The 144179-nt window shown below is 41.8% G+C and overlaps 2 protein-coding genes across 5 annotated transcripts; both read right to left on the bottom strand.

Moving 5' to 3' along the window:
• Positions 1 to 18022: 18022 nt before the first annotated feature.
• foxk2b (forkhead box K2b) lies at positions 18023 to 32718 on the bottom strand. Of its 2 annotated transcripts, none has more exons than XM_047572096.1 (9): positions 30895 to 32718; positions 25169 to 25363; positions 23676 to 23829; positions 22581 to 22727; positions 22291 to 22484; positions 21359 to 21561; positions 20769 to 21011; positions 20313 to 20513; positions 18023 to 19571 (listed from the first exon to the last, which is right to left on the bottom strand). In XM_047572096.1, the coding sequence occupies exons 1-9, from the start codon at positions 31185 to 31187 to the stop codon at positions 19345 to 19347; spliced, it is 1857 nt and encodes a 618-aa protein (XP_047428052.1). In that variant the 5' UTR covers positions 31188 to 32718; the 3' UTR covers positions 18023 to 19344. The 2 variants fall into 2 exon arrangements, with proteins under 2 accessions (XP_047428052.1, XP_047428053.1); XM_047572097.1 differs by having other exon boundaries at positions 18023 to 19544; positions 30895 to 32716.
• Positions 32719 to 66843: 34125 nt separating this feature from the next.
• On the bottom strand, positions 66844 to 128440 carry LOC124998445 (protein shisa-6). Of its 3 annotated transcripts, none has more exons than XM_047572857.1 (9): positions 128309 to 128440; positions 126933 to 127850; positions 122582 to 122739; positions 117386 to 117481; positions 116876 to 116944; positions 78274 to 78336; positions 77337 to 77357; positions 76033 to 76185; positions 66844 to 70702 (listed from the first exon to the last, which is right to left on the bottom strand). In XM_047572857.1, the coding sequence occupies exons 2-9, from the start codon at positions 127499 to 127501 to the stop codon at positions 70089 to 70091; spliced, it is 1743 nt and encodes a 580-aa protein (XP_047428813.1). In that variant the 5' UTR covers positions 127502 to 127850; positions 128309 to 128440; the 3' UTR covers positions 66844 to 70088. The 3 variants fall into 3 exon arrangements, with proteins under 3 accessions (XP_047428813.1, XP_047428816.1, XP_047428815.1); XM_047572860.1 differs by having other exon boundaries at positions 76057 to 76185; XM_047572859.1 differs by lacking the exon at positions 77337 to 77357.
• Positions 128441 to 144179: the final 15739 nt, after the last annotated feature.

Genomic DNA, 144179 nt, shown 5'->3' with positions numbered 1-144179 from the left:
TCATAAACATAGTGATGGTTATGACTTGTAGTTCAAGAGGTGAGTAAAAAGCAGGTGGAGGGAGCTTCCCTCTGTGGTAATTCAGTGACTGGTTCAGGGATGGATGCTAGTGCTAATCATCTGCACCTGCTGGTGAGGCGTTCAGCTGCAGGTGTTCTAAAAGATCAGTGTCTTTCAAGAGGCCAAAAGGAGATTTTAAGGTAACACATATGCATTTTACAATGACACGAGGAAATGACTTTTACGTTGTTCCGCTGGCTGCAGTTCTGTAGGCAAATGCTGACCTTTTCATCTGGTGGTCGAAATGACCCGTGAAGTTCAGAACTGCTCCAATGCGGAACTGATCCAGAACCTGTATCTAAGCATCGGAAAACACACTCTGTTCCTCGCTGTTCACCAGAAGATCCAAAACCTGGCGTTCATGAATGCATGTTCAAAAATGAGAGATCTGGATCTGGGCACACCAGAAGGCAGCTAGACATAGCAGCCTGCTATGTTTCAATAAAGCCAACAAAAATAAGCCAACGCAGAAGTGCCAAAAACTGGAAGAAAAAAAAAAACTTTCTCCAATGGCAACTTGAGGCTGGCTCCAAAAAGTAAATGTAATATGAATTTATGCCAACCTTTTTGCCAAAGGGAAGCTAACTTTAGCAACTCATGTTACAAAGATAAATCGTTTGTTTCCTCTTTAGCTCCTCTGAAAGTTGAAAAAGAACATTCACAACATGTCTGTAAAGGTTCTCAGTCATCCAGTCTGTGGTATACCGAAGAACAAAACTAATACAAAGGCAACTGGACTTTACTTGAAGTCGTTTCGCTGCTCATCCTAGCATCTTCTTCACTTCTAAATGACTGAATGGCTGAATGAAATGATTTATAAGGGGCATCGGCGTGAAAAGTGCACAGCTTTGTACGTTTGGGGAACAAAACAACCCGTCCAAAAAAGGCATGGCTCAGCACAGCTTTCCAGGTCAGGACTCAGCAGTCCACCTACACCTGAAGGATGACGGGTACGCTTTTGAGGACAGCAACATCCACGTTTTAGCAAGAGGAGACAAAATGCTTTGAAAAGGATGAGCAGGGCAGGTGGACCAAGACATCAATTGTCTGCCACTTGCAGCAGATCTCAACATATGTCCTTAAAAGGTTTCACTCCTTGAGAGTAGAGTTACTGCCCATTAATTAGTCACCGAAAGTAAGCAAGATCAGAACTAATTGTAATGACTAGTGAGTGACTGACACCGGTCAGACTTGAGTTTCAGGTGGGGTGTACCATTCACAGATATTTCTTATGAAACCTGAACTCCCCACCAGGATCAGGGATGAAACATCTTCCAGAAACAGCTCCAGTAGCCTTTGGTTTGTTTTCCAGGTAGACATTCACAACTGTTTGGAGTGCAGGCACCTGGAAAACCTGGTTTGACAGGTAGCTATGGTGACTAATGTTGGCAGCTTCTGACAGAGTCATGTGACATGCTTACGCTCCGTTTTGGCATTTACCACTATCTCATACCTGTCACTGGGTCATTTAGGTGCTGTCATTTCTTTGGCAAGAACGGTCTCTTCTTGACATGAACTTAGATGTGAAGCCAAGTTCAAGGATAGCAGTCGAAAGCGGGAAGCTGTTTGGGACTTCATTCATTGAGGAAATTTAAAGGGCTTATATCAAACAATAAATCTCCGAAACGATTGATAGGGAAGATTCAGTGGCACGACACGAAGAGATTTCTTTTCTCATCCACACCTTCATACCTGTCCCTTGAGGCACACATGGTTAGTCATCTGCGCAGGATAAATAATTGCAGCTGCAGCTTAACTGAGGAAATAAGAATCTCACAATAATTTAGTGTTTATTAGAATTTAACGACTAAAGATGAATCGCAAACCGTGAGGCAGGTCAATCAAACAGCCTGTTTGAAGGCCTTTTATCAGACATAGATAAAACCATGACAGGTTCAAAAAAAAAAAAAAAAAAAATCTGTAGTCTCCATCTGTTAATGAGGAAAGGAAAAGGTTATCAGATTCGCAGCAGGAAACGGAAGATAATTTATTCCTGCTCATATGCCATCTTTATTCGGGCCAGCGTCTCAATTTCAAACCTGTGGCCATTGTGTTCAGAGGCATTCAACCTTTCCGTCAAAGGCATTACTGCTGAGACTGCTTGCATCATCGCAGGCTATTATGGTGGTAATTTCTCCGTCATGGAGAAAATTAAATTCATCAAAAAAGAGGGAAGTTATTGCAGTCAGGAGAGCTGACTTAAGTATATTTTATAACACCCATTTAGTATGGTTTATTATAATCTTTACTTCTATTGCACATTTTAAATCAGTATTACATAACGTTTAACAAAGACATAAAAATGAGCAGTTTTAGAAACAGGGACATAAAACAAAGATAGTAAAAATGACAACAAAGCACACAAAACTTAATTAAAACCCAGAAATACTCTCTGATAAATTAGGTAAGAAGAGATCTGAAAGAGATCACAGCTGATATGATTTTCTCAAACAGATCATTCCACAGCTGTGGGGCCCTAACTTTGAGTACCCTGCCCCTCTTTCCGCTTTTTTTTTTTTTTTTTTTCGCGGTTTGTTTTCAGCTGGGAGAGTAGACCTCTGCCTGAGGAGCTCGATATCTCTTTTTCTGGTTACCCCCGGTTAACAGCCTGGCAGCTGAATTTCATACTGTCTGAATTCAAGTGATTGATTTATTATTCATCACCTGTTAAACAGGCTAAGCAGACGGGACTAGCTCAGTTATATAGGCCCTAAAACTTATTGTTATGTTGCATGTCTGATCTGACACCAACATGTTAAACTGTTACATAAAGTCCGAAGAAAAATGTTTCCATTTTTCCTTTTAGATTCGTTTTTGGTCATCTAAGGGAAACATCAGGCTTTTTAGCTGCTAAATGCTCAAAGCCTCTTTCTAACTTTATCAGCCTGACATTTTATGCTGACAGTTAATTGCACAGGTTGTTCATGTTCCATCCACTAAGTTGAGATCGGTTCTATTCTCAGCCCCACATCCAATTTTGAACAATTTTGAGCATTTTGGTACTACGCTGACACCATGAAAATACCGGGTTATCCTCGACTTCCCTGAAGTGCAGTCGCATTGCCACATTCTAAATACACTGGATATAGTTCACACCAGTATAAATGACCTTTTAATAACTGGTTAAAGCTTGTGGTTGTTGTAAAAACAAATCTGAACTAAAACATGCATCAAAGGGATTAATCATCTTGCCACAAATTGGGCATTTTTCACCAATTTGTGCAGTTAAGTGTGTAAACCAATTTCAGTGTTTCTTCTGATTACGTTCTACTTTGGCTTTTTTTTTTATTATTATTTGTGTGCGTTTGTGAATGCACTGAACGCGCACTTCTTGTGCCGCTTTCTAAAGACCGAAGGGCTCCATGCGCTCATCAATGAATTACATCACTTCATCAAACGTCTCCTTAGCAGCTAGAGGTGAGTAGGTGTGGTGGTTGGCTTCTGCAGTTTGTCGCTGTACGATTTCTGTGCTTGCATTGTTATGATGTGCAACACTGTCATATGCAATCTGGGGGTTGAAGTGATAAAGAAAATGTAAGTCAGATGTTTTTCTGTGCATTTTGGTGTTTTTTGGACTGAAACCATCCCCTGTATCTGGCAACACACACTACTGTCCCAGTGAGCTCCTTGGAATGCCCTCCATTGATGAAATCACCTCGATTACAATGGTTCTGCTCAAAACTGCCTTTTCCAGCCTTTCTATTCCTGCATTAAGAGCGACTAATGGGCCGTTGCACAGACGGCTTTGAATACCTTTCCATCCTGAATATATTTGCACAGTGTCTAGCTATGACACTGGCAGAAATTAATTCAAGAGTGCAGACTCTTTCATGTGAGTAAGAGCTTTTGTGTGACTTGTGCGGTCGCCCGTGCAGCAGTTTAAAATGGAGGCCGTCCAGAATTACATGCCACAAAGTGCATCAGTCACAGATCATCCAAAGTCCTCTGTGTTACGTAACAGCCCTGCATTTCAGGTAGGATCGCTGGCCTGCGCTAAAGCCTCTGTGGACTGAATGCAGATCTATTTAGAACCAAAAAATAAATAAATAAGTAAATAACAAACAAACAAACAAACAAAAATCAATAAATCATAGCAAGGGAGCACAAATGTTCGAGCGTATACCTGCACACACACCCACACTGCAAAACTCCTGCCAGATTTTATCAGTGCATCGGAGGAGATGAACTCGATGATCTACACGAGTGCGTCTGCAGCAGCCTGATTTGATTTCTTTTCATGCTCTGTCACGTCAAAAACCCCTCATGACCCCAGTCGACGTGACAACCCCGCTCGTCAGCTTCGGATGCTGCTTATTCATCGGCCTCCTCATGACTCCTCATTAGGGATCCATCTGTTTCCTCTGTGGTGTGAAATCTACTAGCCGATGTGATCGGAGGCACTGATGCGGCGCTTTAAGTATGCGAAAGCAAAAAAGTGGTGGGGAAGTTTCATTTTGTCTTCCGAGGCCAGACGCTATGTATTAATCGACAGGTCAGTTTGTGTTGTTGTTGCCTGGTGTCTTTTTTTTTTTTTTTTCCCTTCTCCGCCCTGCACGCCACTGGCTGCCTGCATGTCACCCAGATCACAGTCAAGAACCCTCACAGCACAATCATTCCAGTTGCTGAATAATACAAAGCAAACAGTGACCTACTTTCGAAGTAGGGAACAAGCTACAGAGAAGACCCGGAGTGGAATCCAGTGGGAAGCTGGACTGTGGGAGGAGTGCAGTCGGGTCAGGAGGCGGGCGCAGCTCTGACTGACAGATTTCAGTTTCGCTCCGAGCTGCCGTGTGGGAGGAAACAGTAGTGGCTGTGTGGCGAAGACGTGAGCAGCAAGCGTGGTGTGCCATGTGCGCTCCAGACTCCGGTCCAGAAGGCCTCGGCTGCGCACATCCGCGGCTTACAGCCTCCTGTAAATGTGATTAAAACAGGCAGGCACAAGAATACTGCAGCGAGCCCCTATCCTGGAGGCCTCCCTGCACAAGGAATGCAGTTCACAGAGACAGGGCCTCATACATGTGTCACACCATCAATCTGGGCAATGTACACTTTTTGAACCTGGACCCGGGCCTCTGCATTCCAACTATTTTCTACCTTTTGTTTGTATCACGCTTATCTACAGCTGTGGGTACAGACGTAGCACTGCACTTGTTGCTAGGGAATATTCTGCAGCCCTATCGTGATTAGGCATCAATTACAGACTGGTCAGAGATGGATAGGTCTTGTATTAAGAATAATTAATGAGTACATTTAAAAACGGAATCATCTGCGACTCCATAACTAGAACAAAAAAGACTTTCCTGTGATCTGATGTTTTATATTTAAAGAAGCCTTGGGCAGGAGTGACATGTAAAAAAAAAAAAAAAAAAAACAGGCCTAAAGAAGCGAAGCAGACCGAAATGACGAATGCTACATCTGCACCCAGCTCCCATTCATCAAAATCTGGACGTGTTGCATGCGTGACTCCTACACACGGGACAAGTGTAATTCAGGGCGAGTCCTGCCGTGACTTGTACAGAAAAGACGGTGTCTGTATCAAGTTCAAGTTATGACCTTTTTCTGACATCAGGAGCCATAATGTGAGTTTCCCAACCACAGATCACAGACAAAAACATGTAGATGTATAGGGTGCGGGTGAGAATTCTTTCTAGGTTTGTCACCCCCGTGTCACACCTTATGCTTTATCCCATTTTATTCATTATTCACTCCTGTTTGTTAATGCACAGACTCTGGCAGTAGTTGCTTAGAGACGTTAATTTAATATTTGTCAGGTTCAGCGACTGTCAGACAGGAGATAATCGTACACATCATGTTGAATAACCTGTCTTCTTAGTGACTGCCATTTATTCGAGACATTTGTAGGTGTTAATTTTCACCAAAGGGGCCAGAGTTTCTGCAAAATACCCTTGACTCTGCTTCTCTGTACATCTCTACAAGCCTCCCAGCTTGTAGAGATGTACAGGAATTGTGAGCCTGGTGCTTGCAATTCCCACAGTAGCTTGTAAAACGAATGTACTCGCACGAAAGAGCATTTCAGGTGTTTTGAGAGCACACACCTACGACATGTTGCTGTTCTCTCCAGCTCTGACCCAATGACCCGATTAGCAAAACACTAATTAGCAGCGGCACGGCTTGAAGCACCTCCGTGCCCGCCGTTGTTATTTCGCCACTTTGCACGGATTTGGTTCATAAACTTCCGCATTATCACTCGGGTGGGGCAGACTTTTGCATTGTCTTGCGAAAAAAAAACGCACGTCTCGTTCTTACGCACATTTACGTAATCGTTCCACGGCTATGAAAACTTTCACACCTAGTTTGTTGTTCCGAAACCATGAACGTCACCTCCCAGGTCAGTTTGTTTGGGCTGCTGGGAAGTCTTTTCTTGACTGTACTGAAGAGTATTAGAAAAAAAAAATAGAGTGGGTAGATTTTTGTTTCATCACGCACTTTGAGAAAACAAAATCGAAATTTCGAGAAACAAAGTTGAAATACATTGTCTTTCAAACCAACAGTACTGTATGCGTGTGGTACCCCTGATACTCAGCAGAAGAGTATTGGGGCTTAATTAATGAATCAATGTATTGTTATTATTTTTTCAGTTATATTTCTGATATGTTATATTGGACTGTTGCATGTCATCAGTGGCCTGGATATTATCTCACACACTGTTGCCTTGTCCCCTGAGGGAGGGACCGAAGTCATCCACAGACATGCTGTGGTCTGGGAATGTATGTATTTACACTTTTTCTCTTGAAAAACTTTTTTCTCAAAGTGCACGATGAAAAAAAATCTACCTCCTCTAATTTTTTTTCTCATGGGTGGCCCTAATACGCTTCCATATAAACCAAATCATGGTTAAATGCAGCATTTTAAAATGCTGAATAAACTGGTCCATGGATTGGAACAAAATATTGGTGGAAAAAGTTTTGAGTTTTGACTATAATAAGCTTGTTAGCTCAAAAATAATCAGCACATCCAGACGCTGACACCAGTTTTTCTGGTGGTCTTAAATCTGATCTTAAATCAATCACTTGCATCTCAGCTCGCCTCTGTTGGCCGATACTGGTACTGCATCTTTTTGATCCTTGTTAAAATTGGTCACACGTTAAACCATATATTGCATGTCTTGTCTTCATCGCTGACATCCAGAGAAAAAGATGCAACGGCCTGCATGTCCTCTTTGTGAGAGTGTCTCAGCAGAGGAGGGCAGCAGGAAGCAGAGTTGGACATCGGAGAGGGACATGTAGAGGCGCGTCGTCCACACTCTGCATCCAGCAGCGGTAAACATGCATGTGTGCATAAGCTGGGACAGAGTCGCTGGTAAAAACAGAGTTCACGCTGGGCTGAGGTCCACAATTACAGGTCAACAAGGGTCGCGAGCTTGTCAGCACCTGCTGGTACAGCCAGGCTCGGATTGACCTTCAGCTTGTTCTCTGCTAATCAAACGAGACGGTGACTAATGGATGACACAACGGACCTTCTGAAGGTGTACTTCTGCTGATTAGGTTGAATCAGGGTTCATCAATACAGGCCAAATTTGATCATTTATCAAACGTGGTACTGGCCTGTCAGTATCAGACATGCAGTGACATCTATATTGTTAACTGAAAGCCACATATCAGAAAACTGTGCTTTTTACCTGATGCATACGTAACTTAAAATCAAGATGTTCATATTACATTTCCCTTTGTGTCTACATTTCTAAGGTTTAGTATTCCCCAAATAAGGTGTTCTCTTTTTATTTGAAGCATTTGAATAAATATGGTGGTCCACACATTACCACTATCAAATCGTTGCTGCAGATGTAATTAATTTAATGACACTCTACCTCAGACTTGGCCTGAACAATGGATTACAGGTGGAGACCCATCGACACGAGACACAACACACAAATAAGTTATACCAAAGCATGAGCTCAGCGTTTTTGCCCGTGAGGAACCTCAAGAAGGATCTTAAGAGAGAAATATATTGAAGTTACAAGAATCTGATCTGACCTGATGAATATTATTCAGCGTTTGTTAAAGCGCATTTTCATCGAGTCTTTGACCTCAACGCTGACTCAAAAAACCCTGGAGCTTCCAGTTGCAGCACAGGTGACCTCCATTAAGCAGATTATGTGAGTTCAGTGCACACACTTTGGTGAGGATACATTTTATATTTCCACAGGATTGAATGCCCCTTTGAAACACCAAAAAAAACAAACAAAAAAAAGCAGTTGAATATTTGAGCTGAGGACGACGTGGACGGGAGGAAGCGGTGCTAATCAGCCTTATTCACTCATTACAAAGTGAAGTGCTTTGACGAGAGCGGACCCGGGAGCCCTCTCATCATTATGAGTGGTCAGTGTGTGCTCTCAGGTGCGTCGCGCGCCGGCTCGTAGGTGGTTGTGTAAGTCACCTTCGCCGTGTGTTCAATAGCGGGTCAGCACCTGCATTTCATGTGCCACATGGGGAAAGGTGCTGCTGTAAATACTGGTGTTGTGAACGTGGGCTTGCTTACAATATTATTGCGCCTACATGGACAATTATACTGATCTGCCACAACAATAAAACCACTACCTGGAGAAGTATGCGGTGCAATGATCTGCTGGGAAATGTTTGGACCTGGTCTTCATGTGGATGTTACTTAGACATGTAGCACCCATCTAGACCAGACCATTCACCCCCACCCCATAGCTATGGCACTCTTTGATGGGAGCAGCCATCCCCAGCAGGATGCAAAAGATGGTCATAATGTTATGCCTGATCAGTGTATATGCCACTAATAATCAAATCTATATCCCAGTCAAGTTTAAAAAAATGTGTCATCTATGAGAACAGACAGGTCTGATCAGAAGGAATTTTCAATTAGAATGAGAGTGGTGGTGTAAACCTTGGATAATCCGCTCTAAACACTTGAATAAATCCATTCTTTCTGCACATGGTCACCCACAAGTGGGGTAAACATCAGGTGACGAGCTTCCAGGAGGGACACAAACATAGAGGTAGCAGCGCATAGAGGTAGCAGCACAACAAAGTGCTCCATGTGGACAGCGACGTTGAAAACGTGGCTCCACCTCGGTGACCTTCGCCCAGTATTCAATAAATTCAATGTTAAAGGAAAAGAAAAAAAACTACTTTCTGTTCTGTTCTGATTGATGTTTTTGGGCAAGTAAACACATTTGTCTTATCAGATTCATTAGAGCAGTTGTAAATCTTATTAGTGACGACTGCTCTTTTGAACCAAGTTAAATGTCTGACGCAAAACATTTCCTGATTCACTATCTGTTTTGACAGATGAGAGTAATTAGTCATTTTGCTAGTCATTTCTGCTGGAAAGGTGCCAACACAGCTGAACCCATGGTCAGTTCGGAGTTATGTTTTGTCTTAGCACGATGTGTTTGCACCTTAAATGAGGGTAAACTGGATTGACACTGGTAGTGTGAGAAGACATTTTTACGCTCGGCTTGGCGTGGGGCATGAAAGATGCTGTTTAACTTCTTAAAACGAAAAGAAATCGGTCATGTTCCCATCGTGTTACATAATTTTGAATCCAGCTAAAGGGTGTGCCCTCTTCTTCTTGTTTTAAATAATGGTTTAAATAGAGAATTAGCACCACCAACTAATTACATCAGTAAACAACTCCAAATATGTGCGGGTTTGGATGGGATCGTGATTACTGTTACTTATCCTCATAAAATGTTAAAGGGCTTTTACTATTTAAAAGTTGCTTTCAGGAAACAGTAACACCTGTTGCACATAAATAACTTTTTTATTTCAGTTGTGCATAAACGTGTGCTATCAATTTTTCAGAACAATACTAACATCTAGCCATTTTTTGACCCATATTAAGACCAACGTATCCGGCTAAAACACGCCACTTAGATAAAATACACAGACTGTTATTAGAATTATTCTTAAAGTTTAGCGTTGACGACAGATTTCCTGAATTCATTCATTCCAGGATGCCCCCGGCCGAAGTGGCTGCACATTCACAACCAGTTGAAAAGCCGGCGTCATGTGTGTCCTCCTTTTGGCAACAGTCTCATGTGTTACAAAAGCCTCAACCATCAGGGAGCTGGTAGCCGTAGAGACATGATGCAACAAATTCAACGTAGCCGTTATATCATGTTGTGAAGTAAGCGTTACAAAATGGAACCGTGGCATAAGATGTGATTTTTGCAGCGACAGGAAGTCCTGTACATGTGCACGGCGGCGGCGGTCTTCGCAAGGCCGAAATGATTCGAGCTCGAGCAATTTCCCTGCTTGAAAGTCGTTCTGTTTTGCTGGCTGTGTGGAAGGCCACTAATGCGCCGCCGACAAGAGCTGGGAAGAAAGAAAAAAACAAAACAAAACAAACCTTGGTGCAGTGTGAAAGCGGACTCGTTGTTTCCTTGGGAACTAAGAGCAGGCTTTCCATCTCTGAGCTGAATGCTGGGAGAGTGACACCGACCAATTAATCGGTGAGAGAGACGGCGGTGCTGTGCCTCTTTAAATTATCTTCAAGAGCCTTTTGAGTCACCTTAGTGATAAATGCAATTAAAAAGCAAGAAGGAAAGAGCTCTGTGCATTATTAAAGCTTTTACCCTACCTGATGTGCATTCAGTGTTTTTTCCCCAACCTCCTTGGGTTTCTCTCAAAATGCTCTCAAAGTAACTCGTCTACATTTTTTTTATTATTATTATTACTGCGCTGACACAGTGGTGCTCCAAGTCTATTACTCTAATCGGAGCTTTTATGGGGCACTATGGTAAACGGAATCCTCAAATCGTAATAAAGTCCACCTATGGTGCATGCCGCTACATTTTTTGATGTTTTTACAACCGTTGCCAATTCTCTCAAGCTCTCCATTCCACTGTGTCTTCTCACTGTGATCTATGAAAAAATGTCCAAACTACATATTAAAAAAGTTTGTTGTATGTGGTGCTAATGGAGATGTCATGGATGGTTCGCAGCAAGCTGCACACAGCCAGAATTTTAAGTTTATTTCGTAGCTCACGTTTTATATTAAGGGCGTAGTGTGACCAATATGTAGCAAGTGGAGGAGGGTGTGGTGGATGGATGCGCTGGGTTTCGTAAGTGGGATGAGGACAAAATATTTTAAAATAGTTTAAATAAAGCTGCTGTTTATAGCATAGGTCTTCAACAGGGGGTCCGCGACCCCTAGGGGGTCTGCAGAGGTACTGCGGGGGGAGGGTTGCAAAATCTTTGATTGATTAGACATTTTTTGTATATTTTTTTTATTTCCCATCACAAATTTAAATGTCTTTAAATACACATTAACATGAATCCAACATACTTAGTAGAAGGATGTGGGATAGCTTAAAATTGAATGCAAAATGATAATAATAATTTATATGTATAAATAGCACTAGGCTGAGTTTAATATAGAACACATATATGTGTTGTAAATGGCTCATCCTCTAGGGGGCGCCCTCACTGAATACTGACGCTATCTGCCTGGTAAATTCATATAGCTTTTTTGTGTGCCTCCTGATGTACTGCTGTGTTGTTACAGCTAAAAATGTGTCATCTTCTAGGACCATGAATATCAATCATGATTATTGGTCCTGTCTGTGAAGTTCATCCCCTGGGGAGCAATGAAAACAGAAAACGTGCAACCACATAGTGTCAGTGGACAAGGGGTTCTTTCTCTGGTGACCAAGAATGCCCACACAAAATGTCAAGAATCAGTTAATTTTCATCACGTCTTGACTTAAGCGAAAAATATGTCCAGATGTGTGTCCTTGTGGCACTTTTAAAAAATTACAGAGTGACCAAGATAATTTGGAATTAGTCCCTGTGGATCACAATCATTCATTGTTCATTTCTTGACCACCTATAATAGGAAAGTTTATAGATACAGAACAATTCTGATCCATAAATATAAACTATTTATCTAACCAGCTCCAAAAATACGAACCCTTCTGCAAACAGCACGATTAAACCTTGCTCCATCTCTTGCACATCAGCTTTAATTATTTATAAATGCGGGTGTTTGGATTTCTGTTAAACAAGCCAATTCCCAACAGCTTCGTGTTGTGGTTCTTTATCGAGATCTAAGGCTTCAAATTCAAATGAGGGCAAATGTTTTTGGTTTGGTTTGCAAATTTCTGATGCTATTGGTCAGGTGAATGACTTCACAGATACTTGTGAGCATGACATGTTGTGTTCTGTTATGAAATATGAAATTTGACATGTGATCAACACATTTCAACGCATCAAACGCAATTGCTGTGGCATGTAAATCCGGTATCTTGAAGTGTTTTGCGTTGAAAGAAACGTACAAATGACCCTGGAACGAGGAGTCGTCAGCTTTTTTGCCTTATCAAACTGGAGTAAAAGTGTCCTTGACACAGATTCTTCCTTAGGGGCTGTGCAAATGAAAGTTTCTGGGAAAATGTATTGAGAGACCAGATGGGAGCTTTTTACACCTTCAACGTGTCAGTAGTATTATGTGTTGATTCACACAGACCGGGAAAAACAGAACAGGAGATGTAATGGGAGACTTAACTGGGACATGGACCGTAGCGATTTCCAGCCAGAAAAGCATCAAATGTACTGTACGGATTAAAAAAAGAAATAAAATGCATTTGGCATGATTCACAGTTTTGCTGAAGATCACGACTGTACAACGTGTACTTCGACGGCTACAGGACGTGTCTCATAAAAAAACAGGGACGTGGTGTAGATGATTTCCGCCAATGTTAGTGTCTAGGTTAATGCATACCGTGAAACGTTTTCTATTATTAGCGATACGCTGAAAATTGAACAACCCGTCAATCAATCAACCATCCAACCTTTTTTCACAGAAACCACTTTGACCTGTCACAGCAGAGACGGCGCTTGTCTTAAATATGGCCACATTCCACACAGATGAGGTCTAGCTGCTTTCTGGGAATTTAAGTGAACACTGCCATCATTGTCAGAACTGTGACCATTCAAAACATCTATGGCATTTGCATGCATGACAGAATCTGGTAGCCAGCCTGGTGTCAGGAGATGACTCTAAATCACATTAGGCGCTATCAAAAGACGTTTTTTCTTCGGGTTTTCAAATCTCATCTTGTAGTCTCAGTTGAGATCTGACAACCTCTGATCTGAGCCCCGACGGTGTCGGTAAATGAGAATAACAGATGTGCCCGCGTTGGAAGCGGCGATCTGCTAATCCGATCTGCTCTGCTAATGTTAAGAATATCGGTTGTCCACTTTAACAACTTCACAAGATGATAAAATGTAATATGATGTGCTTTGGTTTTCAAGTGGGTGATAATCTAATAAATATGAAGCTTCCACTTGGATTTTTTGGCACCTCCCAGCAGTGGAATTTATAAACGCCTTCAAAATCTTGCACCTTGTAGCGATTTGATCAATAAGTAATACTTAAATCTCCTAATCATTGCAACAGATTTGTAAGTATTCTCATGTTTATAGCCGTATAAAACCGCGGGGAATGAAATGTGTCCTCCCAGTGTGCCAGGCGTGTTTGTGAAGCTCTAGAAATGCTTCCCGGGGCAGCCAAACTCGTTGCTGTCCCTCTTACAGCGGTCCAAGAGGATCTCATGTGATGTTTTCGGACCACTCGATGAACCCGGGGGCACCTCTTGATCCCGGGCCCTCCAACGCCTTAGAGGCACATGTTTTAAAACAGGTCCATCAGATAAAATGGGAGGAGAGGTCAGATTGAAGACACCGAGGGCCCCACATGAGACGACACGGAGCAGAAGCACCCGACGCTGGTCGCGTCGAGTGTTTTCAGCATCCCATTAGCATGTAAGCATCAGCGGCATGACCCGTGTTGTGAGGCCTCTGAGTGCTCTCAGCTTCCATTTGATGCTGCTGCTGAGAGAGCTTTTGAAGCGCCGAGACTTCAGGTGTATTTCAGGTGTCTGGGAGCTGGTCCAGGTGCAGCTGTAACCCAGGGTTAAAGTCTCCATGGAGGGTCGCCTCATCCCTGGGATCCTCGTTGGCAACAAACGCCCACACAGCCTCCCAGAGTGGAGCATCTCTTCCTATCTGCTTGAAAACCACCCACACATCTTTCCCTCTCTCTTTCACTGTTTTTTTTTTTTCTTTTTTTATAACTCTCCCACTCTGTCTCCATCACGCTCGCATCCCTTTGTCCTCGTTCCCCTCGCGCCGCTCTGCCGCCTGTGGAAATGGCTGCCGCTGGACGTCGAGGGTCTCGGGGAGTGGAAGACTGCGTGTTCGGAACAGGCCTGCTGCGAAAGGTGCGAAGGCTCTCCAGTCCGGTCCAGCGCTCCGACTCAGTTTCAACGTGTGTGGACGTGAAAGTCCGCATGCTCTGCTGTGCACTGCCATCATGTGGTCAGCAGGAGCGTGAACGTGAGGCTGAAATGTCAGTTTTTCTACTTAAATCTGGTAACAGATAACAAGGGATTTGTTTTATCTGAAGAAGGTGCCGAGGAACAAAATGTCTCGCATTGGACGTTCCTGGAGAGCAGACACCTCGCAATGGCTCCTGCAACACAAAAAAGAAAGGATGGGGGCACATTTATTCTACAAGGTCAGAGCACACAGAGTGTGTGATGTGAAGTGAATCTTAACGTGCAATGCAGTGACTGCTTACAGACAGAAAAAAACCCCACCATGATTCCCTCGTCACTTCACATGACATGACAAGCACAGATAGTGAAACAGTTCAGGCCGAGAAAAAGAGGAAGTTGTTTGGTATTGCCTTTGTTGACGTGGACCATACGTGCAGGAAGAGGCTCTGTTGCATGTCGTGCAAAAGTGCAAAAGTGACATTTTTGCTAAACTGTGCCTTGTTGTTGGAAGGTGAACCCTCTGCAACATTAATGTCCCCAAATTTGAATCTCAGTGTAGTGTCAACCTGTAACTCACTCTTAGCAGCCACAACCTTCATCACGCAGAATTTATTTTTAGTTTTATAGAGATTTCCACCGTAAATCTGGCATGAATGGAGAAAATGGATATAAAGACCAAAAACTGCTTGTTAAATGTTTATTTCTGCTGTAAAGTTTGACAGGTCTGTGGAGACAAGCTCACTTTTTGGAGTCGGCTTCTAGTGGCCACTGGAGGAACTGCAGGTTTTTGGCAATATGTCTTAACAAATAGATTCAAATAGGAACAAACTATACTGTGAAAACTAAGAGAATTCATAATGAAAGTAGAAAATGTGATCCACCAGAAGCTTGTTTCACCAAACCGAGATGTGGACCATTTCCAAGTTTTGCTATCTTGTTAAATTTCAAACATTTGTCAAATAAAATCCCACGCTGTCAACCAGTGCACTGAAACGTTTTGTCTTCAATTTGAAATAGGAAATACTTCAAAACGCGTCTGAAACTGAACAGGCCAACAGAGAGAAGTTCATAATCCAGCTGCTGAAGCCACAGCTCTCATTGGATATAATCATGTGTCTGTTTGTCTGAAAGACTGAAAGCCTTGTTGTTCTTCCTGTGTTATGTCAAAACAGGGGCTGAAATAATTACCAAGTAATTGGATTTGGCGTCTTAAAATAGGAATGATCATAAGAGGAAATCCATGTAGAAAGGGAGGTTTTGTGTAACCGGGATTGGGCTTCAGTTCTCAGCTCTGCCTGGCTCGTTTTATTATTTCCTTGTATTCCGGTAGAAAGATCCAGCGTTCGTGGCCCGTCACATCCGCCATGGGTGGTTTTCGTAAGGTGCCTAAAGGAGCTGCAGTCTGACATAGATACAGATATAATCAGAGGATTAGATTCCTGGGAGACTTTCCCTCTGAGAGTACAAACAGCAAGCAGCCACATGACCTGAGAGAGCAGCTCATAAAAGACACCAGACTGTGGTTTTGGGCGCCTGTTAGCGGTTAAGGTCGTCATTTAAAAGGAAAATCTAAAAGGGAAAGAATTTTCATTAAGAGAAATGCACTTCCGAGATCTTTCTTTTTTCTTTTTTTTTCCACAAAGATGGTTGTCTCTCCACCACCTCTCCGAGCCCCTTCCAGCTTCCAGAGTATCAACACTCAATGCAGGCAGTCGCAACAAGCTCTGGTTTCTATGGCGACTCCACCTACACAGCAGGCAGCGGAGGCAACGCAAACCTGTTCATAATGCCTGTCCCCCTTTCATGCATCCAAAAAAATGCATCCTTTTTTTCTTTTTCTTTTAACCTGTGTTTTAAATGCTGCTGTTTTAGTCAGCCTCTCCTGCGTGAGCCGACTATTTGCAGACTACGTGATGTGTGCCGTGTGTGCAGAGGAGCCCGTCTGTGTGTGGGGCTTCGGGCATGAGCTCACCAAACTCGTTAGTGATTACATAACTTTGTTATTTTCAAGAGTTTGTAATGCGTGCCTTCTGCTTGAGGCAGACCTTCCAGAGTCTGAGTGCTGAAACGGCGCAAACTGCTAGAAATTTTGGAATCATTTGACGGGGACAGACACCTCCTGTCACTTATATAGCACCTTTTGGCTCTTTTTTTTTTTTTTTTTGCTTTAGTGTTAATCAGAACCCTTCTCATCCACACACCAGCGGAGGTGGAGCAGCCATGCAAGGAGGCCACCTGCCATTGAGAGCACATGGAGGGCCCAGGGGTCAAGCCACTAATCCTTTCGAGTCCACTGCGGAATAACCAACTAAAAATCTAAATGTGGCACTGCATAGATAAATAAAAGATCACTCATGAATGCCATTAAAGCCTTTGCCATCTCCTCCGTCTGTGTAAATAATTCTGCGCACACTCGTTAATGAGAGCTCCCAACCTGCTCCCCTGCAAGTGCAAAAGATGACTTCACCCACAAGTGCAGAACTTTCCTGTCAGCTCTAGGAACTTCGCATCATTTCTGGCGCACGAAATGGCGAAATCACACTCGCATAGTGTCCTAGTCTCTTCAGGTACTGTTCTTTTTGACTCCGGCTGCTGAATGGGTTTTCGAAACCAATCCCTGGTGCGGGATGAAGGATTAATGGAAGACATTAACCTCAGCGTTATATTTGAGCAGAGTTTGCTTAAGTGAGGAAACACCTTCGACACAGCAGCTTTATTTAGCTCCTCTGGGTCAAAGCAGGAATGTCGGACCGCTGCGGGGTGCAGGCTGGATAATTGTTTTGCTGCAGTCTGGAAGTCGGTTAAACTAAAGATACCTCAGCTCTGAGGAACGCTCCGAGCAGCTGAGAGGACAGCTTTTACAAGCTGTGGCTTCCTTCATTTTTTTCTGACACTGGTCGTGTTTCAGGCCTCTCTTAGAAGCTTTTATATGGTACAGTAATCATTTTATCAATAGTATTTAAAGCAAACGGATCTCAGTGCTGCTCAGCATTCATATTGGTTCATAAAGCAGACACTGAAAAATGAACTCATAGCAGAGATTAGGTCCACACATCTCCGCTTTTTCCTCGTGTTTTAATGTTAACGGTTTTCTAGCTGAAACAATTCCATCACGGCTGTGTTTTAGAACACCTGTATGCAAAATAAACAGAAGGTCTGAGCTCAGATTTCTGAGCCTCGTCAGACGTTGTTTTGTGGACTCTGGCGTTTGTTTCTTTAATGTATAAATAAACTGGATATAATATTTAGACTACCTGCGGAGATTTGTGCATGCAACCCATGGGGTTGTTTGTACAGTACGTCAACAGGGTTGAGTCTGCTCACTGAACTGGTTCCTGAAAACATTCCCAAACTACTTTTGCTTGGAGTTTTTGTTAAATGAGGCTGTTCATTTAACCATCATCTGGAGCTGTTCAAGTGCTTTGCACACAATAAGAGGAGCTGGACTCTCGTGCATCATTAGTTTACAGCCTTCTTGCTCTGCAGGACAAATGAATCTGCTTTTCTGACCATCTGAGAAGCTTAAAGATGCTCCTGTGCTGCCCCCATGTGGAGAGGGGGTAGAACTGCAACCAGGCAAATCTAACAATCAAAGCAGCAGGATACAAGAACAGGACTTTAAATTAATTTATTAAAAAAGCATTTCTCCACTGAAGCAGAACAAACATCAATTTTTTTTCTTTTACTATTGTTTGGAACGTGTACAATCAGAAAAAAAAAAAACAAAAACAAAAAACAACAAAAAAAAGAAGAAAAAAAAAGAAAAACGGACTCTCCAGGTCGCCAGAACAGAGCAAAATAATCAAGCGGAGGAGAAGGTGGATGGGGTCTGCCAACACCACAACATCAACACAGCCGGAGGAGGAAGAGGAGGAGGTGGAGGGTGTGAGGAGAACGAAAAGGAGGAGGGAAATGAAAACACAAACATTGAATCAAGTGCAGGTCTGGTTTGGACAAAGCAGGGCTTCTTTTTTTTTTCTTCCCTCTGTTCGTTTTACAGTTAACGACTTCTCCGTTGTCAGATACATGCAAGGTCAACATCTGGAACTACACATGGAGATTTGCTTATATCGGTTATCTGTGCAAGTATTAAAATATGTAGGTATAACGAAGCGGTTCCATACGGATATGTCAGAAGGAGGAGGGGAAGAAGAAGAAACGAGGAAAAACAAACAAAATAAAATAAACGATCACACTGTGTCACCGAACAGAAAGAGGAGTTCACGTAAAGAGTTACCGAAATGTCACCGTTTTTGTACGCTTCCTTTTAATTAAATTATTACTCGTCTAGTGAAATTACATTTTAAAAAATCCTATGCTCCACATTCTGAACAACAAAATACTGCATATCTACGTACAGCTGCGGTTAAAGGAAGGTCAGTTTTGTGAGAGGCTAGCTGCCAGAGTTTCAGGAATATTGGCTTCGAGTTGATCCCTTTCTGAACGCTGCTCTTTTTCCTCTTTGCTTAAAAAAAATGAAAATAAATTAACCGTTCAATGCTTGTGACATTTGTCGCTCGGTTGGTCACGTTGTCTGCTGGAGTCTCCTATCTGCTCTGAGGTAGATGCGACAGAAAGGTGGCGTCCAGCCCGAGCCGAGTCAGGGCCTCTCCCAGTCAGCTCTTAAGGGTTAATTGTTGTTAAGGCTTCCTGTGGTCTTGCTTTAGTTACTCCCCTGTTTCAGCGGTTCACAGTTACACCTTCGAGTTTATCTTTGTCCCATTTCTTTGCTTTGTTCTCAGCCCACATTCAGGTCCTTAAAGGGGCTGGACTTTATATATAGTTTTTTTTTTTTCTTTTGCTGCTCTAGAACGATCACCAAACTGAAAATGAAAAGAATCCTCTCCGTTTGGCACCTCAGTGGTAGAAGGAGGAGAAACGAAACAAACGACGGGGGATGAGAGAGAGAGAGAAGCGGTGGATGGGAGGAGAAGGTGGTGGTGGTGGTGGTGGTGGTGGTGGTGGTTGAGGGTGGTTGAGGGTGGTGGAGGGTGGTGTGGTGTGTGGGGTTGAACAGACTAGTTGAGGTGGCCGCCTTGGTCGTTAGTTGCTGGCGAGTCTGAATCTGCGGCGGCGCTCGTGTCGTCCTCCGATTTGATGCGCTTGGCGTCCGGCTGTTCGCTGGCCAGCTGGTCTCCGTTCTGGCGTTTGGTGGGGAGGGAGGCCGAGGCCGAGGCGTGGGCCGCCAGCAGGTGGAGCGGGCTCGCTACAGCTGGAGCTGCATGGAGGAGACGGGAGGACCACGCTGTTAGCGCGTCTTAACTCAGGTTAACTGAATTAAGACTCTCAGATATTATAGGCAGAAATGTGACATTTCATTACTTTGCTTTATATTCTTCATCAGTGACTTTGTTGTTCTGTTTCAAGTCAAGTCATCATAAACTAATAAAGCATAGGTCTTCAATAGGGGGTCCGCGACCCCCAGGGGGCCCACGGAGGTACTGCAGCGGGGGCCGCAAAATTTTTGGTTGGTTAGCGTTTTTTTTTTTTTAATTTCATCCCACAAATTTAAATTTCTTTAAGTACACATTAACATGAATCTTACATCTGCAACGTTTCACACAGAGCGCCACACTAGCTGAGACCTGTCAATCTAAGCCTCCCGAACACAGTAGGACCCGCCCCCATCATTAATGAGCCAATCACGAGGCTGCATGTTACATGTTGACTCTCAGGCTCTGAGAGCCTAGTCGGTCCCCAGGTAAAATCCCAGAGGCACGCTGCAATATTAGCAGGAGAGAAGCTAACAGGGCAGCTCGCTCTCTTCAGTCTACTACGGAGGCCAAAATGAATCACTGCATATTTGGAATTGTGTATTATTTGAATAACTAAATACTGAATGCAGATTGATAATAATAATGTATATTTATAATTTTCACTAGGCCAAGTTTATTATAGAACACATACAGTAGGTAAAGGGTTCCTACTTAATCTGTCCATCAGTTTGGGGCCCCTGTAATAAAGTCAATGTTCCAGTGTGTCTTACCTGAGCTGGTGGGTCCCTGGATGGCAGTGGTGATGCTGTGGGTGCCATTCTGTGTGATGGCTTTAATGGGCAGCTGGTGTTGACCCATGGGGGCTTGCTGCACTATGGTAACAGTCTGCAGGGGCGTGGCTGACTGGGAGCTCTGGATGATGCGACTGGAGGCTCCTATAGAGGTGATGGTGGGAACCGTCTCTACTTTAACTGGACAGGAACACACAAACAGAGGCTTCAGCGCTTGAAACAGGTCAGCGTAAGAACTGCACCGGCTCAGCTGAACTGGTCGGGTGCTGCTGAGATACTGCGACTATTCTTTCTCATGCCACACTGTTTTAGGTAAACTAAACTGATAAGTTAAACCAGACACGGTACAGTTCTGAGGCTGAAAGGGGCAGTAATTCATAGATAATTCTATGAATAAAAATTAAACGAGCTAAAAAGTTGTTAGTCCCAATGTACCTTTGACCTCTGTGTGTTCTCCGTTCTCCTGCGTCTCGCTCTTGATGATGGTGGCCGGCTGGGCGATGACGGCCGAGCTGAGGGACCCCGCCGGGATCTGCTGCAGGACGTGGACAGTCTGGACAGCGGGCTGGGAGGCGCTGGTGCTCACTGGGGAGGCCATGGTGTAAGTCACTGGCTTGATGGTTTGAGGTAACTGACGCGGGACTGCGATGAGTACCGGCTGGTTGTTGACAGGCGAGCCTGGAACAGGGAAAACGGAGGATGAGCGGATCATGAGAAGAGGTGATTTACATAGAGGAACATCATCTCAGGGGTTCACAGGAAAGAACTGTTACAATACAGTGAGGAGTAGATAAGAGTTATGAATCTCAGGTATTTTTTTTAAGATCAAATGATTTAATAAGCAACAGTAAAAGCAGATGTAAGACTTGTAATCGTCTTAACTGCAGATGATAAATGACGTCCAACTACCAATGTAGAATAAATCTCTGGAATCTTTAGTGAAAGCACTTTGCATCTCTGTGGCATCAAGAACAATCATCCACCCAGAGCCAGACATGCATAATCAGAGAGTGAGCCCCTCGTACCTGGTGTGTTTTGTGCAAAGCGTGCTTCCTGGATCACGGCCAGTTTGGGCTGGACTGCTGTGGTGGACACCGAGGTGGGAGCAGAGGACGTCTCCAGCTCCAGGGGAACCGGGGAGCCCTCTCGTGATAGGCTGTCGGGGGTCTGGACGCCGCTCGAGTGAGCTGAAAGCACCCCCGAGTGATTGGGAGACGCAGGGGCACTCCTGAGAGGGAGAGGCAGGAGTATTGATTAAATCAATAACAGTGAGAGATTTGATGGGTGGTTTGTTAAAGCCTGAGGCTTTGAACCACTGCTTTTTCACAGTACATCCATTTCTATGCAACAGAAAAAATAAAAAAAAATGTAAATAAACGACATTCATTCTACCTTGATTAATTCCAAAATGTATTTTAAATATGTTTTATTTAATATAATGTCATATCTTCTTTACTTCTGATTTAAGTACTTGATGATTTTCAAAAATCTTATTTAAAAAGCATTTTTTTCTTGCTGTGTAACAGCTCATTTTCTGTAACAATTAATCCAGGTTGACCAATTAATTTCCTTTGTGGTTCATTAAAGTCTAAGAGTCACTGACACATACATTTGCCATAACATCTGCAGAAACTTATTAATATGTGCAGCTGGTTTAAGAACGTAGGAGCTGTACATATAAAGTTTTATCATAATATACTTGAATTCAATGAGAAGGTGCATCCAAAGCTTCGACTTGTAGTGTACATATTTCCTCCCACAAAATCACTGCATAGGGCACACGGACTGCAGCAAATTAACACATTTACATGTTTCGTTCTAAAGCATGTAGTCGGATTTATACATTTTACAGGTAATCCAAAGAGTTGTTTGCCTCATTTGCTTTGGTTGAACAAAAATCACAACGTGTCTGATCTGACCAAGTGCTCTGATTCACGATGCAGGGTGTGTGACAGACCTGGAGGAGAGGGGTCCGTGCGGGGTCCTGAAGCAGGGGACACCCCGCGGCCTTCGTTTCCTGAAGGCCTGCTCGATGAGTTTGCCTTCCGAGGACGGGTCTATCCTCCAGAACGAACCTTTGCCAGGCTCCTCCTGCGACCGCGCCACTTTGATGAAATAACGGTTGAGTGACAGGTTGTGACGGATTGAGTTCTGCAGAAAAGGAAAGTGACGTTGGAGCAAAATCTAAGTAGTTATTATTATTATTATTTTGTGTTTTTTTTTTTTTTGGTCTGCCGTCAAACAAACCTGCCAGCCCTTGTCTGCTGTCCGGTAGTACGGGTAGTTCTTTGTGATGTGATTGTAGATTCCGTTTAGTGTGAGCTGCTTGTCTTGAGCCAGCGTAATGGCCTGGACTATCAGCTGTGCATAGGAGTACGGAGGTTTGGAGTCATCCTGTGGAGTAAATCACAGTAAAAAACGGCTCTGAAACACAGACTACTTCTCTCCCTCTGACACCCTGTTATTATGAAACATCACAGATAGGCTGAGCTGGTAAACACAGCAAAGTCATTTCTCTGATACCCTTTTCTTCGCAGGAACACGAGACACAGCGTTCTCAGTTCCAGGCTTCAAAATCAAGAATTTGTGGTATTCACAAACTGTTTTCACGTCATGGTGGATGTTATAAAACACACCAGAGGATAGAAAACACACAACCATCTACCGCATTATGTTTTTACCTAAAAAGACCAAACTTAATCTCCCCGTTAGTGTGTGGGAGTTAGAAGACACACACTACACACTACAGTGTGTAGTGTGTGGACGCTTTGAACGAAAAGACACTTAAGATGAAAAACAATAGAAAATCAAATGGCAAATATTCCCATGCAAATATAAGATGCTTTCAGCTTTTTAAAATGTTGTGAGGTCTGAATACCACCTACGGCTTTAAGAAATGGTTTTATTTTGTCTACAGACAACTCGGACTTGATCATTATAATAGTCGGAATAATTACTACAGACATTAATCAGTGTTTTAGCCGTATTTACAGTAAACATGTTCAAGCAAAATATGCAGGAATTCATACAATTAATACAACTGCATGGATGAGGGGACTAAGTTGTAATCTGTAAAAGAATGAGAGTCTGAAATCTTACAATCCTGACAAGAAGAGAACAAGTTTACACTAATAAACAGAATAAATATGCTCAGATCAGATAGAGAGATAATATGATAACCTGTCCAATAAGGACAGGTTAGCTGTCACTGTTAAGAGTTTAGTTTCAGAATGACTTCAAGAGGGCTGAAGAAATAAGCCAATGACGCTGGCGACTGGACTCAATATCACACCGCAAAGACTTTGAACAGGGAGTGGCGTGACTGGGTTTAAGCTCTCTAACCTTGGGACTGTCCCCTCCGGAGGCCTCTTTGTCGTTCTCGGGCTGGGAGTTGTCGTTGATAAGCTGCAGCTCTGCAGAGCTGACCATGCGACCACCCATCCTGTAGCCCGAAGAGCCAGCACCCCGCGGGCTGGAGGGGCAAGAATTAGCAGCACTGGTGGGGGAAAACGAAAGAAAAGAGGTGGTAAATGGTCGAACTTCCTGTTACGGCAATCAGTTTAACAAAACGGCCGACAGCGGGCTGAGTAGGTAAACCTAATCTACGTTCTGAAGGTCGGTGTGTGCGCAGTCTGCGCTGCAGTCATGCACTTTATTTATGCAAATTGCACTACCTCTCAGATTGCCTGGAAACATCGCAATCAGTTTAGAAGCCACAATGAAGCCTAAAGCGACGGAGCTTTTAAATATTAATCAAGTCTAATTATCCAGCAAACAGTCTGAATAACGCGGGGCTTAATGCAAAGGATGATTCCCATTCCGAATGCGCGTTTCAGTCCTCGGGGGATCCGGAGATGTTGGCAAACCAAACAAAGAAGCAGCAGCGGTACGACACCTGCCGCCTCCGTCATTACTTCAAACGTCTATTTACCAACAGTTTATTTAACCTTCGCACAGGGCGCCTATGTCAGAAGAAGATAGTTTTTTTTTTTCTTTTTCTTTTTTCACCATCTGGTTGAGATCAGGGGTTGAGAGGATATAAGGGACTGAGATGAGGCTGCCTCCCTCTCTGAGCCCCGCGGTTGAAGAACTAAGCCTAAGCTGATCACCATATAGAAGCCACGTTAAGGTCAGCTGACACCTCAAGGTCAGATGGAGGCGGTTTAGGGCCGTTGTCAGCGGTGATCCTGGATCAGACAGCACTACCGTACTAGGATACATACATACAAATAGACGCAACAAATACGTGACTTCGTCCTGGACTTATTTCCAATGTTATCCCTTCGTAATCCGCCAGCTCAAATCTATAAAAACTGCAGTTATTTTTAAAATGACATTATTGCGGAAGCAGGAGTTTGTTTTTTTTTTAAATAAAAGAAAGTTTGTTCTTTCAGTCGGGTGAAGTAGCATAAAGACACAAAGTCTACAGAGGTCTTATCATTTCCACAGTTTTGAGTTGCGAGTTCAGTTTAAGCAAACAAAACTGCAGTTTGGGAAAAATATACGTCCTGATAGATGAAGTAATGTCTTGTTTTCTTTAGAAAAGTGGAGAAAATGAGGAAACGGCACTATGTTGTTATCAGCACAAGAAAATGCTGAACTCATATCCTCCAACTCAAGATAAAAGAAATAAAAAAATAATCAACTAATAAACACAAATACACTTTTCGCTTCCCTTTTTTAGTCGAGCATTTACAACCAATCTCCAGACAGATCAAAGCAAAGCAATGTTTTAAAAAGATCAGTAAATGTGCAACTTGACTCGTTTTAACATCAATAGAGAAGCGGATGAATGTTTGATCCACAGCAACCAGTGCATTTGCAGTAATGAGTACCTAATGGTGCCAGTGGGCGATGGCAGGGGGCTCATTAGGTGAGCGATGTTGTCTGGAATGTTGATGGTCAGGGGGGTGATCTGGGGCTGTGCTGGTGTCACTGGGGACTCCGGCGCCTCTCGCTTCACTTTCTTCCCGCTGGACAGGGCCGTGAACGTGATCTTGATGTTTGTGCTGGGGAACCTGAAAGTGCACCTGCAAGAGAAAAAACCCTAAATTTAATAACTCTCACGGCTGGAGTCGCTCACCCCTCAATGAGAACATTTCATTTATCGAATAAAAGGAGAATGGATGATTAGTGGATTACAGGAATTTTTTTGTGCCATTTTATAAACGAAACCCAAGCAGGTATATAAAGAGCTACATCGCCCACATGAAATAAGCAAGACACCGCAGAGCTTATTTCAGCCTTATTTTAAATCCAACGCCCTCAAAGGCATCCCACATTTTCTACACTGCTTTCAACAAATAGGGTATGGACTTGTTCCATTTTTCTTTAAATGCGGCTCTGTTCAAAATAAATAGGTGTCTCTGCTTTACGCGTCTCGTTTCCCCTTGGTAAATGTGATTAATGCTGTTTTCTTATTAATTTATGCAAACTGATGGCTGGCTTTACATAATAAGAAGAAAAGAAGAATTTAGGGATTAATCCAAGGCTTTTGGTTAAAATAGCCAGGCCACACCAAAATTGAGGTTACCCAACAGTAATTTTAAATTAAAAGAGATTTTACATAAATGTAAACGACATCAGGTCTTAAAGCTTACGATCACTCAGTCTTGGCCATTTTGATCTTGACCAGTTTTTACCAAAAGTTTAAGACTCAACAGCAAGTGACACTTTAAGGCAACAATTCAGACAGTAAATCCCTTTTACATACAAAATACATACAGATAACTGCAGTTCTTTAAATGACCACTTGAGGCTGATTCGTCTTATTTTGATTATTATTATTATTCTTTTTTACAAGCCAGAAGTTAGGTGGTGTTAGGCGTTGCCAAGATGACGATGGCACAAAGAATTTGACAGGCCTGAAACCTGCACTCTGTTAAAAGCACGGGTGACATCAGAGAATCCACCCGTCTTTATACGCAATGGAAGAAAAAACTATAGTCGGCTCACCAACTATTGATGAGTGCCGAAACGATAGCTGCTACACGTCCCCGTTTGTCCCTTGATTTCGAAGCTACAACAATCAAAAAAAAAAAAAAAGGGAACTACCAACAGTAGCTGAAGTTCTAATTTAAATACTCTATATACGATAAAGGGCTTGTTGTTGGTTAAGAGCAGACGTTTAAATCAGGAGGATGAAGGGAAGCAGTTAAAGGCGGTCTGCCACATTCACAGACCAACTGAATAGAAAGAGCCCTTCTAAATTCTAAATCACTGTTAGGATCAGGCTGCCTGGCACCCGGGAGACGGCGCAGGCACAAACACATTGTTTTTCTCTTGGCGGAAGGCTGCCAGGCACAGCAGTTTCTTTTCGCCGGGCCCTCACAGAGCTGGCATCTGCTGATAGAACTGTATCCCTGACACCTACATCTCAAATTAGCTTTGCCGCTCACAGGAGGAGACTGAAACACTTCCTGGAGCCAGACTGGTGAAGGGAGACACTTTCATTATGCATGTACCCTTTCAGGAAGGGCTCCGTCTTCTCCATGGATCTGATAAAAGTTATAGAAGATCCTTAAATAACATCAGACAATTTTAACATCTTGCAACTGACAGAGTGGGGACAGTGAAGTCTAAATATATATTTTTAAAGCTCTTTGGTTTCTTTCTGTTTCTTCCCTGAATGGCTCACTGCTGCCAGTAAACACAGCATGTTCAAATGCAGTGCTGTGACAATTTTCTACATTTCTGCATAAAAATGAATCAAAACATCAGTGGATTTTCACACAAGTCATAGCCATAAATAAAGAGAAACTACTCAAACAAGTGAAGATGTTAGTGGGTTCCTTCCTTCCACAACATTTCCACTGGGTTGAGGTGACTTGGTCATTTCCAAACATTAATCTTGCTCCATTCATTTGTAGAACGACTCATGTGGTTGTGACAGTTTCTCTTATTCTCTTATGATTCAGCTCACTGACAGGTGTCCTGACATTATCTTTCAGAATTCGTTGAAATTACCCAGACTTCATTGGTCCGTCGACGCCGACAAGTTTGCCGTGTGTCATGGACCGGATGAGTGTCTGGTGCTTGGATGCAGTGTTGTTTAGTCTCCAAACATAAGCTTCTCATTTAAGCCAAACTATTCTATTTGTTCTCATCCGTCCACAGAGCATTTCCCCAATAGTCTTCTGTTTTGTCCACATGATGTTTAGCAAACTGCAGATGCTCTTTTTGGACATATGTGGCTTTGTCGTCGCACCTCTACCATGCACACCATGGTCGCTCACTGTTCTGCTGGTGGCAGATTCATCAGCGTTAACATTAGACGATGTGCGAGAAGAGATAATGTGTTGATTCCAAACTCTTTAGAGGTGGTTTCGTGACCTTTTGTAACCTGATTGACAACATCTCTTTCTAGCTCCCTAACGGCCCGATCTGAAGTTCAGACAGGCGCCATTAGTTGGTATCATTTCTGATTAGATGGACTCTAATCACTTACTTTTACACCTCACTGATATGTTGCGATACCGTGGCTCAGTTCACTGAAAAACAACCACCAAAGCATCATATTTCTGTTTCAATTGTTTAATTGGGGTCTATTTGTCTACTCTCACAAGTAGTATGAAAATCTGCTGAGGTTTTGAGTCGATTTTATGAAGAAATGTAGAAAGTTCTGAAGGGTACAAATACTCTACAGCAGCACTGTAAGTAGCATTTTGATGTGAGACTATCAGGATTTAGAGACGTCCCTCTAGCCATTTTGAAGCTCAAATAAAAAACTGTTGCTGGTTCTTCTTGAATGCATGTAAATATTTTATTAGTACTGCATGTTTGAGAAAAGGGGATGTGCAGGTTTGTCAATATTGAAAGTAAAAGTTAGCTGAAGTTATAAGAAAGCAGTAAAGCAAAATATCTTCGCATTTGAGAAACTTGGAATTGGCAATCGTTTGCTCATGGCTTGTTATCAAAAACATTATTCTTTCTATAAAGAATGGCTGAAAATCATTTCAAAACGTGAAATTGGGTCAACTATAGGGTTATCTGTACTTAAACCATGAATAAACAAAAATCTGTATAAAGTTGGGAAAGCTTTCTGACTCGGATCAGGAATTTGCTGATCAAATGCAGCTACAGTCAACATAGTTTTGACAGGGAAATCTCACCCTCCCACTCCTGCCCCCCTCCCTCATTAACGCTATTTTATTATTTTTTTGTGGCATGAACAATGAGGCCTAAACTCTGCAAGTGCACAGTTGCTACGCTGCTTAGCTGCAAGGACACAGCAACAAACAAAGCTTGTTCAACTGAAAGCTTTCACTTGATTCTCACCCCCACCCACCCGGCAAAAAAAAAGAATGTAAACAAAAGAAGACAGGAAGAGCACCCGCTTGGAGCGAATTTGTGGGTGTGGGAGAGGACAGGGGAAGGAGAGGGGAAGGGAGGGCTGTTGCTTTCTGTTGGCCCTGTTTACATCACCAAAGAGGAATCCCTGGAATACAACCGAACTGTCCCCTGAGCCGCCGCTCTGCCAGTTCGCTCATGCTGCCAGTCTTCAACACGGTTCAGGGGCCTTCTCTAGCTCGAGGACTGCAGTGAAGCATGCGAGCCCATGCTAGGTGGTGTGCATGCAATGAAGACTGATTAAAAGCTCCTTGTTGGCAGTCTGTCTAATCAATACAAGAATCTGAAACCGCTGCTGTTCTCCCCTCGCTCCCTCCCTCGAAGAGCCGACATAATGAAATGCATTCGTACGCCGTGGCTAAAGAAGTGCAGAAACTGACACAGCAGCTGCAGAGCATATTCGGGATACATGTGCAAAAGGGCCAATTTGGAAATCACATCAAGTCAAAACAAGTCGACTCACTAGTTGTGCAGTGTAAAAAAAGCGGTTTTGTATTGCACAATAGCAGAGAGCAGTGTGCAAAGTCTGACCAATGTTGTCAGAAGCTGGTATGTTTGTCTACATTACAGGGCACGGCTGTGAACAAACTGCAACCGCTTTCTGGCATGCTGAGATCCAAACAAATCTGTCTGGGCAAAATGTAAACAAGATGCTTTAGTTTACAGTTTGTCAGACATGGCTGGATTGTAGTTTACTTTGATTATGTGTATGGACAAGTTTTTAACTCTCTCCTGCAGAATTACTTGATTACCTTCTTTTAAATATTTAAAAAAAAAAAAAACACATAGTTGGCCTTTTTCTAGCTCGGTTTTAATAAACCAGACATAATAAATGCAAAACTTTCACTCCCGTCTTAGGTGTATTGTTTCAATCAATTAACCGCTGTGCTTGTTTATTATGCTAACGCTTATTTGGGTTCATGAAATATTAGAACCTTGTGAAAACCACTGGCCACAATCTTCCTGAAAACAATCAGATTAGACGACGACCAAAATGCTGTTACTTGTTATATTGTGATTTATTCTAAACGTTGGTCTATGAAATGGCATGAAAACAGTCCATCGCCGTGAATGCATCAAAGGAGCTATGACAGTCGTATTATATATAAACCTATTTTAAGTGTGTGTCCAGAGCTGCAAATCTGATTTGAGTTAAGATGAAAACAAGGGCGCCAAGTTTCACGGCTGGGTTTTTCCACACTCCTGTAATATCAGAGATGTCTCGGCTATTTCATGAAAGCAACAATACTGCAATAACAAATTTCTTCTTGCCTTTTGGCTTCGATGACTGTAAGGTGATTACAGGAGGACGTGAGAACGAACTTGATGATCGAAGTTGATCAGAATTGGGACCTGCATCCGAGCAAAAAGGCCAGAACTGAGACGACTTACTTACTCTTGCTCAAAAGTTAAGTGAAAGGCTACAGGTCCCTGTGTGTGAGATAGGCCTGTTAAGTAAGACATTTCACAACAGCACTTTATCAACAATCCTAAAATGAAACAATGTCTCTCTGCGGGCTGCAACATGCAACTCAGAAAAAAAAAAAAAAAAAAAAAAAAAACTAGCTGTACCAGACAACAACTTCTTGTTAGTAGTAAACAATAGCTAATCATTGATGAAACGCTGTAGCTAGCATGAGTGTTATTTGAATAGAGGTCAAAGGTGGCGCCTACTATCCTGCTGTGAGGCAGGGAGGGGTCGGGCCGGTTTGTTTACGTTTAGGGGTTGAGAACTGCTCCATTCACAACTACTGGGGAGCAACAGCTAACTGCTTAGCTGCCATGTTGGCATGGCCATAAATGTGTGGACTGTTTACAGTATCGCCAGAACACATTCTTGAATGCCCAGGCTGCCCACGTGATTCGAAAAGCCACTACATGTCAATATCAACAATAGCGTCCACGTAGCCGTGGGGCTATTTCGTCTAGCTAGTGGCTTGTCCACAGCGGAATGCCGCTAATGCCAAGTTAACCACGGGGTGGAATGAGCAACGAACGCAGGCGGCGAGCGAACACGACTGCTCACAAGAATGTCAACAAAGAAAATGGCTTTGGGAACAGGATGCGGACTTCTTGCTAACATGCTACAACACGTGGTCCTCTCGACCTTTGCTAGCCGATATAAACGCCCCAGTGTTGTTAACTTTGGCTTGGCCGGCTACTAGCGCTGGCGTCCACATGTTCACCAAGTGAAGGGAGGGGGGGGACTTACATTCGCGGTAGCTGCAGAGGAGGGGCGCCCCGTCTGAGGAACACTCCGTCTACAAACACCCCGTTTTTACCGAGGCACCTCAGGTAGAACTCCCCGCTGCCGGCGCCGTCGTCGCTGGCGGTGAATATCTCCAGGTGCCGTCGCGAGATGAAGCTGGAGTGGCCCATGCTCACGTCCACGGAGCCCTGAGACGAGTTCCGGCCGATGGTCACCGAGCGCTTTTTCATCATGTATTCGAATTCACGGCCCTCGAGCCGGGCGACCGGCCCAGGCGATCCGCTCACCACGGCCATGCTCTGGGGTCTCTTATCCGCTAGATACCGGGACAACTAAAACACCGGGGTATGAACGCCCGACCGAGGCCCAACAGAAGGCGTGTAAATGAAGCGAATCTACAAGAGGGGCATCAAATTCAAAACAGGAATCTAGAGGGGAACATGCGAGGCCAGGGACAGCGGCTCCGACCCACCGCCGAGAGAAAGGGTAGCGGAGAGGTCCAACCAAACAGAGCAGGAGGCGGATGTGACTTCGGTGGCAGCCTTCCCGACCAATCACAATCCGGGGCGCCGATGACGCGAAACAACTCCAACCAATCGTAGGCGAGAATTAATCCGAGGACAGATTCAAGGTCGGTTGGTGTGTAGCAATACGCGCATTGGCTGTTTGGGGAGAAAGAAAAGACGGAGTTTTCTGGAGGAGCGGAGTGGATCGACCAGTTTACACGTGCAGTCACTCCCACTAACAACCACGTCTAAAGATAATTAAAAATTAACGACTGTGCATCCATATTATCGACTAGTGCGAACACAGAATACGATATAGAGGGAGTTTGAGTGGTTTCGCTGTCCTTAGTCTGCACGGCGATGGAAGCGTAAATCCACGATGCACGATGGTGCTCCCCCTCCACTATAGAATCCATGCCTGCGTTTGCACGTCGCCCCCTTTGCAGCATCTTGTTACTTTGTAATGATGAGGTTAACTGTGTTTTAAATTATTGTCGCTACGGTGTGCGCTCACTAAAAACAAACTCTGTTGCCTGCGCAGACCAGCCCTCACACCGGCCCTGCTGTGGCTGCGGGGTTTGTGGAGCTCATCTGTTTTGCAGGCCTTGTTATCATCGGGGCGAATGACCCTGCCATCTGGAGGCCACTTGTTTGTAAACACTGTCTGTGGGGAAGTGGCTCGGGCGCGCGTGCACGTGTGCGCGGCCCCCAACCACCCCCCACCCACGGGTCGATAACACCTCTGGCTCTGACCAGGTGTGAAGTAATGACCAGGCGCTAACAGCCTGTTTTCAGCGCGTAAAACCAGCTGGGATTGTTTCATTCACAAAGCATTTGAAGTTTGCAAAGAAGTCACAAAAGCTGTAGATCGCCCAAAATAAGGCTGCACGGTTGGTATTGGGTCCCTCTTATGCATCTCACACAGATGTGATGTTTAAGTCAGTCAGATTATTCAAACAAATTATTTTTGGAAGTTCTGTGCACGACTGTGGCACTAGTGGGCCTCACCCCAGAACAAACACGTTGTTTTATCTACAGAGTAATAAATCACTGGAACACTCTGCCTCATCATCTTGTTGTAAATTAAATCTCATTTTAAATTATAAATATTGACTTGGCTGTATGTCGAGTTGTTGTTTTGTCTTTAGAGAAAATCAATTTCTTAGATTTATGAAAATCATTAAATGTTTATCTTAACTTAACTAATATTATAATTGTATCTGTATATGTAATGTATTGTAAATGATGTGATTGACTGTTTTGTGCTTTTGTTGTCTTTCGTTGGACCCCAGGAAGACTACCAGCTAATCCTCAATAAATAAATAAATAAATAACATGTTGAACAATTTATGTCTGCATGACCAGAGTGGATATATAATATTGTTTTGGACTTTGTGAGTGTGGGACATTTTTTAGTGGCTTCACAGTTCACGGTGCAGTTGCGTAACAGATGCTAAGACATTAGCTTTTGGTGATATTAGCTTTATAAGAGAAAAAAAAAATGTATAGCTATAAAGCCAAATACTGCTGAAGATAATTTCGGTCGTACGTTTTTATGTCTTTATTTTTATGTCTCTGTTATTTTTACAACTCCATTAGTCTGCGAGCTAAAGCGAATAACAGAAACACTTTAGTGTTTGATTCATTCCAGTTTAACAGCACCACAAACTACATCCTCTACAAGAACACCCTCCCATTAATGTTCTGTGATGGACCACCTGACCATTTCAGATTTAAAAAGATTTTAACGGATTTCGTGCCACACAGTTCTCAACAGCTCTCTCGGTTATTTTAAACTAATAGCATACCCTACATGAAGCAAAGATTTAGTGCAGGACAGTTACATAACAATGTATTTGTTTATTAACTAGGGTAACTAATGAAGTGGGAAGTGAATGGTGGGTATTTTTTCTTTTCTATTTTCTAATATTTCAATAAAATAGTCAATTTGAGAAAACAATCAGCTGAGCACTCGAAATGTCTGAAGAAATCTTTAAATGTGCTGGTTGTAGACCTAGATCTTTTCTCCCCGAACCTTTTGGTGGAAATAATAATACATGACCTGCTTTGACCTTAGAGAATATGGTCCTCGTGCTATGAAAGAGACACTCTGTGACTCTTTATACTCTTCCCCCTTGGTTGGTCACTACGTTGTGCTGGTGATGGTCCTGTGACCAAAGTGTTCCCTTCAGTGTTTTTGCACATTTTGTAACCCATGAAATAAATTGATTATTTTTGCTTTTCAGCATGAAATCTGTACTGATGCATCCATACTAAGACCATATCGCAGTCAAATGCAAAATAATGTAAATAACTTAACGTATATTCTACAGCTTAGTCACTGAAAAGGATTTTGTATGTCTCTATGTGGAGAAAATTACTTTTAATAAAAGCAGACTGAGTTCTTAAAGAACATACTCACTGCAGTCAGATTTCAACAGCAACAAATCTGCGTGTCTCATATTATGGCTTTAAGTATTTTCAAAGCGCAGGGCGATACAGTTGATCCCACAAACCATTAACCTTTTACTTCAGCCACTGGAGGGAGACATTCACCTCGCCTCCAACGAGGACGGCATGAAGTCATCAGCCATTTTAAGCTTTTAGGTTGGAGTGGTGGAGTAATAAACACAGCGTCATCACTTTGTCCCCTGTCAACACACGGATTTATCTGCCCGCAGTCAAAAGCATTCATCTGATTATTAATAAGAGTGTGCTGAGTGCAGATTATCAATAGGAGCCAATAATGGGCCCTGTCTAATGTCATATTCATGTGCATTTAACTATCAGCTCCTTTGATCCGATTCTTAAGTAACAATCCATATGAACACGGTTTAATATAGAGAACCACAACTGAAGCATTACAGATATGTACATTTTTCTTTTTACTTTGTCAACAAACGAGTGCTGCACACAAATATACAGTTGGTCCCAGTTTCCCTCAACTCCAGGAAGAGTAGCAACCGCTAATGGCTATCAACTATTAGTCAATGCTATTTCCAACCACATGATTCACTCCCTATCTATGCTAAGTGTTATACCTTGCAGATATTGGGCATGCTTTATCATGCAGCCGGTATGGAAACTGGACCCTCACTGCAGTCAGTGTAAAACCTCCCAATCTCTCACGGGAGGCGCTGTTATGCATTGATATGTGCAGTCGTGATTAAAATTGTAATGACTTATACCATCAAGGCAACCAGGAGATTTAAACGTAACAGAGAAGGTGGCGTCCTGTGGGGAGAGGAGGGGCCGAGCAGCAGGGTTTCCATCTCTTTGCGAAGAGATCCAGAGAGAGAGAGAGAGAGAGACCCATTACGCCTCTCCTCCATTTCCTGTCTCAGGGGCAGGAACCAAATGGACACATTAATAACGCTCTCCATGTCTGGGGCAGCTAATGGTGCCTTGAGTGCTGATTAAGCCTGGGAAGAATTGGGCGTGGAGGAAGAGTATTGGTTTCATTCTCTTTGCTGACTGTTGCACGGGTCCAGTGAACACATTTCCTGCCTGTAGTTGTCGTCTCTGTGTGTTTACTCTGGGTGGATCTTTTCAAAAAGCCACGGTGCCAGTTTGGCTAGTTTCTGAGGAGGAGCTTCACAAAGAACACAGAGCAGTCACTTTACAGCATGTATAGTTAAACATTTGAAAAGCATGCACATCAAAAAAACAACTTTCGAACCACAGCGAACATCGGCGGTGACAGCGATATAAATAAGGCACACAGTGTCATCATGTCACTGCTTTTTTAAAAGCCTCCAAAGTGCTTAGAAGTACATTTTCCACTCCATCAAAGTGCGGTAAATCACTGCTGTTGACAAGTTGGTTTCACCCTGAAGACAAAGACTGGAAGACTGTTTTTATTTCCTTCCAGGATTTATCACTTATCCTTCACTGTTGCAAACCTCATTCGGTCCCAGAGAAACCACAGGATGACAAATTGATACGTCTGCTTCAGTTTGACCTGCCCAGTTTTCTCCTTCGTCCTTATGCATCTGGTCTGTTGGAGGTGAGCGTCCAGGCCAGCTTTGACTCAGTCCAGCTCCAGTCACGCTGAGGTCACAATATGTCGTGTTTGGGCAGGTTGAGCTCCTCCTCAGAGACGGTGATGCTCCCCATGTACCAGAATATCCACAAGAACAGGCTAAGGAAGAGCAGCAAAGGTCCGGACAGCACGAAAAAGTCCCAGAAACTCAGAGGAGCAAAGATCCCCACAAAGAAGAGGACAATCCCGACGATGTCCATGATCACAGCCAGCGACAGGAGGACGGTGGCAAACTTCTTATCTTCCATGTCTGGGCCGGGGGAGACGGACAGGTGGATGGAGTGTGAAGCTCTGACAAAAACGACAGCGAGTCTCGTCAGAAGAGTCTTATAGCTCATTCCTTTACCACCCACAGCACACCTTACATTTCTAGAATAGCTCAAGAATGGTAAGATTGGTATCCAACCACAACAACAGGTTACGCTACTCATTAGTAGCTGAAAGCTCCACAGTCCGCCTTCATTCCTTTGCAGGGCTGATTTGTTTTGTCTGTATGTCATAATCCGTCACCACTGAGCTTGTGTTCACAGTCATCAGCTTGCTGTAATTAATCAGGTGCCCCCCTCCGCTGCTCATTTTTTTTGTTCAGTTAATGAAACCAACGGGGATTCAAGGTTGTATCACTGCCCTGCATCTTTTATCAGAAGAAAGTGACCCCAGGAAATACACCACTTTTTTCCCGTTTTCACAGAGCCCGCGAGCAGCTCTCATCACTCATCCCAAGAGTTCCCTTCATATCTGATAATTCTCAGTTCATAAATCAGTGTATTATAATGGCACCTGCAGCGAAATGGTTCTCACAAAGAGGAAACGAACGTAATGGAAACTTCCCTGGGAGCACCTTGTTTGACCAGTCGAGCGGACACTATTTGTCTCTCCTGCCTGAATTGCCGTCCCGCCCACTGTGACTGTGACAGTAGGTACACAGCCAAGATGAATGACGATGTATTTACTTTAAGGTTTTATTAAACAGTGCCATGTTGTCAGTCATGCTGACTTCTGCCAGGGGCCCTTTCAGTAAACTCACAGTGTTGACATTTCCATAAGGTGTGCCACTGAATCTGAGGATCAACCTCTTGTGGCTATAACTATGTATGTGTATGTGTGTGTGTGTATATATATATATATATACACACACACACACACACAAAACATCCTAGTATGGTATAAAACTTAAGTCTTAAGTCCCACATGATTTTCTGTTCAGGAGTTTTAGGTTTGCTTTACGGCAGCACGTCAACAGAGTCAAACCAGTCGGACCAGTGTATTTCTGTTTCTGTTTCTGAACATCAAACAGCACACCTGACTTGACTTCACAGCTGATGCAAGTGAAAAAAAAGGTTAAAGTCATACACAACAATGACCAAACATTTCACTGTGTTAGACTGACAATGTTTCTGAGAAAGGACTTTATTGCAAGGTCCCACTGATGAAACTAACATCGTTCTGTGTGTGTTTTTTTGGTTTGTTTTACTTATTATACTTATACTTATTTAGGGGTTTTAAAAAAAAGACTTAAAATAAAAAACTAAAAAAATGACAATTTTATTGATCCTTTTATTGACTTACTTAAACTGTACATGAACATTTGTAGGGCTAGCAGCTCTAAGGGCCTCTGTTTCCTTGCATTATAGTTGCATATAATAAGGATATAAACACAGTGTTATTTATTGAAATGCAGCACATAAGCATTAAATAAATGCAAATGATAAAATACTTAACATTATACCCCTATACAGAATAAGATAATAATTCCTTCATAGTTTCTGTTGATTAATGTGTCCATTGCATTAAAGTACCACAGACTCACTAGAATTAATGAAATGTTTTACTTGTATATGTTTTCTATAAAGAATGATGTTGTTCCTTTTAGGTTCAGCCGGACTTCCGGGCTCCAAGTTGAACAGGAACTAATGGACCACACAAATAAATAGCTTCTGGACCTTGAAAAGAAAAATGTGCAGATGTTTTTGTGGCAGCTCTTTTTCTTCCTGAATGAATAATAATTAGAAAAGAAGCTTCAGTTCAGAAGAGTTTGCTACCATTTAACCGACAGACGCTCACTTCAGGGTACTTTTCATTGCAGCAGATCTCTAAGACAGCATCAAGGCCATGGTGACCAAGCGTAGGTTAAAGGTTCGAATGTACCAGTCAAGACATCAGAGGGTGGTAGCGGAGGCCACCTTCTTCTCCAAAGCAGGTGAGTCAATGGAGCTGTCATAGCCTTCATTGTGGTAGGCGGTGGATTTGCCCCACGTCACCCTGCTGGATTTGCGAGGCGGCGTCCCCATCTGGCTCCAGTCCACATCCTCCACGCACTTCACGCGGTCCTCCGCGGTCAGCGTCTTGCTCAGCCTCTGGGACAGTTTCCTCGCCAGCTCCACGAAGCTGTTCCTCTTCCTCAGGCCGTCATCCTCGCGCACCTGGATGTTCACCACGTACCACGTGATCCAGATGAACAGGCTGAAGAAGATGATCAGGGAGCCCGTGTAGATGAAGAAGTCGCCGTAAAAGCGGCCGTCGATGCGCAGGTCGGCGAAAATCCCGAGGAAAAGCAGAACGATGCCGACGACGTCGAACACGACGGCTCCTATAAATAAAAACGCACAGTTTCCAATGCACTCGGCCGGCCCCATCGTGGAAACATTACAGCCAGTTCGGGGCTGTGTAACGGCGAGATGCTTCTCCCACTGTACCTGAGCTGAGACTGCGCACCTGCACAGGAACGCCCCACCTTAAGGTGAAGATAAACACGGTGTTTCTACAGTGTACACATGTACCCAGTAGCAGACGTCCTACACGGTGCAACGGGATCATTCGGCAGTCGGGTCAACAATCATAGTCTAGTCTAGTTTCCATGATGCAAATTACGCAGGGCTGACAAGTAGGTAGAATTTGACTGTCAAATCACAAAGACCCAAGCATCATGTGCTAATTTAGCTGGATATGTTTATTTATGGGCATCAGGTGGAAGCAGCCTTTATGTAATTATATAATATTTTATACCTGAAGGTACCGATTGTTAGGCCACACGTTTTATACATCGGTCAGGCATAACATTATGACCACTGACATGAGAAGTGAACGACAGTGACCGTCTTGTGACAATCCAACATTCTGCTGGGAAACGTTTGGACCTGGCATTCGTGTGGATGCTACTTTGACATGTACCAACCACCTAGACCAGACCAGATACCCCAACCCTGTAGCAATTATGACACTACTTGATGTCAGCAGGCATCCCCAGCAGGATGCAGCTTGACACAGACACACACAAACACAACAACAACTCACAGGGAAAGGAAACAACTCAAAAAACGTAAAATACAACACAAGGTGCTGACCTGAGCTCCAAATCCTCTAGACCCCAAACTGATCAAGTATCTGTGGGATGTACTGGAACAAGCGTGATCAACAGATGCCGCTCCTCTCAACCCATCCAAAAGGCCCCCCATTAACAACATCCTGTTACCAGACACCACAGGACACCCTCAGAAGGCCCATGTTCATTCTCTGATGAGTCACAACTGTTTTGGAGGCACAAGGGAGTCATAATGTTCTGCCTGATCGGAGTATGGTTTCATTTGATTATCATTATTGCCATTTAGCCATTTGTCATACATACACACACACACACACCATTTGTAGTTCTATTAAAATAGAAAACCTGCTGTAGATGTTGGATCTTTAAAACATTCAGGTTATCACCAGTTATCTTCCCTTAAAATATTCTGTTTAGTTGAGCAAACAGACTAAAAGCAACACTTTAGGTCACAACCAAGAGAGTTTGGGGCATGTTTACTGAAATAAATTATTAACATGATAAATTTGCATGAATTAAAACATGCGGACACAGTGATGTCATTGGTTCAGAACTCTAAATATCTTCCGACTGTAGCCAATGATCTCAGTTGATCTCAGTATATACAGTAAGTCTTCATAATTTCAGCAAAACATGCAATTGCTTTCTCAAGTAGTCACGTTGTTGGGATATAAGTATCAATTACAGACGTTTTAAATACAATCCAACCCATGCGGCTGAGCAGTCAGTTTTCAGTGCGCACAGAAATATTTCTTGGCCATTAAAGCAGAATCCCGATTACTTCCTCTCGCAGTATATTTACATCTTGTGAAAACAAGCTTTCAGGTCACAACAGTCAAATTCCAACTCTTTACATAATTCAAAGTGCCCTTTCCTGGTGGCTAAGCTCCACAACAAGGACTCATGTGGCTGCAGCTAGGCACAGTAAAGCCGGAAGTGACAATCTCTCACAACTTTATTATTCATGAATTGTCATATACTGTACCACACGGCATTAAGAAATCCCACGTGTCCACTTCCCCTTTCATAAATATTCATGAGGACACTTCTCATATCCCCCTCTTTGCCAGATTGTGTGAAGTGTGAATAATTGCATTTTACACAGTGCTTTTGTCGCTCTCACCTTCTTTTCAGCCATTATTAATGCAAATGTTGCCATGCACACTTGAGTCTAAGAAAGTGACGTCAATCCGTGCAAATCAGAGAGTCATTTAATAATGGATTTCCCACGGATGGTCCCATGCCGAAAAAGATTAAATTCACTCTTAAGGGTTCAAAATTAGGAGAACAAAATTAAAGTTTCATGACAAAATCCCAAGCATCACAGGTTGAACATCGGGGGCCTGTAGTAACTGAGGGGCTTCTTCATGTTCGACCGCTTCCTGTTCTCTTTGGTGATGGGAATCAGGACCACGCCCACCACAAAAACCATTAGCCCGATGGACAGCAGAGCCGGTCCAAGGAAGTTGGTGACCTTCTTGCAGTGGCCGGCGAAGTAGAGGCCGCTGATGATGATGCCGCATGCCATGAAGCTGCCGCCGGTGGACATGAGGTGGATGGGGAACCAGAACACTTCGCATTTGCTCTGGGGGGTCTCGGCGGTCCAGATGGACTCACTGCGGGCCAGGCTGAACACGGTGCTCTCCGTGCGACTCGGGGGCGTCAGCTGGTCCCTGGACTGGGAGAGTGTGCACTCTCCCAGGGGGATGTTCTCTGGGCTGTCCGGCATGGCCTCCAGGGAGACGCTGTGGAAGTTAAGTGGAATAGGAGTCAGTCTGGAAAGGAAGATTTGTCCGAAAAAAATCAACGCATCTAAAGACAAAATGATTTAATAATCATTTTAAAGTATCAAAATGCAAAAAAATCAAAACATGTTTACACATTTGCTTTCCTGCACATCGAACATAAACTGCTTCTGTTTCTATGTATTTCACTCTTGACAATTTCTCATCAAGCCAGGAGAAAACAACCAGACAAACACATACCTTTAAAATCTGGATCAAGCCTCTTTGTTTTGGAAGAATCAATGAATGAACTGAAGTCAGTTAAAACTCAGAAAACATCAGGAAATCTGAAGGAGCCGCTGACGAAGATTTCCGCCCACCGTCCGCCCAGAGTAAACTGCAGACTGAACAACCATCTGCCCACCCTCCTGTGCTATCTCCACCTCCTCCAGCGAACTCTCTGACCACCATTCCCTTACCATCATGTACCGTCACGGGCGGTCTTGTCCTGAGGTTGCATCCAGGGCAAGGGGCTTTCCTTCCGCTCCCCAGAGGATATCCATAGACCTCCGATCACTGATGTCTCGTAAATGATCTCAAATAAACTTCAGTTGCCTTTTCTCTCAGAAAGCCTGACGTTTTCCAGGCATGGGCAATGAGAGGGAAATATCTGTCTCAATCAGCTGCAACTCTTTCCACACAAAGAGGAGCAGGGCAGGGCAGCGACTAGGAAATGACTCCCCCGTTATAGCCAGATTGATGTAACAAGCAATCACCCATACAGAGACTTTCCAATACAGTCTGATGTTGGCACAGTATTGATCCCAAAGTACCCCGGAGCAATTATCTGCAAGTTGTAGCTGTGTTCACAGAACATGAGATCAATGAGTAGCATAATTAACCCTCAGAAAATAAAGACAGAATTATGAACGTTTTTTTCTGTCAAATTTAGAATTTTTTTTCATTCGTCGTCACGTCGTTCGGCTTTCAAAAAATCTCCTTCCTCGAATGCTCACTTGCTGCAATATGACACTGCTGCTTCCTCCTGCTATTACATTTGTGTGTTTGCTACTTTATGTGGATCTTTTGGAAAGACTCAAGTGTCAGTATGTTTCCATTGATCCGAACATGAGCTCATACTTCAACCCGATTACGTTCTGCTGAGAGCTCCCGAGGATTGGAAATGTCTCTTCAGGGCTGCTACACTACTTGTGCTTTAGTGAACAGCGGGAGTCCTCCCTGATTCCATTAGGTCACTGTTGTTATCTCTTTAAAATGCACCATCCTGTGGCACGACGCAGATATGATGGAGCCTGTCAACACTTGTACTGAGCCGTTAAATCCAGCAGAGGTCAGTGCTGGCATGGGGGATCGACTTCAGGTTTGCTGTGTCATTAACTTTTAGTGAACTATTTCGGAGCAGGATTAGTTAATTAATCGGGTAATTCGCTGTTTTGGTAATTACAGTACATCTATTACTTTGCAGCCACATACGAGGAATTAATTGTCCATTCCATGTACAGTAGCTTGTGCCTAATTCTTTTTAATGGTCCATTTAAGCGGTTTGTATCCCATTCACTTGATCATAGTCGTCTGAGGGTATTTTCCACCGCTTAGTGAACCTGCAGGAGCTGCAGGCCTTCATGTAACCGTGTGCTTCAACGAGCTTTTATTAATTTTGGTGCAGGAATGGTCGGCCCTTTTGAGCAGTTTAGTAACACAAGAGGAAGTCGTGTTAAGCGGCGATCCAAGCTTCAAAGTTCAAAGTAGGGGAATCTGTCACAACATAGATAGAAGAGGCCTAATGGAAGAAATATTTAAGTGATTGATGCAAAAAAATAATAAATCTTTTGAACAGTAACAGATATTTTTAAGAGTCACATTGTCTACTTCCTGAAGCATTTATGTGGTAATTTATCTGATAAGGCACAGGGACTCGGCTCATTTACTCAGTGACAATCGTCTGTCATCATCATCATCATCATCATCTACTAAATAATCAAGACAGATTCCAATACAAATGAAAACTAAAGTAAATAGCTGTAGTTTTATCAGACGTGTGCGGTCGATCACGTCACGCACACATTAAGGACTTCTTGGCGCTGAGAAGTTAAAACTTGAGCCAGTGTATCGATAAAGCGACATAAAGGCGTCCGTCTAATCCTGTTTGATAACACAAACACAGAGGGCTGAGGGATTAGAGCTAATAAGTGTCATCTTGAGTCAGCACACTGCTGGTTTGGCAGTTTTTTAGGACAGGCATTCAAATGAACTGTGGAGTTTCGCGGTGCAGTTAAAGCCACCAGAACTAAGATGCTCTAACAACTCCGACTCCTTCGGCCTTTCGGGGCCGTGGATTAAACAGAAACACTTTTTTTGGCCAAATGGAGCCTCACACGGAGCCTCGTTAACTCCTGAGCAAATATCAATAAAACCTGTGCAGAGGCTCATGGTCTGCACAAGGTAACACATCACTGGTTTATTAACACTGGCAGCTCTTTTCTGTACAGGTGACCTTGGGAAACTAATTAATCTGCTTTGCATATTTACAGCTTTTTGTTGAGTAATCCCAGAGATGGAGGCATTCAAACAACTGTAGCAGAAAGGCACTTTCACGCAGTTAATGCACGGAGGAAGAGTTCTCCGAAAGCTGCCACTGATACATCTAGATAAAACGCATTTACTTTCTCAGCCTGTCAATACCCAATTGTCTCAGCAATTTATTATGTTTCAGTCAAATCGATCGCCACCAAATGGGAGGCTTCCTTTTCATTTCGAAGCTTGTTTACGTCTTAGAGTAAACAGTGATTAGTGATTAATTCCAGTGAGACTGGGGGAGATTTGAGGTCAAATCTCCACATCTTGGCATTTCATGAAAGCAGAATTTCTTTGAAGACACTTTATTCAAGTTGTTTCTTCTGTTCTAGATGACGAGTGGGGAGATCAGTTTAGATCTTTTTTGTTTTGCTTTGTTTTGTTTGATAGACTGACTGAGAATCTTCCTGGATATATCTGAGGGTGTCCTGTGGTGTCTGGAAACAGAATGTTGCTAATGGGGCCTTTGGGTCTTATGGGTTGAGGAGAGGGGCCTCTGTGGATCAGTCCATCCCTCAGATACTTGATCAGTTTGGGATCTAGTGAATTTGGAGGCCAGGTCAACACCTTGTGCTGTTTTTCATGTTTTTTTTGTTTAGTTCTGCCTAAACCGTTGCTCTGTATGTGTCTGTGTCAGGCTGCATCCTGCTGCTGACATCAAGGAGTGTCATTTCTATGGAGTCGGGGTGCCTGGTCTGGTCTAGGTGGGTGCTACATGTCTAATTAACATCCACATGTACATGATGAACGTTGTCATGGTAAATGATGGTCATTTACTTTTCCTGTTAGTGGTTTTAATGTTGGCTGCGTCTTTTCAGAGTCCATTAAACTTCTGCAGTAAATTAGTCTTTCAGTAGTGGAAGAATTAAATATATGATATAATAACATGTAGACCAATACAAGTCTCAAATATCAGCTTACGCGCTTTCTCCATTTGTTAATACATTTATATGAACACTGACTAACTGAAATGAGATTTACTCTGTGCACATTGAGCCGCTTTGTAATTAAATACTGTTGTTTGATAAAACACCTGCTGTAGAGTATGATAAACTCAATATGTTTTTCTTTATCATTGCTTTTCTGAATGCAGTTTCATTTGCCACATTATATATAAGATACATGGTCACTGAGAGTGAAATGAAAATACAGCACATGCTACATGTTGGCAGCATTTAAAGGGATGGTATATACAGCCCACTGAGGAAGCTGGCCTCCAACAGTCCTTGGGCCTTTGTGACGTCAACAGCTTGCAGCGCTCCTCCCCCTTGCTGTGGACGGTATAAACAGATCAATAACTCAGCCACGTCTCATTTCTGACAGATTTGTTTTGCCAGACTGATAATTGGGCAGAGAACAAAGTGTGCCACGCTCCTGTTGATCTTCATGGGTTCATGGGCGCTGATGGACCGAGAAGTCCACTGGACACTCAGGTAAGATGTCTTAGGACAGACGAAAAGTTGGTCTTCTCCACTGTACTTCTTATAATCAAAGAAGATTATACACACATCATTCTTATGAAAGCAGGGCACGCCACATACGTGTTTCCTTATGATGCATTTTAAAGCTCTTCACGTTATTTTGTTGCACTGAATGGTACAAAAGAGATGGACCCAAGAACAGGAGGGCGCAATCATTCATCAAAATTAAACCCAGAAAGCGTACGTATGCCGTGGGACATGAGTTCTTACTTGTGTTACACAAACGCTGTTGGATCACGCCAGACTAAGTGGAACCATTGAGATCAAGGGTTTTTCAAAAAGGAGCAAGATGATCGATAGCACAGATAACCTGAAAGCCTTTGTTCTGTTAAAACGGATATTTTGTCTCGTTTGAAATGTCTGAGGATGTCATAGTCTGGATTTCTGACCCCATTTTGAATAAAATGCTCGGTATGATTCAAAATTAGGCGCACAAACCCGAACGCTAACGACATCAGAAGAGGGATGTGAGCACACAGCCTGATCAGTCACACCACGAACAGGAAGTGAATGAGAAGGTTTGACAATCTGTTGGACAGAGTTTGTCAAACTGTCGAAGGATTTTTTGGAGATGTAATTTTAGAAGTGGCCAGCCTGGCAGACAGTTCTGATAGCAACGCCTTTTAATTTGCAGTTTTTGGCAAAACTTCACACAGTGCGGAGTAAGAAAATCTTTTTGTCTCCTCTTCAATTTCATGTGATTCATCATCCAATCAAAGGAAACAACTACATTCATTCTCATCATAGTTCACTGGGTAACCAGACATTATTTTTCAGAATTTCTTTAGAAAACAATAGCTGGTATAAATGCCTGCTGGAATTTTATTGTAGTTTGCACACATGCATACTTGTTACCAGCATCCAGCATGTGAACATAGAACAGATACATCAAAGGACTGTGATGACCAAGAAACTCGCTATAATTAAGATTCGAGAGTGAAAAAAAAAAAATGAGGAGGCGCCAGAGATTATTTAAACAAGACGAAGCTGCAATTTCAAATAAGAAACAAAAACATGCCGCAAGAATAGACAGAAGCAGTCAACTAATATATACACAGAGACACAGAAACAATGGCTGCGCTTACATGGACACCAATATCACACTAAGAATCAGAATAACTGCACAATCAGAATAAAAATGCCTCGTGTAATCACGGATCAGACTCAGAGGGGTGGTATAAATCTATTCATTGGGAAAACAGTAACTCCTAATAATGATGTGATCTCTGATTGAAATACATTAATTCTTTCTGTGCGGGTTTGCCCTACGTGCATTGATTTGGAACAGGTTGAAGACATATTGCCCATGAAAGGCTTGAGGACGACAGTGCTGTAATTCATGTGTTTGATCAGGTGTATTTAGCTTAAGTTGATATCACCATTACGAGAATTTCATTAGAGGAAAAAATGTGATATGTGACCTGAAAGGTGATGGCTCACAACGAGTCTGCGTGAATATGACGCTTTAGGTGAGAAACTAGCCAGGATTGTCCAAAGACAGATCCTGTCTTTATATATTACTGTGGCTGAAGCCGGAGGGATAAGCTTAAAGTGCGATTTTCACACTCTAAATAAATTATTGGAGGATTTTTCTAGCCATCTAATAATGAGTGCATGGTGAGGCGTGTATTAACCTTTAGTCGTTTAAGATGCTGAATGGAAAACAAACACCTTTTTGCCTTTTGGTGTTGGTCAAAAGGTGATTTCAGCATGTTTGGCTGTTGAAAACAGAAAACTAGATGATGAAACTCTCCTAAAAATAACAGTATCTACATTTCAATCCGGCTTTTCATGTTCACATCCTTCTTCAAAGAGGCATTTTATGGAAAAAACACCTACGTACAGTATTGCTACCAAGTGGAATGTGGACTGTGAAGAGCACTAAGAGCACTGATAACACTGATTTTCACCTTACAGTTGCCACCAGCCACTTTATTAAGTACACCTTGCTAGTAAAAGGTTGGACCTGCTTTTGCCTTCAGAACTGCCTTAATTCTTGGTGGCATACTTTCAACAAGGTGCTGGAAACAGTCCTCAGAGATTTTGGTCCATATTGACATGATAGCATCTCACAGTTGCTGCAGATTTGTCAGCTGCACATCTATGATGTTAATCTCCCGTTCCACCACATCCCAAAGGTGATGGTCTATTGGATTGAGATCTGGTGACTGTGGAGGCCATTGGAGTACAGTGAACTCATTGGTAGGCGGTGCCATTTAAACCATGCTTAATTTGTACTAAGGGGCCCAGTGTTTGCCCAGAAAAGACCAGGCAACATTTTCCCAATCTTCTATTGTCCAATTTTGGTGAGCCTGTGTGAACTGTAGTCTCACTTTCCTGTTCTTAGCTGAAAAGAGTGGCACCCGGTGTGGACTTCTGCCCATCTTCTTCAAGTGTTGTGTGTTCAGAGATGGTATTCTGCACTCCTTGGTTAAAACGTGTGGTTATGTGAGTTACTGTTGCCTTTTTCTCATCTCCAACTAGTCTGCCCATTCTCCTCTGACCTCTCACATCATTAAGGCATTTTCGTCCACACGACTGCTGCTCACTGGATATTTTCTCTTTTTCGGACCATTCTCTGTAAACCCTGGAGATGGTTGTGAGTGAAAATCCCAGTAGATCAGCAGTTTCTGAAATACTCAGACCAGCCCGTCAGCCCGTTTCTGAAATACTCAGACCAGCCCGTCTGGCAACAACAACCATACCACGTTCGAAGTCACTTAAATTCCCTTTCTTCCCCATCCTGATGCTCGGTTTGAACTTAAGCAAGATGTGTTAATCACTCCTATATGCCTAAAAGCATTGAATTGCAGCCATGTAATTGTCTGATTAGCCATTTGTGTTAACAAGCAATTGAATAGGTGTACCTAACAAAGTGGCAAGTGAGTGTATATTATTCTGTTCGTCGTAGTTTAGCATTTAAAGCATTTTTTTCCTCAATGGATTCCCACAGAAAAGACCCGCACTATGCGCTGAAGTGAAAATACCAGTGGTGCATAAGTGAACCCAACTTGTTCTTTGATCAACCAACTCAAATATAAATTATAATTTTCCTTCTCTTTATTGCTTTAAAGTGGCTAATGCAACTCCATGTCCTCTCTTAAATGAATATTTAAATACCAGCTGTTAGCCAACAAAACCGCTCAAAAATTATAATATTTCAGTACTGTGTACACATTTTAATTTCTGCTGCTCCCAAGCTGCACAATTCACCCTATATCTTGTTTATTGTTCATACACCGTCAATTGCTATACTGATTGAATTCACCATAATCCAAGTAATGGGGTAAAAGAAGAGGAAAAAGAAAAAGATTATAGAAGTTTATTCCTGATCAATTGCAACAGATCCGTACTTTAGGTGACAACCAGGAGAGTTTGAGATATTTCAGTAAGGAAGAAAACATTCACAGGTATTACTGATTTGATGAATTTAATATACTAAAAAGGCCCAGGCACACTAAACTGACAATAAAGGACTACCAGCTTTGAAGGCCACCTGTACACCTCCTGTGCCAAATGTTGCACTTGAACACACCACAAAGACTACAGCCAACAACCAACTAGCTCCTATATTCTATGGAGAGAAAGAGAGGAAATAACTCACCATACCCAGCAGATATGAACGAAATAAAAGTCTGTATATTCACAAATGTTTAATATAAAAATTTTATCACCTGGCTTTGAAAATGAAGAAAATAGTGGTCTTTAAACTTCACACACAGACAGATTTTGCTCCTGAAGCAAACCGCTGGGAATGGCTGTGGCACGATGACAGTCAAAAGACGAGGCAGACAAAGACAGAAGCCCCAGAATGCCATTAAAAAAAGAAGAGCCAAGGGCAATGACGTCACATGTCTGGACATTAATTGATTAACAGATGACCTCTGTGACGTGAAGCACAGTAGCCTCATAGAAATGGAGTGGAATTAATAATGGAAATCCACTTCTGAGTCTAAATTAATGGTTTGCAGTATCTGCCAATGCTACCTGGCTGCTGCGTGTCAGCAATGAAAGGCAGCAGACAGTTGAACCTGTGCTGTGAATATCAAATTTTCAAGTTGTCATCTCAGATCACATCAGTTTAGAGGGAACGCCGTTTTTGTCTATGCCAAGAACCTCAGCAAGGACCTCCGCTCATTAACCTCTGGTATTTTTAGACAAGATGTAGAAATTAAACATAGGAAGTGAGACAAAACTCTCTGCTCTCATTGTGATATGACCGCTCAGTTGCTATAAATTGTTTTTCTTCTCAAGAAGCAATAAAGCTAATGATGTCAGGCCACAAAACAGTCAGGACCACTTGGATGAGGTTTCAAACCGAGTAAAGCAATATAGAGCAAGTTATGACTGTGCTTCACAGGAGATTCTGACATCTAATTTCAGATATCAAGACGACTTGACTTCCTGATCCATGGGAAATAAGAGCAATCTATTTGGGGTCAAAGGGATAAAAGGCAGTTCAGCCGGACCACTATCTCTGCCCAGTATATATGACTCCTATTTCACAATCAGGACTCCATAATGCTGAGGTTTCCATAGTGACCAGTCTGTAAAGCTGCTTGGTGTTTGGTACAGTCCATCGTTGCAGAGGCACTGAGATCACATGTCCCACATTTGATGGAGAAACTCTCCAGTAGATCACAGCTGCGGTTTGAGTTCCCTTTGAAATGCTAAATCCCCCTGTGAGCAGCGGGGACCAGTCAATGGTATCGATCCAGGTGCCCATCAGGAGTATTGAGACGATCCTGCGGTCATATAGATAAGTATCCCACAACCCCTTTTTCCCCCTCATAGATCTCTATATTTTGTGTGCACGCTGAGAAGGCTGACCGAGGCTAAAGTTCAATGATGCTTTGATGGCCAAGGCTGTACAGATGTTCAGGCTTAATCAAGATAAATGGGAACCTTTTGTTGCATGCTGAAAAGTCGATACAGTTGTCCTGCTGAGTTACCTGGAGAAACTCCCCGTGGAGCTGGGAGACTTACAGACTTTAAATTGCTCAGAGGAAACAGTTCAGGATTCTTAAAACAAGCGGCAATTAGCAACTTTCCTACTACTGTACTCTGATTCTGCGATTTCAGCTCAAGGGATACTTTTCTGGGATTTAGAAAATAATCCAGGGCATGATTCAGCACTATGTGCTGTACTTTATGGGTAGCAATTGGTGATAGTTAAGGTTTTTTGTACACCTAAGGTTATTTTATAGTCTCTCATAGGAGGAAGTTGTTCAGGCTTTACCAGATATTGCAATACAACATACACAATACAATGTCACTGCATTAACACAATAGATTACACACATTTAACAGGTTTAAATGCTGCTTCACCACAAAACTAAAACATGTGAGAAGGCCTTTCTAATGTATATATAGATACACAGCCACAACATTAAAACCACTGACTGTAGGAGGAAATAACATTGACCGTCTTATGACAACACAATGTTCTTCTGGGAACCTTTTGGACCTGGAATTTTGTGTGGACTTCGACATGTACCACCCACCTAGACCAGACGAGGTAACGCATGATGGAAAGCTCAAATGATTGAATTGTGATAGCGCAAACACCGTTACCATGCAGACGAGTCTTAAATAAGCTGAAATACAAAAAAAAAAAAAAAAAAAATAAACCTGGAATTATTATTTATTTATTTTTTTTTAAATAAAGTAGGAGGATGAGACAATTCTAAGGGTTGAGAGTGCTGATGAGTACTACATACCTGCAGTTTTTATAAATAGGAACCCTGATGTGTTGTAACTTAACCCTTTAAGACCTGAACATCTGCCTACCCATAAAAAAAAAAAAAAAAAAAGAAAAAGAAAAAAAAAGCTTGCAGTATTTGAATTAACTCACCAATGGCCAAAATTCTGATTGTGGCTGACCACTGAGAAGATGCGCTTTTTGTGGAAAAATAAAAAGTTGCCATTATTAATTATGATGCACCGCTGCAGGTTGGGGATTGATGCTAGACCAGGGAGCCTCAGGAAGAGAGAGTCGTTTGAAGGAAATTGTTGGTATAGTTAGTTATACCCTTGAGATGTCACAGAGGTCTTCCAGACAAGAGCACAACTTCCCAGTGTTCAGCTACACTTACATATGTCCAGGCTTTAAAAAGGGTTAACTTAGTTCATCGTGATATACAACAGCTGCTGCATTTACATGGACGTTTTGTGTTCCAGCCATCTGAATAATGGCCCAATCAGAATTAAAATGCCTCACGTAACCACTGTAATCTGAACAGACTGGCCCAGTCAGAATGAACTGTCATTCAGATTTAGAGGGGTGGTGTGAGCTGTTGATAACCCGTTCAAACCATGTAATCGTGTAAACACTTGATCTGATCATTTCAACAAAGAGTTCTTTTAGTCTTAATGTGCCTTGTGACAGTGCCACTACCTCTGCCAACACATCCACCTTGTCAAAAAGCCATTCAGTACAATTGATAATTCTATTCAAATCATTGATTTCTGTGATTCCTTCCATTCATCACATTGTTTGTTTTTTTTTTTTTTTTGGTGGCGATTGATTTAAGGATACAGATAGTGCTGAAGACTATAGCTGTGCAAATGTGTGATCCTGGGCTATATAAATAAAACTGACTTGTCTGCACCAGTGCTTGTGTTTAACATTGTAAAACTCTGCACTCCAGAAAAAAGGGTTCTTCAAATATCCCCTCCAGACATGTTTAAAGATTCATAAAATGCTTAGAATAGTTTTGAACAGAGGAATGCTTTAATTTTCTGTTTAAAGGGACAGATTGTGAAAGAGGAGATTAGGTCTGCAAGTAGGAAAAAAAAAAAAATAGTGCTGTTGTTTATCTTGGGCTCATCTTACATGTCACCAATCACATTACCCTCAGTTCTTAAGCCACAGTATAAACTCGTCATCTGTTGGTGTGACCATGAATGCCAGGAGCATCCACAGGGGTCATCTCTCACAAATGATCAGTGTGATGGGCCTCTCTGGCCTTGTGTGCCTTTATGAGGCGATATCATTAATTTCTCGCTCAGTGGAGACGAAGCGGCGCTAGATGAAGCTGGACCTCCTGTTCACATCGGTCCGTTTCTGTGTCAGTCTGAGGGAAGTAAGAATTGCTTTTATGCTGTTGTGCTGATTTGGTTGTTATTTCTGTATTGCTTGTTATGCCGGGTAAGGATTGGACAATGGAAAGAGAAATTCATGGCGAGGGGGATGTTGAATCCTGCACGGCACATTATCATAATCACTGGCACCGCTCTGAATATCGTTAACCCTGTATTCACTGGAAAGCTAATGGGAAATGAATTAAGATCTATGAATTCTCTGGGTGGACAAAAATGGGATCGGATGGGCACAACTTATAGAGACTCTGCATCTTCATATGTGGACATTAAGTTTTAGGTTTGTGCCAGCTTATTCTGCTTCATTTAGACCCATCATCCTCAAAAGTGCATGCTTCAGTCTGCCATCTAGTGGTAGAAAAGGGTTAATTCATCAATAGTTATGAGCTACACCGTCAAGTACTCATTTGACGGGGGATTGAGATTTCATTGTTTGCAGTTCTGCTTTTACTTAGCCACGTGTTATATGCTCTTACACATTGGTCACTTTCTTGTAAAATATAGCGAAATAATCCCCATGTCGACATTTTCTTTTTTCCAGAAACTACTTCCTGTTGGGTCCTAACAGGGCCAAATACCTTGGAGAAATTAAAAATGCATAACAAAAACTTGGGTGTCAGGAGATTAAGAAGCATGTCTGTTGAGCCGGCTCTCTACATATTCCAGTTATTAACCAAATACAGCAAAAAAAAAAAAAAAAAAAAAAAAAAAAATCAATCAATATAGCAAGGCATGGTCTCAGTAATTACACATTTTTTCTCATCATGGATACTTAACTGTCAGGCTTGGATAAATAATATTCATTGACTCATGGATGCATACGTTACGCGCTAATGTTGTCATCTTGAAAGCTCCCTCTTGGCTTGAGAAATAGTTTAAGACAAATCTCTTAGTGGAAGCTCAACCTATATTTCAACCCATAAAAATAAATCAGATCAGTCACAAACACAGTTTTGAAACTCAAATTGTTGAGTGTTTAGGAATAATGTAACATCAAGCTTGGCAGATAAATTTAAGTCACATTTTCTGTGATTCTTAACCCAGAGTCCATTGGTTCATGCGGAGGTCCTTGCCAAAATTGGCAACTTCCACACACACATTAATTTGCATCCCTGTGCCTCTCAGTGAAGTTGAGAATTGTGTGGTTTTCATTAGGCTAAAATATAGAATCCCCAAGTATTTCAGTCAGTCCCCTACAAATAGTTAAGTAATATAATAGTCTGCACATAAAGGAGCATCTGCTACATTGGAGACTGTGCAAAGCAGGTTTACCAAATCATGATTGAGCTAATGGGTGACAATTTTTGTGTTTTGCGTAATTTAAAATCTTGTACTTCAGCTGCCAATTGCCTGGAGCTGAAGAGGGGAGACGATGGAGATAAAGCAGACTACAGCCAACTATGGTGGGGTATGGTGGAGAAATGAGAATCGCAAATTCAACCATGATTGAATTCACCGTCTCTGGCTGTTGAGAAAGAAAATTAATCTAGGATAGAGTTAAAACTCAGTTTTCAGAGCAAGGATTACGGTCGAAAAAGAAAACGAGGACAAACACAGATTAACACTGATGTGGCTTTTTTCTGGTTGGAGTGCATTTAAAAGACGTGGACCGACTGAAGGGTGTATGGGCTGAGCATGTCATACTCATAACTACTTTCACTGCCAGAAGGAGGAGACAGAGGTTCAACAGTGTAGCTTTAAAAACAGTTCATAAATAGAAACCGTGTCCAAGGTATGGACTATTTTGACTGGCAGATTATCTACAGTTGTTTCTCTAGTAAATATTGGCGTTTGTCAGGAGTTTGAACAGAGCTCATGTAAATCTCGGCATGTTTGAGGAGACACTGACAATAATGTCAGGATGTTTGCTTGCCACTCTGACCAATTTGTCAACAGGATGCTCCATTGCACCTCTGATTGACGTAATTAATAGATGAAAGTCCTGTCTGACGATGGCGGCCTCACCTCCTCCATGCTGCATGAGCCTTAAAGATTTCATTCAGTACTTCTCAGACAAACAAGCGCAGGAACACTTACTCCCTCAGATTGCATCAATACAATCGATCCTCCTCGCCTTCATTTTCATCTCTCTTATCAAGACAGCCATTGATTTTTCCTTTTGACTCGCTTCATTTCAGAAGAGGAACAGGGCTATAATTACGGCAACTTCTGCAGGACTCAAAGCAAACTCCCCTTTCCAAAAAGAAAAGGTTGCTTCCCTGAACAGGTTTATTGTGCAGTCGCACTCTCAAACTGAATCTCTGATTGTACTTGTCACCTCCTTTCTGCACGTTCGTACTTGCGTTTTGTAATTGACTCCAACGTTGTCAGCACCAACACATTCTTGGCAGCTTTGCTTTTTACACTCAGAAGACGATCTTTTTTTGAATAATTCATGAGTGTACTGTTTTTCTACTGGATCTGTCATGCTGCATTTTAATTGTCCTGCTGCCTCCAGATTTAAAAAGGGAAACACAAGGAGGCTTGACCTTAGCGGGGGCAATCTTTTTGCCATTTAAGATCAAAACATTTTGGAATTTCTATTTACACTTTCTAGAGAATAGTACACGCAGGGGTCTGCAGGACAGTCGAAAGGCCAGACAAAGTGAATCCGCAGAAGAGACTACTCCTTTTCTCACCGCTTCTTTTCCTCCCCAGTACACGACGGTTAAGGTCAACAGTCTTTTATCGGGCTCAGCGAGAGCTCGCCCATATTCAAGTATTTCTCAGTCTCAAATCAATATGTGACTGTGAATGATTCTCCCAAGGATAGGAGCCACAGAGCAGAAACTCAGAAAAAAAAAGAAAAAAAAAGTGATATTATCAGGTGGCCGATCCACAGAAAGTAAAATAGGAAAGATGGCAGAGTTGAGTGTTAGAGCTTCCCTGATTCTTTTGAGGTTATATAAGAGAGAGAAAACATGACTAGAATGAAGAAGAAACTTTGTTTCTACTTTTATCTAATATAAAATATGACTGACTATGACTATGAGATTTGGACACCATGTCTTTTTAGCTGTGGCCCTGTTCAGACTGAATATGAGTAGGCTCTGTCTAATTCAGATATATTGACATGTAGTCAATTAGCCATGTGTTCATGTTCATACAGATAAAAGTGGCCACGTAGAGGAAAGGTATGCATTTCTATTCACTGCTGAAAAAGGCACAGCAGTGTTGGAGCTTCCAGAGTTTGAGTCATAATTTGTCACCATCGTCAGGGATGGATAAATAACTACTTAACATGTTTGCTTTCACTGAGTAACAGTGGCCTCAGAGCTCAATGTGCATCATATCCCGACATTGGGACACAATGAACAGCTCTGAATAGGACTTAAATGATGGGACAAGCAGCGGGTGTTAATCTGTTGCTTGGACAACTTCCCACCAGAATTATGGGACCTGGCTGCAGAGATTCACTCCCAGATCAGCTACCACAGCATCGATAAGGATCTCAGCGATAAGTCAGAGTCAGTGTTCCGGTTCATTTCAAAAGGTGCTGGGTGGACTTGAGGTCAGGGCTCCACGCAGGTCTGCCAAGTTCTTTTAAACTGAGAAAAACATTTCCCCATGATTCGGGCTTATTGTACGTGGACACTCAGTCCAACTCTGAAGTTTCTAGATATCACAATGAAAATTGTAATCCCAAGATTGGATATGTGCAAAGAAAATGCCTAAATGAAACCGTCTGCTGGGGTAATCTTGAGTAGTCTGAGTCCCTGAGCTGCTACAATGAAATATGAAAGTTCAACAATTTTCCCTAGGTTAAACAAGTAAAATGGTTTCCATAATGCTTCTTTTTACACCTGCATAAACACAGAGCACTTAACAAGCAAAAGGCACATTTTATCTTGGCTTTAGGTACCTTGTGCAGTGCTGGGTGAAATTAGCACTCTCTGATTTGGCAGATCACAGGAGGGAAAACAATGTTAATTAGGTTAGCAGTTAGCCTGCTTTCCTCATCCCAGGAATCGAAGGCAGCTCTTTTTATTTAGCGATTCATGAAGTCTGCTCATGGCTCTCTCCCTGAAATAATTTTACACTCAGTCTTTGAAATTTTTATGGCATGTGACCCTGTTTTTTCTTTTAGGCCCCAAATTTCAGATGACCCCCAGTGGAGTTCTCTCGTTCTTATGCGACTTCTGACAGATTCTATTTACAAGAATAAACCTCAGCGATAGTCACAGAAGGAGCTGCTTCGTACGGGTTTGACCCCAAAGATGAGAGCTCAGTTTTAGCACACATACACACAGGTTACACATACAGTTTGAGAAAGAAGTGCGACCAATTTTTCAGGCAGTGATGAGTCAGAACTGTCTTGGGGACACAAAACAAAAACATATGCATGTTTTACTGCACACTTACAGGATGGCACACAAATTTACTACTTTGTCACACCTGTGATTTCAACTTGAGCCGGTTGATCAACAATTTAGGCTTCTTCCACATTTTTGCACATAACACTGCAGAAAACATGTATGCCCGATTGTTCTCATATGTTGGTTATGCATGTGGTGCATGTAAACCTATTTATGATCTGCAACACCTGAAAACATCTCATAGTATCTGCTCATATGAAATAAATGCAGTCGAGAAGATTTACAAAAGCCTCTTGTTTCAGAGCTAGCATGAAGGCTAGACATAAATGCAGTAAAAGTTTTTTCCTTTTATATCATCTTGAATTTTCAATAGTTTTGTTTAGGCACCCAGTCCATTTTAACTTTCACAATGCTAATCTGCCACATTTTCTGTTTCACAACAGGCACTGCAGTGGCATGCCATGATACATCATTATAAAGTCTATAATTCAACCAAAAGTAATGAAACAAAAAGGGGATTGAGACTAGAACTCCCTCAAAAACAAATAAATTAAAGCAGTCAAATATGGAAACACCAACTAGAGACAGCAAGGAAACACATACAAAGGCTACAAGAGAATCAACAGACTAACAAGGATTTCAGGGGTGAGGGCAGGGCTTTATATACACAAAGGCTAATGAGGCACAGGTGAGACTAGTGAGGGAGGAGCGCACAAGGAGAAACCAATCAGTCACCAATCAAATCAACCTGCAACAGTCTTTCTTGGATATGACCAATTTTAGACTCATCTTTAAGAAGAGCCATAGGAGGCTGAGTAGCTAAACATTGATCATTTAAATTGGTGTTTTGTTAAGTCTGAATGAACCGCACATATGCTAAAACTGAAACAAACAGCTGACAAAGGCTGAAAAACTGGTGAACCCTTATCACAGTCAATTTTTCTAGTTACTGATGGAACTTTATTGTGGTATTTGTAAACTAATAAATTTAATTTAATTTGTTCTATTGGAGTTTGTCTAAAGGGAACTGTTTTAATTTTTGTTGACAGTTCAGTAGTGGTTTTAGATTGGAGAGAAGGTCAACCTCTATTCAACAGGTCTGTTCAACATTGATCTACGTCTCGACGGTTCATAAACAGAAAGCAGTTTGATAAAGCCCTGAGCACTTTAAAAACTGCCTCCTCTAGGTTTTTGCTCATTCGTAAATGTTCACAGTGGTGGTGTGGGAGATTGCTAGCAACTAGTAACTTCAAGCCATGCTAATTTAAACGGGCAAAGCAACCACCAACGTACAGTTGTTAGGAATGGACAAAATACAGACTAAAACCTTTTTTTTGGGACCATTTTGACACAGTGGTCTATGGAGCATGCCTCAAGTGGACATTTGAGGAATTGCAGGAACTATAGTGTTTTTCAATCCTGCCATTTGCTGCATGGTCTTAAAACAAAGCAGTAGTATGTGCATAATCTTGTGCAACTTGGATTTTTCCCTGTTTAGAGGACACAAGAATGCTAGAGGTTGGTACATTGCTACAGGTAGGAGTGACCTCGCTTGACCATCAGATCTCACACACACACATACATACGTGCATATGTATAACATATCATCCGTCATGTATTAATGTTCTCTGCCCACTCACCAGTCGCCACGCTAAACTAGGCTGAACCAGATCACACTCCTCGAACACAAAGTGCAGCGATTCCTTTAGGCTTAAGGAAATGAATCAGAGCTCTGTAGGTTTCTCTGTGGTACAAATCAAGGTCATATGGTGTCTCTTCCAAATCTAGGACAGCTCTCCTCATGAGACGAGCTGCTCATCCACCTCATATTACCAGGGTGGCACTATGCAGTCGCGCAAATTCTGCCCTGCGAGTGTGAGTGTCACTGCGCGGCTGGACGTGTTTTGATTTGAGGCATTTTATTGATTTGCTCCCATGTAAAGTCGCACAGCTTTACAACAGCAGCAGATCCACTGGAGGACCTGGGACGTCATGTGACGCACGCCGCACCATCATTTCTGTTGACTGATGCATTCGTGATATGAGCCTTTGAACATCCAAACCTACAGGAGGCAACTGAGAGCGGTTTGCTGCTGAGAAATTTATGGACCATACCAGTATTTCCCTTTGTGTGCTTACTTTGTGCCCCTCCACTAAATTCCTCTGAGAGACTTCAGCCTAGTTGCCCAGATTAAGTCTGTGCCTGTAAGTGGTCGGTTTGAGCTGGCATGCAACTTTTAGTGAAGAAGAATGAACTTACCCCTGCAAATAAATCGAAAAATGTGAAACTTCCATATCACGCACGGTCCACTTGAACAAAAGGAAGGCTCGTGTGAAGATCCATGTCACACGTACATGTGCAGCACACACGAAAATCTCTGTAAACAAGTGCTGGTCTCTGCTGGTGGCTCCCTCTGTCAGATAGCTCTCAGCAGGATACAGTCAGATCAGCAGCATCTTGCCGACGGCTTGTGAACATCCTCGTTTCATCATGTTCAAACAGTGGGACGCTTCACATCTCACCTCAACCCTCTCCTCGCACAGAGGGAACAGGAGGTCCCATGTGGTACCGTGTTGCCACCAGGAACCAGACCTAGACCAGGACCAACTTATTACAAACCATCTCAGCTGGGTTTAAGTAGGTTACTGTGGAGTCAAGGTCGCCTGATCTCATTATAATTGACAACGGCAGAACGAATTCATTAAATTCGTATGATGACCCCATTGGAGAAACGGTGATCGTTCTCTCTTTAGCTTTCACCAGTGTGCAGTGGGTTTATCAGAGCTTTTTGCTGCAGATGGACACAACTTGTGCTTATGCATAAAAGACAGAGGAGGAGGTTGGTTGACAGTGACACACAAAATGATATGACTAATTGCAGAAATGACACGTATGACCATTTATTAATTAGGAGGCAGATGAGGTTGTATAAAGAGTGACAGGAGAAGATGCAAATGCCAGACTTTCAGCCAGGAGCTGATATCCAGCGTAGGACCATTACTTTTTTGTCTTTGTCTTGGCTATCGGTTTGGCCATTGTCATTGATGTTTAGTTAATTCATTACTGTTGTTTTTCTGGTGGGCATGTGCTGAATCTAAATGAGCCAAACAATTATTGCATTAAAAACCAAAAGAATTAATGTCTGTGGACATTTTCTGGGACTGAAACCCTACTCATAGGCAATAAATTGATGTTGTGCGGTTTAAAGTATATATATATATATACTTTAAACCGCTTTTGCTTAGGTATAACACAGCAAGATTTAAGTTATATTGTGGTTCTTCTTAACTTTGACTTTCATGAGAATAACCTTTAACCAACAGGTCTGTTCAACACGGAGCTCATATTTTCACAGTAGAGAAGTTTGATAAACTGTTCTCTCAGATTATTCTATATATTTATATATATATTTCTTTCTGCTGGCATTTGATCAAACGGACACACGAGGAAGCCTCTAGAGACGGCCCCTTCTCTGGTGTGCTGTGCATTGATCCACTATATGACCTGATCTGTCTGAAGTATGCTCAGCTTTATGACTACAAGTCCAGGCTCAGAGAGAGAGAGAGAGAGAAAAAAAACAACTCAAAGTGACTTTGACCAGAAGATGAAATAAAAAAAAATCGAGGAAGGATGGCGGCTGAGGATGACAGAAGAGTAAGAATCCAGTGTGTGTGAATTTAGCAAACAACTGCCATTGTTATCTTAGTAGCAGATGGAGGAGGAATTGTGTGAACGGTTTGTGATTGATGATGGTGGTTGTCAATAAGACAATGCGGGCGGGATATTAATTCATCAGCCTGGCAGGAAGCTCTGCTTCTAACAGAAGAATGTTCACTCTGGATGTGGAGCACATGGAAAGAGGACTTTCTTTTATACGGGTTGAAGCTATGCTCAGTGTCACCGCATAACATAGTCAATTACATTTGACACAAGTATCTCACCTTCCAATGATCCAATTTGCAGGTTTCTTGAATGTCCTTTGGCGTAAGCGGTAAATTTAGCATAAAATGTTTTCTTTATCTCCTGTTTTTTTTTTGCAAAGCATGCACAGCAGATAGTGGATGATTTATTTGAGGGACTATTACTGAGTTTATCCACTAAAATAAATGGGAGTTTATTTTGCTCGTCTTGTTCAGGAAGTGTGGAAAGAAGCAAGGATTCAGCAACAACAAACAAAAGCTGACCTGCTCAACCATCTGACCTTTAGCCGCCCGACATTTTTAGCCATGTTAACGATTTGGTGCAGACATTTGTGTTAACATTTGTGCTAACTGTTTCCTAATGTTAATTAGTAAATGATGGCATCAAATGTTTCCAGGAACTGACGTGCAAAACTAGTTTTAACAGATAACAGCATGAACTTTTTGTTGATGCGTACAACGAGTACAACAATACAGAGCAGCTAGGTTTGTGTTCTCAGCGCATACCAGATTCCCAGGATGTTCTTCATTATTGGCTCTAATTATCAACTTAAATCACTTTGTTTTAATTGGCCAACATATTAACACTTATAAAACAAGAACATTTGCATGCAATGTGAAGTTTATGGCAGTATCTGCCGTGATTAGCTGTAAAACTTTCCAGCTGCTGTAGTAAACATTAGGCCTTCTTTGAGCAGTCTTCCCTGATGAGGATGCCGCTGTGATATTTTAAGAGGGATTTAATAATAACTCCCATAATTGTTGTGATTACAGTTATGATGGTAATTATAATCATCATTTCCTGGAGAGAGTCCTCATGCCTGATACTTTACATGGCTCAGCAGCCTTGTAACTTCTCTTGCTGGATAAAATTGACCGAGGTGATGAGTTTTGAGCACATTCACGTCATACAGCTGATCATTTGTGGTCGGGCGCTGCTTCGCCTAGCCTCATTAAGAATTTTCTCTAATCATATCCAAGTTATGGATTATTACCTACAGGTAACCACTTCATAATCATTCACTTGTTAATTGGTAAAGGCTCTGGGTCATACAGAATTGCTCTTTTTGTGGATTTTGTGGAGGATTCATATTAAAAATGTCTCTGGCATCTAGGAAGTAGTGAGGTTTATGTTGCCCGTAAAGAACTGCAGCAAGGCAGACCACAAGAAAAGAAAGTAAAACAGCACGGTTATTGGTCTGGAAAACACTTTCCTCTTCTTATAATTTATCTATTCCCTAGGGATGGCAAAAAAGTGTGTATATAGCCTTGAAACGCGGTAAAGACCAACATATCTCAACATAATATTAAGCTATCACCCAAATAGAACGGACAGCTCTAATACAACCTACAAATTTGGTGCAAAGACTCGAGGGTTATAAATACAGGTGCAGCTATTCTACTGGCTGCTACACATTATATGTGGACAGACATAAACAGCATATATATGCCAAAGCATTATGACCACTGACAGAAAGTAAGTAACGCTGACAATTTTGTGGCAATTCAATGTTCTGCTGGGAAACGTTTGGACCTGGACCTTTATGTGGATGTAGCTTAGACCTGTACCACCTACCACCTCTAGACCAGACTAGATACTCCAACCCAATAGCAGTAACACAGCAGCTATTTCCAGCAGGATGCAGCCTGACACAGGCACACACACATAAAAATGGTTTAGGAAAAACTTTAAAAAACAAAACAAAAAAACATGAAGAACAGCTCAAGGTGTTGACCTGGCCTTTAAATTCACAAGATACCAAACTCATCAAGTATGTGTGGGATGATCCACGGAGGCCCCTTTCCTCAAAACAGCATAAAGAAATTATCTTTCCTTCTCTTTATGTCCAAATATAATATTTGTTAGGTCACATCAACCTTGATCATTGACACAATCAAATTCGTCTCAGTTCCTTCTTGGGTCCAGGAGGACATTGTGCGAGGTTTGAAGCAAAGGGTGTTACTAGATGTCACGTATATAAGGACTGCGAACTTGGGAATGATCTCCATATATTATTATGAAATCTGTGCCAATTCAAGGGCAATTTGTTCACAAGACAGGAATTACAGATATATTTTTGTTTTCTCTTTTTCCTATTATATAGGATTTATATTACTTAAGCAACTCAGATAAATAATGGTTGATGGTTACTGTTTTAATTTTTCGTTGAAACTCTCATTTACACACAGAATATAAAAATATTGAACATTCAGACTGTGTACATTAACAGACATAGTAATTGATTTTTTTCTTTATATTGTAGTAAAACAATTTCCTTCTTTGAAAAAAGATCTTCCTTCCTTCCTCATTCAACAACTATCCATTCCACTGCAGAAACACTTGGGGCTATCTCAGAGACAGCTCTGCTATTGACTGCTCTCATTTAAGCAGTGGTGTAGCTGTATGTCGGAGGAATCAATACTAGCTGCCTATGAGAACCACAGAGTTCTGCGTGTGTGTGTGTGTGTGCACGCGCTGTGCAATGAGAACAGCCTGGCCCTATATTAGCTACATTCATCATCAGATTCCCATGGTGGTATGGTCACTGGTGAATGCCATGTTGTTTACACAGCCTCCTTAAGCACCCTGCTCTATTAACTTTTTGCATTTACATGGTGCCCACATCCATTCAGTGCCCCCTGGAGGTGAGAGCTCAAGCAGCGAGTCATAAATTACATGTAATGTCCAATTTCTGCACAGGTTGGATGCTATTGGTATAATTGCAGCTCAGATAATGGCTCCTATTTCTGTTCAGGTGGCTGGTCAGCAGTGGAAAGGAGCCAAGCTCATTTATTATATGAGTATTTGCTTTTTATACGACTCCAGCCTCCAAGAGGTAAATGTTCTACTGTGCAGTCCAGTGCATTTATCTGTCCGCTAAAGCTACTCGGTATTCTTTTGAATGAAAGTGGTCTACAAACAATCTTGCTTGAAAATATCAAATGAAATTCATTCATGAACGTATGAAAACAAATGAATTAAGTCATGGAGTATTCAAAGTATTTCTATGTTTGAGATGCCAGCTGTTTACCAGTACAAATCCAAATTGCAGGATGATCACAGATGTACATTTGCTTACTGTAGATTCCTGCCAAGTTGGAACTTCTTTGCCATCAACTGATTTTATGATCTGGATGATTTTTTTTTCTTTTCTTGGACTGGCTGGTGTCACATCTGCAATTTTTATTACTTCTTGAAGCACATAATAATATGTGCAATCAGTTGACTGTGTTGTATGTCAGAAATGTGGTTCTTTTGTTAATACAAAACTAGTAACTTTAAAAAATGTCTACTGTTGGAGTTCCTGCATAGTTACTGCAGATCCGTTGTTTGACATATCAATTAGTCAGAGCAACACTCAGTGCTGGTCCTCCTGATCAGATCATGGCAGCGGTGGCAAAAAAGGTCAACCGCAGCATTTTGAAATCCTTCAGTCCGCCAGTCAATTCAGCTAACAAATTTCAAGCATAATACAATAAAATGAGAAAGTCAAACAGGTCTGACTTCATCCCAGATGCCTGCATGTTTTTTTTGTTTTTTTTCTCCATGCAAGATGGAAAGGTCATCCTATCAGAAACAGACTCAGGGCTAGAGATCAGTTACATGCAATAACTGAACAGAAAGACTTATGACTTAACGTGGACATTTTAAATCATGGGAATAGAGTTTGGTTTGGGAAGGCACAGTATTTTTCCTTAACGAAAAAATTGTTCCTTCTAAACTTGGTCATATAAGAATATATAAGACGTCGTCTTTTTGAATTGATGCCCATGGTTGTTCATGATAATCAGGGCCATTCATTCACTGAATTAACTGACGGGAGAATTAAATTAAATTGTTTAATGGCCAAACATTTGACAATTGCTCTTCCATTTGGTGCACAGTTGTCCAAATAACCTTGTTCCTTTTTCCATCTAAATGCAAATGGACGAGTGTTGAAGAAAGTGGAGACCACTGCTATTCACTATCTACCCCTTTGTGTGTGCTATTGTGACCATAAGGTTTTATACTGGTATCGTACAAAATGCATTGCCTGCTCAGTCCTCTATGAATTTCAAGAAGGTTTCAGACAGCCCAGGACATGATGGGAACAGTAGGTATTAATACATGTGTCATAAAAGTAATAGGAGTCTTAATGCTAGTTGTTGATGGTGTCAATGACAAATGTATGACCTTTGAAAGTTCTAGCCCAGGAAGCAAAGCAGTTATAGCTCTTTGTGGAGTGTTTTGAAAATGTCTTTTGATTTGTACGTATAGAAAAGGAACAAGAGATGGAAGGAAAGAGTGGAATTTCTACTTTGACCAACAATACAGAACAGTTGGCACAAAACATACATGAATTGAGAATCATTATTATTGAACATTATTGGTTGATTTCTGGTGGTGATTGGTCGTGGATAACATTATGGTCTGGTTTCAAACCAATTCACCCACCTCAGCACGCAACTAGATGGTTTTACAACCATTTACAACCATTTTGCCATAAACAAAGTCAACCCAACTGCACAAAAATATATTATATTGCAGTTAATGCCTTTGTCCATCATCGCATAAAGCCTGCACAAATGACTTTCAATGCCCTGGCAGATCTTTGCTGGAACATAATCGGTCCCCAAAAAGCGAGACCACATCAACTTTTCCCTTTTGTGGGTGGGGGGATGTTCAAGCTGGCTTCATAACTAGAAACTGTGTGTACTTTGTTAAGAAAGAGATGATTGACTGAATCCATTTGTAAGGGAAAACTTCTGTCGACCCAGTTAATCAGTCGGTTTTTGTGGTATCCTTGTGGCATCTCAGTTTCAAATAAAGATTAATTAAAGGATTTATATGATGATAGAACAATGCTGGAAGTCTTGATAGATATGATATGGAGAGCAAAGCTACTGGTGGAAGGACTCGTGGATCGTGATTATCATCACAATGAATGTCAGAAAATTTGCCTGACAGAATTAGATAAGGTATGGACTGGACAAACGACACATCCCATTGAAACAGGTCCACGGAAGAATGATCACCTCGAAAACTAGAAAGCTGTGAACAACACCAACCATCCAGCCTGTCTCCAACGGCAGGAAAGCTGTTCTGTCAGAGTAAACCTGGAGACAGCCCTTTTCCACAAGGTCACATTATATCGACTCTCATCCCCGCCGTAATAATAACAGATGTAAGTGCAATACATGTAGGGAACAAGAACAAATCAAACAGAGAATAAACCTTGAAGTCCACGTTTTGACTTTATCCTTTAACCTATTAGAAGATAAACTGGGTACAAGGTAAATACTACCTTAAAGAAAATGTTTCAATCACATGCTAGAATTGCTTTAAAGCTTCGAGCCTTTAAAAAGAATGAGGAATAAAAAGCACTACTTGTCAAGAACGACATTCAATTATGTCTCAGATCACTTTTTAAAAACTTGCCTCTTTGATTTGTGGCTGTGTTCTGTGTCCCTGGGCATGAATTCCTCAGATCTGATACATTACAAAGTAGTGCTGAAACCAGAAGTATTGTCTTTGATAATAATCATTTGACAGAAAAACACAGGAAGACTATTGAGATTAAATCTAATTCTCTCTGTTTCTTGAACATATACAGCTATTAGCAAATTTATGGAAAATAATTTTGCAAGTGCTTAAAAAGAAGTAAGATCTCGTCCGATGTGTGAATTTAATAAGTCCAGCTGAGAGTTTCCACAGTGTAATGTAAAAATGTCAGCACTACTGGGATTTTTGGCTCAAAGCTAGACTACACAATTCTTGTTTGTAGAAAGTGAGGCAGGACAAACTGAAATTATTATTATGTCTAAAGGGACCATCAACACAGAAAGACATAACATACACCAAACCACCAATTACAGTGAACAATGTTACGAGACTCACATAATTGGCACTCCCTAGATATTTGTCTGTACTTAGCTAGCTAGCTAATGCTAAAATCCCTAATTGTCACAAGACATAGCCACTACTAAGAAACTTCTAGAGTAAGCAGCCTTGACAAACTGCTGAATCTCTTTATTTTCCTACTTAACAGCGCAATATTATTTTAACACATCCTAATTAAATTGAAGATAATCAGCACAGTCCAGCAAATTAGGTCTTCTCTCATGAAACTAGGCCTGTGGTCATGTTTATCAGAAAATATCCAGTACTACTTCTGGTTGTCTCTGTGTGGTAAATGCTGTTATTTGTCTTGGGAACACACATTTTTATGCATCCTGAACGTTAATCTCTCTTTATTTTGCTTGTGGACAAGACTCATGGCAGCATCTCTTGCACAGGCTAAAAGCAGCTTAGCAAGCTGGTGGGTTTAATTGATTTCCCTGACCAGCACTGATGTTCCACCATTTGGAACTAGGTGTCTGTTGAGACATGAAAAGCAGTATGTGTGGTCCATCACATTGTGATGTTAACTTTGTGAGAGTCAGTAGGGTGGAGCTTACGTTCAACTGCACAGCTGTTTACATGCACAGCTTAATCGCGCTATGCTCGAAATTCGACTTTTTAATGTGGTCCTTGTCCCAGTTTACATGCAATGGAGATAATCCAATAGGATCTCCACGATTAACAAATTGACTATTTTTGATCAATAAAGATGTAACACATTGGGGAAAGGTTAACTGAAGGGGTTCAGAGATACAAACATTTGCGTGACTTGTCTGAGGTGAAATGTTGCTGAACGTTTCAGTTGCCATTGTTGTAAGTGAAACAGGGAGTAGAAAGTAAAGCAGGAAGTAAAACAAAAATGAACCCAACTGGCAAAAAAGACAGCGTGGAATAACATTTGGGTGATGTTTTTGCAGAGCAAACCAGACTGATGAGCACACAAGAATAAATGGCTCGCACTGGAGCTCACTTACTGCACACCTTAAAGTGATAAAAAAGTGAAGTCATAATTCTGTCATCTGATACCACATATTCTGAAAATATGAAAAAGTGATTGCATCAATGTATACAACACACATGATGTGCTTTAATAATTTGTAAACAAACAGAAAAATGCACAAGAACAGTCATATGTTGTTGTTTTGAAGCCTTTAAATTAGTCTCCAGTTATTTTTGCAATTACACAGACACCGTTTTCATTCATACCACATTTATCTGTATTAAAAAAAAAAAAACCTCATCATTTGACTATGAAAGACAATACGGTCCTAAATCAAAAGGACACAAAGCTTCTATGGCACCAAATGAACCTCACAACGTTTTAAAAAGAGTGGCTATAGAGATATACTGCATGAACAGGAAATATTGCACATAGAGAAAAGGCTTTTGGGATGACATCATTATTAATCAAGTGAAAAGAAGGAGCAGAAGTTTGTGAAATTAGTTGAGCTAGGTGGATGGACACAGATATCTGTCTAAAGCAGTCTACTGAACAATGAACAGTCTTATCTCACCCAGTCAAAGGTTCTTCAAGCATTTTGAACTTAAGAAGGAGTAAAATCATATATACAAAGACAACCTCTAATTGACATCATTAAATGCAGACCTGGTGTAAAAAAGTAAAGTGGCACACCAAGGTAAAGAAACACATTTCTTGAACTCAGGACACATGTGGCCACCTTTCCATAATGTCAGTCAATCATTAAAAAAAATGAAATAAATAAAGTAGAAGAACGTGCAGCGGGACATGAGCGCATTTCAGCATAATCATAGATGTATGTGCAATGAGACACTGAGTACCTGCCACTGAAATTACACAGTTCAAATTACATGTAACTTTGTATTCGAGTTTTTTTTTTTTTTACATAGTAGCTGACAATTCAAATATCCGGAGGAACAGCAAATATCCTGATGTCCTTCTTGAACAATATAATCAGTGTATTCACTAAGAATATTTTGTATTTTATGAAGGGACAGTGCAAGTCTACAGAGATGCTAAGGCTTAAAATCGGAAGACTTTCCTTCACACAATGAACTCCCATACTATTGTCATGGTCACTGAACTCTTCAGCAGAGGTCTTCATGAGCCTAAGAATTTGGAGACATCTGGAAGTTGACCAGACCAGACCTAAATGTTTTTTTTATTGTTTTGTTTGATTTAGCATTTTTCTAAATTAGTTTTAAATTGGGCTAGCTATAGGACTTGGCATTGTTGACTTGATCAGTAATTTTACAAGACACATGATTCTTGAAACTATTTCTTCGTATAGTACTGTCATGACACTCCACCATCAAAAAGTGACACATTCAAATTTTCCTGTTCCTTTGCACTTTGGAAACTGGCTTTATACCCTTTTTTATACCTTCAGCCATGATTATGATAAAATGTTTCACTTTGAATTAAATATATATTGGGCTTGTTTCCATAAACCCTTAAGTACAGCATTTAAAAATGGTTTATGACAATGAAAATTGACATTGGAGATGGCTTCTGTCTTTTTAAAAAGAATAATTAGTGTGATTAACGTGAGATTGAAACACATTTTCCTAATGGTTTTGGACGTGACAAACATTAAACACGTGGCTGATCAGCAGTTTGACCTTCTAGAGAAAGAGGATGCAATCTCTCTCGTATTTGTGGCACTCGTCATCATGCGGTTCTTACTGTGTTTGTGAAAACCATTGCATTCCTTTGACAATTCTAGTTGACATTAAAGAAAAATCGTTATTTGGTTTGAGATCTCTTCTTCTACTCATAATATAGCATAATATAGACAATTTGGATACTGTTTCACTCATTTCCAGGACTTTTTTTTTCATTCCTAGGGACCAAGAGAATCTGTAAAGAGTTCCACTCTCTAGTTCATCTGACTGAACATCTGGAAACAGAGGCACTGTATATTTACATACCTCTAAACCCCTAAACCTTAAGTGTAACTGAGGGAATAGTTGAATGAACGTCCAAACGGAAGAACAATACATCTAATGATTACTTCGATTTAAACTTTGAGATGTCTTCAATTTAATTTTGAGGTATATTTACTGTATCGTCTATCACTGTAGAGGTTTTCACTGCTGGTTCTGCTGGTAAATTATAATCAATAATATTGCACAAAAAGTTAAGACAAGACATGTGACAAAAGCATGATTGTTCGTTTACGAGCATATGGGATTCCATACAATAAGGCATTGCTTTAATGAAAACATAAAGACACTCACAGTTCAACTAATGCTTGATTGACTAGCGATTATGTTGTCCTCTTTTGTTCTGATCGTTTCAGTCATCACATCGACACAAAACTATTACTTGACTTATACGTTCCGCAACACTGAGTACCTGATAAGTGGGGGTGGAAGTAGCTGGCCAGTCACAAACCGAGGAGGGTGAGCAGGGGAGTCTCATCATCGAGGATGAGAAAGCAAGGGCATGTGAGAATGAAAATTAAGCAATTTCACCTGTGGATCTATATCTGCAGACTGAAGCTGCCATTCGACTCTGCTAACAGGTTAATTCATACACTCTATGCTACAAGCACAGTCAGAAAAGTAAAAATAGTCCCCATATATATCAAATCCACATATTTTGCAGACATCTGTGAAAATAATATTAATTTGCCTTATCTAAAAAAAATCTAAATTATTAAATAGGAATCCATAATAGATTCCAGGTGGGAGAAAACAAAACAAAAAAATGCCAGAGGGCCAGCTTTTCTTGTTAAATGCTAATGCTAATATAGCCTATTTACAATCATCTATTGTACACAACAGAAAGAGCCTTTGTTTTTACTAATAAGCTGATATGTGGCCATTCACAGAAGAAGAAGAGAAAACTTAATCCAAAAAAAAGGGACTTCATAAATTGTGCTTTTTAACCCACAAAACCACTTCATCGCTGAAATGGGACAATTTCAAGAGGCACCACTTGAAGTGCTTACATCAGTTAATGTGAATCTCTAAAGCTATAACAAGGACTGAAAATACAAATCGTAAATATAGTATATTTATATATTTATAAAGTTGATACAATTCCCTTCCAGCCCCGTGTCCAGTTTAAAAAATATTTTCTCTGCGTTGTCAAACGTCCGACATGAGGGATCTTTGTGTCAACGCGCAAAGCCCTTATGATGCTCTAAGAGAGAGAAACGTCTTTGCCAGGGTTGATTCTAGTTACCCAAAATCTGGATGACACCAAAAGCTTGTGCTAAAAAGCAGGGAGAGTTTGTAATGTAGGAGGTTATTAGAACAAGGAGGTTGAACAGCTCTGCTGTGGAGACTTGCCGATTTCTGGTGAATGCTTCCAGTCTGCAGTTAGACAGTTACCTCGTTCTTACTGGCAGTGCGGTATGTGTGGTGGTGGCCAGGAATGTACTGTAGGTGGTCCACCGTGTGTGTTCGTCGGGAAGCAAACGCCTGCCTCTTAGACGTGGAGGCGTGGTGGTTGACCGTCAGCGTGTTGTAGGAGTCGTTAGAGGCACTGGGTTGAGAGTGCATCTTAGTCATCTTGTGGCGGTCCATGACAGGTGTGGTGGGCATCAGCATGTCGGCGTGAGACATCGCCCGTGCCATTGCCTTCTCCCGGAACTTGTCACGCCTCATTGCCGGGGACAGCAAAGGATCCTGGGAGTGCAGGCGGTCCGCTGAAAGTAGCTGCTCCTCTGAGAGGTGGCGACTGCTTCCATACGCTGCCGCCGCCATGACACCATAAGAAGATAAGCCGTAGTCTCCACGTCGTGGCGTCCTGGGAGGAGACAGGACATGGTCCTGGGACATGGCCCTCTGGACTCGACGGGGACGCTGGCGCTGCTGGTGTTGCTGGTGCTGCTGGGGCTCTGGGTTCAGCTTCACCATGTGGGTTGGTCCCCGGCCGAAGTCAGGGTGAAGATGCTTCCTGGAGTAGTACGAGTCGTCAATGTCTTTATCACCTGTAGAGTTAGAAAAAAAACCCCACAATGAGGAAGATGGCGGTATCAAGAGCTACTGGCTTTGCTTTGAATAAATACATTCTGGTGGTACTAGGGAGCTTGTGGTCAGTTGTGTGTAAATGCTTGGTGTTCAACCAAGTCAAGAAAACACCGCCAGCAATTGGTAACATAGAAGCCACCGCGGCTAACACTTAGCAACTACTGGGAAATGCAAAGGCAGGACGTAAAAATGAGGAATTTCCATATTTTCCTCAGACATATTATAAAATTAAGAAGAAAACTCTGTACATGTAAGTACCAATATCTCTACCATGAACCTACCATCCACCGCCACATCACAATTCTCCAATTTTACCAAACATTCACTCTTACAAGGTTGTGAATAAACACGACAGCATCTTTTTCAGAAGCTAATCTAATGAGATGTGGACATGTGACCTTTGTCAACGATGTTTGCATTTCTCTAGTCACATTAAATATAATCAAGTTTTGTTCAGGAAAAGAAAAATACTAAGAAATTAAGCGCTTCTCCTCCAACCACACATACCCCTGAAAGACTCCAGAAAATGTCTCAGCTCATGATTTCAGTATTCTTGAGCATAATGACAAGTTTGGACCATAGAAGTGGCAAATCTGATCCAGTACTGGTGAATTCCTACAAATCTGGTGCCTGGGAGGCTCGACACAGTTGAGCTGTTGTGCGGTGCATCTTTACAGACATAAAAAAAAAAATCAAGTGACAAAACATTCTGATCAGCTGTGGTGTCAGATCAAACTGTTCGCCCACACGAATATGAAAATGGACACCCATAATCCCTGTGATAATAACAAGTGATAATCAACACGGCAGTTGGAGAGTCCTACTCAAACAGTTTTTGAATAGTTTTGTCCTTTTCCTACATGAAAAACAGGACAACACCAGCCTCTCGTCAATGTCCTTCAGTGTGCAACGCACTCGTTGGCATGCCACGGTACTCAGCGGCTCATGTCCCGGTGGCGTCTGAACAGGCAACCACTCGCTAGTTAATTCCTCAGCCGCTCCGCTGTGTGCACACGCTCCTAAAGGTAAAGTCATTACGGCAGCATTAACCACGGGAGGCTCTCAGCTGACTTCTACCTGCTTTTTTGGCTGTTCCATCACACAGGGGAAGGTTACCAAGGTAGTTTTCTGATTAACTATTGCAGCTGAGGGGTCATTACCTGAGCAGCACTTAATTATCGCTGAACACAGAGGTCAAATTGCCATTTCAGTGCGACGCTACACTACACACCGAGTCGTGGCGAAAGGGGACGATGGGAATTCTTTGTCTGGACGCATGCCTCTCGGGGAGAGATGTCAAGCCTGGATACAGAAGGTCACCCCGTCGTCCGGCTCATCTTGTCCACAACAATGCGCATCCCTAATGAAGGAGGCCCAACGCTGGCCTGTGGCGATGTGCTCCAGCGTTTTTCCCCGAAGGTTCCGTTTAGATGTGACATTATGGCAGAAAATGTCACCCAAACTCAACCAGAGGCGCAATGCTCCATTAATAGGTTGAAGTGAAGCAGATCTGTAGCGGTAAGACTCTCAAATGGCAGTGCCATTCTGATTTATTTATTACAGCAGGATCAAACATGGGGGGCAGTTTGCGATGAGCGTCGGTCAGCAAATCAAAACAGGGAGGATTCATGCTCTAATATGATTAAATATGGGCATAAAATCAGGATGAATTAAGCCTGTTGCTCTCTTCATTGATGTAAATCACCTCAGAATCTCCCCCTCTGCTGCCGTGTGATTTAACACGTTTCACTGTTTACCCTTAATGGACTGAAATGATTTAAGAAGGCCGACGCATGCTTCTCGAGCTCGTCTCTGTGGCACTGATAAAACTCAGCACTCCACTACTAACGTGATTGCGAGAGGCTGAGTGGTCCCAAACGTGAAGCGGGGCAGCAAACACGAGAAATTGCTAACAACAGCTAATTAAGCCCGGGCCTTCCACTTTGCTAGATTGCGTTCAGTGTAGCCAGTGTATTTATGTGTCAGCTATTGATCACAGAAGACTGTAATCATATAATGCACTAACACTTGTGAAACCGGTGGAACATCAATTAGAAAGTGATATTTAGAGGTTTGAAGGAGGAGGAGGAGGAGGAGGAGGAGGAGGAGGGGTGGACTTTAAATAGGGGATTCTGCATCCATTTTTTTTTTCTTTTGGAAGGATTAAAGGTGGCTTGTTTGTCGTGAAATGTGTTTTAATCCCTTTTAGGGTGATTAAGGTGAGAACAACAGAGCAAAATAAGATTTCTTATCCTTGTTCTCTTTTTTTTTTTTTTTTTTTTGCTGCCTCCTGCCTCCTCAGGAGCTAAGCCGGTTATTTTAGAGTTGCGTCCTCAATCTCTGCCTCGTTGACAGCGGTGAAGGACGTTCGGGATGGAAGAGTCTCTCACACACACACACACACACACACACACACACACTTAAAATTGCAAATTTAAAACTGTTAAAACTGCAAATCAACCATACCAATTTAATTTGGTAATCTTCATTGTCTCTCCAGATGGTTTAATTAAAATAGCTAAAACTTGTTTTCAAAGACCTCACTCATGCCTGAACTTATAATTTCTTTTCTTTTTTTTTAAGGCTTTTTAAAGGGACAACTTTGCTTGCGCACTCGATAGATTCTTCCGTTCTTTTTTCTCACGTTGGAAAAGCTTTGTAGTTGACTCATGTTTTATGTTCATGTGTTCAAGACGCCAGCGAGATAAGAGCAGCAAGGGAGAGAAAATATGTACGTATAAAAGAAAAATGAGCTGAAAGGAGAAGGCGCTGATGTATGTTTTTCTATCATGTAACCACTCGACGGAAAAGGGGCCAATGGCACGTATAAAGTGTCTTTTTCTTCATGTGTATCCTAGCAATTTGAAAATCGGCTACGCGTTACATCCATTCTTGCAAGTACAGCTCTGAAGGAGACGTACAGTGCGCAGATAAAAGGCTCTGCGGTGTTTCCTTTGACGAACCGACGAACCCTGAATAGCCTCTCCAAGCGCGGGACAATGTTTTTGGAAGGATTTACTGTCAACGCTTCAGTTCAGTTGAGTGTTCACCAGTATGCATGCGGAGTGTTTGCACTGCAGTGCTTGAATCATTTCACTGACAAACAGGCAACAAGAGGGCGAACTTGGAAAAAAATAAAAATGTATGCAGGAAGAGTCTTTAAGAAAAAAGCTGCTAAGCTGTAGGGACCCGAGGCATCCAAATTTGCCTACTAAATTTCATGCATCCTCTACTTCTCACATACCTCCCTCCTCCATTCTCCCCCCTTCTCTCTCTTACTGTTTGTTACTATTTTTGCAATCTTTGAAGTTACCATTATTACTACTATTATCACATTACTATCATTGTTATAACCACTATACGTACGTACACAGAAAAAACAGCATTTTGAGTATGTGGTTTGATGTATGTAATCTTTGTCTAATGTATGTTGCAAGCTATAAAAAATAAAAAGCTGGTGCGAGTAATTTTTCCTCACTGATTGTCTCGTTGCTCTACAGCATTTCAGAGCGGTTCATTTCAAAAACTGGCACACGAAAAATGGCAGTCCCATAGTAGATGTTGTGAAGTCTGAAGTAAAGATAGCAGTTTTACTTTTTATGTTTTGTTCTTTAAAGGTTTTATTTGAAATATTCTCTAGAGCTCATGCCGAGTTTGAAGCATAATTTTTCCTTTCATACACTTTGGTGTCAGCAATCAGAATATCCAAGAAAGGGAAATAGCAGTATTTAGAGTTTTCTAAAATATCCTTCAGACATGTCGCATCTATCAGTTAAATCAAAACCTTTTTTTTTGTGTTGGCTATGCTTCCGCTGCTTAGTGATGAATCCAAACGTATGCCCGGGTGAGGACGGCGTGACAGACTTTCTGGTCTGCAAACCTCGGCCTGCACTGTGAACTCATCTGTGTTGCATGGCAACAGCATTCATATGCGTTGCCGCGGTTACCATATCATGCCGCGTGAAAAGTTTTCACGTGCTGCTGTAGCCTACCGCACTGTTCAATATCACGCTTCGATTTCACACTGCAAAACGTTTCAGGTGGTTTCTTTTTAGGTCCGTGCCGAAACCATGATTGACTGCAACTGAGCCAGACACGCCCAGTGAGGATTACAAACTCTTCACTGCACTGCACGTGTAAACCAAAGGGCTAAATTTGACTCTGAAGCCATCCTGATGACCTTCATAAACTGCTTGCTCCTGCTTCAAAAACAACTGTCAGGCCAAATAATGTGAATAGATAGTGTTGGCAGACTGTGCTGCAGTTTTAATGCTCTGAGGTAAGAATAATTTACAAGATAAACTTAAACTGAAATCGTCTGTGAAGCTTCCTGTTTATCCAGGTCAGGCTATAGCCTGGACAGAAAAACAAACAAATAAACAAAACAAAACAAAAAAATACCTAAAACAAGGGCAAGTGTACATGTAGGGTGTCTTGAAGACATTTTGCATAAGGCTGGTGGGGAGTTGGGGTTGTTCCTATTTAAACATAGCCCAGTTGACCTTGTTTTAACTTGTTTCCAAGTTACACTGAAAACTCTGCCTTCATATCAGCCGTCAAACCACATTCGGAATTTCCTTTCAGACTTTCATGTCCCATGTCTTTTCTCATTGCGCTCTGCATGAATTGAGCGCCACAGTTACAGTCCTGTGCGGCCAGTTTGCACAAATTCCTGACACAAAGCGGCTTTGACAGGAAGAGACTTGCGGTTCGACAAACATGCAGTCAGTCTGGAGAACACAGAGCATGCACCGGTCATGAGGTTGGAGCAGAAGCATCCACGTCGTCGTCGAACTCAAAATGTCAAAACGGTGATAATGAACTGTAGGATTGCTTGGACATTAAAGTGCCATCCGGTTGGCGTATAGAAACCACTCAAGCTGAGAAAAAAAAAAGAATCTTAATATGTCATTAAGAGACATTAGCAACATGGCACAGGCCCCAGATGGAGCCAAATTACACGCCAATTAGATGTCAGTCAATGAGCCGGTAGATGAGTGGATGGGAGTAGGGAAGCTCTATATGCTCGTTTTCATGCATTTTAAGAAGTTTATTACCCTAAAAAAAGGTGGAAGAGTGAAAGGGCTCTCTACATGACGAGCCACCAAACATCTGGAGATACTTATCATGATGCATGTCTCTGTAATGGACACTGAGATGATTCATCAGGCCAGGCCAGGTGAATGTGGCAACCCTTTAATGCACGGGGCATGAGGGTGACGTCATTCCCAGAGTTGTCTAGCACATCAGGCAAAACGCAGCGGCGGAGGACGAATGAAGGACCACCTACTTAATCTGTGCAGAGAGTATTTACTTAAGTCAGGCTTGAGGGCCAGCTCGTAGGAGGGCGGCAGATGGCTCAGGTTCTGGAAGGATCTGGAGAGGGACAGGTCGTACGGCTCCGTGGCTGAGGTCAGGATGTTGTTCATCCGCTGGGGCCGCTCTACAGGAGACAGGGGGAGGAAGTGGTGCACTGCAGTCAGCACACAGTCAGTCAAAAAGATGGGTTGTACACTGGAGGTCTTTGTTGGAGGAGAGAAGAACGTGAAGGAAAAGTGAAGTGTCATAGTGGGGAGTTTGAGTTGAGGAGGACTGAGGAGGGCTGAGGAGAATTTAAGGGATATTTGTCACCTTCTGCTGGATTTGCTTCAGCTCTAGAGAAATAACAACTGAGATGATGGTCTCGGCCTACATGTGAGAGTATTAAAAACCAAAACTGCAGGAAGGCGATAGGCAGTCTAGGACATAAGTCTTCAACAAGAGGTCTGCTGAAGTACTGCAGGGTATCACAAAATCCTTGATTAATTAGACATTTTATATATATATTTTTTCATTTTCCCCCACAAATTTGAATTGAAATTGAAATTTAAATACACATTAAGACGAATCCAACCTATGGAGTCAAAAACATTTCTTGGTTACTGTTTAGTGAATATTAACATATTGCTGCATCAATAAAATCAACTAATCGTTCTTCTTCTTTGCCAGTCTGAGTCAGCTGTAAACATCCATGAACTGTGTCCAAGCAGCTCATCATGGAACGCCTACAACCGCTCAGTTTCACATATCAGTGACACAGTATGCGTGACACCATTAAAGGCTCCCTGCACTGCGTGGAACTTCAGTATTTAGGACGCCCAGTCATGGGTCAGGAGGCGCAGCGGGTGGGGAAGGTGCCGGAATACGGGCAGGGACTCTGGTGCTGGATTTAAAAATAGGACTGGGCGACTACTGCGGCAAGGAGGACAGGGACACACAACACCAAGGAACATATGGTGTAAAGGGGAGGTTGGAAAGTGTGCGTGTGTGTGTGTGTGTTTGTGGGAAAGATAGAGCCAGTTAAGTGGAGTGAAGGAGGGAAAATAATGCGTGAAGGAAAGATTTTGAGATTGGGCTGAAGGTCATGGGTTGTGATGCAGCGGCGTGAAGTTTTGTGAATGCAAAGAAAACACAAGCTCTTTTAAAAATAAAGAGAAAAAAAAGAATAAAAGATAATGACCCCCAGTGTGCAGGAAAATACAGTACATAATATATGTTGAATTAAAGGTGATGAACAAAATACACATAAACACCGTGTGTATGTGTATTACTTACCATATCTCATTTGTCTGTGGGCTAACAAATCCAAGTGAGAAAGAAAGGATCAATTACATTCATTCAATGTGCACATTTCAACCAAAACTAGAGGTTGCCCTCGGTCAAAACTAATAATGCATCATTGCTGCCAAGGGTTAACACAAATTCCAACTCTTGAATTATGCATTGCATCTACCATACTCGTCAGAAGCTAAATAGACTTCAAAAGTGCTGTTTGAAGAGCTTCTGAAAGTACTTTTGAAACCCATTTTCCCAGTGAAAAGCTGCCCTGTATAAGAGGCAAACAAGCACAGGCAGGATGTGGACTGCATCGCTCCATTAATACGGAAAAACTTTGTACAATAACTCAATGACGATCTCTCAGTTTTATCCTGCAAGACTGACACACAACATCGGACTGAATGCAGTTTTAGGACATTACAGAGGGCCTTTTGGTAACAAATAACTCTACATTCCCTCTTTAATTACACAGTGTTTCATTTCATTGTCATTTGGATGCAGGACCATTCAATAATTCCACACTGAAAGCTGCTCCCTTTTCACAGAAAATCACATTTAGGGAAATAGATGGGATGCCATAACAGTAATTGGATTTTCAATAACTTGAGCAAACTGCCGAGATGATCCTTTTGATTATAATACACTTTTTTTTTTTCATTTTCTCTGTGTATTTCTTTATCAGCTTCTCGAATTTTAATTTCCCAGTGAAAGATATACTTTTAGTCTTTTATATTGGAATTGTTTCTGACTTAGACACAGACAGTAATGCAGATCATTTTTAGAAAGTCAGGGCAGGTCAATCACCGTCATTAAAACTTGCCAAAAGTTTTGGCAAAGTTTGTGTTTTTACACTTCCATTTTAAGTAGAAACGGTGAGTGTTGAACTTGTGAAATGTCATGTGCGGTTAAGGACTACATTGTTGTATTCACTTACCCAGTTTGGGCGTGAGCGCAGTCAGATCCAGGTGGCTGTGCTGGTAGTCATGGTGGTGGTTTCCTAATATAAGAAGAAGAAAGAGACATATTGTATAACATATTGTATAAAACAGCTTAGAGTATATTGTGTTTTTTATTAAGTATTGGGTCACTTAATCAAGAAAAAAAGGGCATTACTCAAAGTGATACTCAAATAGTTTCATATTAAAGGACCAGTGTGTAGGATTAACTCCCATCTAGTGGTGAAACTGTAGATTGCACTGATCTCTTCAAAGCGCCACTTATTGTGTGATTCAACTTTGCTAACGTGTTAGTTTGGATACCAATTATTACGTTAAAATACCAAAGAGAACAAAAAAACAGACCGGCTTTTCCTGTATTGCACAAGGAACATTTTAGGTTAGAAAGAAGAGATATAATCGTCTTCAATTTCCTGTTAGAAAAGCCTGATAGCAACGTTGTGCCACCATTAAAATCCCCATAGTGGTGCCATCTCAGGGCGAGAAGTTTAGTTTTTCCAATTACTTTTATTTGGGGCTAATTTCCAACAAAATCCACGACACTCAATTCAGACTCCGATGCAATTAAGATGTTAGCACGTTGAGCTTAGATGGGTAACATTACTCCTGCCTGTAATGTTAGCTCAGAACTAACAATCCGATTTTCAATGCGTTTTGAAGGCAGGTGAAAAAAGTGAGTTTTTCTCACTAATTATCAAAACAAAGTAGCTTACTGTTAGTTGTGCTGTGTAACTTGATGTTTGAGGTTTGAAGGCCCACCGCAAGAGTACTAGCTTGGTTGTGGACAAACACTGTGTACTCGCCATCTGTAGATATTGTTCTTAATAAATCACTGTGTCAACAAACCTCACACCTTGTGCATTATATATATGTCACCATGGGGACGTGGGGAAAAGCTTTAAATAATGTCCTTTTATGAGTTGAGTTTTATGAATTGTTATCCTCCATTTCAACAATCCACTTGACTTGGTGTTTGCCTTTCACCCAGTTCCTTTCATTTGTTCAGCATCTCAAGTGACCAGTAAACTGCCACCGTTTGGCTATGAGAGTGTTTCCTCCGTTTGAAAATCCACACTGTAACTCTGCTTCATCCAAATGATTGATTATGTCTCTTAATACGGGAACACAGACGCAGCTACGACCTCGCGGTGATCCATCATTCATCAGTCATTTGATGTTGCGCTAATATGTATGTGGTTAAAGAACAGAGTGGCATCATCTGAGACCTCCATTACGGACCGGGAATGGGAGTTAAAATAAGTCCAAAGAGTGAAAATATCGCCTTGATTCAATTATGCCTGTGCTTTCTTTTTAACAGAATGCAAAATACGGTGAGGGTTGGACCTTATTTGCATTTAAATATGTTCATCTATCATCCGGTAAGGGTACTGAAGACAGTAAAAACACAACTGGTGAATAAAAACGGTTTGTGTGAGATCCTTAAAAAGCTTTGTACTGATGACAGGAGGTTGAGCTCTGCGGTTGTTAAAAATCGGTGCCTGTGTGTCAATGATGTTGCTTTCCCAGTAAATGAATGTAACATGCTCCTTGGATTTAATTAAGCATTTAATGTAAAATTCTCTTATATTATTCAATAAAAATTGTGCTTTTGAATGTAAATACTCCTCCAGTTAGCTGCGTTGCGTAATTATTCAAGACGTTTTTGGCCTCCTACCAGCATTTACTCTGCTTTCCATTCACACAGGTTTGATCAAAGGACCAATTACAGCAGCTACAGAAAACTCAGCTAAATTTTTCCTGCTATGATCTTGAGAAAAAAAGAGACCGGTTGTGCACCAAATAAATAACCTTTTACTATCTGTGTAATTGAAGGAACCGCTTTTTCCCCCACAGCAGAGGAACCGACTGCTACATAAATTTCACACATCACCACAAGTGTTACACCAAGGTTCAAAAGTTTATCACCCTGCAAGGATGCTTTTCTTTGGAGGTAATCTCCAGTTCAGCGCTTACATGCGTATGATCCAATTATCCCCTCCATGTGACATATCTGAATGTTCTTGTTAGCGTTGTTTACTGAGTATTGAAATTGTTAGTAAATGGGGAAAAAAAAGATAATTTCTTCATGATACATCTGATTTATCCGAGGGACAATCAGGAATCCACACACAAAGCAGGGATCACATTCACACCAACCATATTTGTTTCTGGGGCTGGTGTTTATTCCTTCAGCTCCATTTTGGGCAGTCCTGAACAATGTCATCTGAGCTCAAGTGGTGCCAAATAGCTGCAGCAAAGTGCTTGAAAATGTGATACTGTGTCCTCAAGTAAACTGAGAGCTAAAGGGCCTCCCAGCAAAAGCAAATGAAAGGCAATCTGATGCAAACATTCGACCATATAATTCATTTTGTTTGAAAATTAGACCGAGACAGGTTGCCAAAGCTCTGCGCATATCCATTGCTCGTCACTTTCTGCTTGAGCTCGTGAGGAAGCGTTGACATGTGCACACAAAACAAAAAGTTTGACTATAGAGAACAAGGTCATGACTAACAGCCTTTCCCCCTATTTGGGGAAGTTTCACCATCAGATTTTGGAACAACCCTGCAGGGATTCGCTCACATTTAATGGCGGTTATGTCGCGCGATAAGGTTGGTGTTCCACTTCATCCCAAGTAGAGTAGGGTTTGAGATCAGGACAGACACGTTCTCCCGCAACCAAACTGGGACAGCAGTTTCTTTACGAACATCTTCGAGGGCTAACACAAACTTAAGCCTGAAGAACATGTAGTGTCATGCAGTATGTGTGCTGTAGCATTAGGGCTTTTGGTTTACTGCGAAACTAAATGTACAATAAGAAAAGCAATGGATACAAGAATCTATTTTAAAAAACAAAAAACTAATTTCTCTTATTCTTATTCATTCACTAACTCTGCTAAGTGACTTATGTGTTTTTGCTACATAATATCAACATTTAAGAGGCCATTTCTATTAAAACCTTATTGATTTTAATGTAGTCTGTGTTTAATGTTTCACTGAACTAATATCTACAAAAGCCATGTTGCTCATTTGCGTGTTGTTGTTTCACGCGGCTTGGTGTGACTAAACCAAAGGACGTCTGTTACTACGCTGTATAGATGATTTGGCTGCTTCCTGCTACTCTGCATGATTTATGCGCCGTCTTGCTCATGTTGATTTTCATTCAGCGTCTTACTGTTTGCAACTCTTGCTGGGGAACTGCAGAAGAAAATTAGCCAGCTGGCTAACCCTGGCACAGTTACAAAGAAAGTTGATTAATGGAAATAATGCTGAACTTTATGTAGTATGTCGCATGTTTCTTCGCAATTGTAATAATAGAAACGTTGTTCAAGACTAATCTGCTACAGAGATCCAAAATCTAAAATAGAATACATGTGGAGCCAAAGTCAAATATCAGGGAATCTCTGTCATACTGAGATGTTCACATCCTGGGCCCACCTGACAGAGATCAGCAGCAGCAGCACCCGAGGTATATGGTAAGAGCACATGCTTGCTCAGTGTTAACGCTTGATGCAGCAGCTTTCCCTGACAGTCAAGTGTGTCACATGGATTGGCTACAGTAATGCAGACAGCTCCGTCGCAAATGAATCGAACGCTTCCAGGTTCCAGCGGGTGGACAGAGGGGATCCCACTGTGACCCAGATCCATTTTAAACGCCTCGCTCTGGGGAAGCTGATGGACAGACGCTGACTACGGAGCGAGCCCACGCTGTGTCATTATGCTGGCAGAGTGTGAAGGACCATGTGGGACAGATCACCTCGTTTTGCCCTTGTGCATGTGTGACGGAGGGGCCGAGGGGACATGGACAGAAAACAGCCGAGAGTTTTTTGCCGTCATTTTAAGTGCCTTTTTTTTTTTTTTTTTCATGCCTTTCCTTCTTGGGAGTTTAACCTCTAATAAACCTTTGGTAGCAGCGAGGCTCAGTCGAGGAGCAGTCACAGTGGAACATCTGAAGAAATGTCACTGTAGTTTGACAAGCAGGCAGTAAATTTAGCAACAGCTATAATTTAACAGTTAGATTTAAAATAAATAGGAACTACCGGGGAAACTAGTTGAAGTTCCCTGAATTATGACAATCAAGCTGCATTAGCAAGATTTTGATGGATTATATTGCGCAGTTTAGGTTGAGATTTTTGTGATATTCTTGGATGTCTTGGGTAAGATTTTATTGATGGTCCCACGACTCTTTACTCCAGCTCACTTCTGTCAAGAGCTAAAGAACAACTGGCCCATCAGCAGGGGCACACCGTCAGGACAGGCAAACCAGGCAATAGTTTAATAGAAAAAAAATGAGACCAGATGGCTACCTTTTGGCGTGTTTTCCAGTGACAACAACAAACCCCATTAAACCTATGAATGCCAAGCACACTGATACTCCATCCTCCCCCCGAGGCTTCGTTCTCTTTACCCTATGACAGATTTCGCCAGTTTCAACTGGGGGGAAAGCACATGTACGTATTTGCCTGAGGCTTCAAAGAACCTAGGATCACCACTGCCAGTCAGAGCTCCCTAAGTGGTAATTTTAAAAAACAAAACAACAGCAATATATTGTGCAGAGATTTTGAGATCCTCAAAGAGACTTTTTCTGTATTCTTCATTGGTTCTGTTTTTGTTTTTTTTGAAGCGGACAATGGAAGGACTCTTACAATGACCACACTGTCAAACTACAGCCCCAGTTTAAAACTATCACAGAGCACCTGTGCGTAGGTGGATGACGTATCATGTCGCATAAAACTGTCACACAATCCTTCTGCATACACTGCAACAAATGAAGGCAGTACACAAAGATGTGATTAAAAAAAAAAAATAATAACTTTCCAGTAGTCGCTTTGCCTTGTACTGCCTGAAAAACATACATTGTTTCAAATTTTTCCAGGCACGTCGCAACAAAGACGGGTGAAAAGTGTTGTGCACATAGAGCAAAAACCCCTTTATTGACATATTTGATCCACAAGAAACTGCGCATCATGGAAAATTATATTAAAAGCAAAGAAAGAAGAGGCTGAAATTTCAGAAGAGCAAAACAGGCTTGTGCAAAGTTGTGGCGTTTCCTTCTCATTTTTCTACTGGCCTGTCAAAAGTGTGACACCAGCCACAAATATCTGACAGCAACTCAGGCGGCTGCATTAAAACAAAGAGGGAAGATTAAAGTTGGAACATGCAAATGATGCTTTAATTAATCCACTGGCTGCTATCCATCTTTGAAGACTTTACGCCCTCTTTTCATTCACTCCAGACCTCCTTAATGGAACATCACTGTATAGTGGATATTATTCTTTGTGCACTCAGGATTTCTCTGTGCGCGCAAATGCTAAACGCAAGTCTACAAGTAAACACAGTTTACATCACATCCCGTAAAAGACGGTGAAAACAAGTAGAAAATGGATTTACTGACGAGAAAATTGTTAATTTTCCATTTCACCAACTGCACTTGTTATTCTATACTGCATATTTTTTTCCTGGAACAGGAAGAGCCCGACGTTAAAAGAAAGCGGCGGTCCACGCAGGGTCTTACCGATGAACCAACAGCGTCTCAGGCAGCACAGCTTCTCGGAGTCTGTGAATTACTAACAAGGACAAGCACAGATTTATCTGATGTCTTCTCCGATATGTCAGAAGTAACATCACACAAAGCTGCCGTTATCCTTGCCGTGAAATATTGGACTCCAGGACTCAGAGAGGGAAGCTGAGGAATCCATGTTAGCAGAAGAAGACGGAGCAAAGCCTGAGAAAATGGATCTTAATCTGAAAACAACAAGTCATGAATCACTGACAACAAACTGACTAATAGTTTGGACTTCTTCCTGGTGCGGGTTCGGCACATTGGCTCCATTGAGGAGAAATATTCAAAACTTCAAGAAAGGTTCAATGCACAAACAAAAGACAAAATGTGGCAGAAGCAATTAAGAGAGGATACACCGGGCATTTTAAAACCCTTATCGCATTTGCTGTAAAGGAAAGGCAGCAAAGTATTCCAAAACTGAATTATCCAGTAAATTATTTTCCATAATTACGCTCCATGTTTTTCTGTAATTACGTTGGCACAAAGCAAATGTTGATAAGCCGGCTGACGAAACGATTAAATGGAGGAGAAAGAGGCAGGCTTTGTCAAGACACCACAAACTGGAAAATTACAACTGAGATCTTTTAATGACTTTGTAATTATGAGCCCGAGCTCAGCTGCTTGTTGGCATTTAACAGAGAGCACGGCGAATGCTAAAACTAAATGTTTACATCTTTCGCTGCAGTTTGGGAAATCGCTTCATTTTGGTTGCAAGTTCATGCGAGTTCAGGCTTTGATCGCGCAGTCAGCCATCGTGAAGCGTTTACTGAAAACTAGAAACTCGACCTCATGAATCCTCATTGTTTACCCACTGATGTGCACTTCAATACCTCGAAGAGGGAAGAAAGAAGAGAGTTTCCAGTCCAAGTGATTCGGTGTGGTTTTAGTCATCAGTCATACTTTCCTATTCACACAGATCTGTGTGTGTGTGTGTTTGTGTGTGTTCAGACAGCCCTCCAAAAAGAACAGAGACAGGAGAACTGAGGCGACTGTCTTGGCATTACATGACAAGTTCCCACTAGAGGCCCCAGAGGCCGAGGATCTCTGTTTCTCCAGTATTGATTAGGCATTGTGTGTCACAGCTCCTGGCCGCGTCATGCTCTCCTGACATGCTTTTTCCAGTCAAACGAAGGCACACTTTGTTGTTTTTCCCCTCTCAGGCTGACCTTGTGACAGAAATTAAGAGACGCCGGCAGACCCCTGCAGGCAGGGAGAGCAGTGGGGAGGAAACAAAGTAACAAAAGGAAGCTGCATTTTTAACAATAAACCCTGTGGGAAGGATTTATACATCCTGGTTGTTTATCGAAGGCACTGAAAATAGACTTATTAACATATACGCTGTTTATGAGGCCGTCTTGGTTTAGAGCGAAAGTTTTAGAAGGTCACAGGGGGCTAGGCCAACTTTTTGTCCAACACACACATTAGATATCAGGCACGAAAAACATGGAGTGGATAGAAATAGGAAATAGATATGAAGGTGGCAGCGTCACCGTTGTTACAGGACCATGGACAGCGCTATTTGTACAGTAATTGAAATATAATCATCAAGTTACAACCACAACTCTTTGTTTCGTGTCCTAGTACGGATAACAAAATAACATTTGATTATGTAGTTTACTTACGCAAAACACAATCACAGAAGTCCAGGGGAAAAAAATACAACAAAAATTGTGCTTACAAAATGTTCTGAAGCACCTCAGTGGGGTGTGAAGGATAAAAAAGGCCAGTACACAACACATTTAACCCCTGGTGTAATCCCTAGGCACATGTAGCCTATTTTGGGACTTCGTAATTGTAACCCAGATGGGTTGTTCCACCATCAAGTGGGCTGCAGCTGGTAGGTTGAGTTTTTCCCCCCCTACAATGCTGTTGGCGTTTTGAAATGAACCCTTTAAACATCTCACAGACACAGGGTAAACCTGCTTCTCTGGAGTTCAGTATTAACTCCCATTTTAGCTCTTGGTTCTTGGTTTCCGCCATCTCCTGAGGGAAACATTTGGCTCTTTAACTGGCGAACATAGAAGAGCTATTAGCGGCTATACATCAGGTATGTCTGTTTGGTGCTGAGGCTTTTAGAGGTACTCCAGTGAAACCAGATATTGCTGTGAACAAGATTGATGAGAGAGAACGTAAAGCTGTGGCCCAGAAAGTTTAGTGAAGCGCTGGCTATTAATTCTTAAGGCCGTGGTAAAACTGATAGCGGTTCATGGCTATATTTGTCAACGGTTTGTGTTCATTTGAATTGCGTAAACGAAGACCTAAATATGGCATCAGACAGTTTAATTCTTTATTTTTATTTATGCTGAAAGGCCTGGAGTTAGAGTGCAGTGGTAGAAGTCACGAATGGAAGAGAAAACCCTGGTTTCTTTTCATGATGGTGAGCAAATACTGTATTGGAAGGTGTGACGAATATGAATCCCTTGCATGAGACTTTTATTTCCAAGCCAGGCAAATCTAACCTTGGCGCTATTGGAGGGAAACAAAAGAGAAACAGCATCGGTGCCGACTACTCAGGAAGCTTCGGACTGAGTGGGTGTCATTTTACAGCCGCTTCCGTCAGCGGAGCTTTATCTTGGCTCGCTGCATGTCTTTGAGTGGCTTTTGTCTCCTTCACACTTGTGCCACTTTCACAGAATTAAAGCAACAAGCGCCCTTTTCCCTTCCCGTCCTCATGGGTAATGTATGACGATACCACGACAGATAATTGCATCTATTTACATATAAATGTGATTGATAGTTGTCCTACAGAGTTAAGCTTCCTTAAGCTGCCGCTGGAGCCGTTTGCTACTGATCTCGTTATAATCTTTCCATAATATTTGGATCCTCCATCTGAAGTTACCTAATTAAATGATCATTCGCGACAAGTAAACAATTGGGGATGATGATGATGCTAATTAACGATAGCTGAACACTGGGAGGAGAGATGCTACTATTGCGTCTAATGGTGTTTATTAGAAGACTTGTGATTAATACGGCAGAGTTCGTGTGTTTTTTTTTTTCTCCCATTTGTTGACTCCGAATGACTGCAGCACACTGCCGTAATTGATTAGGTGCTGTCATCCACAATATTGACCGTCTTCATATGAATCTCAAATGAACACTCAAGTGATAATGCCAGCATTCGTTAAAATCTGAGCTCAGTGGGATTTTTGGAAATGTCAAGACAGACCCAAAACGCTCCTCGAACAGGAGGACCTTTTTTCCCAATCAATGCCACACTATCTTGTTTGTATATTTGCAGTCTTAAGACATAATCAACATTCTGCTCTGTGTCCCCGCTGTGCTTTTTAATTTTTTATCACCCCCGCCTGAGGCCCCAGGGTGAAGGAGTCGAGAACATTTGCTCACACACTGTGTAGCCTTGTGTCAAACATGCCCTGTAGTCAGGTTGCACCTCAACAAGTCTACAGTCAGGCTGCTTATTAAAATACTGGCTTTCAGCCCAAAGAGCTTCTGGGTTTTTTTTTTTCTAAGCTCTTATATGTCTGCAGCTTGCCAGTGGGCTGCAGGTGCAAAGTGTCTGCCAAAGGTGTCTTGTTGGAGGTACGACCTCAGGTCAGAGCGAGCATTCATTTCTTTGACGTAATGTAGCAATCCTGACACACTCGGGAGCTGTCGAGTGCGGCGCCGCTCCGTGACCTTTGAAGAAATACCAAACGTCCTCTATGAGATGATTTTATACATGGAGCGGTAATGGCTCAAAACTGGAGTTCAAGAAGTGGATGAAAGGGGTTTTAGAAACAATGGATGCAGTGATGATTTGGTGGATTTTCGACGCGTACGTATAACAACACAAAGTAAAGCATTGATCAACACATAAATCTTACAAATGTAGTCAGTCAGCTGGTAAACATGACCTGTATGGCTGCTGGAAAATCAATTAATTTCATTTTCATAGGTACTACCAGCTGAAGTTACCAGTCCTTCACATTCTTTGGTACCAAAGTCATATGTTTTGTGTTCCACACACAATGGACATGGGTTTTCTGAGGAGGTCCTGTGGTGTTGTTAGTGGTGGGGGGGGGCTTTGGGTCCTGTGGGTTGAGAGGAGGGGCCTCTGTGGACCATCCCACAGACACTTGGTCGGTTTGGGATCTAGTGAATTTAGAGGCCAGGTCAACGCCTTGTGCTGTAATGTTTTTTGAGTTGTTCCTAATCCGGTTTTGTGTGTGTCGCTGCATTCTGCTGCCATAAAGCAACATCTATGGAGTGTGGGTGCCTGGTCTGGTCTGGTGGTTGTAATGTTGTGGCTGATCTGTGTAAGATCAAGAACATATTGCATAAACAGCAGCACTGCTGGTCTTTCGTGGAAAATCCCAAGATGAACAGTATGTTTTCAAGAAAGTCCAGATGCATCTCAAGTGTCTTAATCCTGACCATTAACATGAAGTGAGAGCATTAGAATAATGTGCCACTCAGCAGCTGTTCAGGGGGCTGCGCGTCAGAGCTAAAACCAAATCTCAAATACATGAAGTCGCATTTCACTTGCGCTTTTCTGTATGTTTATCTTGAGGAGCAAAAGTACTGGATGACCGCTCCCTGAGCGCACAATAGTAATTTCTGAATCGGCCGTATGATCCGTCCCACAGTTCATCCAATGGATCCTCTAATTATGCGACACAAGGACCTAAAAGGCGAGTCTCTCGCTGTGTTCGGTCTTTGTTTAACAGCAGCTTGTAGTCTGTAATTTGCCGACTGCTAAAAGGTAAACATATGTATAAAAGGTATTAACAACAGCACAATTATAGTGGCAAGCAACACTGCAGTCCTTTTATGAAGCCAGCTAATTGACTTCTTTCTCTGGGAGGTCTGTTTGAACTCTCTGTGTGTCCACAGTGGTTGGTTGTCTACCCTGTGCTCAAAGCACCCCCCACAGTCCTGACTGCAGGAGTGACTGCTAATTATACAACAGCAGGGAGGCACACAGCAGAAAGGTAACTTACATAAAAATGCTTTCCTCCGTGCGTTTTGCTTGAGATGCGATTGACTAGTGGCAGGTGGGTGTTGAGATATGTATTTAAAAATGAAAACTCACAGTAAAATATATATATATAAAATAAAGAAAATGGAAACTCTTAAGAAGATGTTTTGGGAGCATCAAGAAAATACTCAAATCAGAAAGGTTGAGATCAGATAAGGGGTACCGGAAACACGATAAGGCGATAAGGAGCAGGTGAGATGAAAGGAGAAACAGAAAGAGAATGAATGTGTATGAAGCAATGCCGTGATTGTCAGGCTTTGTATCGGGCTTTTGAAGAGCTGTCTGGCTTGTACAAAAGGAGGGGTCAGTGAACAGATAAGGGCAGAATGGGGGGGTTTGTCATACACACAGGTGAAGAAATCCCAAGCTGCCAAGTAAAAAGAATGAGAAACACAGGTGAGATTGAAGCGTGGATGCAGCCCTGCGAGGGATGCGTGACATTTTCTGATCAAGGCAACATCAAAGAGGCGAAGACGGCTGCAAGGTGTGTTGACAATGAAACGGTCTTAAAGATTGTCTGATGGCAGATATGTTTGTGTGAAATGAAAAAAGAAAAAAAGATAAAATAAATCTATATGTTAAAACAGACTCATTTAGTTATTTTAGCACTGCAACCACAGATACAGGTCTTTTATTTTGCAAAGCTCCCCAGCGTGCTCTTTTTCTTTTTTTTTTCCCCAAAATGAATCACAACTGTTTGCTTTGCCCTCTCCTAATGTCCCTGCTATCTCTCTGATGGACTTTTTGTTTTTTGAATCCAACGGATGGCATGTTTCACCTGCGCTGAAAGCTCCTTTGAACGCGAGTTGCGGGTTCAAAGCAACAGCTGACAAATGCAAAAAGCTTTTGCGTTAATTGTCAAATTTTTGACTCTGTGAAAATAATGGACTGTTGGTAAAACGTTTCTAATTCCTGCACCTTTCCTCCTAATTTGGATGCAAATCCTGACTAAATAAAAGAGTTTGCACATTGAGTCACATATTCATTATGCAACCGCAACTTGAATAAATAGCTGAAATAAATTATGCACGTCAAAATGTACGTCACTGTAAATGTAAACATTCAATTTCAGTGTCCACCAAAAATAAACATTTAATGGTGTCTGATGACAAAACTCATGTCCTTTCACCCACAATTATTTTTTCTTATCAATGAGCTGGACAATTATTTTTCAAGTGGTAGTCATTTAGTCCCAAAATGTCAGAAAACACTACAAAATGCTTCAAATTCTTGTTTGATTTAACTAAGGGCAACAGAAACCCAAATGATCATGATATATTTATGGAGAAAAGCGAAGCTCACATTTAAGACTGCTTGAAAATGTCAAAATGAAAAAAAAAAGCAACACCCTTCAATGCATCTCGTCCTCATATCCAGTTTTAGCCACTCAGACGCTCAATGTGACACCAAAACCCACTGCAAAGACTTGTTTTCCTGTTCGGCCGCGGAAAAACATCTACACCCCCTGCTGCAGTGACATTTGTAATACCTTTACTAAACCCCGCTGCCTCCACTCTCCTCCTTTTTTTTCCACTTTAACACCTGAAGCGCGGAGTCAATGGTAAAGCTATACGCTTAAAAACACTCCCCAGCTCTCTCTCGCAGAGACCCAGAAATACAGCGGCACAAAAGCCGAGCTGGACCAACTCCGGGGGACCTCGGGGTGCTCATTTCCAGTCGGAGATGAAGAGGAGAAATCAAACAACAATTTGTGAGATTGATTTGCCTCCGAGTGTCTCACATGGCAGAGTAAATGAAGTTCGGGCTATACCTCTTGTCTTCCATCTGAGGACCCCTGCTGTCGCAGAGCCTCCGCCAGTCACATTTTGATCTCTGCTTTCATGTCTCTTGCACGGCTCTCTTGCCTCTAACCAAACATATCTTTTTAATTAGAGACAGAAAAGACCCTGCTGCACTTTTGGCGTGTGTGTTTTTTAATCTAAAATACATTATTCAACCTGAATGTAGACCGTGTGTTTACTGCAAACGCGGGGGCCTGTGGCTAACACACTTGGATTGCACCATATATATGTACTGTATATAGACAGATAAAAACTAAATAAAACCCGAACCGTGCCAAAAGTGGGAGATGAAAAAGCTACAGGAACTGGGGTGCAAAGGAGTTAAAAACACACCTGTGCGTCCACGGCAACCAACAACTTCCAGGCACTTCTCACAAGACGGAGTGATGCACTAACAAGGCCTCAGAGCGCCTCGTTTTTCCACCTCTTGCTGCTTCTGTTCATTTTGGGTGCCAGACCCATCTGTCTGAGGGTTTGCGGAGGTCATGACTGCTTGCAGAGGGAATCCTAGTGGGCATTGCATGACTGGAATCTATGTGTTGATTCAGGTGTCATCTGTTGCTCCTGACAGGGAAACATAGTGTCAAAACAGGAGCCTTTTTGGCGACGATGAGGTGGAGGGTGTTTTCAGATTAGAGGCAACAATGAGCTGCAGCGCGGAACAAACTATATCTACCATAAATCAGCTGTGCCTACGGGGGATTGATTAGTTGATATTAATGAACTCCTGTCAGAGCCTTGCATTTTAAACTGCTCTGTGATGAAGGTCAGGGCTCAGAGCGAGCGGCGGGGTGCTTTATTGTAGCCGTAAATATGCAACACAAACTTATAGTTATGTGGTCTTTTGGTCTGCGTCTCGTGTGCGCGGCGGCAACAGTTTAGACTGGATGCAAGAAGGATTTTTTCACACATTTCCCAGGCTCTTTGCTTTTCAAACGAGTGCATTCAGTCCAGCAGGAAGATCGTTACATTTTGTTGGATTTTTGAAATTTAGTTTTGGACAGTTTTGTTATCCCAGAGGTTCATCATAATTGATCATCGTGTGTTTAAAGTGCAGACTCTCAAAGTATCTAAACTGGATAAAGTGTTGAACTCACAAAGGTAGCCCCTGGATTTATTTTATTTTATCATCTTTACGAATAGGTAGGTAAATGGACTGGCTTCACAATAAATAATTTGTCAGTATCTAACAACATATGGACCCAACTGCAAGTTATAAACACTTTCCAATCGCCTTATCTGTATGCTTTTTGTTTTGTATGTTTTAAATTGATGTTAAAAACTGAACTAAAGTAGCGAACATTTTTACGACTTCCTGTATTCAACCCCAGCCATTACCCCTGGGATAAACTGGAACCCTGACCAGATCGTCACAGCGTCACAGTAAAGCTTTCGCGGCTGAATAAGTGCAGCTAGCGGAGTACAACATGTGTTGGAAAGCCTAAGATAAGAGCACTCTAATGCGCATTTACAGGATGTCCCCTGGTGTTGTAATCGGGGTCAGACATAAGACTACAGTGAGATTTAGACAAATTTGTAATCTGTTAGTTTCAGTATCGTCTTGGGGTGAAGGTAAGCTCTACTTGCCACAAGCCAGAAAACGCTAGATACACATGTCTCAGCCAGCAAAACTTTACTTGCATATGATGCATCATTCACCCCTAACTGCACAAAAAGCAAACCCACAAAGGATGTTTATGCAAGTGTTGATGATTAGCACACAAATTTTGCAACATTTACTGAAATGGGTGCCAGTAATACAGTAAAAGAAAAAAAAGAGAGATAAACGTTCTCTATGTCTTCACTTTAAACTGCTTTACTCTTCTACACTGTTCAAATACCTTCACCAACCTTAGAGGTTGTAAAAGGTCACACATGATCCAGCTCACAAAGTCCTCCAAACGACTGAAGGTGGGGATTTAAATTTAATCATAAAAATAATCTCCACCAACTTCCGAGAAATGCTGATCAGGGGTTTGTGAAATAATGAGCCTCCATTGTGAACCGGCGGGCACCTCCTTTACTGCTGACGGGGTTAGAAACCTATTATCACCTCTGCAGATTAAAACAATCGAGCACAAACATTTCCAATTTCATAATTTATTTCCAGTGCGCCGCGTTTGATGAGGGGAACCCGACTGGAGATCATCGTCTGAAAGGAGGCGGTCTGAGGAGGATGTTGCGTCGGAGAGACAAGAGGCACAAATAACGGCGCAGGGGGGAAAGAAGATTCCGAACAATATCCCGCTAATTAAATTTCTCCTAAAATCGAGCAGAAGCCATTACACCGATTATTGCGATTGCATTCATCTGAAGCACATCAAATGATAAACACGGTGATAAGTGGGAAGGGACTGCTGGGCGACATCATTACATTAGATATTTCATTGCTCGCTCTGAGTTTTACTTTTTACACAGTGCATGATTTAATAGCCTTCAAACATAACTTTATTTATGTTTGACCCATTACAAAAATAAAGCAAATCGATCTGGTTGGATTTGTTGGTTAGTAAAAGGAAGTTGGGGCAACATGGTAGTCACAATAAACATCCTAAACTGATCAATTATCTGTGGGATGATCCCCAGAGGCCCCTCCCCTCAACCCACAGGACTCAAAGGCCTCCACTAACAAGACTCTGTTACCAGACACCACAGGACACCCTCAGAACGCCATTCTCTGATGAATCACAACTGTTATGGAGGCATAAGAGAGATCTACACAGTACTCGGATGGTGGTCATAATATTATGCCTGATTGGTGTATAATGGTGGCACATCCCATTGGTGGTTCTGTTGTGGTTAGAGCACCAGACTGAAACATTAGAATCCAGTAAAACACACACAGAAGTGCTGTATTACTATACAAACGGTTCATTAGTTTGCGTATTTACGACTAACTGGAAAATGTTCCAGAAAGTAGACCATCTGACATGCTCAGCTTTGTAAATCTGTTCTTATGTGTGCTCCCGTTTTAGGGAAGTTCGTCTGAAAATCAAGCAACTATCATTTGATTCCATTCACAAGGAGAAGAAACTGTGCTATTGGCTTTTGTTAAAACCTCCAAGGACCGTTTTAACTATTTGTAAAGAGCTGCGCATCGTGAAATGAAGGAGTTTGCGTTCCCATTTCTTACCACCACCCTGTTTGTGAGCGCGACTGTCCCCTTTTCCTCAACAAAGACCTATATTCTATCAAATCTTATCAGCTAAATGGCCTATTTGTTGTTTGACGACTTATTACAGTTGTAACTATTTTTAACCAGCAGAGCACACTTCTCTAACAATGGTGTTGCAATAGTCTTGGGCTCCATCCTGTGTTTCAGCACTAAATAATACTTCAAGAGGGAAAAAAGCTGAACTTGAGAAGGAGATAAGGGCAAACGAACCCGTGTGGGAAGTCTTAAAATACCCTTTTAACTAGGGCAGCGCACGAGGCTCGGGGTGTCGCGCGCTGCACGGAGAAACCTGTCCACGCAGACGGGACACGAGTTACATAAACCAGCACGGGACGCCGCAGGGTCCCTCTAACTGGAGCCCCTGATAATGAAAAGACAGGGCGAGGGCCGGCTAGTGATCAGGACCTGAATGTCATGTCACCTGCTGCACGGCGACCCAGATGACTGAGCAGCTCCCCCCGCGCCGCCCGCCAAGCCAGGGATTAACTCCAGAGCTTCTACTTTGGATTTCAGCTCTGCCAGCGAAGCAACTTCTACAACTGGGGTGTTTAAAACAAGTGAAAGGAGCGGGGTTGGTTAAAGATTCATGGGCTCCATATACACAGCCATCCGTTTTACTGATGAGGTCTATAGCGAGGGATTAGAGCAGCCTTGCATATTGTTAAAAGTAAATTGGTGCTTTTCAAATATAGCAGCATTACCCGGTCTGTCCTGCACATATAATGAATACCAGTGATGAACTGGCCTTATACTGGAGAGCACAATATACGCTGTAAAGTGTTGTACTATGCAGACCGCATTTGTCACCATCACAGTCAATATTTGGTGACTGCCACAAGATGAATGTGGCCCTGGGGAACAATGAAAGAAGCTTGGTCTAATCTAATGCGAGTCATGAAAATCTCTGCGGCTCCTGTAGGCCCAGGTAATGGTCTGCGTTTTACAATGCAACACCGGCCATCACTTCGCCTTGATCCTTTGCGGACGTGTCACACCTAAAAGATTAATATTAGTCCGACAGGAAGAAATGAGCAGGGATTAACACAACAAAAAAAGGTGCTTTTATATTCAAACTAACGCCGAAATAGAACACTTTCATTTCTGAGACCTGACCCAAATATCAGAGACACCATCGCCTCCTTTTCTGCTCGCGCTGGTCGTCTCCAGAGCCAGACACTAGGAATCAATTCAGCAAACGGGAGACGTTAAATGAGGTTGTTCTTGCATAGTAAGTGCCAAAAACTGCCTTATTTGGCCAGTGGAAAACAAATGTTACATCTACTAACTCGGACTTCAATGAACTGCTTTAACTCTGCAACATCTCAGAAATTGTGTTCAGAAAGACGTCATTCCTCAAGCTCTTAATGGCACTGGCAATGGCATGATTCTTTTGATTGATGTTGTATTTGCTCGACTATCAACATAATTTGACCCCTTCTCATTCCTCTCCTGAATCTCTCTGTGAAAGATTCAGGCCCACAAAGCTTTACATCCTTCAGTGTTGGACCATTCCTTCAGGTATGGGGCAATAAATGGCACCTATAGAGGCAATTTAAGAAACAACATATATTTTTTTTATGTCTTTTCTGATATTCAGCCTCACATTTCATCTGTAACCCTCATTTGGAATCCAACAATTTTCTCTGTATGGAGTCACTGAGGAGAGCAGCAGAAAGTATCAAATAGTAAAATATTATTTGAGCAAATCTTTGGATTCCTGTCGTATAAATTGGACGCGCAGCAGTTTTTGTTAAGGTAGCTGTGTGTCATCTGGCATTTGGATCTGGATCAGCACTTTTATCATGAGTCTGAAAATCAAGTGCCACATTTACGGTTGTATAAGATTGAATGTATGTGGGTCTTAAAAAAAAAGGTCAAGCTCATTAAATTCCTCTTTAACCCAGAGGTAATTTTTCTGAATATATTTCACACACTTAAACCCTTTTCAGGCAGCCAGACTCCCCTTGGAGGGCAGCAGCTTGCTCAGCGGTTCAAGCTTCGATTTTCCCCTCTGACCAAGTAAATCCAGCCACAAACAACCTAAAGCCATCTGACCGTAAAGCATTTACTTTCTCCAGCAGTGCTGAGGGAACCGTCCTCACCTCCACACTTTTGTTTTTCATCGGAGCTTCCTGAGAATCCGACGGCCGCGGCCCTGACAGGAAGCTTGTCAACAGCTGGAGCGAACGCCTCAGGGCCGCTCAGCATCTCCAGCCGGGGCCCCGGACATTAGCATGCACCGGCAGTACCAGGCTTATGGACATAACACAGTGTGTGTGTGCATCATATCTAACCTTCGAATCCATTACTACACTCTACAGGCCTTTACAGAAATATGTGTTGCCATGGTTACAGATACAGAACAGTATGTCAACATTTCTCATGAATTGTATGTTTTTTTATATATATATAGTAGTTTAAAGCTGTTATACATGTATCTGTCACATGTTTGTTTGGACAATTGTAAAATGTTAATGCTAAAGAATAAATGCTTATACATGTTAACAATGCCTTAACTGTGTAGTGTAGCAGTTTCGCAGTCTCCGCACTTCAGCTCTAACGGAATAGTTGTTCGTCTTTCTGTTCAATATTTTGGTTTGTTGGTCCCAAACTATAGTGTTTTGGATTACTATCACAAACCCATATGGTCCTAGAAGCAAGCATCTATTTTCATAAATAGATGGCACCCACAGAAGCAAATAGCAATTTATATATAAATATATATATACTTTACTGCAGAGAGAATATCGGACCCAACATTAATGCTCATATTGCATCATGTTGACTGTAAATTGTAAATGGTGGCTAGCATGTTAGCTGTAGTAACTGAAAATGATTATTCCGTCATCAATGTTACCACCATTTTTTAAGGAAACAATACCATCAAGCAGGTCCTGTACTACAAAAACCCCGCTAATGTTTTTGTAGTACTTGCCCCCCAAAAAAAGTCAACACCAAAAAGAAAGGTCACACAATATAATTTTGCTGGATCGCCTTTACAGTACGCATTTGCTGTGGCATTGTTTCGATAAGAAGCTTCTGTAGTGTCACACGTTTTGTTTCCATCCAGTGTTGCATTCATTTTTTACCAAGATCTTGTACTCATGATGGGAGAGTCAAAAACTTTTCCAGCACATCCCACAGATTCTCAGTGGGGTTAAGGTCTGGACAATCCATGTGTGAAAATGATGTCTCATGCTCCCTGAACCACTCTTTCACAAGTGGAGCCCCATGAATCCTGGCATTGTCATCTTGGGATATGCCCATGGGAAGTTCATCAGGGATGAAAAAAATAGAATAATGATGGAATAACCTAGTTATTCAGTACATTCAGGTAGCTGACCTCAATCTTTGGGCTGAAAAGTGTTGCTGAACCTAGACCTGAGCAGCAAACCCCAGATCACAGCACTGCAATCACAGGTTTGTACAGTAGCCACTAGGGTCATGATGGGGGCATCACTTCACCTGCCTCTCTTCTTACCCTGATGCCCCATCACTCTGGAACAGGGTAAATCTGGACTCATCCGACCACTCACTAACACTGCTCACTAAGAAAATGAAGCCTTTTTGTACAGGTTAGCCTCACTGATAAGTGGTTTTCTTAAGACTACACAGCTGTTCAGTCCCAATCCCTAGAGTTCCCTTCACATCGCACGTGTGGAAATGCTCTTACTTTCACTATCATCTTCTCCACCACCAGGGGATGTTTCTTTCCACATGGTTGTTTAAGAAATGAGAAGCTACTTGTTGCATCAGTTGGGGTAAAATAACTTGTTTCCAGCTGGAAGATAATCCCCCATACAGTAATTATCCAATAGGAGGCTTGAATTAAGAAATATTATACAAGACAGCTCAGAATATTCCCAGAGTCACAATATTTTCATAAATTAGTTTGTTCTAAATTAGTTTGTTCATTTGCCAATTAATATTTGATGTTAACAACCCCTTTTCTGCTAAATACGCAATGGATATCATTCATTTTCCCCATTTTTCAAAAGTGATTTTTCATACACTGTCCTTTTATAACCTCCCAGTCAAGCTGTCGGCTCTAACCTCTCCACAATGGGAAACACAATGCATTTAGAGTGAGGGCTGTGGGGCTCCGCAGGGGCCCATCTAAACTGGTAAACATGTCCGAGCACGGTGCACTTTTGAGGCCTCCCACTACAAACTTAGCACAAAAAATAAATGTTAAATTCTATTTTAAAATGCTACTTCAGTTCACACACCTAATTCAAATTGTAGCGTTTAAGTGTTAATATGGTCGTACTGCAGAGGAGGATATTTCAGCTAACATCCATCATTATTTGAGGACTAATTTCTCAGGTGGATTTTCATCAAAGGCTTAATTGTAGAGTTTTGAATAAGCCTCTTGTGTTGCAGTTACATTTGTAATAATCTGTTCAAAGAATACCGACTAAAAAAAGATTTAATAACAGCGAGAAGTGCAGAGTCGCAATGCAATCAGTATGCAAGTTATTAATTCGGTGTCTGATCTTGACAGTACGGGTATCACGGTGGAAAGTAGGCCACGAATCCCGACGAAAGATCATGTAATTTTCTGAAATGAACATTGTCAGAGCAAAGGCCAGTAAAGCCCAGACACACCTCTCTGCTCGCTCTCCATAATGGGGTCAAGTGTTAAATATGCCGCCTCTCAGAATGAATTTCATTTTCCCTCTGATCTCTGTCTGATCTACGTTGCACCGCCTGTCCACATTCTTTTCTCCGCGCGTGACATTTTAATTGCCTCAATGGCTGCTGATGTGCGTATTTCCAATCAGTTTCCAATCATCTCAATTCAATAGTGACATTAAAGCAGCAAAGGATTTCAAATTAAAAGTGCACCTACAGAGGACACCTTACTGCGCACGGGTCTCCAGTAAAACGAAGGGTTTGATTGATTCTGTGAAACCAAATAAGTACGCGTTAACCTCCTCTAATCCCTTCTCAGATATATTGTAATCACTCTGTGCCAGTTTTGTTTTGTTAAGCCGCATGCATTCCTCTGATGCATTTCTCCGCGTGCGCTCCACATTCCCCTGAAATCTAATGAACTCATCAAAAATGTGACTCTTAATTTATGATCCCTGCTGACTGCTCCGTTAATTGCGTTTCTCTCCGTGAAAACGCATCTGTGTGTGTTGGATGAATCACTGATAAAATAAAAGAAAAATGTTGAGGTGTACTCAAAATGCAGCCAGTGAGTGAAAATTTAATAAGAGGCGGATATACAACATAACGGAGAGTGTAAAACAAGCGCTCTCTCTCTCTGCAAATGAAGTACGTAGTTTTCAATTTAATTATGCGTTCATGAGCGCTTTAACGGGATGGGGGCTTTAAAGCTGTGAGTTCAGCATGAATGGATCAAGGTGAGTTCATATGAAAGATCCCCATTCAATTAATAAAGCTCGTCTTATTTTATTAGCTGTACGTTTTGCTAATCCTTAGAAAAGTTCACAAAAGAGGAAATTAATTCATAAAGTCAGTCACAGAGCAGGTCCTGACTAGTCAGATTGATTTTTTTTTTTTTAAACCAAAAGATGGGAACTTAATTATTTCACTTGAAAATTCAAGTTAAACAATTGACAAAGGCATGTATTTCATTAAATTAAAGTCACAGGTCAAGAAAATTCAAAAAGTTATAAGCCAAGTTGTAAAGTCCCCATGAAACTAAATTACGTGTATTTTCATAAGACGTATCTTGCATCATATGCCATCTGAAGTGTAGTATCTGGACAATTCATTTCATGGGATTTCTTAGTAAAAGGTTTAAAGTTGATGACTCATCCTGCACTAGTGGGCGTGCACTAATTGTCATCTAATTGAAGCCCCTCCCTCCCACTGCATCTCTGCAACACACATGGCTTGAACGTACACTATATGGGTAGTGCCTGCTCAGGTTATTGGAGCTGAGTAGATTCTGCTATTTAGGGATTTTTAGAATTTCATATACTATTTTTTTTTAACACAAATGGGAGCAAGAAACAGCACTCTGCTAGCTGTTTCAAAGGAAAGTTCAAGTATAGCATGTGATGAGAAATAAGCTTCATCTTTTATACATTTGATCGATGGCATTTAGATTATGGCGGAAATGCTTCATTCTGGCAGCTGAAAAGCAAACGGGGCAGATCGATGGCGCTCCACCCACCCACTGTAATAATCACCAACACATAAATTCACATAACATTTGTGATGATTGAGTGCAGCTGTTGGACACATGGCTGATGGCAACACAAAACTTTCATCACTTTCTTTCAACACCGAGCACTTTATAATATACCTTGGGAGAAAGTAAAAGCCCCATTCATTACAGCGAGGGGTTATGTTTAGTGTGCTCCTGGAGAAAGAATATTCAACAGAAAAGCAGCACAAGCATGATATATGCTGGAATAAACTGCACTATTGATTTGAAATGTGGAGTTTTTGGTTATTAATCTCTTAGAAACAACACCTCCATCTCCACGCTGCGAAAAACAATCTCAGCCTCAACAAATGTGAAAATGTCTGGCTCTGAAATAAGAAATCTGATTCTTTTCTCCATCTTAGCCTAGAATCAAGTGTCATTTTCTTGATCACAGGGATGTTGTTTTTCGAAATAGCTGCCATTTTTAGAAAACACCTGCCAAAAAAGGAAATGGAAGCCGGATAAAACAGAACAAGATAAAAGAAATGAACCAAGTGCAGAGGAAATTTCTGAGTTTGTAAAGCAATGATGGGTTTTCAGATAATGGATTGAACTTGACCAATCATCTTTGCCACCTCACTAATCCCAACAGGATGGGGAAATGGAGACGTCGCACGATGCTTTCATGCTTTCGTGACTGAAGAGCATTAATACTGACTGGCTGTTGAGCCTGTCAGGAAAAGTACTCTTCAGACACAAAGATATTGATAAATTATGATCAACTAGTAGAAATAATCACACTGTGGCTGTTGTTTTCTATGTTAACGGTTGCATGTGGAACGGTTTAGTAGAACAGTTTGCTGAAGGTTTATTCTGATGATATCTTAATGAAGGTTAGTTATACTAGGAAGTGTTTTTCCACTGGTATTCAAGCCCTTGTAGAAAAAAGCATTCAAAATCTGGAAGGAAGTGCTGACTCTGATGCAAAGACTTGTTGAAATGTTTGCGGAAAACGAACGTGTTTCTTTATTCATATTATCAAAATCTGAACAGAACATTGCTCCTTGTGTTGCAGAAACTATTCAGAAGCATCAAGGGCGTATGCCTCATTTGCCAAAATCACATTATGTCAGCGGCGTGAAGCAAAGTCGACGTTCAAGTGATCGAGTGCGCCAGATTTGGAAAAGAATGAAAACAATGCTGATTTTTGAAGCACAAAGATCAAATTAATTTGGTTCAGTTGAGAAGTTGATTGGAGTCGGATTTACGTGACAAAGCGAGTGTCTGTGGGACCTGTGTGACAAAAACAGCCTCCTCGTGCTCCCTGCCCGTGTCCCATCGTGAGCATTTAATCAAGTTGTCAGCCCAGTAAACAAAGTTGGTCACAGTGCCAAATGTGTTCAAATCTCGAGCCTTCTGGGGTCAATCTCTTGTTGATGAAAGGTCAGTGTTGAGATGAAGAACCAGTGAAGGGAGGTGTTGTTTCTGAGGCTAAGATGAGAGCGCAGGCTCCACCTGGATACTGAATGTACAAACTGTCAACAGCAATGAGCCAAAGAAAAATGTTCAGAAGAGTTCAACTACAAGCTGATGATTTCAGTTCATCAGTAGTTTTTTTTCTTAAAACATTTTAAACAGTTGCTTGCTGACATTTCTCAGATCAACTGTTGTGATTTCAAACTCTTATTTTATGTTTGCTGCAAGAACTGTTGATCAAAATGAGACTTTTTCATTGTCTGACTCGACCAGAAAATGACAAATTAGTGTCACAGACTGACAAGACACTGAACTCAGCAGGGAGGAAAGAGTAGCTGTGTAAATAAGTTTATCTTGACAAAGGAGTCCTGGCCCGGCGCAAACGAGATTAATCTTAAACTCCTGTGTTGGCCCTTGTTAGCGAGAGCAGCTGCAATGTCCTGGGGATGCTTCAAAAACCTGGAATGGATGACTTAAAGGAGGGAAGGTGAAATCCGAGGATTTAGCCGTTGTCCTTGAAATTTAGCGCAAGACATGTGGATACACATGAAAGTATCTATTTTAAATCAAGCTTTAAAAGCTACTGCTCAGATTTTTTCTCATTTTAACTCAAAATTGACTGTTTTAGGGGAGAAATGATCAAAATCAACCCAACCAGATACAGTCAATTATTGATTTAAACTAACACCTAATAGTGATACCAACACTACAGCACACATCTGCCTTTTTGCTGCCTCTGAACATTTCAGTTTATACGGACTGAACCAGGACTTAATTTTTTTACCCGCTCACTTTTAGAATTTCTTTCTTTTTTAGATGTTCAGTCTGTTTGCATGGCAAAAATCTCTGTACATTTCCCAAGAACTACTGACATCATGAAATGAGAGAGAGGGTCAATTATCAAACAATATGAATATGTATTTTTTGACATCTGCATTGATATCTAGACTCAAGCCAGGAGTCTTTGGCGTTCAAGGCCATAGAGTCGCACAATTATTAAACAAAAACGAGATTTAACAGATAATTTGCACGCTCAACCCCGGAGAGCAGAGAAATATTTTTAAGATCAGGTTGAAAAAGAACCTTTTTACCTTTTGTCACCTTTTGACACAAGCTAGTGGAGGATGTGTTTCACAGTACAGGTGGCACATATGGTCGAATGTGTGTTCACGCTTGGAATCACTCAGGGTGGTCTCAGTTTCACACTGTCTGGGTTTTCGCGTGGCAACCGCTTGGGCTCCTCCATCCCTCTGAAGGATAAACTACAAAATGATAAAAGTGCCTTTTGCATCCAGTCTCCGCAACACAATGCCGATACCGCCGGTAATGAGGTCATTAATATGCACATCACAGATATGAGGAGGAATCAGCTTAAAAGCTTACATGTTTAATTGATTTAAGGCATGCAGGCAGCCATTGTAACAAAGGCGGCCGTTGTGTGTTTTTAAGGTCGTGATATTTGGGTGACTTCTAATTAAATTTTGTGCTTTTATGAATAAATAAATGTCACGCCGAGTCTCGGTATTGAAAAGAAAACTGTTTAGTTTATTTCAAGTCCGCCAATGCCAATACGTCCTGGACGGTTGGTGTTAAATTCACAATCAGCTTTTTTAGTATTGTGCTGGAGATTTATAGTTTTGGAAAGGTCAAAACTCCAGCAGCTTGTCGCACAAGGAACAACTTTATTACACTGAGGGGTTTTGCCTTCATCAAGGTCATCCTCCTCCATGCGCCTTGGTGGTAGCTGAAGTCGTGCCAGAAATACGAGATTTTCAGTTTTGAAACGTGAATCTACAACGTTTGTTGAAGATTAAGTTCCTCACTGTTTGTGCCAGATCAATTTTGCCAATCAATACATCAGCTTTAGGTTTCACACTTTTTTTTATAATACAATCATCATATTTGTATGAAAAAATTACAAAAGAATTATTGAGAGCTAGGAAATTCTCCACAAAACTAAAAATAAAAGAACAAATATTCAAAAGAAGACAGCAAGAAGAAAGCTTTTAGACACATAGTTCTCAAATTTAAACATGAAGTGCAGTAAACTTTCTTACAGAGCGTCCAGGGAACTAGTTGGACATGATTTTGATTGGGTTATCACTTTAGATTTACAGAATTTGCAAAGTAGCCTTAAGGGTTTGAAACTTGGCTTGACCAGACAGGATGTGACTGAGATTACAGATTTTCCCCTTAGTGATTTGACTTTGACTTGGTTCAATGCGTTTCACTTGACCCAAGGATTTAAATCTTGGACCGGAGGCTACCGTTCGTGACCTTGTGACTGGACTGCATTTGATGTCAGACGGATGGATTTGTTGGTTATCGGTTGGATTCCCTCTCATCGAAGCTGAGACCGGAGGAGATTCGCTTAGACACGATGTGTCTGAATATGACCTTAACTTCTTCTCGTTTTGAAATGAATAAATGAATTGCACCAACATTAAAAATAAAACTGCCTTTAATATTCTTATATTGTGAATCTGAATCTTTAAATCACAGGAATCTGGAAATGTGCCTCAGTTTGTGTGATATAAAAATAGTTCATTTTTCTCATAAAAAAATTGAGAAAATTGATACTAAATTTGAACTGTCTAAGACAGCCTCTGAGAAGACGAACCTGTGAGTGTGACTCAGCTGACCTGATATGCTTTGACCAACAGGCTCTTTGTCGAGTCCACAGTGTTTTCTCCACCTGGGCGGCTCAGTGTCAGTGTTGGAGGCCTTGCTGCACTCTGTGGTGCAGTATGACCTGGATGAGAGCTGGAGGATACTTATCTAATGTGGGGCAGCGCAGATTGCATTGTAACCACAGGACCAGGGACCACGGTGCTGGGAAGCTTCAGGGACACAAAGTGCTTGAAGCAGAACTCTGATAGAGTTGGACTATCCTCTCTCTTTGTTCTTCTGAGAGCCTTGTGTCTGTGCAGACCAGGCCAAAAAATATAATTTGACTTATTTACTCTCAACGGATTAAATTTCAACAGGCATGGCCTCATAGATTTAAAATAGTTTGCAGCATGGAGGCAGATGTTGCTTATACTTCATATTTCGCCATGTTTGTGTTGATTTATTTTACCTCTTAGGCAATTAGGAGCGCATTAACTCAGACTTCAATAGTTAATCATGCTGTTAAAATGGCTTTAATTGTTAATCTTTGAGGAAGAAGTGGCACTCGGAGAAAGCGTCATAAATCTTGACTAGAGTTGGGAACCGCGTTAAATGAGATTAATTAGCTCCACCTGTATTGGTCCTCATCAGTGGGAGAGCACGCGCACAGCCGGGGAATGAGGTCGAGAAGATCAGGAACTAATCATCTTTTGTTTAGTCATAAAAACACAAAAGTATTCACAAACAAATTACCGCAAACTTCTGCCAGCACAGACCCTCCCTTCCATTACATTTTTTGAGCTTATACGCTGCTGCTTATGCACTTCTCATGCTCGAGTGTTTTCTGGTCTCTATTAAAATGATCTGAATAATTCATCTTGACCTGGATTAACTCGATTCGTCTTTTGAGAAAACAGGCTCCGTTAAATTGAGACGAGGATACATCTGAGGGATTCAGGCGAGCGCAATCGCAAAAGTCATGTGTAAAGAGGAACGCCTTAATACCTGCAGAGTCCTGAGGGCTCGACAAAAAGGTGCATGTCCATGTCCAAATTAAAGAGACAGTGTGAAAAAAAAAAAGCTTAACAGAGCGGGCAAAACCATGACTACTTGTGTGCTTCTTCACGGTGAGCATGACTGACGGAATGACGGTTTTCGGCGAGATGTGACGAGCGCTTTTTCTATAGCTCTGTAAACTAAGGATGAGTCACCATAATTATAACTTTTGATCTCATTTTGTAGTATTTGTTTGCATCGGTTCTCATCAGTGCAGAGAGAAAATATCACTGCACACAACTGGATAGTCCTACTACCATCCCATTTTGTTAACAGCATCTGTGCTTTTACTGTCCATCGCCACATACAGTAAAGTCCACCCGAATGATTTGATTGACCTGGCACTATTAGTCAGTGCATCATCAGTTCCCAATGGAGCTACTCCGGACCAACTTTCTGCAGCAGTTTTTTTCTGGGTGTGGGGAAGCAGGGCCGATTCCCAAGAATTTGTCGTAGCATAAACATCCTAAAAAAAAAGTTGAAAGTTGAATTGTGACTGCATTCTCCGAACTAGGTGAGTCCAGTTAATCTTAATAAATTATGGCCAAAATGACCTGCATTAGTTCTTCAAACCAGCTCTGGATCTTTCTGAAACTGGGTTAAATCTGCACACAGAAAATCTGTCCTGAGCTCAATGTGGTTATCTACAGACCCCGTCATCAGGTTGACGGAATAGATCTGTGGGCAAATGCAATTTCTCTCCAAAATAAAGCCTCGAACAAGAGCCAACAGCATGGAAACACGTCTCGCGCAATCAGCGGCAATGTCACACAAGTCAAGTGAAGCTCAGCCGCGTCCGGAGACATCTTGTCGAGGAAACTGACCGCGGATCCTTTCAGCGCCTCTGGGCTTGGCTGTTCCTTTGTCATGGCTTAATGTAAGCAAGGATGCACACTCGCCTCCTCAGGCCGGATGCTGGTCTCTACCCTTCGGATCACAAGTTCAATTAATTTCACAGTTGGCGGCACCCACAGTCATTTCACCGGGGCCTGTTGTCTGGAACCGGGCAGAAACGGGAACAATGTGATGCACCCGGAGCTGCCGCCGCTCAGCCGCTTCGGCCCCTCCTCCGCTCAGTAGTACCCTCCGCCCATGAAGGCTGCGATCGCCCGGAGCCACATCTGATCTGATAGGGCTACAGCTCTGCGGCATATTAAAGCTCATATCATGCCCATAAAGGGAGATGAGACAGATGCATGCATCATTACTGCTCTGTGCAGACTTCTCTTTTTCCATCTAATTCGACAGAGATTTTTGGAGTCATCAGAGAGCTCGGCTCATAAAGGACTTTGATCTAATTCACATTCTCGGATCAGTGACAGCTACTGGATGACACCTCAACTACATATAAGAGGAGCCGAAGTTGAGTTTCACATAAACAGTAAAAAATTGTAACATATGAAATGAGATAGCTATGCTGCATCAGCTCAAGAGTCTGCACGCAGTATTTTATTCATAGGGGGTGGCGTGTTTTCAGAAAAATTGCTTAATTGGGAGCCACGAGAGTGGTAGCAAATAAAGTTCTGGTCTGGTATCGGTGAGAAAATGTTGGATGGCAGCGTAAAACTGTGTACTGCAATGAATGAGGTTATGAGCAATTATGAATAAATAGAGCGTTGGGTGTAAAAATGAAAAGGACACTTAGGCGATACAGATAAAGTCCAGCATGTTGTTCCAGCTATTTAAACTTGATCTCTCAGGTCTCATGCATCCCAAACAGTGAATGGAAAATACTTGTTACAGTTACGGGACAAATCTGAGGATGAGTCACACAGTCATCGACTTGAGATTGACTTTGTTTCAAGGTTGACCTGGTTCCTCTTCTACTTAGTGTATCCTTAATGCTGGTTAGAAAAAAAGAGAAAAAAAAAAGCACATATGGCCTCAGGACCTCTGCTGTCTATCCATCCGTCCTTTTCCTATACTGCTTATCCAATTCATTGGAGCTGTGGAAGCACAAGGGCAAACTATGGACAGTTTCACTTTCCAATTCGCTGGACCTGCATTCCGCTTAAGCGTGGAGAAGAAACCCAGAAAAAATAAATAAAAATCCCAGCTGGGCCCGTCGTCAGCGTTTTAACTGAGAGCTGCTCTGGGCTGCACATCAGCGCTTACTTGAACACAAAATAAGTAATGCTGATGGCACTCCGCAAACCGCATTACACCTCATGATGAATGAAAGCAACATGCGTAAATATTATAATGAACCCTCATGCGTTCCTGCAGGCACCCAGCTGGCGTCGACTCTAATGAGCGCTCAGAAAAGTGGCCACACAGACACGTCTCTGATGGATGCTCCACATTATGAGCAAAAGGGGGGCTCCGTTAGAACGTCCAGGTCTCCGAGTTCAGCTCTTTTTTTTTTTTCACCCTTTCCATATTCTCCTCATCTCTTCTCTGCAACTCTGTCACACAGGGCGCATAGGGTGTGCTGTTTGCTTTTTCCAAGACAACGCACAGGGGATGATGCTAATCACAAACCTATCGGTGCTTCTCACACCTCCGTCTCACTCCTCGGATTCGCTCTCTGGTGACCCTGCGGTCCCTGCTCTCACATCACGCCGCTGTACAGGTGCTGCGGATTCAAACTCTTCCGCTCCGGCGCTTTTTAAAGAGCTATATTTGTGAATGGAGCCTGCCGCGAGTGGGAGGCGAGCGAATGCAGGTCTGCCCAAGGGGTCACAGGAAATCTGTGGGCGGCTCGGCTTTCTCCCATTCACAGAAAACACTCAGTCAGTGACTAATGAAGCATTTAGAGGAGAAGACTCAGCCGGTGTCGTCCACCTGCAGATGAATTGTAATTTCTGAGGCCATTTCACACATAATTCCCACCCATGTGGAGCGAAAGCAGCAGCGCTGTGCGGAGAGGAGCGGGAAAGAGTGGGAGGTTTGATGAGCAACTCAGGCCACATCGAAACTGAATGGGGCTCTCGTTTGTTTATATAGCAGGTTCCTCTGCGTCCCTGATGAGCTCCTTGTTCTTTTACCAAGCCTTTTGTGCGATATGCATGGTTGCGTCGACGCTGAAGAAGACGCTAAGGTTACAAGCTTTGGGGATGATGCATTTTTCAGACATTTGGCTATTAAAGAAGTTTATTTAGTTTTCTTTATGAGTTTTCCCTCCAAAGTACAAGGTGATGTACAGTCGTCAAACACCTCCCATGCAGGCAACGCTGCACGCAACTGCGAGAAGCAGCGGCGGATCTGTTACGTCATCCGTTCTCTGCGTGTCTGCACGGGAGGCGTTCGGGGCGCAGCAAAAAACACGACCTCGCCTACATGATTAAAATGCAATAAACAGACTTGAAGGGCAGTGGCATGTTTCACGCCAAGCGTGTGGAGTTAAAGATGGATGCGCGGATATGGATTCATCAAAACAGCTGCAGATCTGTTACAGCTGTTACATGCGGTTCTTTGAATGCTAGCTGACTTTCAGAAAAACATCTTAAATAGTCATCTGAGAAAACCGTCAGCGTGTGTGTGGTTGTGAATGCAACCTTCCTGAAATGGAGCCCTGTTTATTTTCAAAATGAGAACACCGTCCTTCAAAACAGACGTATCTCTTCTTTTTTTTTGTCATCCTTGGCCGTCAGCTCTTTAATTATTCCATTGTTCTGGCACCTTTCTGGTGAGAATACATCCCTCCGCCTCAGTGTAACAGAAGTATACTTCCCACATGGTAAAAGCAGCGCTGCCCAGAGCAGACCTGACTACTGTATCCAAACTAATTGTTTGCATACCGGTACGAGCTGCCCTCTTTCGAGCGCTCGGTCGTGGCCGCTGTGCTGACAGAAGCGCTTCCGCCTCCAGCTCAGCCGCGCCCGTGCCCTCCGCGCATAATAGATATTGACAGGTGGGGCGCAGATAACGCTAATCTGCATCCTAACAGGATTTTACATGTCATATAGCAGTTTCTCATCGCCGTGGCATTCAATTCACGGCTTTGTTCCGCCGCTAATGGCGTTTCACGGTGGCACAGCCCGCGGCCTGCCGAGGAGAAGATGTGAAAGTGGAGCCCGGCTCGTTCGCAGGTTTGTGGAGTAATGCTTACTGAACTCGGCATATGGTCCATTCACACAGGTGATAAAATGTCCATATCATTAAAGTACTCCAGGGCTACATTATGTCATTGAACAAGATGGTGAAAATGCTGGTTTGCCTTCTGATCACTTCATTTGTGGCAGTATACTTATCTTTTCTATCTCTGGAGGAGAGTTTGGCTCCAACTCTTTAATGAATGAGCCGGTACATTCATGAAAGTCATAGAGTCCCTGGTAGATTCCCACTTTTCCAGTTCACCTGACCTCCACACCAATCTGCTCCGATCACCTGCTCCCCCACAACTCCCCCGTGTATTTCAGCCGGATCATCTGCGTGCCTCCTCGACCGTAGCATCTCTCCAGCTTCCTACTCTTTTATTTCCTCCTCGTGACCTTTTACCTCCCCGGCTAGACACCTCGCACTCGGCTGCCTTTTCTGACTGTTATTGAACTATAAATTGCTTTGTGTCTGAGCTGTGTGCGCGTGTGGGAGTTAATTTCCTGTAGTCTTTTATGTCACTTTTTTTTTTCTTTCTTTGAGATGTAAGGCTTGATGATAAGCTGCAGCTCCACCATTTAAAGCAAACCACACTGGTTGGACACGATAAGAAAGGCATGTAAATAAATCGAATACAGCCACATGGCAGGATTAGGGTTACATAGAGGAGGGTTACGGTTTGAATAAATGTTCATATCTTGTTGCATTTCACCATAAAAGTTAGTTTTTGGCGCATATTTTAAGTTTCATTCTACTGAGTTTCATTTTACTGATAAAGAAAGATTTTAATTCTATTCCATGATATGAGAAGGGACCCCTAAAGCATTAAGCATCAAATATCCTGTATATTGGGGTAATTCATATTTCAGCTCAGACGGTCCACGGTAAAATCACATTTGCTCAACAGAAATACTTTTCAGATTTGAAAACTGAACCCGATATTTTAATACACCCACAAAGTTGGAATAATTTTGTTTTCAGACAAATTCTTATTTTTATTCCTTTTTTATACAAATCAGATTGAAGAGGTAAAATATATATATATATATATATTTGACTCCAGCTTTATGGGTAACAGTATATATCCTGACCTGGCTCACATAAGTATGGCAGCCACGGCATGGAGGAGGAATTACTGCATATATTCACAATTGGAGAAAAACAATGTTTGGGGAAGTTAATGGTGAGACAGTGAAGGCTGACCTTCCGTCCGGTGAGCTCTTCAGTGTACAAACACGCGCTACATAATGCATGAGGAGCGGCTGGATCAGCCGCGGTGTTAAGAGGCTATCTGTGTGTGTCAGGATGCCATGAATGAATCTCAATATTCGGTCGTGGGCCGTGCGGCTGGGAGGCTTGCGGGATCCTCAGAGTGTGAGTTTCATCTAACCAGCCCAATCAGGTTCATTAGCCTCCTATTTAATGGACAGGCGAGATAAGGAGACGAATCAATTCATATTGTGCATTTGGCAGTGGCGGAGCTGTGCACCGGGAGAGGACTGTCTCCCTGCTGCTCCGAATCACGCTCATTGAGAAAGAGGCGGAAATTACCACTTCAGAAAACGCTGCGCTGACTTAGAATGACCTGATAAAGAGCAGTCGCAGCACTGACTGAAATCTGCCCAGCGACAAGGACTACACTGATCTTCACACAGGGTTTAACTCGTCTCGCTGGTCGTATATAAACTGAACTGTAGAGCAGTAGATGTGCTTTAGATCTAAAATGTCACACTATGTAACATTATGTACTTGTACCATTTATTTATTTTTATTTAATCTCCTTATCAACCAGTCTCTCATTTACCTCCTACTACCTGTCCAAACAAAATGCTTAAAGGCTTCACAACTTGCTGTGTCCTTTCTCCTGACCAATTCTTCACTTCCCGCACAATGCGTCTTAATGCTTGCATTCAGATTCCGTTTTGGTGCATCTTTCAGCCCTCTGCAGACTCTGAGTTCACTTATTGTTCTGTTGAACTTTGTGAACATCTGCATTCACCAATATGGCGTCGCCCAAGCATGCACTAATCAAATGTGTTTGTTGTTTTAGTAGAAACATATTCCACAGTGCAAAGCTGTTTCTGGGCAAATTCTAGCAAATCGCGTCCCAGACGAATACATTTAATGGGATCTTCTTTGAAAACTAGAGTTTCTATGAGCACAATATTCAGTCCAATAAAAGTATGCAAATGCAACCAATTTCTATTTGTTACACATTCTGCAGAGATATACCATCTAAATATATGTTAACCTTGTTACCACCTGCTCCCCTAATCTCTAATCTTCTGCACAAATGCCTGCTATCCTGCATGATCGGGATTTTTTTTCTTTAAATCTGTCATGTGTTGCAGAAAAGGAGACTCACAGTTTTACCTAAGAGTTGGGAGTGATGTTGTTCGGTGCACACGCCCACCTTCTCAGGCAGATTTGAGGTTCATATCTGGCTCAGCAACAAGCTTCAACTAACACACAAACCAGGAGGATGAAAAGTTTGCGGATTTCTGACAGGAAGCTGGTGCGACAGGTCTCCTCTCTGCTTTTTCATTCTATCTTATTCCTTTAGTCTTTAAATCTCAGGCCTCTGACTGCTCTGATCATTTCACGACTCAATGCCACAATTATGACTCTGTGTCCACGTTTCGATCCCATCCCGCTCTCTGCCAAATTTTGGGGGTATTTTATGCTGCGCTATATGGATGCAGCCTGCAGGGAGATGAACTGTGGATTGTAACTCCATAGAAGATGAGACCTTGTAAAACAAAACTGCTTCTTTTTTATTACTTTATTTTTACTTTTATAAGAGTTGGGTTCCTGTCCTCTGTTTTCACCACCTCTGGAGACTTTACCTCAGATGCTGTTTTTAGTCTCGCTGATTTAGATGAGTGTTTTGATGGAAAGCAGTCCACTAGTCGATAGGCCGCAGCGGGACTACCAAAGACTTCCCTCCTCTACTAATAGAGGTCCTGTTGCTCCATACACTTCGGCATAAGCTGGATAAGTCTTAACAGCTTGCTGTAGCAACAATGACACCTGATAAAACTGCTGCTTATAGGAGCATCCCAGTCTGTTACTGTTTTAATAAAGAAACTGAACAATAGTTTTCCTTTGTCCATTGTTTTGTGAGCAGCCACGATCTCATCTGAAGCAGCACATGAGTATTTGAACTGCAGCTCTTCATCTAACAGCTCACTGTGGCTGCTCCCTCTGCTCGTTCCATTACTTCCTGCAATATATTAAACACAAACAACAACCACTGTCTCCGCATTTCCCTTCATCTCTTGTTTTGATTCCTAAAGACTATTAATGTGAAGCCGCAGAAGTGAGAAAGGCAGTCTCTGGAATTATCGTCTTTCGCCCGAAAACGATTCATCATTATGCATTCATGTCCAGATAGCCACGCGCAGAGAGAGATTACACTGGCACTTACTTATTAATACAACTCATTTTCCAATTGGTTGGTTTATTGGTTGAAATAATGAAAATATATAAATATGGTAATACTCCATGAAGTGAAAATCGTTGAGATTGCCACTTTAAGTTAATAAAAAAGGAGGAGAGAGCTCGGAGGGGAGCCGTAGCTCTGTCACCTCAAAAGGGGTCGGATGAGGTGGTATGAGGTGGATGCTGAATGAAACACGACTCTTCACTGAAACATTAACTTCATTGTCCGGACGACCACTCAACTTTACTGCAATCTGCTTAATGTGTGACACAGTCTACAGAAGTTCAGGGGAGTTTAGAATGTAGTATCCCACTGTGCGATTAATTAAAGGACTATCTTGTCTTATTTTATTGGTGTTATTCAGGAGATTTCAGTTTAGCGAGCTAGCAGAAGTCATCTGACAAGGATGATCATAGTCATCATACAGTATACATACAATATATATGTCCCTTCATCTATTTATTACATTTTATGAGGAGCATTTTGTTTTAAAATGTATCATTGCTCCATTTTTCAGGAGACACATTTAGAGAAATACATATCTAACATTATCCACAACTAAAAATAAAAAATGGCGACTTTGTTTCCAGAACTTCATAGTGGATTTCAAGCACTACCAGCAAGCAGCCACTCGATTCAGAAGGAGCTCCACTCACCACCGTTTGATCCCTTTAAATCAATAGAAAGTGTCATTCAGTCAGTCTGGTAACCATGAGTGTGCAGACTGGGTGCTGATTACGTTATGATTTTATTGATCAGTGATTCTATGTGTCTGCTCAGATTCACAGTCGCTAAGAGCAGCTTTAAAGATGCTAAGGACTCGGTAATGGAGGCAAACTGGGCAAGCGATACCTAGTTGGCAACACTTTAACAGCCCTCCATTTGCACTCCCCCTCGGCTACGGAGCCGTACACATGCCCACATGCATTGTATGCCGGGAGGGATTACAGCATGGGGAGGTGGGAGCACTGCAGCAGTGCGTCCCAACAAGACAAGGTCACCTTAAGTGGATGGGGATGAGGGAGGGAGCAATTCCCTTGGGCCGAAAACAGGGAGCAACTCATGAAAAAGTAATTAAGCAGGATGCACATCACTGGATGCCACAGGCGGAGGAAGGCAAGGGGAGAGACAAATGTGCCCCGAAGACGAGGGGGAGTGTTTGTATACAAGATGTCTGGGAGATGTTGTTAAGTGCACTCAACGGGATTGTTTAACCTCGGACACTTTCGGGGATGACAACCCTCGGTGAGTTAGCTTTGTGATTCTGATCCTTCAAGTTAAGATGCGGAAAATCTTCTGATATTCTGTTTGCCGTTGTTTTGTATTTTTGTTAGCTGGACAACATGTTTAAACTCTGAGGTAAGTGTTCTGGACACTAGTTCAAGTTTGATGGAAGCAATCATATGAGCAGCCACCTCGGACCTTGAAATTGTGAGCGATTTATCCTGAGTAGTTCCCAAACCTAAAAAAAAAATCAGTCAAATCAAAGCCTTTCATACTGACTTTTATAAAACAACAGCCACTTTCAGCAAACATTCTGGTCACATTTTTGTGAGGCTGATTTTTAGCAACACAAAGCATCTCGGCAGCTCCTCATCCACGTATAGGAATCCCATTCCACTCTGAGGCAGCTCCTGGAGTCTCTTAAACAGCCTCATCACTACAGACAATCCATCACGGCGAATGTAGACCCCGCAGGCCGGGGCCGGCGCACATTACCATTCTCCCCCAACGCTCACTGATATCAGACGTAATAAATCCATCTCAGAGCCTTGGCGGCGGCCTCACACAGTCTCTTGAGCCAAGCACTCGGGCAGGTAGAGCAGCGAGGCTCATGCGTCTCCACGCAAAGCTCATGTTACGACACAGCTGCATGAATATTAATGCCGTGAGCTGGATCTTTGTTCCTTGTTAGGAGGGACGCACATATGAATCCGGACTGGTTGTACTTTTCTTTTTACTGTGATGCTCCCACGCAAACAAAAGCATGTAACAAGCACACAAAGGCGCGGTTAAGTTTGAGGTTGTTTGTGCTCATTTTTTGGGGGGTTGATTATGAATGTGCAGACGGCATGTACCTGAACAGAAAAATACACTTTTAACGAATCTGATTACTCCCTGAATAAGACACGTTCGTCTGGCAGACAGTCTGATTGCAGAGAAGGGGGTTAGCAACAGCTTTTGTTATGGATTTAATGAAGAACAATTGAAAGGAGAGAATATGAGATGATAAGGACATCGGGAAGGACGAAAGCAGTAAGAGATGGAATGAGAGATTACCAACGGAAGGAAGGGAGAATGGGTACAATGCAAAAAATGGTAAACGCATGGGAAAATGGAAAGAGGAAGTAAATATAAGACAGAATAGGAAGGGATGCCATTTAAAAAGAAAAGAAAGGGCTTAAAGATGTATGGAAATGAAACTCTAGTAAAGTAGCTAAACTGGGTTTGACTACAACTTAGAGTTTGAAGTGTTTGTGGAGCAGATCTGAAGCGAGGTCAGGATGCACATCTGTCAGTCTGCTTCCTCCAGACAGGAGCTGTGTGTGTGTGTGTGTGTGTGTGTGTGCGTAGAGAGAGAGGCAGTCGACAGCCAGCTGTTAAACTAAGACATGAGGCTGACAGGACCTCCGCTTTGAAGTGACAGCCGCAGCCGCCGGGCCGCTAAAGCGTGTCAGCTAATAGGTGCGGCGGCGGGGTGACAGGTACAGTCGGGAGAGGGTCGACGCCTCAGACGACAATCTGAAATATTAACGCCTGCTTGAAGGGATCCGCTCGGCTCGACGTGTGCATGAAAGCTGACACTCGCCGTTTTCATACCGGCTGCTCGCCATTTGCCCCCAGGTGTTGCGTCGAAGCATTTAGAAGCATGTTCAGTTGCCTTTCTGGTGATAATTAGTTCCTTTTGAAATCGTTTTTTTAATTAAAATATATATGCCTTAGTGGAGTGCGTGTGCCAGAGCTTAGCAACAAAGCCCACACAGATGTAAATGTGGAAGGGTTGCAGAGGCCGCGATACCTTATGGAGTCGTCGTTGTCGGAGTTGTGTTTACAACTTCTGTCATGTGGGCTGGTACATACCGCTGTTAGTTAAGACAGCACGGAGGAAGTGTGAAGAAGTTCTCCCTCTTTTTTTTTTCTTTTTTTTTTTCCCCCAGCAGCACTACACGTATATCCATAGCATCACAAAGACTTCCCCTCTGCAAAGCCTCTGCTCACAGTGATTTACACCGTTTCACACTTTATCAGGACTCTGAAATAAAGCTGTCGGGCTACAATCATCAGCTCAATAAAATAGCCCTCCTGCCACAGCAATTTCCTGAGGACAGACACAGTTTGGCACATCATCTCTGTGTCACTCAAAGCAGCAGCAAACTGGAGGTTTTCTCATGAGGTCCAAACAGATCTGAGAACCCACCGGTAAAAGCTTGTTAAAAATTCAAACGGGATACCGTGGAAACCGATCAAACATTTAGTGGCTATTTGTCTTTCTTTGCAAGTGTTTTTACAGTTCAAGTTCTTCACAAGTTGTAATATCTGGATCAAGTAATCTGTGTAAAGATGACAACAGCTGTGGGTGGCCTGAAGTGCGTTACCAAGATCCCTCTCAACAAGCCGAACAAGCACAGGAAATTCTCCACCCTCTTCTGCGTCATACACACCATCTACTCAGACGCCCTCTCTTTTTTCCTGCATCACAGTAATTTCAGTAAAAAAAAAACAAACAAAAAAAAAAACATTTGTTACCTCTAATGTCAACATGAGCGGCTCAGTCCCAGTCCTCATTGTTCAAAGTACTCAAAGGAACTCAACACACTTTTCTCGCTGCTGATTGTGCTTCGGAGCATAATTATAGATGGAAAGAAGGTATAAATGACATACACAAACTAGACTCTGCATTCAGCCAGATGGTCGCTCTCAGCGAAAGCAAAAAGCTGCACGTTGAGTGTTTTTCCACTTACCTTACAGACATATAAGAAGCTTTTATCTGCTGCCTGCGCTCACACCTTTACTCTTCGCAGCAGCCCTGTTAATGTCTGACAGCCTCACCTGTCTATACAAATTTCATTTGTATGGACCATTCGCTCTGACCTGCTGTCCCACAAACCCCAGAGGAAATGTTTTTGGCTCACAGAACCACCGACTAAAACGTAAATACAATTTTTACAACTCTGGCACTCTGCACTCAGCGACTGTGCTGTGATTATCTGACGAGGACACTCGACTGATCCCTGTGTATGAAGTGTGAGCGACTTCTCTTATCAGGTGCGAGCAGGAAACAGGTTGTGCGACTGGGAAACTTGGAGAACGTACCGTAGGACATGGGGATGTCCAGGTCGCCCTGCCAGGACATCTGCCCTGACTCGTCTATGGAGTGCTGCGCTGTAAAAAACAAACAAACAAAAAAAAACACACAACAACAGGCCTCGTGTTTATGGCGCATTCGGTACCAAACGCTGCCTCTGATTGACTACAACCGAAAGACAATTGCAGAGAAATCAACTGCGGCGCCATGCTGCATTCACACCGGCTGCCTACGGAGTGTCGAGGTGTTACTTTGTCACTGGAAGTGTGGATTTAATCATAGATAAGGAGTGTGCGCGAGGACTTTGTAAGATGTCACTTCAAGCCTTTATGAACGTGCAACTTCCACTGAGCTGAAACAAAAGTCACATTGTTTGATTTTTTATTTATTTATTTTTTAAATGTTGTGCAGTCATTTGGCAGAGACGGTATGACAGCATGACGCAGTAGCTCGGTGTGCGAAAATATTATTAGTCACGGTACTGTAAAAGAAAAAAAGACACGACGGTGATGGCCTACCTTTCAAATGGCCACGTCCGAGTGTGACAAACCCAGAGGAGATAAAGTTGTGCATGTCTTGGCCTCCACTGCGCAGGGTGTCTTTCCCATAATGCCCTGGTGAGACAGAATTGTGGGAAATTAATATTTCTGCAAAATATTTTTGGAAGCTAATGAGGCAAAAGGTTCACAAAAGAAAGACATTTCAACTGTGGCCAGCAGAACTTCATGGCCAGAAGACACATATGAAACCCGGGAGGTTAAATCATTGGTGCAAAAGATGAGTTCAGCTGATGTACATTTGTATCCGGACTGGTTGTACTTTTCTTTTCACTGTGAAGCTCCCATGCAAACAAAAGCATATAACACGCACACAAAGATGCGGTTAAGTTTGAGGTTATTCGTGCTCAAGTTTGGACTTTAAAGGAGAAGTAAACTCCACACAAGTTTTTTTTTTATTTAAAATGCTGGTGTTGATGGGTCTTTAAACCCTGAACTCAGTTTCAAAAAAGAGAACCCACAAGCAACAAGAATATTAAACAGGGCTAAAATGGCATAATGGACAAAACAGGCTCTCCGATGGGCTCATCTCAATATGTATTGCTTGAGGCAGCAGAACTCGGGGCTTTCACATTGACCATTTATCAGTGCTCCTTCTTTCTCCAAAGTAAATTAAACATTCAAATTTATTTGGACAGTAAAATCCAGAACTTCAGTGCTAGGAGGATGCTTGGGGTTTGATTCGCTTGATTTAATATTTTGGAGAGTTGCGGGTAGTGCAGTGCAGTGTGATCAACCTAAAGCCTTTTGGATTTCCCCTGTGTTAGAAGCTCCGTAATGCAATTTGTACCACGTCACCGCTAACTCCGCTCTGAAGCACTGCTGTAATTGAGAGTGCAGTATGAACACAAAGGAGCGAGTCAATGTGCCGGCTAGGACCTGGGCCGCATTCAATTGTGCTGTCAATCACAGACAAGTGTTAAATGCCAATGAAAGAATGTAGCATCGACCAGCTGAAGAAAAGAAACAAAAAGATCCAAAATCCAAAGAGTTACGAGAAAGGAAGGATGAGAGGTGCTTTGATAAACTTTGTCTTCCTCTCCGTTAGTCCCGCTCTGTGTTAGTTGTGAACAGTTAAACGCGTCTTTCTCAGAGGAGCCACTTCAAAGTCAATAACATCACTCAGACCTTCAGGCCTAGGGAAGCCGGGATCGAACAGCATTTCAAATTATCATAATGAGAAAAAACACCTGGGACCATTAGGCCTGGTCTTCATCACACTGAAGTTTGGCACTGAAACCTCAGCAGCACAGCTCACTGTTGTATTTTTTAAATCAAACCCAGAGGATGACTGAAAAGTGATTACTGACACACTCTGACCATCGCTGTTGATGTGGGACCTTTGACGAAATCAGTTAAACATCCAAAAAAGGGAACAGGGATATCACCCTGTGCTTGGTGTGGTGCATTATCATGTGATATAGCCTGTTTGTGTTTTGTCTCAGAGGGTGAATTGCTGATGATTCATAACCTCTATATGCTACTAAGACGAAACCATGGAGCTGAAATCATGTAGCTGATGATGCTGGCTGTGATATAAATTGCTCCCACGAGGGACTGCGAACCTGTAACAATTTATTACTGCTACCTATGAGAAAATAAACCTTAGCAAAGGCAGTTAGTCAAGACCTCGTGCATAAACACGGACGCATAATCAGTGCTGTCTCCTGGAGTCACTGGGTATTTTGGGTCTCACAACCGACACCCGTGTCCAGATGACCTGACTGTGGCTGATAAGACCGTTGAGTCCAAGTGGAATTCTGATGCCTCGACTGTTCCCGTTTCTTCAACCAGAGCCATCTAGATGTTTTTTTCTGCTGCCTCCAAATTACCGCTGCTGACGGCTCTTCTTCTCCTAGCACCAGTTATGCCAAGTGCCCCGCAGGCCTTGCTCAGAGGTGTGACTGGCAAATCCCTTAACTGGTGTGCACCTGGTCTTCCACCCGTAACCCCGACAGACCTCCACCAGCTCTTAATATTTCATCCTTTTCCTCTTTTATGTATTCTTATGTATTATTTCTGCTTAGGAAAAAAGTTTGAATCAGCCTTCAAGGAAAAGACAGTCATGAAATTTGTGACTGCATTGTGCACTTTTCATGCCTTGTCCAAAGAGGCAAGTATTAAAAACATAAGGGTTTCTGTTTCTTGCTGTCGGCATCGTTGTCATGCTTCATGAAACCATCAGCTAAGGTTCGTAAATGGTGGCGTGACAGTTGCTGCTTGCATCCAGCTCAACCACTAGAACTCAACTCTGATTTATTCCAGTCAGTGTCTAGATTCATCATCTCCTGGGATGCGTGCTTGAGTGTTTGACCAAGTTGAAACATTTTCAACTTGACCAGAAGACACAGACGCGCAGTAACGTTGCTGTCATGACAAGATTGCAGAAACTGACTGAGGCTGACCAAGAGACAGAAACAAACATGTTTTCTAGAGGTGGAGGTAGGCAGGCTGTCTCCTGCTATTTACAGTCTCAGTCCTAAACTAACTGGATTCTAGGTTCAGAGCTGTAATTTTTATATACTCCTAACATGAAATTTACATCAGTCTTTTAATCCTACTTTGTACAGAGGAAAACATTAATGTTTCCATTTCAGTTTTAATAAACGTATCCTTCCAACTTTGTGGCAATAAATACAGACACCAGCAGTCTCTAATTGTTTCTCTACAGGCAAACTGATTCTCATCCAGACTCATTTTCATCAGCTACATGTCATCACCCTGGGAAATCTTCCTCCCAAAATGGCTCCCATCGAAACTAAAATGATCCCAGTTGCTGTAAGAATCCAACAGAGATGATTTCATTCTGTCTGCAGACTGCAAGTATGGAACACATATGCAACAAAGAAACTTTGGAGGACAAATCGAGAGAACAGAACTGCAGGAAATTAAAGTGATAATGCTCTCTCTGGGACAGTTCTGCTGGTGCACCATCCTCCTCACAAGACACACTCCATCAGCGTCACATCGTGGATATAATATCTCTGTCTTAGGAACAGCAAACATGATTTGTTTGGAGCTCATATCCAATAATCAACCACTGCTGCATGCCATAAGCCTCTTTTACTAATTCTGTTATTTTTTGGATTAGCTGGGTTAAATCTAAATATTTGAATGGCAGTTTTTACAACATATAAAGACAAGTGAAAAAGACGGAAAAGAGGAACTCAGCGAGAATCAGTGATGCCGTATTTTATACTCTTTAATGCTACATCAATGCCTCACAAAAGAATCTCCTCTCTTCTACTAATTCATTCTTACAGAGAGATGAAAGGGGTCTGAAAAGTCAAAGAATTTCCTACATTGCTGATATTTTCTTGGCTTTATCGTAGACACTGGCTGGTCAAGGAAGTGGTGAAGAAGAATTTGTAAGAGAAAGACAAACTATGACCTACAATACTGACTGGAAACATTTGCGGAACAGATCTTTGTTCACTGAGCGCCTTGTTTTGGACTTGTTGGAATTGTTTTAATATGAGAAATATACTTTTCCTATAGTTTTTTGGATTTGTCACATTGGAATCATGAAGTGCATCCATCCTTGCCTGCGCACGGTCCTCTCCTCCATTCAAAAGTATTCACCCCGCTATGTGTTGTCCTGTTGATGTTCACACAGAAGACAATAGCAGGCTAATGAGGCACAGCTTTCATAATTTGCCAACATCTTTTCTGTGGGTGTTACCGTATACTGAAGAAAACAACAAGTTGTGGTTTTGTGAATCACACAGAGGAATGTTCCTTACTCTGTGATTAAGCTTACAGACAGAGATGATGTGGCCAAGTCTCTAAGTTTTTATGCAGCAACCCCTCTTTGACACCTTCACAAAACAGAACATTTTCTTTGTGAATTTTAGACAATATGACTTAAAGTTTGGGGTTGGAATTTGATGACGTTTCCACATTTTGCTTGATTGACAATTTAATTTTTATATGATGAGGGCCCTCAATTCCAGGACTTTCTGAATTGCTATTAGTGACTTGTAAGCTATTGTCATGTAGTTGGAGCTAATTAATGCTTTGGATGGCAAGAAAATATCAAATCGTTGCATAATCAAATATGGTCTTGTGTTACTTGACTGGGAACATGGATTTAAACTGAAAACAACAGTGGGCCAAAAATCTAACCTTGGGGAACGCCTCATTTAAACTGACTTGAAAAGGAGCACAAGTGCTGTTGATTGCTTGTCTGCCTCTTCAGATTTACAGCGTGGTGTTTAAATGATGATGATATGCATTTACTGTTTCTCAATTAGCTATTATTTTTAAATGCATGAGCATTTATTTCACTTATTTCGTTTGAGCTTCAAATGTCAAAAGGCAGCATGATTCATAGAAACATTCTGATAAATAATGAAGAATGGATTATTGGAGACCATCTGGGATGGTGACTTGCAAACGCCTTTATCATTATGTGAAAACAATCTCATATGCTAAAACATTTTTTTTTTAGGATAAGTCCCATTTCAGTCTCGACCACCAATGCTGTAAAATCCTTCTGCTGAAGAAAAGTGAGAAAAGCAGCTAATTTCCTGCAGTTCAGTCCATATCAGCCCTCTTCTGACACATGTTCAATGGTGACGCTGATGGAAAGAGTTTTAGAGGCAGGGTGGCACAAGAGTAAAACATAACACTGTTGAATCTGGGACACCATACTAGGGCACTTAGCAAACGATCTGATCCCTGGAGCAGGAATCTGGAGGCCGACTGGCTAAAAGTAGGAGGAACAGCGTTGCACTCCAGAATTATCTCTGGACAAAAAGCTTGTGTCACTGTCAGAAGATAATAATTTGCATCTCAATTTTGAGCAATGCTGAGTGGACTTATGAGATCGCAGCAAGAGGGAGAGGATAACTCCGATAGGCCCTTGCGTTTCATTTGCTAAACATTTACATATATGTTTCCTCTTGAGAAAGACTGAGGGAAAAGCCTGTATTTCAGTAGACGTCAATCACATGGTGCTGTGGCAGATTAAAGAGAGTGATAGCGGGTCTCTCTTTACAAAACTGAAAGCTTACACCACCATAATAACATAAGGTTGTATTGGTATATGGACATGCTGTGAAAGCTACACATAAAACCAGTTATTTGCCTTTCAACCATACTCCATTTCACAGTCTGAGTTATTGATCTGTGTTAAAGCAGTGCAGTGTGACCCACCGTGATTTGATGCTTTAGTGTGAACAGGTGTGTAATGATTCTTCGAGGTTCTGACCGGCGTCTCGTCTTTGGGGGACCCATCAATCGCGGCAATGTTTTCATGTTCATACTGAGAAACTGGAACTGGTCCTTGTTGCCTCAGAATGTCTGCCAGGGCTCTGAAAGGAAATCACACAAAACACAAATGTTTGCTGTTTCCAGTAAACAACATTTTTGTTTAATTTTTTCCACCCTTAAAGTCTTCCCAAGTTATTCAGCTGCAGCTCGAGTTTGAATTACAGAGGTCTGGAGCAATGCAGTGAAGAAATCCTAATTACACTCACTCTCACAAGAGAGTTAGATTTTCAATACTGCTATAAACAAGATACAGACAATTATTTATGCTCGACTCAAGCACAACGCCTATTTATTAAGCTTCTTTTTTGAATATAAATCACAATGATATTTCAGGCACAGTATCAGTTCTGTGAGATGGAGTGCCGATACTGTGTTTTCTTAAAGGAAGTGAAAGGGCAATTTAACTGTGTCAATGTCAACCTAAAGCAACCACACAGTCCACTTTCCCATAACTCTGTGACTTTGGGAGAAACACTGTATATTAATAGCTTTTCCCTTCCAGGATGAGCACACTTTAGCCAATTCTTTTTCACAGACAGAGGCGACCTGATTTTACATTGTCCCAGTTGACTGCCTCGTCGTGTGCAGCAGGAGTTATCATTTGCAGGAGCAGGAGGAGTAACTTTCAACATATATCAAAAAAGCACTTTTAATTGTTGCTCATCTTATAAATGTATATAAATCGTCAAAGTTACTGGACTTTGTAATTTGCAAATATTCAGTTACCCTTGATCACTGTTCAAGGAATAACTAGTTGGAGCCCCACCATTTGCCAAGAGTTTTGTCATATATTTTGAAGCCTGACTAATTTGTGTGATAGAAAACTTGGCTTCAGGATGATAAAATCTACATTTAATAATATGACATGGTTGCATGCTACCTGACAGAGGAAAAAACAGCATTTTGATTAAAAACAAAAGTGGCCCAAGACCCTCACCTTGGGGAACTCCCGACTGATATAGAAAACATCCTTAACTGGCAATGAAGTGATGTTAATTTAGTCTATGTATCCAAAACCTGACACATGCCACAAAAACACATCAGTGAGCAACATTACTGCACTGAATGACACGTTTTTTCATTGGTTCATTTGAAATTCCACATACAGTTCACCATCTTGCTGCTCTAGGTACTCAGTAGAGTACCACATTTCCCCGGGCACTCAATACACAGTTTCTTACACTTTCATTAAAAATTGCTTAAGAGTCCATATGATTTAGGATATTTGGCCACTTTCATCATTCATTAATGGCCCATCTATGAAGATTTACAGTGACAATGTTTGAAAATCTTTTTCTTTTCTGACCTCAAATACCTGGCATTTGGCATTTTCTGTGCTGCATTCCTTTAGTCAGAGAGCAAAGCTTGATTCTCACAATCTATCTGGCATAAATTGCATCTCAGTTTGCCCTGCAGAAAGTAATCAATACAGCCTGTTCAAATCACTGACTTTAGCTCTCACTCGCATTTCTTGTCTTTCGGTGAAGGTCACAGACCAAACAGCAAAGGTCTGCCAACAGCTCACTATTCTGTTCACATTCTCCATTCAGTCGGAGAGGTAGGAGGCTAAATCACTTCAGGGAAGCAACGGAAATTAACAGAGACGCTCCCACTTTTGAGGCGCAGACCTTTGCCAAATATAAAGCTAATCCCATGTTCCACTGCTTCTTCTTGGTCATGGCTGTCAGCTCGAATGTGTGCTGCCAGGCTCTGAGGTCTGTTCCAGCAGACATCATTACGACAGCTCCATGCGCCAAATGGTCGGTGAAAATAAACAAATCATAAAAAAAAAGAGAAGGAAAACGCTACTGAGCACCCAGCAAGCAATGCCTCCTCATCTAATTGCCCCCCTCTCTAAACTCTCATTGCCACCGCTCGTATTGAAGTGGTGGCACTAAGCAGATGCACTTGAAAGTACGCCCTGTGGGTAGAAGAGCAGTAAGAAGACATAAATGTCATCTCTTCATTTCACGGAGATGGAAGGAATGCTGCGTCATGAGATTAGTTTTTCTCTTTGTGTCTGTTTCAGACAATATACTGCATTATGAAGTCTCATGAGTCCATATTAGAAACAGGCTGTGCCAACTTTTTAAAAGACACTTACAACCGTCACTGGGGCTGAAACGTAATCTATAAGTGATTCATTGAAAGCGCTCCTTTGTGTTGTTGCAGCTGCTTGAATTTGGACATTTTTTTATCAAGACCCAGTCACTGTGTTTCTCGGAGAACAAACGCTGAGTAATCTCCCTTGACATTTTCAAAGCAGCAGGCACCACAATTTTACGACTGAGGCATAACAATGCTCAATTATCTTCATAACATTAAGTCAACTTCTGGGCTCCAGCTGAGAAGCAAGGCATCCTCCTCTGCTCTGTCCAAAACAAACCCTGGATAACAGGGGGTGACTCAACCGACTCCTGAATAAGAGCAAAGACAAAGTGGCTGTAATTTTTTCTTCAGAAGTGGATGGAAAACCTGCAATTTTATCCCGACCTGACCCCATCTAAACAGCCATTTATTCTTTTAATACCCGCTTCAGTGGGGATGGAGCATTAATCAGACAGCAGACCGCGCAGGCAGGTGTGGTTTAAGATCATAAAAATTATGTACAGTCCAACAAACAGAAACACACAATAGGTTTGGGGTTTACACTTCACCTTTTCTGCACTCGTCTGAACACCCACTCCACTCCAACCCAAATAAATACTCAAATTTTGCCCACTTGGTGACTGCAGATATTTGGCGAATTTGGCTGTTGATGAAAACATTTAGAAATCGTGCAGTAATTTTGTGACATTAGCGTGATTTTGGAGCCGATTTGACTTTTTTTCAATGTTCAATTTCCTTTTTAAACCAGGTACAGACCAAAGAAAAATACAGACGGAAAAAGGAAAAGTCCACAGCTGCTAAATGCACTTCAGCAAACCTTCAGCTATGTCTTTATGAAGTCTGGTGCTGACTGCCTTAATAATGGCTCAAGAGAGTTGACTGTGACCTTGGGAACCAAAACGATGAGCAGGAAAATACTAAATCAAAAGCTCTTTAGGGAATCTGAAGAACTTGAGATTTCTGGGATGTTTCTCTCCGGGTTTATCACTGGGAGGGATTCAGTCATTTGTCAGTTACAAATGTTCATGAGATGCTCATATTCAAATAAGTCTCAGAAGACTGTATTACCTAAATTGCACAACTGGGAATGTTTTTTTTATGTCTAATGGAATTTTACACATACACAAATTGATCAAACAGATTTTCAGGACAGATTGCGACATTTGGTGTTTGGGGGTTGTCTTTTCTCAGTGGGTTGAAATGGGTGGAGCTCAGTTGGTTAATGGTGATTTCATGTAGTTTGTGTTTGTGTGCACCAATCAGAATTTCAGTCTTTTGACAACTATGGGATAGAAGTCTGATCAACCCACATTACACTCAAAAGCCTCGGGTAGTATGAGGACATTTTTGGAAAATTTCAAGAATTTTTTTTGCCCTGAAAGCTGTCTAGATGTAAACACTCTACACCACAACTCTCTGCTCTCTTTTCAACAGACCAGCTGTCTTTCAAAAGCCACAATAATTCACAGAATTTGATCATTTAAGTTATTTTTTGGCAACAAAGATGAATTCATACTCTGATCAAGGTCAGATTGGAAAACAGAAATGTTTTGTTAGAGAAATATAATTGTCGACCTTCGGGAATCATTTGTGGCGATGTTAAGAAAAGCAGTGCCTCGGGTTGCTTTCAACATCACTACATAGCTGTTTGCTCAGCTGGTGACTGAAATGGCCACTGGATGTTTTTTTTTTTTTTTTATGACGCTTTAACATTCATTCAGCAATTCAGTGATCACTGCTGGTGCCTGGAGGACTTCAAAACAGTGTCGTTGTAGAAGAGGCCACTCCCATCAGGAGCATCCCTCTTAATGGTTTTCCGTGGCATTTTCTTTATCTCCCCCTGAGGTTCAACGGACATGAAATACCACCCACTCCCCCTTTGAGGACTGACACAGAAAAGGATGTGAAGCATTAGACATTTTTGAAAGGGTAATTTCTGGGAAGGAGAAATACGTGTGTTAAAAGGTCATTGGACTCATTATACCGAGGCTCTAAGTTTAAGCTCTTAGACATCAAAAAGTCTCATCCTCGGCAAAAAAGATTATTGTGTGTATTGTTACACACAACACGTTATTCTCTACTGCCCATCACCCAGAATAAATGCTGATATCATGACATATCTTACCTGTGCACATTCATTTCCTGAGGAGGCTTGGTGGCTTTATCATAGGCAACTTTAATACAAATCCCAATGGCAATGATGAGCGCAATGACCCCGCAGGTGATGTAGACCGTGGTGTTGGTTTGGTCCAGCTCTGGGTCGTACGTGTCACCTGTTGGTGCCGGTGACGGAGGCTGGGTTTTGATCCAGTCCGGGGTGTTATAGTTGGTGCAGCTCTTCTGCTCCAGACGCTTCCCCCGGTCCGCGCAGCAGAAGCGCAAGAAGCAGCTGCCGCAGCAGAAGCGGTGGTCGGTGTTGTTGCAGGCGAACTCTTTGTCGTACTGCCCGCTCACGTCGTAGTAGCCCATGCAGGTGTCGTGCTGGACTACGCCGACCGAGGGAGCCTGGACCTGGGTGATCCTCCCCGGGACAGCCGCGCCCGAGGGGACCACTGTGGTGCTGCCGTTGACCTCCTTCAACTTTGAGTTCTTCCTCAGAGGGATTTTGCTCTTTTTGTTGGTGGTGGCTGCGCACAGGACATTCAGCGGGTCTAAGTAAATCAAAATAAGCAGAAGGTGCTGTATCCCCATCATTTGAGGACGCGCTGGTAGTTGTTTGCCTCCACTCTCTTCTGTTTAGCCTCTGGGTATCTTCCACTTCTTACCGAGTGGAGCTTCTTGCGGGTTTCTTCATCGCTGGTACTCCTGTTTGTGCCAAGCTTACGGACTTTGACTGGCAGATTTTGCGCACAACTGACACACCGTGCATCTTCAGACGTTGTGGTGACCCACTACAGAGGACGTCTTCCGATAAAAGTTGACTTTGGTCAAACGTCTTCTTTGATTTCGTCCGCAGAAATGCGATATGGACTCAGTGTCCTCCCGGGAGATCTCCCTTTTACTTAGCCGTTTGTCTCGAGCGTGATTGAGGCTCGCAGTCACACTGTGGAGGAGTGAAGACATTTGATCGTTATAACTTACATTCTAAACTTTGTTGAAAGCAGACGTGTGAGAAAAAAGTCTCATTTCCAAAAAACTGATGCGATTCTGAGTCCGCGAAGACTTACAGCACCATGGACAGCGCCCAAGTTTCCATTTGGCACGGAGCGCATCAGCATCAGACAAAAAAATAAATAAATAAATAATGTCGATCTTTTTCTATATCCGCGTAACTTAAAAGATAAAATATTCTTCTACTCAACTACGCATAAGACTCAATTCATTATCCCGAATTGCACCAACATTGCAGAAATGCATTTTTTTTTCGCCTCATTCATTTTCCTTTCGTGCGTAAACTTTTTCTAACGACTTTCTGAGCGAAAACGGAGAATTAACTTCGATTCTTTTCAAATGAGACGTACGGGCTGAATGACGGAAAAGAAGAAGAGGAGGGTTACTTACCGGGTAAACAGTGACCGGTAACACGGCCGTCTCAGCCACTGCCACTGAATCAAAGAGCCTCGGCAAGACAAGAGGCAAGACCTCTCTCTCCTCTCCGGCCCGCCTCCATCCACCTCTTCCTCTCTCTCTTCCTCAGTTTCTCCTCACCCAACCACCTCTCCCACCCTCCACCCACGTCACCGATTCAGGTACCTCAGTTAATTATCAAACTCGTGGTGGTGGGGGTGGGGGAACAGAAAACAGCGTATTAGAAGTTGTCTGGAGGAGGCGAGGTGCTGTTGCTGGTGTACATTCACGCCTCAGTGCACACACAGATTGCGTGTGTGTGTGTATGTGCGAAAACATTCTGGTTTACTTTGGAATTATAAATCCAAGTGAAGGGGGACGTGAAGAGGATTTGAGAGCTGCAAGATGTCCAGAACCAATGGGACAGTTTTAATTTGACTTCCAAAGTAAAAGCAGCTTTCCCGGATGAACTATATGGAAAAGTTTTGATATTAAACACATGCTGTATAAATCTGAATATTTCCGAAGCCATGCTGTCTGTAACACACAGATTATTCCTACCAGAATTTATAATGCTGAACTCGAATAATATTATATCTTTGGTTCAGAACCAATTTTGGCAGAATTATGGCTTCACTGACTTCTCACTGCGATTTTAGAATTTAATATTTCACATTCCCTCAAAGCTACAAGTGATTCTCATGTCCAACCTTTCCTCATCACTTCCTCGATTATAATATTAGATGCCAGAGATTTAGTTTTAATGTAAAAGCTGTGACTTTTCTCTGAAATTCTCAAATTTACCTTTATTTAAATGCTATTTACAACTTGGTTTAGTCTTGTTTTCCCTCAAATCCAACCTTTCCAAATCCATTTTTCAGATAATTCTCTGAATTAAGATTTTGTTCTGAAATTATTTCTTACTGAGGAGACACTATTCTCTTCTGAAAGTCGATTAAAAATTGTGACACAGTTCTCAGATATGCTCATTTATAAATACAAACCTGACTTTACGGAGTCATTCTTAAAATCCTTTATTTAAAGTGTCAACTGAACTGCCACTTTTGTCAGATCATTGAAAATGATTCAAGGGCTCATCTCCTCAAAGTCACATCAAGGGTAACTATTGGGAAACAGATAAGAGAATTAATAAAGAATATTCCCTTTCCATTTGGTTGAGGGTTTAATTGTATTCACAAATGTGTTTTAATCTGATAAAATCTGGCGCACCAGATGGTGAAAATGACCACATTAAAACACCCAGACAGGTAATTTGACAGTGAAACACAGCCGCATCAAATTGACTTTCAAATGCTTTGCTGTCATTGTCCAAAAGTCCTTTGTCCTCATTCACTCAGTTATTATTCGACGTGTCAGAGCTCATCCATCTGGTGTGTAGACTCAAACCACTGCCAAGATTTATTTGTTTTAGGCGGCTTGAGTGCTGTTTGATCAAGGTGAGTGCTGTTTGACCGAGGTATGCCGTTATTACTTTTTGAGCACACGGGTTTCAAGAAACCTCAGGTGATCCTCACTGGAATCATCTGCAACATTTAACAGACTTAAGTTATGAGATGGATAAAGACTCATTGTTTGTAGCCCTTTGGGCTCGAAATGTTTCTACATTTCTATACACTTTTTCTGTTACAATCTGAGTCCAGATTCAGGTGTGCTAGTCACCGAAGCAAATTTAAATCAACCATGGTAAAACTATACAACTGTAAGAAGTAAGAATTACATTATTAAAGCCGCCGTTAGTTGTTACGTCTGACTGAAATCATTCTCACCAGAGATTCCAACATGGACAGAATTAATTTGCCAAAATAGTTCTGCATGGTGCTAGAAGTACTACAAGACAGAATTTTAGGACAGCATCAAATTCATCTGATCCAAATAGAATAAGATGAGCAGCATGGGGCCACACTTTCAACGCAGCTGTCTCCATTGATTCTCGCTTTGTTTATGATATATGTTTATTTTGTCACTCTCAGTCAGTTCATTTCAGTCTCTTCTTCAGACAGTGATAAAATTATGCAATGCCACAGATCTTTTGCATATATTCCTCTGGACAGATGAAATCAAGTGATAGTGGGGACTCCCGGTTGCACGCCCTTACTTATCAGTTGTCCAGAGTCCTTCATCTCATGCCGCAAAGAGAAGAGGAAGTGGACATTAATTGCCCGTCCATACTTTACATCGTTCAAGCAATCCACCCGTGCAGGCCTTTAGAAATCAAGTGTAATCAGCTCCACAGTGCCCGTGACAGCACTGTACAGATAATATGACAGCAATACAAGAAAAAGGGCACAGGGTTTTTTGATGAATGCCTTTCCACAGTGGATGCTATGGAAGACAGCATTTGCAAATTGGCCCTACATTCCTCTGTCAGTCAAAGTGGCACATCAGATGGCATGTTGAGCACGAAAGGAAGAGGGATTGTCCATTAGTGTTAAACAGCTTAGTGTGCGCCGAGCTGGTCTCAGCAAAAACGCGCTGACAGGTAACGACGGGGTCGGCATTGGCTGAAGAATAATGAGACCATATTTCAACCGAAGAATTAAATAATAAATGACACCAAAGAGATCTCGGAGCTCTGAGTCGGCGTTCCACGTCGAACACACAAAACAATCACAATGGGATAGTAACACAGTCCATCTTGCCACAGGAGGAATCCTCTAGAAAGCCCCCGCTTTGCGATTGTCATGTTGATCAGTATCACAAATATTTGCCCCACATTCTCTATCTGCTGCCTCGCTGGTCTACATTTTGTCTTTCAATCAGGGATTTTATGTGGGTCTTGATTTGGCTTCGCTCAGAGCACCATCCAAAATGTCTGCCCCAGTTCTGCGTGCTGCAGAGGGAAATAGCTCTCCTCTGACACCGGCCCCGTTCAAGGGTTCATTCCTTGTTAATGCCTTTGTTAATGAGCCAGGCAGCCTCAACATGCTTCAAGAGCTCCACACAGAGTGGCTCTCAGCACCATTTTTATGCGCGCGTGTCTCAAAAAAGAAAAGTGCTGGTTGGATCTGCTCACCTTACCGTGTCTCTAATGTTCTGTACTGCAACTGAAGATGATCTCAGAATAGTCAGAAATATTTGGGATTTATCAGCACATTAAATTGACTATGTTGTCAAGATAAAACAGTAAAAAGTATTTTATTCAATAAATGAAATTTGGGAATAAAACGGTTTAAATGTACAATTAATCAATTAATTAAGACGATAAAAGTCCTTCCACTAAACAAATGCGCCCTGATTTAACCAAACTGACAAAGTTGTGAAGCAAAATATTAATAATAATATAAATATTATTTAATAAATATCATAATTTTATCTGAAAATGTCATTTTACTTGCTAAATGTTAATAGTTTCTAGCCTCTCCTGAGGCAGAACAAAACCAGCATGAGCCGTTCATATTTTAAGCGATGACAGTTCACACACATTCACCTGCCGCCCAGATTTTTATCCCCATGTGGAAGAGATCTGAATGATTCCATGAATTATTTACCAAATATTATGCAGATGAGGAAAATACTTGATTTGCTGCCTCTTCCTAACGGCGAGCCCCTGCTCTGTGGGGAACTCATCAGATGAGTGAACTGATTAAGTTTTGTTAGTGTAGTTGACGGCGCTCGTTTGCATGCAGCCGACCTGTTGATCTGATTTTTGCTCGTGAACGAGACTTTGAGATTCTGTCAGCCACCTTTTAACAGTTGCAAGGCTTCACATGTGGAATAAGTTATATCTCAGACTTCTCATCAGCTCTCTTATTTAATTAGAAACTGACAAATGTTAACTGTAGATGTAGCACCAGGTTCTTCATCGTCTGAAGTGGATTTTCCCAAGTGTTTAGGGATTAGGATCTGAAGGAATCGATGGTAAAGGCTTCCTGTTCCGCAACCTTGGAAAACCCAGGGAACTTGAGAAATTACAGCTAGATTTTTATTGATCAGCTAACAGTTCATATGTTTACCTCACATGTTAGCTTGCATGTAACCAAACCCTGCTCAAATGCGACTGACTACAAATGGAAACGAGAACAACGCTCACTGTTTCCGGCCTCCAAATTCTGCATATTCACGTGTCTGTTTATAAGGAGAGCAAAATTACAAACGCCCTCCAGGAGAATTCCCCTAACAATGGAGGCTGAAGATCAGGAGAAAACAGCTGAAATGGGGCAAGGGTGACTGCCTCCTGGAGCGGAGGTCAAGATCTGGTGAAACCAATAACAACCACTAATCACAATATTGGGAAAGCGGCAGAAACACCGCCGAGAGGTCACTGACCCGGAACCCCTCCTTGAAAGGCGCACACAAACACGCTGATGACGAAGCACTGGCCGGGTAGATGCTAACCTTGAAAATTAAATAGGGCACTGGATCCTAGCCTGGCGAGCTTTTTGCATTTCAACCGTTTTAACATCTGTCTCCTATTTTGGATGTGCGCCACGAGAATTAAAAGAAGTGGATTAGTCTGAATTATGAGACCTTTGCGATGACTTTGGTCTTGAAGATTTAATGATTTATTACACTGCTGGACCGGCAGACCGCTTTGAAGACAAGAGGCGCCATGTGTTAAACACGGCATGCATTAAAGGTTAAATGACTATGATGTGATCAGGCTGAATTTAAGTGGAAAAACCACTACGGCTGAATAAAAAAATGAGAATGACGGGGACGTGGAGCAGTAGTCAGACCAAATAAATACAAAGAAAGCTTGGTAAAGCAACACCACCAGAGAGACTAGTTGATTCCTTTGATTTGTTTCAATTTGACACACCTCACTGCACCGTGATGCATAAAAGGGCATTTTTTAAGCTTAAAGATTACTTAATGGATTCTCAATGAATGCAAAAGGAGGGTCAAGGGAAATTAAAACTTTGAGCTCGTATGTGTATGTTTTTGAGATGGCGTGAAATCAGGACGTCAAGTTAAGGTGAAGAACTGATGTGCGGAAAACAGCTGAGTATCCAACGAATGGAGCTGTAGCTGTAAAAAAAAAAATAAATAAATAACAGCAAAGGTGAAGCAGGTTTGTGTTTGAGCTCATCACACCATCGCAGATGTTTTGTGACAAACAAATGCGCATTTATGAGAAGACATCTGGCTGTCAGTTGGCGAGCGAGTTAAGTGGCGTTTTAAAAGCGAGCCCTCCAGTCTTAAAGAGGAACACTGAACACAAATAAAATACAACGAAGCATCGTTGTAAGTTTTCGTACAACGCGGCCACCATTGTCATGTAATGGAATCAGAGTAAACAGAGGGCCTTCCTTCTTTTCATCCCTTGAGCAACACTAATGACTCGGGGTTTAAACTGTTGTGCACTTGTTTAGTTAAGACTGTTGAGTTAAACTCATTCAGCCTCAGCTCAACTTCAGATTTAATATTGACTGCTATTTTTTTTGTTGTTGTTTTTTAGGAGAAGCCTTGGATCACCGTAACGAGCGGGAATAATCCCTGGGTGCATCGATGGCTCTTTTCACACCGCAAGTTGTTGCTGCGCGTTGTTAACATCTCCCTTCGTGATAAGTGATCACACCATCCTTTGTTTGTGATCGCCCTTTGTTTGTGTTTGCAGCCGCTGGAGGAAAACGCACAGCGAGGACAAGTAGGGAACGTTAGAGGTCACATTATATGGCCAATGAATGCTTTGTTTGTCCTCATTAAGTGTGTCATAATTGTAACAGGGTAGTAATCGTGACTGACAACTCTGGCAGTTTTGCAGGGCCAGCATCCAGCGAGTAGGTTGAAGCCATTATTTCTGTTCAGCAGGCTTTACAGTATCTGGGGAGGATTACTGTAGCCTGGTTGTCCCTCGTGTTGCTGTGGCTGCTGCTACTGTTGTTGTTGATGTTGGTGCCTCGACTTCGCAGGTGAGACGCACCAGTAAACACAGCCTGCAGCATGAGTGGAGAGTACTGCCTGTGACAAAGTCCATTCTGTCGGTGGCATCCAATCAATAACAGCCTCTGCAGCTCTCTGTGTGTCCAGCTGGGAAGCAAAACGTGGAAAACAAGCCACCTCTCTTTCTTTTCTCCTTTTTTTTTCCTCCAGTCCTCTTTCGTATCTCTAAAACACAAAACACTGAAAACAACACCAACAGCAAAAGAATAAATAAATAAATTCCATCTCCTTTCCAGGGCTTGATCCTTCCTCCCCCCCAAGAGGAGCGTTGTTAAATTGTAGCTGCATACTAACAGCTTCCTCTGAATCAATTACCATTTGGATATAAATGTCACAGCTTTGGAAACTGTCACTGGGCAGAGACTGAGTGGAGCCGCCGGTTTATTAAGGATGGCATAGATGCTCAAGGTTTCCCTAACACACACTTTCTTGCTACAGGAAAAAAAGAAAAAGAAAAAAAAGACATATTTCCAATTAAACTATCGTCTTACACTCAGAGATGGGTGCAGAGGCAGGAAATAGGAAATGAAAAATTCACTGCCCACATTGTTGTATTTTCCACAAGGTGTGTGTGTGTGCAGTAAAACCTCCAGCTGGATTTTGCTCCAACATCCACAGAGGCTCTGCAGTTTGAGGTCTATCATAAAAAACAAGTAGTCATGCATGCTAAAGGTAAGCTACAGAAGTGACCTTTCAGACAACAGAGGCTTTGAATGTGACCGAAACAAAAGTCGAAAGAAAATTTCCTCAGATGCAAGCGTTCACTGTCAGTGTGGAGAAAGCAATAACGCTGAGTGATTGAAATGTCAATATAACATTTACTTTTAATAACCTAGAGGCAATAAGGACTTGACATGTATTATGAGAAGAGGAATCTCTTAAGCCTTCCTCCTGACATGCTTATTGGACAGTGTTTGTTATAAAAAAAAGAAAAAGAAAAAAAAAAGAAGCCCTGATTCTATAAAATACTGCAGTCATTTCTGTGGCTTCATTCAAACATGTAATAGCCAGTCTCTGCACAAATACCAGAGCTGCATAACTTGGGTTATGTGATATTGTCTCACCATGTCATATACAGCATGTTTATATATGTATATATATATATATATATATATATATGTATATATATATGTATATATATATATATATACACACACACACACCTGTATATACTTTTCTAGGAACACATTTTTATATCACTCAAAAAAAGATTATAATTGAAATCCCATTAGAATAATCCAGTTGCTCATATTGCCATCTTTGTAACCTTTCCTGTAACATCTCTGCACACATAGCTGTATCTTAAAACATGTAAGCTAGCACAGCTGATTAGCTGATTCAGACTGCAGTCGGTCATGTCTTGACTTTACTAAGCTGTAGTAAGTAATAATGCATGCACAACGTCATCTAATGTTCACGCTATTGTTATTCCCCTTCTCTGCTGCACGGAGCTTTGTGCATTCTTGCAGGAAGTAACAAGATCAGAGCTGAACTGGTGAATATCTGATAATATCTGACATCTAATTTAAAAGCGCTGGCTGACTCTGTTAAACAGAAAACTAGTGTGTATGTGAGTGCAGCCAACGGTAGGCAATGTTTGGCTCAGTGTTTTACCGTAACACAGCTTCTTCACATCAGGCAGTTTCCTGTTGGTAAGTTTATTGTCCCTATCTTTGCTGAGCCTGGTGCGTACAGGCTCTAAGTGCCAAAATAAAAGCTTACTCAGCTAATATCAGACCTTCAGCTGCAATGTTTAGCTCTACTGAATGTTAATTAGCAACTATTCTGATAATAATTTTACAATGCAGCATCTGCTGGTTAATTCTTCTCAGGTATCATATGTTTTTCTAGATCATTTTTACATACTGAATGTCCCTGGCAAAAACATATCATGTTGACCTTTTGTTATGTTTTGATTTGTAAACGTAGGACAGTCAGGACTGTGAGACACTGAATCAATGATTGCCTGTTTGCAATATTGGGCCATATGATCATCTATTTTGGGGAGTATCCAGCATTGTTGACACTAGTCTGGGCACTAGGGGTTGAATGACTTCCGACTTTTTAAAATTGACTAATATGTGGTAACATTCGGGTCAACTAGTCGCCCATGACGTCACTCATAAAAACACAGTAGAAAGTAATGCTTTGCAACAGTGAAATCTATCTTCTTGACCTGAATACAGATTGTAGTGTCTCACACAAAGGAAGCTACAGAGGTTTTTTCTGCTAAGTTCATTGAATATTGAACACAGACTTCTGTCCCCTGTATACCACCACAAACATAAACATCATCAAGTTAGTCTGACACCTATAATATGTGGCTCACACTTGGAAAACTCTCAGCTCTACGTAACTTCGGTCTCTCGCATGGTGCATTCACTGACATCAAGGACAAAAAAAACACTACTTATCATCTAGATGAGTACACCTAGTGCCAATCATATTCAAATAAAATAAAATGTAAGACTTCCTTAGCTTAACATTAGCTTCTTGGCTCTGGTGTATGACTATGCTAATGTTATTCTTCTGTCCATTATCACATAAAGCTTGCCCAGAATCTCATCCGATCTGATTGGCCCAGGAGATCTTTGCTGGGGCAAAATCAACTGTCAACAGAGAGACTCCAGGCAAATTTTCCTCCACAAAAAAATTTCAGCCTGGTTCGAGGTAATCTCTTCCTTGTGTCCTAGCCTCTCAGCTCTCAGCGCTCTCTGGTTTGGCATGTCTCTGGTTCTTTTATTGCCATTGTCATTAAATCTATTAATGTTTGTAGTCACATGATGAACTGTTAGACACTTTACACCGTTTGGCACAACTTTAATGAGAAATAATCAGCAAAATCAAACAATATAAATACAAAAGGTGTGCTTTTGTTGTTGTTTCATGTTGACAGAGCCACTGTAGATACTGAAGTGAACACAGTGAGGAACAACTGACAAAAGTCAAGACAAAACAACCATAAGTCACGAGAGTTAGAGGAAAGGGGATTTTGTAAACTCGGTTACGCCACGCGGTCTGTAGAACATGTTTTTGTTCTGTTTTTGCTTTCTCCTTTTATTGTTTTTAAACTGAATTTTAACTTGTTGGTGTGTCTCCAAGGGAAAATGAAATCTAATCTGCTCATTAGATACAGTATATATATATATATACACACACACACACACACACACACACACACACACACACAGTGAGTACAAATATTGGACTGTGAATATTGCAGGGCAAATGCTTGAGTCCAGCAGCGTAAACACAAGAAAAATGAAAAAGAATGAGACGATTAAACCTCGATTGAGGAGGAAAATACGAAACTCTTGAAGCAGAAATGTTCCTGCCTGCGCCCTTGCTTTTGTTCAGACCATGAGCATGTGTCAGCATGTGGATGGCTACAGCGGGAAGATGCATGGAGCTGGCTCAGGCGCAAGATGAAGACTGATATGGTCACATCTCACTGCTTGCAAAGGATCAAATATATGACAGGATCCACTGCCAGCCAGAACTTTGCTTCATTTTGCCCACTTAATGGTCCAGAGCCACATGCTAGTCAGCCTTTATCACCTCAGTCACTCTGCTTAATCAGAAGTGCTAGCTTAGGAGTCCCTCTAATAATACCAATTAGACTTTAAGGCCTTGTCTTTCTGGCGAACGTCCTCTTAGCTCAGGAAACTCTGCCTAGCTGGCAGAAGCCCAGCAAAGCTTCCACAGAACAACCTTGAATATTACTTTTAATAGTGATGTGACCAAGTGATACAAGACCCAGGATAAACTTAAGCTAGACACTGCTATGCCAGAAATGCGTGTTTGACAAACAATAAATAAGAGCCCATTTAATAAGTAAGCCAAGAGAATTAATCATGTGGGACTAGAGGTTACTGTTAAGGTCAATTAGTGTGGAATTGTGTGTGAAGGCAACGGGAAATGTGGTAAATAAAAACCCACTGGCTCAACCTCAAATACTCGTAACAACTTAAATCTCACCATAAAAAAACAGATGTGAGATGACAACTCCGCAGGACAACCAGCAACAATAAAAAACTTAATGGAAATCTCAATTAAAACTCAATTAAAAATCAAGATCTCACAGTCAGCTGAACTGATTGCCTCAGGCAGATAAGTGGGGCCATAACTGCACTAGACACACACTAGACACGAGACCTCTGCCCGAAGATCTCAAGATACATGCTGGCTTGTATGGAGCTAAAAGGTCAGTCATATAGCCAGTGGCATGGCTTGCTCCGCAAGAACAGAGAAATTTGTCCTCCTTGGGTCATGAGAACAAAATGACATCATTATGACAAGAATAAACTTTGTTCTTGTACTTGCCACCTTGAGAAAATGAACAAATTTCCCTGTTGTTGCAGAGTATGTAACGGCCTTTAGGTTGATGATGAGGGAACCAACCATGGGTACAATGTATTTTGTCAACTGGTCAACCCAGTCATGAGGATTTAAAACCACTACTCAAACATCTTCCCCCAATTTAGCACTGCAGTGATTCCAGTAAAGAAAACTGTCAGTCAACACTTATTTATTCCAACGTGAGACACACAGTTCTAGTAGCTATTTACTTGAGTACACATAGAAAGTCAACACAGCTGACCAGCAGTTTAGCTGTATAATTAGAGAATAATGTGTAGATTTAACTCAAACACAGCTAGTCTCTTTTTGTAAACTAAACCCTTCACATGGTTCCTAGTATTCTTAATACTTTTTTCTCCCTTCCCTTCCACAATTATATTCCACATCAAGTGGAACAATGGAGGTCAATATCAACCAGTATAGCTGACAAATTCCACTTGTGTTGAAAAACAATCTCACACCAGCGGAAGAGTATACGCAGTTTATTTCTCCATTTTCTTCCTTTTGTTTCCGTCGCAGAAACTGACAAAAGCCTCATCATCGGCTTTGTCAAGCATTCGCAAGTTTCTGTCAGTCAGACAGGCTCCCGAAAGCAGTTGGACTAAACATCCGTGTATTTTCACACTCTGCGGCGTGACTGCCGTGCTAAGAGATTTAATCATCATAAACAAGGCACACATGCTTTATGAAGCTGCATTCTGTCAGATTTCATGACACACCGTGCACGATCTCGATTCCAAATCGTTTCCAACTGAGAATTCATAAGCTCACGGCAAGCGTGAAGCATGTAGCTCCGCATTCATGTCATTTCACATAAATTATTTTGTGAAGAACTGGAAAGCCAACTCTTCCTGTGACCTTGTAATAGTTTTTGACATTTGGAATTTCTCAAACATGTTTAATCTCAGGATAATCGCGCTAAATCTGACAGTGCTATCCATCATAGCCAATTGTAATTACCTGCGTATAGATCACTGTCACATGAAAAGGGCCATTAAGGGGAGCTCTGCGTGTAAACAGAAAGCATTCAATCAAAATGCCAGAGGCAACACGACCGGCTAGCCAACAGCAGTGATTGAACAAGAATCCAAACCAGGACATCCCACGCTAATGGCAGCTCTCCCAGGTGGGCTGGCTACATGTGACAGTCCCATAAACAGGTCAATCAGGTTTTTCTCCCCTTGTATTTGTTCAGCTTGGGTTGAAAAAACATAAATAGAGGGACTTCGTTAGGCATAAAAAGCCTCAGACATGGTGACAAGAAATAATTCATATATTGCCATAGTTAAAAACTATAATGAGCAACCGGAGCTGTCTGTCAGAAAAAAATAATCATCTTTGAGAGTACTGCTCTTCTTTACGTTGCAGTAAATACATCTTCATTTGCTTTTGTGTCACTGCCCAAACACTGCTGCTGCCACTGCAAAACACCTGCCTTGGTTCAAGCGCCGCCCCACTCTATTCAACACATATAATACGCGTGAAAGCCTCTGCTCAGCTTTTGATCATTTTAAATGAATGACCATTCAAATCACAACACTACTGTGAGCAAAGTTCAGTCAGGACCACTTTAGTTAAAGTAAATGTTGGGTTAGTTAAGGTAAAGTTTTGTCTGTATGATTCTCTAGACCTTTTATGTTGAAACCCAACGCAGAGAGAAGAGAAGCAGGCATCAGTGACGTAGAAAAGACATTGATTAAGACAGATATAGCAGAGGAAACAGCAAAAGTAGGCATGCTAAAGCAGGCTAAACAAGCAACCCTGAATTAGAGTTGTCAATGGAAGGCTCAGTCGAGCTGTCAGCTGATGTGGACTGATTTATAGATTAACCATCAGAGGATATAGCTGGGAGTGTGAGCCGAGCTTGACTTGGTGGCCTTTCTGAACCAGCGTTAAGTTCAGCTAAGCACTGAAGTAAAGCTCCACAAAATATAATGAGAAATGTTGGGATAATAACAGTCACCATTCATTTTAAACCAAGAAATTCTGATCAATGGGTTAAACTGTGATGGCGAGGATGACTTCAAGATCACGAGACTTTGAGTTAGAGGACAAATATGTTTGTGCAACTCATATTTAGAGTTTATTAAGAATCAGGAAACATTTCTTCATTACATTGGAATGGAGGGCATTCATTTATTAATTTATTTATTGTTTGAGGACGCCAAGTGAGACAAAAACTCTTGTCTATATGCTTTTTAGGAGGTGGTGGGTAGGAGAAGAGTATGTTGCAACTTGTATGTCGCTATTTCAAGTAATTTATCAGCAACCACTCAGTGTGTTGGAAAACTTCTCCCTCTCTGAACAAAGTTCTAGTTTAGGCATTGGCCTCCCTTCAGATTTTATCTCAAGTTGTTGCTGTAGAGGTAGTTTTGAAAAATAGTTTTTTACAAAATTTTTCAAATCTCCACTCTCTGCCACTGCGCTTGTTAAAGTTGCTAACAAATCTCGCTAATCTTGCGTTATTTCTTCCAGTGGCTTGATGACGACATAATTTGTTTTGTTTGGAGTGAGGTCAGGGAGTGGGTGGCTTCCCTTGACACAGTCCTGGCCAATCACAGGTGAGCAATGTCATGACAGCAGCCTCACCTGATTGGTTCATCCAACACTTTTTGAGTTTGAAGCTCAGTGTGGTGTTTCCAGCTGTCGCCATCTTAGCAGTGCCTCACTCCACCTATCTCCCAGATACACTGGAAAAAGTATAACCTTGCTCAAACTAAAATAAATAAATATGTCCAGGTATCACATCTAAAATATTTGACTTCATGGAATCTAAACTGAGTAACTTCCTTAATTCTTTGCTTTGATCCAAATTATTTTCTTAACATTTTAGTTATTGAACCAGACTAATAAATTTTAATTGAACCAACCTAACATACTCACTTTTAACTGACTTATCTTTTGCATTGACACCAGTTAATTTATTTACATACCCAAAACTATATTTTTCACATTTTATTTGACTTAACTTCAAAAATAACTTTTGTTTCCCACCTTATAAAAAAGACACTTGGCCAACAGATTACATTAAATGTATTAATTAATCTAACATATTAACCATATGCAACATATTAACATTAGCCAATTGGCCTTCATTTGTTACAATGTTTTTAATTTGAGTAACCCTAGTCATTCAAAAATGATTTTGGGGGGTGGAGTTGGGGTGGAGTTGAGGTGGATAGGTGACACCAAGGGCGACAGCTAGCAGTCTTTTAGGAAGGACATTGGCTTGTCACTGAAAGCAGCTACGCCAGTGATATAATTCATACATGCGACTTACGTAAAATCCTCCCTCATACTGCTGCTGTGAATAAGGAATTAGCTATAGATAGCAAAACTATGTTCGTATCAGGCTGAAAACATGATTACCTCATTGCAGAAGTTGGACATTTTAAAGGAAAAACCTGAGAGGATTAACTCACTTTTGGAGGCAGCCTCAAGTGGACATTTGAGGAAGTGCAGTTTTGTTAGGCATAAGTTGGGCTTAATTTCTCTATCCTTCAAAGTTGCTATTTATTTGTGAACCAATGTACCGACAAATTGAAATTACGACCTGATGATGGTGCTAAAAAACATAAGGGAATAAAAGTTATCCATAGGAGGAGGCAATAATGTGTGCACCAGATTTAATAGCACACCACCCAATAACTATTTAACGAAAAACCATAAACGAAGAACCCTTTTCTGTAAGTTTTGTCCTTGTCATATAAAATTTAGCTCATATAACACAGCTTATATTCTACCTGTAACGATGGCTCACAGGCAGAAACTCTTTTAACATTTACAATTTGCTAACCAGAAAGGTTGGAGACACACAGTTTATAGCACACGGTTAATACTGCTTGTGAGGAGCTCAAATGTAAAGCACCGATAGCAAAAATCCATCAAAACAAATAATCCAGGTGAGAAAAAAAAAATGGATTTGTACATAAAATGAAGGGCACTCAATACGTAAAGAAAGTGAACAGGATTGGAGACTGAAGGTTATAATGTGGGCTGAATAGCTCGGCCTGTGAATAAAATGATGAAAATGTTACACATATTTTAATACTGCACACCATAAATTAGTGCATGTCTTCATAGAGTGAGAAACTGAGAGGGAGAACTATCCAAGGAGAGTAAAACCAGCAAAACTTATTGATTTAGATCTTATGATACTAGAGGATTAAGATGACTATCAACTGGTGTCACAAAATCACCTCTCTGTATTCTGTATTTCTTTAAATATTTAGAACAAGGTTAGGCCGAGTTTATTTGTTCATTTTTTTTTTTTTTGCATCAAACTAGATTCAACAACCAGAGAGCACACAATTTTGACAGCATCTCCAAGTTCTTCTCTCATAAATTCAGAATGGAGGAGATTATAAATTGCACGCATACATAAATAAATATGGCACATTTGGCAACACGGCCCAGATAGAGACGTATCCGCCATATCTTTAAGTCAATGCATATACCCTTTGCCTCTATTATCGCCTGACAGGCATCCAAGTGGTGTAAACTCAGACTGTATTGATTACGGGTTTGTTATTGCCTCCAGCAAAAAACACCCAGGAGGGTGTTCTTCCCTGGGATTATGGCTATGATGTTGGTGCAGCGCCAAAGCACCCATAATCACAGAGAACATCCTGAAGGTTATTGCAGCTTTAATACAATGGCAGCAAAAGTCTGTGTGTTCTCTAAAAACTTTTCTCTAAGTAGTAAACACAGAAGTTAAAAGAGTGTGTCCTTTAAATATAGGTAAGTTAGCAAGGAGGCAAAGAGCACACATGGTATTTTTATGGGTCTCCCCACATGGATTTAGTACCAAACTTTGTTCAAATATAAACATGATTTGAGCTTTTAAAGTCAAGTGACTATCCAGGGCACATTTAAATATATTTCTTGTCATTAACTTTCTGTTAAAGTCCTGTTCTATGAGGTGATATCATTTTTGTCACGACTGAACAAGGACCAGAACCCAAATGCACAACTCGAAGACAAAGGGTATTCAAAACAAAGTTTTAATAACAAAATAAAAACTACTCTTACAGAGGGAAAAATGTTACACTGATCTAGACTAACAAATCAAACAGAAAATCACTAGACTAAGGTAGGACAAAAATGTGAACTGGAAGACCAAAGTGGCGACACAACAAAGCCTGACAATGACAAGGGGAATATGCTGGTTCTCTGAGAAGATCACAAGACGAACTGGCACAGAACACAGGGAGACAAGGACTATATATGCACACGCGGTAAGGGCACAGGTGGAAACAATTAGGGCGAGGACAGGTAATCACCAAGGCGGGAAAACAGACGAAGGAAGGAAGTGGAACACGCGACAATGGTCAAAGACAGGAAGTGGACACAAAATAAAACAGGAAATGACAAGACGACACAAGAAAAAAAGTGAAAAAAAAATTAACTAAACACCGTTTCTTGGACATGACCATTTTTGTCAACTTCTTTGACACGATGGGCAATTTCATTTGAGAAACCCTAACTAACCTGTGAGATCCTGTAACATATGTGGTAATTGATTTTCTTTCATGAACTTTTGCTGACCTAACGTACGCCTGCCTTCTTGTCTGTGATGAACATGGAGGACCAGCATGAATTC

Source organism: Mugil cephalus, chromosome 20, assembly GCF_022458985.1.
Source record: "Mugil cephalus isolate CIBA_MC_2020 chromosome 20, CIBA_Mcephalus_1.1, whole genome shotgun sequence".
Lineage (NCBI taxonomy): Eukaryota > Metazoa > Chordata > Actinopteri > Mugiliformes > Mugilidae > Mugil > Mugil cephalus.
This window is presented reverse-complemented; position numbering and strand designations above follow the sequence as displayed.

Bases quoted from the DNA above. Each gene is read 5' to 3' on its own strand.
- foxk2b (XM_047572096.1), bottom strand. From the start codon at position 31,187: ATGGCCGTGGTGAGCGGATCGCCTGGGCCGGTCGCCCGGCTCGAGGGC. The intron at 25,364-30,894 runs GTAAGTCCCCCC...TTTCTCTTGCAG, and splicing joins CCTCTGCAGCTACCGCGAAT to GTGCACTTTCAGGTTCCCCA. The intron at 22,728-23,675 runs GTTAGAGAGCTT...TTTACTCCACAG, and splicing joins CCGGAGGGGACAGTCCCAAG to GATGACTCCAAACCTCCGTA.
- LOC124998445 (XM_047572857.1), bottom strand. From the start codon at position 127,501: ATGATGGGGATACAGCACCTTCTGCTTATTTTGATTTACTTAGACCCG. The intron at 76,186-77,336 runs GTAAGTAATACA...TGTCTCCTGTAG, and splicing joins CCACAGACAAATGAGATATG to AGCGGCCCCAGCGGATGAAC. The intron at 70,703-76,032 runs GTAGGTGGTCCT...CTAACTCTACAG, and splicing joins ATACTCTCTGCACAGATTAA to GTGATAAAGACATTGACGAC.